General features: G+C 37.2%; 2 protein-coding genes and 1 non-coding gene across 4 annotated transcripts; 2 read left to right on the forward strand and 1 right to left on the reverse strand.

The window, feature by feature from the left end:
• The first annotated feature begins 548 nt into the window (after positions 1 to 548).
• On the forward strand, positions 549 to 39,436 carry LOC150097101 (calcium-binding protein E63-1-like). 2 transcript variants are annotated; one of them, XM_090407232.1, is made up of 7 exons: positions 549 to 770; positions 1,542 to 1,672; positions 16,495 to 16,531; positions 27,487 to 27,630; positions 27,725 to 27,861; positions 35,307 to 35,418; positions 39,123 to 39,436. In XM_090407232.1, the coding sequence occupies exons 2-7, from the start codon at positions 1,670 to 1,672 to the stop codon at positions 39,143 to 39,145; spliced, it is 456 nt and encodes a 151-aa protein (XP_090263358.1). In that variant the 5' UTR covers positions 549 to 770; positions 1,542 to 1,669; the 3' UTR covers positions 39,146 to 39,436. The 2 variants fall into 2 exon arrangements, with proteins under 2 accessions (XP_090263358.1, XP_090263359.1); XM_090407233.1 differs by lacking the exon at positions 549 to 770 and adding an exon at positions 979 to 1,269.
• A 556-nt stretch (positions 39,437 to 39,992) lies between these two features.
• LOC150097102 (large ribosomal subunit protein uL16-like) lies at positions 39,993 to 104,136 on the reverse strand. Its single transcript, XM_090407231.1, has 5 exons — positions 104,042 to 104,136; positions 96,812 to 96,870; positions 62,882 to 63,128; positions 49,033 to 49,195; positions 39,993 to 40,216 (listed from the first exon to the last, which is right to left on the reverse strand). The coding sequence occupies exons 1-5, from the start codon at positions 104,062 to 104,064 to the stop codon at positions 40,049 to 40,051; spliced, it is 660 nt and encodes a 219-aa protein (XP_090263357.1). The 5' UTR covers positions 104,065 to 104,136; the 3' UTR covers positions 39,993 to 40,048.
• On the forward strand, positions 100,282 to 100,572 carry LOC150097103 (Nuclear RNase P). The gene has a single exon (XR_016549735.1).
• Positions 104,137 to 104,354: the final 218 nt, after the last annotated feature.

Here is a 104,354-nt window from a genome sequence, read left to right on the forward strand (position 1 = left end):
CAGGGAGATGATGAGCTGAATGGAACGCGTTTTTCCGAATTCATTGCGACAAATGCAATTAAATAAAAACCAAACTCGATGCCGCCTTTTAATAGCGCACTCGAAATAGAAGCGCAGTTTAGTGTTTCAGAAACTTGCTCCACTGCTCCATTTCCTCTCTGGTTGAGGAGATCATCAAAAATGCTTGTTATTCATAATAACACGTGCTCTCTCTCTCTCTCTCTCTCTCTCTCTCTCTCTCTCTCAATGCAGGGATTTCACCACACTGCGAAATCCTTCTGCATGAAGTCCTGCCAGAGGGAAGCACCAATAAGAAAACCAAACGCACTTTTCTGGCAAAGTGCACGCGAGTGGCGAAAGGCCGTGGCACGTGTTCAGATGCGCATCATCCGCAGAACGTGTCCTTTTATGTTGGGTAACCTAAATCGCGTACGAGCAGCCCCCCCCCCCCCCCCCTCTCTCTCTCTCTCTCTCTCGCTTGGAACGATGCCAACCAACGAAAATGCTTTTTGGCGGGAGACCACGAATGCCGTTCGAGGCGCATTTCTGTATGTGTCGACGGGAGATAAGCACGCCGCAGGAGACGCAGCAGAGAACAATCGCGTTGACAGACAGCAGGACCATCGGAGGGAGGATCCCGTAGTCACTTTATTGATCATCGAACTGGTGGGCGGGTGGGTGTGTACTTGACCTTTAAGTGCATCCTCAAAGAAGCTATTTCCGTGGGAAAAGTGGAGCGGAGGCTGTCGACAACAACGGTGCGTTCTTAGGTAAGTAACGTGTGAATTTCTTGACTTGCACGTGTTCTTCTCGGCACCTGATGACGTCATATGTGATGTCATCCGGTGTTCGGGGTGCGATTGTTGTTTACGGTTGCTTCAAATATCCCTCTTCGTTTGCACCACCTGAAAATGTAAGAGAACGTCTGGTGTGCGAGAGACAGAAAAGGGAACATTTGATTTCTTTATGCGATGAACGAGCGAAAGGCAGAAACCGAACGTCTCGAAATATGAAAAAAAAAAAGAATGACGCATATCCGTGTGTGTGTTGATTCCATCTGATTATAAAGAGCACGCTATCCTTGCGGACTGAAGTTTAGAATCCGAATCTTTTTCAGTCTTTTAAAGCGCATTGCGACAAGAGGACAGGATTTTAAGCCTCATGAAGTTTAGAGGCCGTCCAAAGCTCGTCCTAGTCCGCCCGTGCTGTTTCTAACAAAAAGTCTTAAATGGCTTCACTACGAGAACATCTCGGTCTCTCACCAGACAGGTAGGCTGATGTTTGGCCTAAGTCGCTTGGTGTCGCCCTGCTTCGGAGCGAATTGTCAACCAAGGTAGCTCGTGCTGAATGCCTTGCATTCTGTGATGACGCCCTTGTTTCTGCTTAATGAAAATCTCCGTGCTTGTTGTCCAACTGGAGGGTTCGGGATGACAGACGCCTGCGCACGCCCACACTCGATTTTTTCTTCTTTTTTTCAAATGTCTGTGAAGTAACACACACTTATCCTTTGTAGCTAAGCCAACGTTGTTTTTTTCTTCCAGGATAAGACGTTTTTCCGAATTCCCAACACAAAACAGCGAGGTTATGCAGTCTACACATCGGCCCCTCTCCGTGGCCGCCAGTTAGAAGGAGCACCAGAAAACCTTGAACTTCACTCCAACCTGCAGCCATGGTAAGGACTTGCATGTGTGTTGACTGCAATTTTGCGTTCACCGTATTTGAATATTACTTTATATCTCTTAAGAGTTTACCCTCCAACTAAGATTTTAAAAGTGACGTCATCAACGCCCACTGAAATTCATCGCCTGCGATGAATCCCCAGATGGGAAGAGAATTCTGCATCCAATTACGTCTCTGTTTTTAATCCGAATCTTAGAAAATTTGAATACGAACTCGTGTGTTGTTGTCATCGGCATGCTGGTGGCCGTTGGCAACACTCACGAGCTCACTCCGTATATTCGATCTCTCCTTTCACATTAAAGCCTGCCTTGGAACCAGAAGAAGATCGCTTTATGCAACACAGCGTAACAATATCAGTTTCGAAAACTGTAAGCTGCCAATTATCAATTTTCCTTTGGGAACTCGCCAGCGAAGGTTAAACTGAAAGCAAGCACAGGATTCACTCGAATCTGTTTATGAGTTCGGAAACACTTGAAGATATGAAGCAATAAAGAAAACTGACGGGATGAAATTTGTGATGGCAGCCAACATCTGTGAGCTGTCGTTTGTCCATCGTTTTCACGCAGAGGTATCGTCCTGCCCTTCCTCGCAGGTGATCAAGTTTTGCAATCGTATTCACTTCCATTCTCATACGCAAAATACTCCGAATCTTTTTCAAATCCATTTTATTTGCCATCCGCCTGTCTTTCTGGAACTGGCATAAAACGCGAAAGGATCCCGAGATCTCTCATCAAGTGAAAAGCTGTACATTCCCCAAGTGACGACGATCAATCCAAGCCACGTGATGCCTTCCAAGTAAAGGATGCTTTTTTCATTTTATTATTCTACTTCAATGGCTTTTATTATTTGCGACAGCATTTAAAATATTTTACGACTATTTTTTCTCAGTTGTGTTGAGAGCCATTTAAAACGGAGCGGCTTCTCCGCTGGGCTCAGTGGATGCACCCATTCCACAAACTCGGTACCGGAAACAGCAAAAACTCCAACGCCTTGCATACTCTCCCTTCGTATTTTCTTCACGACTCGCCTACAAGGATCGACAGTTTCCATCATGGAGGTAATCAATATTTGAGATCTTGCAAGACATAGCTTCCAAAATTGTAGCAAATTTGCTTCAGATGTCCCAAAAGAGCTGGGAAAACTTTGATGGACTTTCCGTTAGAAGAATTAAGCACGTTCATTATTCACACTGCCGACGTTTCATCGTGCTAAACACGGCCTTTCGAATCCACCATTGGGAATTTTCTGTGATGAATCGCAAGACAAAGGTAGAATAAGCATGGAACAATAATTCCATTGTGATACCGCGCTCTGAAGGCCCGTAGCCGGGGGTACACGTTTTCTGAGTACCTGGTGCGCATTGTGCCTCTTGTAGCCAACGAGTGAACTCCCGCTTTCCATTGCAAAGTGCGGTCGTCAGATTTCTGGGGTCAGATGAACTAAAATTCCAGCGAGATTTACAGCGAAAGGTTCATGAATTGGGGGGAAGTTTCGACTGAAAAGAGGGCGATCGAGTGAGTTCTTTTCGCACGGTGAAAGTGCAGTCGGTGCATTCAGAAAGCTTTAAGGAGGATTCAGTCTTCTAAAATGAACAACGCAAAACTGACTCCAGGTTGCGCGTGTTCCTCCCACTCCACCACACTCCCAGACGGAGTGTCACTGCTTCTGTTTTACTTTACTTGACTAGTTTTTTGTTTCTTTTTTCTTTAGTTTTAAGAATCTTACTTTCAATTTTAATTTCTTCCAAATTTTTTGGTTTCATTAGTTTCAATTCAAAATGCATTCCATTCCTTGTTCATATTCGTGTTTCATTTCCAGCTATTCGATGTACGCATTTCGATTCATCTATTTCGTGTTGTGCGTTTCCGCTCGTCAAGTTCAGTTTCAAATATTAAATGCACTTTTATATTAAATGCGAAATTGCCTTTGATCGGTAAGGGGGAAGCTCCATCACCAGATACGCGTCGTTATTTTCATCATCACGATAATTACAGGGGCAACCTGCGACTGCAATTTCCGAAAAGCAGTGCTCGTGCTAACGAATCTATGAAATGATAGTTTCAAATAAAGCGAATGCGAAGGGGTGGGGGGTTGGATTTCCTCTACTGAAATTCGTTATGCCCACGTGGATTAATGGCGACCCTTTGAAAATCGTGGTTACTGCATTTAAAGAATACCACACAAAATGACAAATAATGAATATTTTATAGCAGTCGCCCTCTCTCTCTCTCTCTCTCTCTCTCTCTCTCTCTCTCTCTCTCATACACACACACACATACAGTATGTACGAAAGGTTACAGAACATGCAGCGCATTACTGTCGTATGGGTAGATGATGTTCTTTCTGAACGGCTGAGGGTTACTCTGTACTTGGGGAAATCAATATAAGGAGGAACAAAGCCGCTGGACTGCAAATGGAGGTCGACTAGTTCTTCGTGTTGTTATAGACTCAAAGGGAAGAATAAAAATTAAATGTTGAATAAATTTTTTTCTTATACATAAAAAAAAAAATCAGCTAACGCCTTTTTATTCCCGTATACGGGAGTAGGCGAGGCCATTTAGCCTTATCTAACTTTTGGAGACTGAGTGGGCAGTTCAATCTCCACTGGTACCAATCAGAGATAGATGGCCCAAGGCTGTCACTAATTAAACGGTACACAGTGAAGAGAGACGGCTCAAATGTGCCGCCATCACGTGGTCCCTAACCCTAACACACTATATTTAATGTCTGAAATAACGTGGGTTCTACGGTCGATTTTCTTGAGTTTACGGGACGAAAAACCCGAGTTTCCGGGAGGAAAAACCCACTTGCCCGTGCCAGAGATCGACTAACTCGGGAACCGGTCGAAAAAAGCTTAGAAAAATTTCCTCTAGTCGCCAACTAGACTCGAAACCAAGTCTTCCTTCGTGCGGCCAAGCGCCGAGGTATGCAAACATCATATCCACTGAGCTATACAGGCTCTTTTCTTATACATAAAGAAAGTAATGAGTTTTGCGAAAAACATATTTAGGATGCAAACATGAACGAAGTTTATCGGATTAGGAACGGTTTGGGTTAACAAGCGAAGACTACCTCAATATCGACGGAGAAGAAGCAGTTTCAGTTTCATTGCTGATGTGACCGGAAGGAAAGAGTCGACAGTGCTACTTTGTTGTTCGGTTTTGGGATCATCAGGGGGACGGACGCGAAAGAGGTTTCTGTGCGAACGTAATAAGCTGCCCCTGAAAGATGCCCCCATCCTTAAAAGAGAAGCGCATTTGAAAACAGTTTGACAGTGTCGTGAAATAAGATTTCCTCCCACGCGCATCGTTCAACTTGACGCGTCCGGAAATAGCCTCGAACCAGGGTCTGTTAGGAACATTCGTTATTTTGGAGAGAAGGAAGCTATTTTCGACCTACAAATTCGATTCTATTTCTGGCGCGCAGTTTTTGTGTGTCGTCACGTGCAGCCAACTAACGGTTTCTCTACGGCCAAGCGGGGGAGGTACGAACGCAGTAAACATCGGAATGCAGTTTGATTGTAGAAATAATAAAATGCTTAAGCGGATCTCTTTCTAAAAAATACAAACGAAGTGTTTTGGGAAGATTATCGGGGACTTCGCAATTAAGAAAGGCTTCAAGTCTTCTTTTTCTCGAAGAAACAAATGCAAACCTTCCCGTTGCCACCTCCTCTCTTTTCACCTCGAGCATTAATCGAGGCACGGAAACAGTCTTACGAGAATTCTCAAATGGGACATTCGATACCCGAGTAGCGCGAGGAAGAATCGGTTGAATGCACTGAATCGTGTGATCCGCAGATGCTTCCGAGAGCGCCACAAAGTGCCGCCGGAAGTTTGTCTCTGGCTCGTCACCTTCTGACAACCCGAAACTGAACTCGTGCGATGGACCGCTTTTCTTAGACATTTAGCCACTTGCCGCAGGGAAAGTAATCGGCCGTGACGCTGGAAGGCATCTGGCGTTGTGTGCAGCTGCAGAAATCGCGAACGTAATGGCTTCCCACCACCACCCACAGATGAATGTGGAGTCGCATTTTGATCTGTGTGGTAAGAAGGAAGAAGGCTTTCTGAATCCGCACCTGATTTGGATTGTGGTTTGCCATTTCTCTCTCTGAATGTGCGGTGGACGCATTTTCCCTCAAGCTTCGCGACCAGTTTTGTTACGAAATCTCATTAAAACTTCTCCTGTGTTGTGCAGCGCTCACCATTCCTTTTCACACACCGTATGCGCTTCGGAAATGAACGACTGTTCCAGAAAACTCAACCTAGTTTCGGGGAGGGGGGGGGGGCATTCACGAACTCGGTATAATTCTAAATTTCCCCATTCAGAGCTTCTTGAAAATTCTTCACTTCTTAGCGATAGAAGGAAGAGAGAACCGTCTCTCGCCTATTTCCGCACTCTTTCGTCCTCTCCCCCTGTTACGCGCACATCCATTTTCCGTGGATGTTTCCTGCTGCTACTAAATGGCATCGGGGATTTCTGCACGCACCAAAGTCAGTTCATCTTCACTCGCAGTCTGCTTTCAGAGCTACTGACCCCGAAACGAATTTTCGTCCGCTCTCAGGTTTCGGAGCAACAGCCCTTCATGTGCGTATTTCTTAAAACGTCTTCGAATCGAATGCTTCTTTCTTCCCACCCTTCCTCCCACCCGCTGTCTACCCTAACCTTTTGTGTTGTTGATCATCAAAGCCCCACCGGATTACTCTTATAAATCACCCGAATCGGTATTCACGGCAATACGGAACTCCCTACAACGGAAGCCACCTTCCCAGGGATGCCTACAGAGCAGCAGCAGCATTCGTCGCATTGGGCTGATTGTTGAAAGGGGTCCGACATGCGAAGTCCCTCCTTTCTTTTCTGAGATTTCAGTTTTTAAGAAAACAGCCTCCGTTAGAAAAAGAACTCGTGCATCAAGTATTTCTTTTGGAAATCTCTGCAGGGAAAAGCATCCGATGCATCCCCTAAGGCGTCCAAGTATTTCATCAATCCCTCTCGGAAATATCAGCCGGCCGGAGATACGTTTGCCAGCTACGGTGGGAATGGGGTTAACGACGTATTTGACCGACTTCTACTACCCAACATCCTTCTCATTTGGAGGCAATCAGATAGAGCGAAGTCTCTTTCCAACCCCCCCCCCCATTCTCTTCGAATAGCAAAGGAATGTGTCACCTGAGAGTATTTAATAAAATCGAGTATTAACCACGCTACCCGCCAGGACGTATATATACGTCCACATTTCCATGGATGCGAAGTGCATATTAAAATTGTAATACCATTGATATTACATTGAAATTTATGATGGATACGAAGCATTTGAGGATGCGTATTTGATCTTTAATGGCCGGTAAGGTGGTTAATAATATGCGGCGAAAACCTTCCCGCCAGCAAATAACGTTTACGACATTGGCCAAATATGAAGTGCGTGCGGGATTAGGATTCGGAAAGCAACGATGAAGTGCGCGTGTAAGGTTAGGTTACGAAACAAATACTGCAATTCGCAGGCCGTCACGATGTCTTTGAGGAAAGCTACTTATTTCACTTCAACAAATTTTGTCGTTTCGGTATTTGCACGTGAATGTGGAGTGCCTGAAGTGATTCGGGACTAAAAGAATAAAAACTGAAGGCAATGTGAGAAAGATTTGGATTCAAAACTTAAGAAATATAAATCCAAAAAGGACTTCGAACTGTGTCCTAAAATTGTAGCAACGATGCACGTAAAAAGAAACAAATCAGGAGACATTTTCTGTTCAATTTCTAGTAAAACGCCTCGGGACATTTTAAACACATTTTCAGGGCATTATTTACTTTCTGGTAGACTTTTGTCGGACACAGAATACAACGAGGCTGAACTCAGTTTAAAACCTTGACCGCATTAAGGCTCTAATTTCCCAAAATAGCTCGCAATGAACCCAGGGCGAGTTCCTCATCAGTTGCCAGTGGCTTTCTTTAAATGGACCGCATTCACGGGGTTTTCATGCAACAAAACGAAAGACCTTCCACGTCACTTCGGCAATCTGATTTTTTTTCTTCAGGAGTGAAATTAAAAAGCCATGGCGACTAATGAAGGAGCTCCTTTAGAATAGAAATAAGGAGTGGCGAAAGTAGAAGAAGAAATGAAAAAAAAAATATCTCAAAGGGATGGAAGTTGCGGTGAGGGGGGGGATATCTGGGTTGTCTTTAAGATGAAAGTGAGGGTTCCCGGATTGCATGAATTAAACGTGATCGGAATAATTAAGGGGGGAGATGTTGCGAGGGGGATGCATCGGAGATGAAGGTAAATCATTTTGGTCAATAGACAACGTCCTCTGGTGACCACATAAAGGACACGGGAAATGCTCGACGCACATTTTGCGATCTGGATCTAGTTGAGGCGCAACAGTTTCAAAAGAAAGCAATTACTTTGCGCACAGGAAAACTTCAGAAGGGATCTGTTAAACTTCTGTTGGGGGGGGGGGGAGGACTACAAGTAAGAATCCAGATCGATTCCGAGGTACTGCGAAGGCGCGATTAGGTCGCTGGTGCAAATAAGCAAAATATTCTGTGCAGTGGCGAAGCTCGCCCTCGCCAATTTCCATCCGGGAGAGAATGTGGTCAGGGTACGCGACAACTGGGCAATGGCCAGGTGGACGACCGTCATGTGGGCGACAGAAACTTACAAATTTTTGCACTCTTAGCAGGGATACGATTTGTTTGGGGATTTTTTTGTAAATATTGGTAAAATATAAATATAGTTAAGACTTATGAGTTATAAGCTATGAACTATGAGTTATTTCCACATAATTGAAAAATAAAACTAAAAATAATCCAGATAACGACCTAATGTGACCTAAGCTTACCTGCGGGAATTTGCCTCCGATATTCTGATTTTCGATAAATTAAAAAAATTTATTTTTTCGAACTGATTTATTTCCACATAATTGAAAAATAAAACTAAAAATAATCCAGATAACGACCTAATGTGACCTAAGCTGATCATTCGAAAAACTTACTTTCGAAGAATTATATCAAAATTTGTAGGATCATTTAAGAAAGAGATGGTTAAAAAGAAAATGATTTAAAAATGAAAAGGTATAATTGCAGAATATTAAAATAAATAAATAATACAGTTCTTTAATTAATTTATTAATATTATTTTGTAATTAGCAAACATATTTACATATGTTACAGATACATTAAAACCAAAAAAATATGAAATTCAAAACAAATTTTTATTGTAAATTTATCAATTCATATTCTAGTTATATGCAACACCAGGTAAATATTCTATTATATTTCCCTATCGTAATTAATAACGTTTTTCAAAATTCTTTGGTCAGCTTCATCGTAACGTCTACGTTTGTGCTGATGTTGAAAACCTGCTCCTACTCTTTCATGATCAACATCACATGTTTTTTAATTTTTCTAGTCCATTTATAAAAATCCATAAATTTGGATGACTTGCGCTGCTGCCAAAGCTCAAAAGCTCAGTTTTCGATGACAGGCCTCCGCAAAATTATTTGTCCTATCGCTTCCATTTATTGTTCTTTGATATACAGATCAAACGTTTGAGGGAAAAATCGGTGGAGCCCTGGTTCTGTTATTCCTTAGACGACCTATGTATGTATTCGTAAATCATAACATTGGCTCAAATTCATCGGATAAATGATTCTCAAGTTCAGAAATAGCGTAAATTATATCTTGTTCTGGAACGAAAGCAAGCGAAGTGATCATTTTTGAATTTAAAGCGAATTGCGCATCAGAATTGTATCTGGTTAAAAGTTTGCATGAAGCTAAATGCTTACGAAGATTTTGTACGAGATGAAAAACGCAACCATTTATGATAGCTTGCGGAAATGCTTGTAAAAAATGCAGTAAAGCTTGATGAATGGCAATTTCAAATTCAACATTTATATTTTCGGGATTAAGTACTGGCCACATTTCATGCATTATATAAAATAATTTTGTGTATGTTTGAAGAGTCTTATTAGGTAGTAAACAATATAAAACAGGACCTCCATCCTTTCTAGCCAAAATAACAAAAATTTCAGCAAAAAAAGAGGGGGGGGGAGGAGAAAGTAAAAATGTGCAATCCACAAATAATTCATTCATACTTTGGCTCCACATTGCATGACTTTCACGACCAAAAATTAATATTGTCATTATGATATTAACTAGTTGACTCATTTTTTGCATGGGAAATTTCAGTATAACTTCTATACAATTCGTAATTCTACACAATAAAAATGAACTTAATTATAAGCGAGATTTTTCATTTGTGTTTCTACCATTCTTTTAACTCGTTTCTCAAAAGAATTATTTCAATTTACTGGGTAGAGATCAATGGAATAGAATTGCATATTTGATCAATTATTTTGTCGCCCAGATGTCCGGCGCCCCATCGCACTGTCTCGGCTGGAAACTGACGATGACGCCTTTCTGTGGCGAAGAGTAATAACTACGAATAGACCTGCTCAGAACTCGAATCAAAAACCTTTTGGATAAGGACACCAAACCAATCGCGTTGTCTTCTCTTCACTGGCCGCATTGAAAGACGACTCGTCTGTTGGAGAAAAGCCTGCTGAGGACAAAGGGATCGGGGGTCAAACTGAGCTCAAGGTACGACCAGGCTGGTCTAAAATGTAGACCAATAGCAGGCGCAGTCGGCCACAGCCAATTCTGCAAGTGTTTTCACGGCACTTTAGAAGGGGTAGGTACGCGACAACTGGGCGATTCACAATTGACGATGGTCAACTGGGCGATAGCCATGAGTTTTCTGAGAACAATTGCGGCCAACAAACCTTTGTTAATAGCTCCGTGCAGACATCGTTGGTGGGCGCGAGCACGAAGAAGTCCTTGGTGGAGGGGCGAATTTTATTTCTACACGTTTACTTCCACTGTCTGTGTGACTGAGTGTTATTTCGGGTGATGACAATCGAATGTGGCGGTGTGATTTTGCGGGGTTGCTTCTAGTTGCGTGGATCAGTTCTTACACGAGTTGTAGCACGCGAAATAATGACCCTCTGGACGATTGGGCTAATCGACGATGACGAACAAAGGAGGGATTCGAAATACTTGGTTTGAAGAGCATTTGAAATTTTTAAAATTTTTTAGTAAGAATAGAGCAGACTCGAAATAAGCAGCCCTTCGATGGAATCGCCGCAGACACGATTCAATCTGACTTCATAATGATTTAAAGGAGATTCGGGGTTCGCTGCTAGGACCTATTCTGTTAACATCATTCGCTGATAACGCGGCATTAACATGTGCGGAAACGTCCCTTGAGAATCTTAGAAGATTGGATCCAGGGCCGCGCCGTGAGTTGGAGGCGCCCTTGTGCAAAATTTTTTTCAGCGTCCCCATAAAATAAGTTTCTATGAAAAATTTTTGCGAAAAATTTTACTTTTTTTAAAAGTACAAAAGTTTATACGTAAGTATAAATGTAGATTTATTTTACATATTTATCCGTCTTGCTTTGGCCGCCACAAAATTTTTAATAATATCTTTAATGTGTAATGAATCCATAATATTATTTTCAATTGATATAATTGATCAATCCTTTAAATGCTCTCCAGACATTGTTGACCGCAAATAATTTTTTATTAGTTTCAGTTTTGAAAAACTTCTTTCCCCTGATGCTACGGATATTGCTAATGTTCAATAAATACGCATCACAATCGCAGTATTTGGAAACGTGTCGGTTAATTTATTTTAACGTATATATAATTTAAAACATCCTGAGGAGCCGACTCTTTTTTAATAAAACATTGCCAAGTTTTTAATTCCTCAAATAAAGTCATACCATCAATATCGCGATTGTCGCTCAGTTTTAAGTGCAAATCTTTTTCATTAAATCTTCATCGCTTCAATCTTTTAATTTGCTCTTATAACTTTAAAGTCCTCTCTACGTTGTTTTAAGAGTATGAATCTTTCCGTGACTGAAGTTATTGTCGTGTCTAAAATCGCGAAGAAAAAATTTATTTTAAAATTTTGTTTAGGATCATGCGTTGTCTCATCTGATGCTTCGTAACCAAACATCTTTTGCGAATGTCTGGAGCAATAGGATCAATATTAAGATCGTTTGCTACTTCTTTTGCAGTTCTAATAATATTTTCAAAATATTGGTCTGTTCGGCGAGTATTTAATTCTTGTATAACATAATCAAGATTTTCTGTAATTTTTCCTATATCAAATGGCGGATTCTGCATTATTTTGCTCGCAACATTTACGAGACTTAAGATTTCGTACCAAACATGAACAGAGAAAATAAATGTAAACGAATAAATCTTTGAAATTAAGTTGTCCGTCTGAACTCTAGAATCGATATCTTTAGTTTCGTCTTCCGTAATATCAAAACGAGCCTGGTAAATTTCCTTGATATTATTTTTAAGTGGCTTTATTGCTTCTACTCTACTCTCCCACCTAGTAGCAGAAAGTGGTTTCAAACTTAAAACACGAATGTTTTTTTAAAGTAGCCCAACGCTTCACAGATATTGAAAAATCATTATATAATTCCTGTATTACCCCCCAAAAAATTATGGTTTCACAGGATATCTTAGTTGCATCATCAACTACGCAATTTAATGAATGAACAGCACACGGAATTAAAAAAAGCCCTTGAATTTATTTAAAGGATTTTTTTCTGCAGTCCATTATGTTTGCCTCGTATATTTGAACCGCTATCATAAGTTTGGCCGCGTAAATCCGACATGTTAATATTCAATAATTTTTTATAAATTGAAATAGTCCTTGCCCAGTGGTATCTTCTACAGATTGAAAACCCAAAAAATGTTCATGAATTTCTGCTAAATTTGTATCTTTATTTTGATTAACAAATCTAATAACAATAGATAATTGTTCTGTGTGGCTTATATCAGGAGTAGCGTCAAGAATTAATGAATAATATTTCGCCTCTTTAACTATTTCTAAATTTTTTTTTTATTTTATAGCTTCAGAAATTATACGGATGATTTCATTTTATCACCTAAATAATGAGCAATGTTCCTTTTTTGTGATGTTTGGATGCGATGCAAGTGTTCTGCCATTATCGAATCAAATTTAGCGACAGTTTCTACTAACTTTAAAAAATTACCGTTATAATTTTCAAAACGTTTTTGTGAAGAACATCTAAAAGCTATACATTGTCTTGATAAATATGTGTTATGTAGATTAACCGTTCTATAACAGATTGCCAATATTTTTTCTCAGTTTCGTATAATCTTTGAATTGATAATCTTTGAATGAATAATCTTTGCAATCAATAATGCATTTCTTAATCAACGACATTTAAAGTTCGCTGTATTTTGAACAGTTTTTAATGTGCGCGGAACTTGTCTCGTGTGTTTTCAGTATGTGACTCAAATGTTGCCAATCGTTACAACCGTATTCGTTAGTAAGTTGGAAATTTTGCTACCAAATATTTTACAATAATAACAGAAAACCGAATTTCGCGATTCCGAGTAAACTAAATAACTTCGTAAAAGTTTTTCTCCATTTGCTAAAGTTCGATAATAGTATGAATCGGAAAACTTGCGGCCAGATTCATCTTTGGGAAATTCTTCATTAACTACTTGACGCGGGAAATGCTCAACTAAACAATCTCTAACTTTGGTAGTTATATGATTCGGCCAAGTATCTGGATCATTAACATTAAAATTTAAAGTAAAATTTGAAGTTTCTTGTTTCTCTGAATCGAAATATTTCTTCTGCTGCTACTTCTGTAGACAGTCCAGTCAAGCCAGTTTCATTTTCGCATCTAACATTTGTTTCTTCATAGTTACCTTGTGTCCTCTCTTTTTCTGGAGTAGAGCTACACGGAGTACTTGCTTTGTCAGAACTTTCTGTTCTTCGTTTTTTATGTGGTCCTGAAGCTAAAAATTTATTCAGCGATCCAGCCAGTTTATGTTCCGGTTGTACTCGTTGCAATTGGCTTTTCCCTGTTTTGTGCACCAGATAACTTCTTTGGCTTTTTCCCCGACATCTAGGGATTAACACACTTGGTTAGACTTTAAAATAAGAAGAGCGTAAAAGGTTGTCCACCAAAATAAATAATAATTTCTGAAATTTTCCCTTAAACTTATTTTTTAACCCCTTAACCGACTATCATTTTTAAGGTGAATGGCCCAAGACTATTTTTTTTTTTATTACAGAATTTGATTTTTCAGATGTTTTGAATAATCAATATGCTAACATTTTAGGTATTTTTTTGAAAATTAACATGTAGAGATATTAGCCACTGATTGATTTCTCAGCGATATTTATTTAATATTTTTTACATTCTGGTAATTGTTTAATAATTAAGAAATTTCTAGAATATTAAAATTATTTATTAAAGAAATTAGTAAAAGGACCGCAACCCCAATGTCTTCCAACCAGAACAAGAACAAATATATAAATAAATCTCTTATTGAAAATTATTTATTTTCTAGACGTCTACCCAACATAATTATCAAACTTAGCAAAAATATAATAGACGTACTTTACGTGAATAATAATCCAAATTCACAAAAAATTTACTAAACAGCAATAAATATATTTTATAAAACAAAAGGCAACTGCGCAGTAACACTGTTAGTGTAACGCACAAAATGAAATGATGCAAAAATACACCAAAAAAGTATCAAGAAAGGGCCAATTGCAGAATGTGTAAACAAAGATCATCTAAAGGGTTTTATAAATGACCTGTTTATTAATTTAATTCGAACCGCGTCAGCCTGACGCGCCAATAGTCTATCCCACATATATACTGGATTTTTAGCATTAAAAAGGTAATGTTACATTTTTAATTTTACATTAAAAAATTAATATAATTTTACATTAAAAAATGTAATGTTATCCAATTGCAAACTATAAATTACCATCCATAGTCATTATTATTAACGCATTAGAATACAAAAAATGGAAAATCTTGTATGAAATTCACTGTTAAAAAAATATGTAATATGTAAATATATGTAAATATGTGTATATATGTAAATGCTTTGTAAGATGATAAATAAAATGTTATTATTATTACAGAAAAAAAAAATTATTACAGGCAACTCCAAGGATTCCTTCGACTCATCGAGGGAAAAGCAAGTTTTTGTGTCTGCATGCAAACTATGCTTGGATATCAGTGAACAATCTCGTTAAACTACGAAATGTTTTTTTTATTCATTCATTGAATTAATGAAATGCAGTCTAAGAATTGAAGCAACTGCTCATTACTACCCACAGCTTACCACTTCACGCGGATGCGCGTTGCAGGATGGTGTGGAAAGCAAAAGCCACCTCGAGTTAACCCCGAGCCTAGCGGACCATAAACGAGGAGTATAATGTGTTCGCAGCATCATGAGCCAGAACGTCAACACTCCTCTCTGAGGTCACGAGAAAACGCTGAAACATCACGACCACGTTTCGCCAAACTACGCGCGAACTCATTTTGAACAGATGGGGAGCCTGTCGTCAGGAAAAACGCGTTGCGACACAAATCGCTTCTCCTTGCACGGATCACACTATAGCTATGACGATCGGTTACTTTTACGACTATTTGAACAGCGTGCAGGAATACTGTGGGGCAGCCAGCCGCCATGCACGGAGCAGGGTGCACATCTAATAGACGTACGTCTCACCCGCTGATTTGATCGCGGAAAGCTTTCCTACTTGGTTGTGGTGCACCCGACAAGAAATTATATTTTAATCCTGTGACCAAGCTTAAGTGTAAGCGCCAGCCACGTGACTTCACTGGTCGGCACGTGTATTCAGGCTGCTCACTTCATCTCAACTCGGTATCCCATAATGCAAGTGTTATGGGTAACGTCACTACCCAAATCGGTTTCGACCTATGTCGAGGTCTCATCAGTGGGAGCCAGACCCAAGAAGGTACCGATGTTGATCAAATGTGGGTTTCCTTTTCCCTACTTGAATATACAAGTAGAAAATGGGTGTATGACGAGCCCTTTTTCGTATCACGAATAGGCACTAATGTTAACCGACAAAGAAGCTCACCTACTCGTAAGATTTATGCATTACGGGACGCAATTGATGCGAGGTCAACAACCGCTGTGTTCCGTAGACCAGTCAAGTATTACGTAATTTGATTCGATCCAAATATTGAATTGGACTTTTTCATCGCAACGAAAAAGCACTTTTGGGAGACTGCGCACAGAGTGAGCTTAGGCGTTGGGTTACTGGGGATTCTGCTTGGAGGGTTTCGCTGTTACTCGTTAGCTGCAGTGCGGAGCATTTGGGGTTTAAAGAAGAAGCATTCTTAAGTCGGAGAATTCTCTCCAATGACGCCAAGAAACTTTCGTCATAAGATCGCTTGAGTTTCGTTTCGCACGAGTGAAGATTCCTTCATCTCAGAACTCCAAGGAACAACAGAAGAAATTTCCCACTTTTCTCCTGCGCATGTTCTGTTCTTTCGATGCCCTTCCTTCGGAATCACATCCGAGGAGACACGAGCAAGGGGTGTGGTCCAGAGGTCACCCAATACTTCCAAACAGTAAAAGCGTCTCGCAAATTGTTTTTCGAGGCGTCATCATCGCCACCTCTTCGGATCCATGCGAACCACACGCCCTTCAACCTGCAGGTGTGGATGGGCGCGATCCCTTCCTCGGAGTGGGTTCGGTTTATTCGGATTACGATTCCCTCATTCCAAATCACAGAAGTTCCTAAAAAAAAAAAAGAAAGAAAGAAGAGGTAATTAACTGTTACGAACTTATTATAACCGCTAAGGCGACGTTGTGCTACTGATTACGTAGAAATATTTGATTGTTGAGTGTGATTTGTGTGGTTCAACTGGATTTTAGTTCTTGCCGTAATCGCAACATATTTCTGACGCAGTGTTTATTTCTCCCGCAGGAATCGTGCAAGTCGCTCTCGGAATCTCAGGTCAGTGGTAAGTAGACCGTTTCGGATGGCTTTTGTTTGATTGAAAAATGTTACTTCGAGTTACTCGCAAATACGTGTATTGATCACCACAAAGCGAGTCTTTATTTTCCTTGTTAAAAAAAAAACAACAATAAATAAATCAAACTGACGATCGCAACACGCACGATGTTAGGACACGAAATTCGCAATTTCACTGACCGCCATTTTAAACCGGGAATTGTGTGCAGGGTTAAACGCAATCCCGCCATCAAGAGGAGTTGGGGCAGTGACGCCTAAGTCGAGTCGTAGCGAGTGCACTCCTGGGATTACAAGAATCACAACATTCTCATTGCGTAATCCCCACCCCCTGAAACTTCCAATTCAAGCTCTGATTGGGCTTTTAATCCCAAATGCACGGTTTGCTACTACCTGACAACTGCGTGTGTTCTCTAGCCGGTGTGTGTGAGGGATGATAAATTCCTTCTACTTTCGTATGGGATCAGCCAACTCATCTTTGGTTGGGAAGCCCTTAGAAAGGTTCCCATTTCTAATGCGAAATGGAATTCTAACCCAGGTCTTTGTAGACAAAGAATATTGCCGATACCAGCAGTACTACGGAAGCTCCTTATTTATATCAGATGCAGAGAAGGAAAAATTCAGAGAAACATCAGAAGCATAGCAAAGTTCTACGTTTGGTGTCTGGAGAAGGGTTGCGAACTATGGAAAAATAAATTTAAAAAATAGAAAATTTATAAAAATCCCTAATCGACCCACGGTGCAAACGCACTAGAGGTTTATTAATAATCTTTAGTAGGTGGGAACCACACACCACATAAAAATTACCCTCTATGTAAAAAGGGATTTTGGGTCGGATTCACTCCTTCCTTTCTTCCATCGTTTCTTCTTGTTTTATGCTTTCCCGCACTGCACCATGCGGGCTTTCTAGATGACGTCCGACGGAATAGGGTGGTGAATCGCTATTTTTGCAGTCTCGCGTGTGTTCTTCTGGCCGGATTGCCTGTTTGAAGGAATGAAACATCCGGGTTTCCGGGTTGCCAAAACCTTTCGCCTACGTATGAACTCACTCATTTCTAGATGCCAAGTCCCTCTGGTGTAAGTTCTTCGCGTCCTGGACGGATTTCTAATTCGGGCCTTTCCATTCAAAGAGCATTGCTTAGACGGAGTGAGCTTCTGATGTACTTCTGACGTTGTAGGGTTTCCGCTCCGGGATCCGCATAAAAAGAAGAAAAAAAAAAGATTCGAAAAATTTGCCACCAGAAGGCGCTTCTCCGTGTCTTCATTTCGGTTCATTAAGCCTTCCCGTGAACAACTCTGATTTTCGTAGTTGGCACCGATTCCTCCTCGTGGGGATATGCTTTCATTACACTAATTACACTATTTTCTTCTTGCATTCCAACCCTCAATCAATCATTTCGATGTTTTATTTTTGTTCCTTTGAAAGAAGTGCTTTCCGTTTTAAAACACGTCTAAAATCTTGGAAGAGACCAGAAAAAAAAAAGAAAGGAAGAAAGAAAAAAACCATCCATGCAATGGCAAAACCAAGAATTCTGAAAACGCGAAAAAAAAAAAAAAAGCACTTTTCGTCGAGTTTCCAAGTGCAAAATGAAACGCAAAATAAGACCCTTCTTTTTAGTTTTATTATAATCTAAATGAAAAATCGATAAATAAACAGAAATTTCTTGTTTACTACAACATCTTAATTAATTTTTCTGCCTGCCTGCCTGCCTTCCTCTTGGATAATTTTATTGATTTAAAAAGAAAACAGACAGAATACAAACTCGAGACCGCTTAGCAAGCAAATGCAAAAGAAAGCCCTGAAGAAATTCCAGCCGAACACTGATTGGACTTAAATTTGGATCAGAAAATTGGGAGATGCAAAACACTCACAAGATCGACCAACTGTTGGTTAATTCTGCGCAATTAAAGGCATATTTTATGTACGGTCATCGTCAGAGAATTCGCTTTCTGACCTTCACCGACGTCTCTACCATGCGTGAATTCCGGACTGTTGAATTTCAGTGCGTCAAGTGTGAAACGAGAGGGTTTTAACCAAAGGGAAACTTTCGCAAACGTAATTTGGCCATTGGGTTTGGTCGACGACGCTGCAAACAATACAGCAGTAGTTTTTAACCTTTATTTTTCATGGCCCCCCCAGCTCAATTTTACACTAAGTTAATGACTCAATAAGATAATTATAATAGATTATTAGGCAAACCTAAATTACCATCAACATATTTCAACTGACAGTTAATTAAAAATTAATGACTTTGGTACAAATTAATTTTTACTCAAAACAGATCTAAATTTATTGTATTTAATAAGCCAATCGTTAATGGCTACCCGAGCCTGATGAGATCCTGCTAATTGTTCAATATCAGGTTCAATGTTCCGCAAACGAAGTCTCAAGTCTCCTCTTTCACTTATTTGCAATCTATTTCGCCGTTTAGCTTACAATGGCAACACGCCCTGAATCCTTTCTCGACCAAGTATGGAGAAGGAAAAGCAATGAGCAGTCATTTTACTTCTTGCCAAAGCTGAGGATGCTTGCATTGCATGTTTGGCCAGAATCTTTCATACCCACGCTTCTGAAATTGTATTGGAGCTTCAAAATCACCTTTTAAGTGAATAAATTTTTCACACAAATTTGGATGAACGAAACCGCATCAGAAAGAAATGGATTTATGACCCAATCGGGTATTTTAAGCTCTTCAAAGTCTTCGAATCTGATCATTAAGTATTCTTTCAGTGTCAGAAGATGGGAACAATAACGATCGAAATCTGTAACTCATATTAAATCATTATCTAGTATTTGTAGACTTGTGAACTGCAGAAAATCTGGTCTTGCAATTAAATCCAGGACGACTTTTAAATTTAGTCTTTAATACACGAAAGTACTCCACGTCTTTTTTGCTTTATTTGGATGCTTTGTTCTTAGATGCTCAATCCTTCTTGAAGGCTTCATTGCTTCGTTTGAGAAAGTTTATTCACAGATTAAGCACAATAGTAACTGCTCATTATTTATGGACGGAATAACAACACCATATTTTAAATATTCACTCGAATATTGTGTCAATATTCAAGTGAACTGTTACACAATATCAACGAAATGCGCCACGCGCTAACACGGGCTAGATGTAAACTGCAAACCAGGGTTGTCGGATGGGCGTTTGGAAAAGTAGCAGATAAAGCTTATAAAAGTAGTGGATTCTGCTAAAAATAGCTGAAATTAATTATTTACAATATAGAAAATTCAGATCAAAAAGTAGCCCAATTACTTAACTTTCAAGATAAAAATTTTTAAAAATAAAGAGAGAATAAATTTGAACGGTATTGCCAGACATGCAATATTCTGAACAGGGTTGTCAAACATACAATATGAATACGGATGCTACATTAAATACGGAATGTTTTTCTTTTATTATATCCGTAGTCTTATAACGTTTGCTTCCCCCCCATCAGCGTTCACTGCGCCCCCTGGAGGCGCTACCGCCCAGGTTAAGAACCACTGCAATATAGCAACAGTTTGGTGCTGTTATATAATGGAGCATTGTTGCACGTGCGAGAACTTGGTTAGAAGGGAACATAACAGCAACGGATGAGCTCTCATTTCAACCTAATCTGGTAGGAGATGAATGTCATCGTCCATGGAACATTCGCAAGCGCTTCCAATAGGAGGCCTGAAGTGGCTTGCAAAAGTTCCATGTCTGGTTTGCGGATTCCCTGATTATCTCATCCCCTAGCCTACCCTCGAGTGCATTTCGCGAGTGGGACTGCCATTAACAAACGCGAACATTTCTGGGAGGAATTCGAGTCTTTTCAAGGGTCTTTTCAATAACTGCATTAAAATATGTTTGGGCGATGAAGGGACGAGCTTTTGTACGGAGCGTGGGAAGAGTTGCCGAAGTAAGTGCGGCGGCCGACGTTAAAATGCGCGTTCCAGTGCTTTGGGAAATGTTGGCTAAACGTTGCAGCCATCGAGTGAAATCAGGACGAACTCATTAAACGTGCAAGACGCCTTTAAAAGGTCTCTTGAATGAAGAATGTGCGGGTGAAGAACACATCCAGAGAGCTGGTCTTTATTCAAGTAGGCTGAACGAGCGAAGAATGAAATTCCGAATGGAATAAAAGGTTACGCCCGCCGATCGAAAATATTGTAAGCAAATATGGGTTACTGAAGAGCAGCTTGAAGAATGATCAGGTCATCAGAGTGGGCAGCGAAAGCAATTTGATGGAAGGAAATATGACGAAAAGATCAGAAGGACGGTTTCGTTATCGACCTCATACAAATGGGATCCGGAGTCTGGACAGCAAAATCCACTCGAAGACGGAGATTTAGAGAAAAAAGAAAACTGACAGCAGAAATTAAATCAGCAAACTTCCTTTGGTTGCAGATGAAAGTGCAGTGGAGGGCAGCTGATTGTGCAGCAGCCAGTGCTGCTGCACAATCATCTTCAGTTTGGGACACGAAAAGCTGCGAAGGCCATTCATTTATTTCAAATAAATGAATGGCCTTCGCAGCAGGGATTGCACGTTACGGTCTTCACCTAAGAATACTTTTTGTTTCTTTTATTCAGGGGCGAAGCGAGCTAAAAATAGGGAACATCCATGGGGGGGGGGGGGAATCTCTGCAGACACTCTGCTCGGGAAAAGTGTTGTGTCCACATTAATTACGTGCGTGTGTGCGTAAAGCACATCAGTCGAATTAATCATCGCTAATGACACATACAAACTTGCTAGTTTTTGGTTGCGGGAACCGAACCAAAAAAAAAAAAAAAAAAGCGTGTTTCTGACGTGAGCTGCACACAACGGACCTTTTGTGCTTGTCGGTGTTGGCAGCGGAGGAATTCAACATTTTTCATGTCAAACTTACTCTCTTCGTTCCAAAACAGTTCAATGTACATTTATTTTAGTAACTCCGCAACTTGCAACCATCTCTCTCCCTCAAAATGTCTTGTGACATTCTGAACAAAAACCGAGCTTTTAAGTTTGTCGCATTTCTTTTCATTTGTGCATTTATTTTCTGTTAGTCGTGATCAGGAGGATTCATCGTGTCAGAGGATTATTCTACAAAACGTTTGATAGCTTTGATGATGTTCTTGTCTCAGCACAGAAGCAGCTGTGAAATTGTTAATACAGTTTCTATTGAAGCGTATTAAAGTAATGTTACGACACGTCTAAAGTACAGAAGTTCAAGGTTAGGACATCGTGAAGGTCCGCCCCCCCCCCCCCTTGTCCTTCACTTGGTTGTGGTTGTTACAATCTGCGATCGCCATAATTGTCCTACGAGGGAATCTCTACAAACAAAGGTCACCTTTTAAACTGTTTTTTTCCTGTTTACTTAATCTCGTTTGGTTGTCAGCGGAGGACGAGCTTGCTGTGCGCGTATGGCTTCTGCTAAATCGCAGGCGTTGTCTCCAATGTCGTGGGCGGTGAGAAGAGACGCCTGTCGATTGTCACTTGGCCTCGTCACACGTCGCGTTTGTATTACGTAATACTTTCAGAAATATCTACCGCTGTGTTGCTCTGTTTCAGCCAATGGAATTACCTTGCAATTACCTTGTAAACTTCATTCCTCGAATTATGATTATCGGTCTCGACTAAATAAAATAAATAAAAAGAGAACGTAATTTTATTTTTATGTTGGGCTACCAGAAGGATCCACAGTCAGCGTGAAAAAGTAAATAAGCACGCAACTAAATCATTGCGTAAATAAATAAATAAATAAATAAAACGATGAATGTCAGGAAATTGACCGACTTGAAGCACTGTTTCGGTGTCATAACCTTTTTCGTGTTACTTTGATTTTCAGTTTTCGCAACTAAACTCTCTCTTTCTCTCTCTCATTTGACACCGTAAGGAAATGAAGCCAAACTGATACCGGATTCTCGTGTCAGGTGCAACAAGCACGTTTACGTTAAGTCTCCTCGGAAGCGATGGCACGGTGGCCGACATTCGAGAGACAGGAAACTCAGCACCTGTCGGAAAGCTGCCGCTTGGAACTTGAGACGGCTTTGAAGATGAGAAGCGCAAAGAAGAACAGTTTCTCAAGTGCCTCTTTAGGCACTCCTTTCTAGTAGACCGCGTTCGGCGGATGAGTGCAGCGAAGATGCGCAATCTAACTGAAGACCCGCCGGAAAATTTTAGAATACGAAATAGGATTTTAAATAAAGAGCGGGCGACAGGTCACATCAAATCCATTTTTGCGCTTCGAGTGACCTCCTGCTTTTAAACAAATCATTCTGTCGACCTTGCAAGGGTGTGAATGTCGGGGCAACAAACGACTATTGCTCAGTTGGGGAGGCTGGTGAGAGGACACCTCCCTAACAGCAAGTTCGGTATGGGATTTTTTTTTAATGTAAAAAAGCAACCAACCTTTCACCTTCGACTCTTTTGAAACATGCGCCAAACAGCAGTTGCTTTGTTATGTCTATCTATCCCAATGGCTTTAACAGGCCTTTAGGGCCCACAACCTTCCAAGCATGCTTGGATTTCGTAACCGAAATACGAGGATAGAATGGTCACTCCTATGCCTCAAGGTATTCTTGACTGTATCCTTGTGTGTTCAAGGGTCCGGTTTGCCTGCTTGCGGGATGAAAAACACCAGATAAACTGGCGGAAAAAACCCTACTGCCCGCGCCCAAGACCGGCTAACTTGGCTATGGCTGAGGAAGATCCTTCAGCTCCTCACGTCTCCGACGGGAATCGAACCTAGGACAATCCTTCCCCAGGCATATGGTTGCGAAGCGCAAAGCCACTAGGCTAACCGCGCGGACGCTTTGTTATGTGGTTCTTCTTATTTGATTGCACGTGCTCGCTTGTCCAGCAAAAAAAGCAGCAATCGAATGACACACCGCAATGTTTTGCTGTGCCAGATTTAGGGTGGGGCCAACAAACCCTCTTCCCCCAAAGCAAACTAACAACGGAACCCTACATCGAGTTCACTTTTTTTTAACTGATCGTATGATCAGGGTGCTTCTTTAGATCCTTTTTTTTTTTAAATCTATTTCGTTGACATTTTTTACAAACGCACTTTTTTGGGCATGTAACAGTTTTCGTAAGTTCGTGTGGCTTATGGCAAGTCTGCCGAATTCCAAGCTTAAATGTAATTGAAAAAATCATCGTACGCCTTCTCTCAGTCCTTCGTAGACACCTGCACAGGTTACAATGCTCAACCGATTATTTCTTTCAGTTAGATGTCTCTTGAGAAATTCCACTTAATCGGGCTAAAATGAAGAGGTCAAGTGCCCCGAGAATTTCCATACAGCTGGGCCTAAATGGAGGGCGGAGAAGCAATGAAACTGCTATATGTTGCCTCATTGAACTAATTTCCGTAATTTATTCCTCGATTACTTTGCCCACTCCCATCTAAAAATAAGTGATATCCCAGTGACCGAGGTACTGGCAAAGCAGGAGGTTGGCTGAAGCGGTTATTTGGTTGATATTATTCTTTTAACCACGCTACCGGCCAGGACGTATATATACGTCCAAGTTACCATGGATGCGAAGTGCATTTTAAAATTGCAATACTATTGATATTCCATTGAAATATATGATGGATACGAAGCGTATGAGGATGCGTATTTGATCCATAATGGCCGGTTAGGTGGTTTTAATTATCGACGACGTAAATTTCTCTGTGAAATGCGAGCAGCAGCAACAACAACACTGCAGAGTATCAAAAATAAGCCAGTAAAGTGGTTAACCGCTTCTAAATCGCAGCTGACCTCCAGCTTTCTCGGTAGCTCCCTGTTTTTAAAGATGAGATTTGTTTATGAAATCTATTTATAGGCTAACTCCACGGAGGACCTCCGCGACTCCTTTTCCTCCTTCCCATGGCCCGACTGCTGCTTCAGTTCTGATGCAAACACCTGCTCAGGCCAACAGAAATCCTCTTCACAGGAACGAAGGCTTTCATCAGATTTAATCACTAAACAGAAGCAAACGTAAATAAGAAAAAAATGGGAATAAAATAAAATTCTTGAAAATGGCACAAATGAATTTTTTTCTCTTCGTGAGCGAAAATACTTAAATCTTTTACAGATTCATGCTTTTCTTTAATTCTGGAGAGGATGGAAAACAATGAAACATTACCCCCCCCCTTAAAAAAAAGTTTTTTCACAAATAGAATTTTGAATTTTTGTTCCTGTACAAGCATGATTTCTCTGCAGGCTCTTCAGCTCGCAAAGAAAGCATCTAGTCCACATCCCGCCCCCCATCCTCAGGTATTACCATTAGCTAAAATCTCCACCGGAAAAAAAGCGAAGCGAGGCTTCAAAGGACAACAACAGAATGCAAGTTAGCTCCAGCGGACAAGCAGACTGTTTTAAACTCTTCTCAGCTACAAACAGAGGCCGTAAACAGAGGATGTATTTATAGTCTGGCAGCGTAATGCGGGGAATGTTTAGGGGGTCAGAAACCCGGAGCTGTTGTTAGAGCATCTTGGCAGGCAATACATGAAATGTAAAAATACAGAAATTAGCGTGTAGAAAGGTGAGCGACCTATGGAAGGGGGAGGGGGGGAATGAAAGGATAATACCGTTTCGTTAGACATACCTTCCTTTAAGATTCGGTCTACGAGAATTTTCAGAAGTCATCAGAATTATCACACAGTCACCAATTCACTCAACAATTCTCCTGTTGAATTGAAACAAAATGCAAAACGTTAGTTATGGAACAATAAATGTTAAGTTTGAATCACCGCTATTTTAAAAGCAAGGGGTACAATTTATAGAAATGAGTTTAAAAGGGGTACACAAGTGGAAAAAGATGTCGGGAACGGAACAACCACTGCTCTAAATAATAATAATAATAATACTGCAAAACTTTCATCATGAAAGATTTGGGAACAGACACCCTGCAGATCTGAAAAATTTAGGATACCAAATCCCAACAATAAGATAGAAAAATAATTAATTAATTAATTTAAATCCAGTCTGCAAGTTCCAATGATATGTAAAATCAATTTCCAAAATTTTCACTTCTCTCTAATTTTTGAAAATGTTCTTTAATCGGCAGAGTTCGTTCGGTATTTCTTTCTGTTAACGAACAACTTTACGTTCATTTCCTTATATAACAGTCGTGCTTGTTTTCACAAGCGGTTTTATTCTCGTGTCAATAGGTGCCACTTCCTGTTTGGAGCATTTAAATGGTTGCAATAAAATCTATAACGGCAATTTGCATTGCCACCGAACTTCTCTACGTCATAAACGTAGATAATTGCCTCTATAATTCTAGATCGCCCTCTCGTTGCCGAAATAGCTGCAGTTGAATTATTGCTACTTACACAAGAAAAATAAGACGTGGATCAACTGCTTGCAAAACGAGATTGCCCAGACACTTGGCAGAGCTCTCCACACAGAAATAGATCGAGTTTGAAGGACTTTCAGATCTGAAAACTTTTTTTTTTAATATAGTTTCAAGTACGAGTGATGATGTTGGTCACCAACGCAGCATTCCTTGAAACTAAAGAAAACTGTTACGTACCATTCAGCTGCTGGTTCCTAATAACCTTTCAAATCGGGGACGCTCCTGTTTTAACTCAAGAAATGCGTGAACACGTTTAATCACCGTAATTCGGGGAAGAGGAATGAATTAGAGGAACGACATGTCCCAATGAAAAACACATTTCATTGGGACATTACATCCTTTGTTTGGTTTGTTTTTGCAGCAGATAAAAGTTAATTGGACTGACCTTGTGACATTTGGACAGCATTCAGGACAATAGTAACTCACTAGCAATTGAAACTCGTAGTAGGATATTTATTCTTTAAGAAAAATATAAAAAAATCTCCAGTCTTTGGTTTTATTTTATTTTATTTTTAAAGATATAACTTTTCTAATAAATATTCTAAAAAGAGATAAACGTCTTCCGCTTTTTCATACTCGAAGGAGACAAAGCACAAATATTTTACTCCTAATTTTCGGACATTATTAACGGCAGCTTCTTTCCACCCTTCGTCACGTTTTAAAGCTTAACTTATGGTAGACAAATGCCGAGAACTTGTCTCCCTAATTAGCAATTTCTTCTTGATTTTTCGTTACTGATTATCTCTCTAGTGTATCCTTAAGATTCATAAAATATTTGCTAGCACATTCCAAGCATCTTTATTATGAAAACAGGAACTGAACACAAACAGCAGCAGGATAAACAATGAAGACATCGGTTTTAGTTCCTCAGCAGCACCGTGTGATCATAGCTGAAGTTGTAACGAGATTTAGTGAGATGCCGGAAATGCTATACTGGAACGAGATTAATTCTTCATTAATTAATCTGCACAATTAATTCTTCTCATATATGTGACTGCTCATCTTCCTTTCCTGCCGAATACGACTGCAGTATGATAGATTAACATTTTGAATGAAATTTTTACGCAAGTCTTTCGTTGTGTTTATTGATTGTTTCATTGGCGACGTCTGTCGATTTTTCAGTTGCGGAGTCAAAAATCCGAATTTCTTGGAGTTAAAAACCCTTTCTTTTTTTTCTTACTTCAAAAATAGAATGACATAAGTTCGTTTATAGAACTGATATTCGAAACTCTGATGGTCGATTCAGAAAAGGCGAAATAAATGCAGAAAAAGGTCAACGATTCTGTTCTTTTTTGGATAATTAAGTGGAAGTAAATTATCAGGTCATTAACTAAACGTCCTTCAAAACAAAAAAGTCTGAAGATTTTAAGAGGACTTCGTGCAATAATTTTTGCGCATCTGATTCATTAGATTCTTTTTCATTCAACGTTTTCTTTAAATGTCAGCAACTCTCTCTTTCTGTTACTAACACACCACTGAAATATTCCTATGCTATGACACTTCATCACTGTTTTACGTTTGTTTGGATGGCGCAAAGAATGCAAACAATCAATTACTTTTCGTTCCTTTTTTTTGCTTAGCTTTAAACACAAGATTGTCATTTTCTTGTGGCGAAGATTGTCAAATGTTCTAAATGCGTTTGTTTTTATCAACTAGAACTGAAAGCCGCGTTTCATATGTTAGACAAAAACCAAGATGGAAGGGTCAATGCCAGCGAGATGAAATCCATGTTAGACAACCTCGGCATCTTCTTGTCAGACATCATGATCCAGAGCTTGATTCAACAAGCCAGTAAGACAGGTTTGTTTCACTTCTTTTTCCCACTAATGTTCTTCTTTTCATCTGCCTGATTGAAATTAAGGAAGCGATAAATGAAATTTCTTCTCTTTTCTAGACGATGGGTTAATCAGCGAAGAGGAATTTCTGGAATGGATGGCCACATACCAATCAACGGTCCAGGATGATGTCATGGAAGACTTGTTAGCAGCCTTCAGAGTGTTTGACAAAGATAGGAATGGTTACATCACAAGAGTAAGCAATTTTTTTTTAACGCATTCAACACTTGACAAGTCGTGCTCTCGCTTGGACGTGTAATATTTCCATTATTTAGAAATTTCTTCTCAGAAATTAAATCCCACAACAGAAGTTGATGTCTGATCCTGACTGATATGCGAAGTTGCAAGAAACTTTCTCCATTAACTGACCTCTTGAATTATCTGTCTACTACAAAACCCTACATGCCACACAACATATTCACAGCTTCGTTTATTGTGCGTTCAGGAACAGCGATCACCTGCAAGAATTTAGAAAACTGAATTCGAAATTCAACTTTATAAATTCGGAATTCTTGAGTACAAAATATGAATTTTGGATAAAGATGGTGAAGGAATTTTTCTGGGTCAAAAACTTAAGGAATTTTTAAGCTTAAAAACAAATCAAAGAAGAAAGTATAAGAGTGCTAATCTTCCTCTTCCTTAAGGATTCCCGTCCACCATCACTTACAGAGGGAGGGGGGGGGGAATGGTGAATAGGAATGTGAAATTTAAAGAGCATTGCACAGGCAGAGATGACAATCCAGTGAATTGCTTCAATACCGAAAAGAATATTAACTAGCTGAGAAAAGGTAATATTGGTTCCACTCTATGTCCATATCTGGATTACAGATGTGGAATTTTTCACCTGTAAATGCACCGGAATTTGGAGGAGGTGGTGAAAAATATTTGGAGAGCTTCAGGCTGTTCCTCCATCACTGAACCACCGTTATCCGATAGCGGTGGTTTCGTGGCTTAATTCAGGATAAACACACACAAAACACGTGCGCATATTTACCTACGTTTTCGCCTTTATATAAGGTATATGTTACAAAGGAGAGGGAAGGCAGGTCGTGTATATGTTTGTTTTGTGAGGCAATTTCGTTACGCTTTTTGGAGTAATTTCCTTTTAATCTTCAGTATCGTTTTAGTATCTTCACAGTGCGGTTTTCAACTCTTTCTATGCGTCCCATGGTTCCTGTTATCGAATTGCAGTTTGATGATCGTATTGGGTATGTAAACATTCCGGGTGGCAGCTTTTCGTTGATCCCATTTTACATTACAGCGAGTGTCATCTGTTTAGTTCGTATGAGCAGAACGGATATGTTGTTGTGTATCTTAAGAAGTTTTCACATCATAATGCCTAAGATTGGTGTTCTTTTGTATGTGGGAGCTTGTCATTTCATACGCTTTGCTTGCTGATTTCTGGAGTTTGTTGTGTAGATAGTTTAAACGGCTGTTCTATAAACATCGAAGTGAAATCCGATGTACTGTGCTGAATTGACCTCTGTGATGATTGTCGTTTTAATAGCGTTGGTGTCTCTTGTATTAGGAAGCTAGATGCCGGACAGAAACTTAATTTCTGTGATATTGGTCTATAGTTTTTTCTTCTTTTTTCAATATTAACTTTGTTTTTAAGAGCTTATGTGTATACTTTAGTAAAGTAGAGAAAAATAGTAACAACAAAATAATAGAGCAAGTAAATACATTCAAATATTTAGGTTGCACAATGTCATATGAAAATGAAGCTGATATATAGAACCGAAACTATCAAACTTTTAAAAAATAACAGGCATTATAAATAAACTTTTCAAACCCAATTATCTACAAAAACACACACGAATAAAAATCTACAATACAGTAGTTAAACGTACCTTACTTTATGACAGTGAGATATGGACAATAAAAAAAGCAGTTGAAAGAAGAATTGAATCAGCCGAAATGAAATTTCTGCGCAGAACTGAAGGAGTCACAATAATGGACAAAATGAAAAGCAGCGAAATCAGATATAAACTCGGAATTGCAAATTCTCTAAAAGAAACAGTATTTGCTACAGAGAAAAATGGAAAGAACACATACTAAGAATGAATAGAAGCAGAATACCTAAAGTAAATAACTGTAAATGCCTTTTACAGTTAGTCATCTGGTGAGGAGATTAATGTTACATTGCATGTTTGTGTAAACTGCTTCTGAATCATTTATAGATGGACACCAAGTGAGTTGGTTAGTGTCGTACATAAATAAAAATGATTCAGAGTAGTTGAAATCAGCTAATGCCTTTTAATCTCTTATAGCGAGTATGCGAGAACTTTATACCCTATCTAGCTTTTGCAGACTGAGTGGGCAGTTCAATCACCAACGGTAGCCAATCAGAGATAGTTGCCCCATGTCTATCACTAATTATAGGCAGCCACCGATGAAGAGGCTGGCCAAGTGCTGCCATCTCTTGGTACCTAACCCTAACAAGATATGTTACTGTCTGAAATAATGTGGGTACTACGGTCGATTTTCTTGAGTTTACAGGATAAAAAAATCCGAGTGTCCGGGAGGAAAAACCCGCTTCTCAGTGTCAGAGATCGGCTAATTCGGGAATCGGTCGAAGAAAGGCTTAGAAAAGTTCCTCCCGTAGGCGACTAGACTTGAACTTAAGTCTGACTTCGAGCGACCAAGCGCAGAGGACGCAAGCGCCACTTCCACCGCTACTATTAGGAAAAAGGACCCTGCACCCCTTCTCCTTTGGGGAGTAAAATGTTTTAGAGGATTTATTCTTCTTAATGACAAATCTCTCATCTTAATATGCAATTGAGGATATTAAACTTTCCCTTTTACCATGTCGGTCTCTTTTGGGAATAACAGTAAAATTAGATTTTATGTGAAACTATCTTTCTTGATAAGGATAGTTTAATGACATTTGCCTTATAAATCGAACATATACTTTCTGCAATTCTTGCCGCGCACCCACTTTTGCTCCATTGGCACATCGATTGATTTATTTTTCAAGCCACTTCAGGCCTCAAAATAAGAAGGGTGGTGGTCTCACACCAGAATTCATTAAGCTTCCCTTGGCCAACTCGTTCACAGTCTTTGCATGCATATGGATCACTGACGCCCTTCCTCTTTCTGGGAAACACGATGTGCTCGAGCAGCGCTTCGTGGTTGCTCTCCATCGAGAGGCTGCTCTTTCATTCTTACCCAGAGAAAGCTGTAGTATATGAAATAACCAAAAAAAAAATCAGCTAACGAAATGTATTGCAGGATTGACAAGTATTTCCCTAATACTAACGATGAGTTGTTACGCGCTAGATGAAACTCAGTTTTGTCAGACATCAACTCAAAGCATTTAGAAATAACGTCCCTAATAATTCTCGTGGCTCTTGAGTCACATCCCTCTTTGTTTCAGGAAATTATTCAACCTACATCTGTAATCTCTCTTTCTCTTCCCCACCACCAAGTTGGAAATAAAACTGCCTCATTAAGAAACCTTCTTTCTGTGTATCATCGCATTACACTATCGCAACTTCACGTTGCCTTTCTTAGATTAAGTTTTTAGGTTATGTCCCCAAATGTTGTTTCTGCGAATCCTTAATATCTTTTCGTCTCATATTTCGAATAAAATTTGGCCGCCATATTTTCTTTTAACCCCACCTCACTTTGTGTTTTCCGTCGCATAGAAACAAAGTTGGCGAATTTCGGAATTTCAAAACAGCTTGCTTTGTGTGGCCTTTTATTTACATCACTACTTATTTGTTACTAATTGTTTTAGAGCCTCCATTGCTCAGTCAGTATAGACGAAGCCCTCTGGTCGGAAAGACCTGGGTTCTATTCCTGTCTATGGTGCAGAATCTTTATCTGGTTTCTTTTGACTAAAAATGAGGTAGAGGGTTTTCGTCCCTCAGAACAGGCAAGCCCTGCCCCTTGGACACACGGATTTAGTCATAAAAATAGATACACTTAACCCGCATTAGGACTCAACCCTGTGTTTCGCTTCCATATGTCATCATCGGAAGTATACAACTGTTCGAATCTTTTTCTTTTAAGGCAGATTGAGATGTTTACAGCCAAGCTGAATTCTACGTCTAATTTCTTCTTAACAGTCTCCCTCTACTGTGATTTTTTGTCCTAGGTAAACAACGGAGGTCACTGTATCAATTTCCTGGTGTTCGATTTGTATTTGCATTTTGGTGATGTATTTATTTTTCGTCTTTATTTATTTGTTGAAGTTTTCTGCAAAGTTCTCTAAAAGAACAATCTCATCAGCAAATCCTAGGTGATTTAGTTCTTTCCCATAATTCCTTTATTTTTCCAATTCAAATTTATTAAAATTCCTTGTGGCTGCTGTTAATAATTTTGGTGAAATGGCATCTTCCTGCCTTACTCCCTTTTTATAGGAAATTTCATATTCTTAATTTTAGGGAGAGCCTGTGTAGCTCAGTGGATGTGGCGTTTGCCCACCACGGCGCTTGGCCGCACGAAGGAAGCCTTGGTTCCGAGTCTAGTCGGCGACTAGAGGAAATTTTTCTAAGCCTTTTTTCGATTGGTTCCCGAGTTAGCCGATCTCTGGCACGGCAAGCGGGTTTTTCCTTCCGGAAACTCGGGTTTTTCGTCCCGTAAATTGGGAATAAAAAGGCGTTAGCTGATTTTTTTTTTTTGATTAATTTTATAGATAGACGCAGTTGAATTATAAGTTTATCAATGTAAGGTTTTTAATTCCATGATTTCTTTAGTGCTACTAAAATAGCTAACTTTGTGATTGAATCAAATGCCTTTTAAACTCAATAAATGCCAGACTTGAGGGTTTTTGGTGTTCATTTGTCGTATTACAAATATGTGATCTATGTGAGCAACGGTGCGGTAATTTTTCTGAATCTTGTTCTGGAGGTTGGCAAAAATTTATTTTGTATTCTGTTGCTAATGCTTTTTGTAAAAATTTTGCATATTGTAGAAAGGAGACTGAGAGCGTGGTAATTTTTAATATATTCTCTTTCTCCTTTATTTAAAACTATAATACGTTTATATAAGTTATTCTAAATCTTTGTTAGTCTCTTTTGTCTTGACAGGGCATAACAATTTTACTTAGCCCAATCATAGCTGGTTAACCTCCTGTTTTCAGAACTTCTGTTGGTAACTCATTTTCATCTGGCACCTTTCCATCACTCCTGCTACCATTGCATACCGAACTTCTTTTAAAACATCGGGGCATATCTCTTCCGTTCGGGATATTAGATTTTTTTTTTCTTCATATATTACGGTGAATGACATAGCATTACATATATATATATATATATATTTTTTTTTTTTTAAAGGGGGGGTGAGCATGCTATTGCTTGTCAATTACGAGGTTCTCTTCGAAATCTTGGCAATGGATAGGCAGTCATTCCGATTTTAAGTTTGGACAATGTAGAAGTCAGCACTCTTTTTAAATAACCGTCCAAACAAACCTGCACCGATGTAACATGCTAGTATTGGACCAAAGGGTATTGGGTGACCGTTCACTCCGTGATGGCCAGGATTTTCTGCTGTTGATGCAAGCGACATTCGAGTTTTTTTCGGTAGAGTTTGGGTAAAAACTGATAACTGTGAATTGAGAAATTCTCTGTTTGTTTCACAAACAGGTTATAGAATTTCTCTTAATCATCGGTGAATCATAACCGATAACCGAAAAGCAAAAATGCTTTTCCTTTCTAACGTAACTTTGGTTTCTAAAGCACGCGATTCGTGCTTGCCCAACAGATGACAAAAACTGGAGGTACGAGACTATTTGTTGCATCTTGTCTCATGGGAGAGTACCAAATAATTTGTGCGCACCATGAGCGTGTGAATTTATCTACTAGGAGGAAAACAGTTCTTTATCTGCTGTTAAGAAGCTCTTAAAGGATTAATTTCCATGCTGCAGCAATAAACAGGAAAGAAAAATGAAAAGGTGATATCAAGAAAACAGGAGATAGTGAAAAAAATAGCAAAACGTGTTTGGTGTGTAGATCGGTAAAGATTCTTCTCATCTTTCTGACAAACGAGATATTTACTAGTCACGAATGCAAAAATTTGAGGACTAGCATAAAAGAAAGATTAGATTTTACTTTGCACCGATGCAAAAGAAGTGGAAGCATGTTTGGATAAATTATTACCAATAGCTCTGACAAGGCACCAGGAAATATGAGCAATTTCTTATTTCTTTCATGATTTATGGATGTGTTGATAATTTGCTTTAATTATTTCGAACTTTGCACAGAACAAGATAATAATTTCGATGAAATCCAGTGTGGACATGCTTTATTCTTCTATTGAACAGCACTTGGCGCGCATTTCGAAAAACGGTCGCGTAACTGGTACAATTTAAAGTAACATGGAGAAAAATGTTTCATTGCCTGTAAGAATTGTTTCAAGTGTATTTTTGAACGGTACTTTGTACTTTTCTCTTTGCTAAGCCGGAACAATTTCGTAACATTCGGAAGGACCCAATGCAACGTCTTTCTCCATTGGGTCATAACTTGGAAAACAACAGCTGAAAGAAACCACAGATGGTTAATAAAGGTTTTGCCCGAGTTCGATTCCTTTCCCTTCACTTCAAGCCCTCCACTCCAACAAGCAAAGTGGCGATACACCTTACCGGGCAGTGAACCTTCTTACCACAGAAGCATAGCCTTCCCTCTGAGGATAGTGCACTCCTTGCGCCAAAAGAGCCTTAAATGTTGCCATCGTAATGTAACGAGGCTTTCCATTCTCATTCAGCTCCCCCCATTGTTATAATGAAATAAACTGTTTCGTTACCAATTGAAATGGAGGGGTGGTCTTTATGGCATTTTTCTTCATTACATTGATATTTATACGCTGATCGAAAAGTTCGCTTGCAAAAAGTACTTAAATTTCAACTGTAAGCTACCGCAGTATTCTAATTTTCTGTTTGTCTCGGGTTTACCAACTCCGTAATAACAAGGGCAACTAAAACTAAAAAGCGAATAGGCAAGTTCACTTGAATGTCTTAATATAATACCAAGGCAACTCGCAAGTCGGTTCGTAATTTCGTAAGATCTCGATTGCATTCAAAACTATTTTATGAAGGTAACTTTTTTTTGTGGATTTATTATAAATTAAATATATTATTAAAATATAATTCCTGCAAAGCATTTTCATTCTTTAAAAAGAGTAGGTGGCACTCTTCTAACCTTTTGGAAATCAGACGTGCACAGAACCCTTTCTTTCAAGTGCCTCGAGCCGTGTTTCTGCAACGTATCGTAAGGAAGGCGATCCTGATCGTAAAAATACCACCTTCTTCAGGCGGTAAAAAACGTTTACGTGTAATAAAATTAGACATTTTCTTCATTAAGTAATGTCGGTCGAGTAGAAAAAAAAAAAACTGGAAAATCTTTCTCGCATAACTTATTAAAAATAAATCTATAATCACTACTTTTTTTTCGTTTAAAATAACGGAAAAATTAAAAAAAAACTTAGGCTATTGCACATAAAGCGAAAGCTTGACTAACGTACAAAAATTACTGAAATTAAAATCTCAAAAATCAGAGCAGAATGAAAAACGTCTAATTGCTTATGGAATTTCCCTTGAAAATCCTTTCTTTTACCGAGCAAAAGATGGCGTTATTTTCATCATTTACTGCATATCAATTAAACTTTTCAAAGGGAAAAAAAAACATTTTTTTCTTTTCACAGGATGAGCTAAGGACGGCAATGGAACTCATAGGAGAACCTCTAACAGATGCTCAATTAGATGACCTGTTATCAGCTACAGACATAGACAAAGACGGCAGGATAAATTACGAAGGTATCAAACTTATGAAATACTAAAGTTTAGTAACTTTTAACAAATAGAAACGTTTTCGTTGTTTTGCCTTGAAGTGAGAGTAAATGAATCCGAGTGATATCGAAGTTGCGTGCGAGTCCATTCCATACAGGAATGGATTCCTCGTGTGGTCACATCTGGATTTCTTCGACACTGTCGGCAATTGAGAGCACCCACGTTTGGCGAAGAAATCCAGATGTGACCACACGAGGATCTGAGTCGGGTTAGAATCGTTTTGAATTATGGTCAACAAAACTAAGGCGATGAGGCCTTAGTTATCAGTCTGTTAATAGCACGTAGCATGTGGTTCTGGCCTGTTTGGGTGGGGGGGGGGGGGGAATAAAAAAACTCGTTTCTAGGAGGCAAAACCCTTTTCCAACTCTTCATGACTCTTATTATTCACATTAAACCAATTTTAATGTCAAGAGAATTTTGTTTTGGTCCTCACATTTCTTCCTTAGCATAAACTTCGGAATGGTCATTTCTTTGACTCCACGATGGCAGTCTTTGGCCTGACTGTCTCACTCTCATTATATATATATATATATATATATATACACACACACAAGGGGTGAGCTCTGACGCCCCCCCCCCCCAGAGTTCCGGGCTGGTAAGCGCCGGTTCTCCATTGTTTTGAAACGTCCAACAAGTTGTTGTCTCATGAAGGGAAACATTGTTGGACGTGAAACGTTTCAAATTTCGGCTTATCTTTTTATATAGAGAGTGGATATATATGTATATATAGGGTGATCAAAATTAAAGTACTGCATCCCTTTTTAAGGCCTTGTGGAGCACCAACCAGTGATACAAATACTGCAGGAACTTTACTGTGGTTGTGCATATCATGCAGCTCAGAGGTACCTGGTTTAAAAAAAGTTGCAAGGGTTTAGAAAGATGGACACGGGATTTCTCTTCTAAGAGTCAAAGCATTGGAACTCCCAATTGTCCCTGAACTTGTATATGTTGTTCCAGGCAATCCCCCCCCCCCAAAAAAAAAAGTTGCCGGTATGTGGGGCTATCAAGTATGTGTCACCAAGGTAACAACAAGGGTTGCTTTCATGAATTAGTCCTATTGCTGAAGTTTATTTCTAGTTTTCTATTAGCCTTCTGTCACTTATCTAGAAATCTGAAACAAATTTTGCTGGGATTAGAGGATAGTTCCGCGGTTTCAAAGTATGTAGTTGTGCAGCAAGCTCAGATTTTGGCTTCCTCAATGCCTTGGAAGGTACTGGCTTGCACGGCAACTGCTATGTTGACGTAGGACATGGCAAGAAAATTTTATATTACTCATTATCCTTCACAGCAACATACCTGTGGCATATGATCAATGAAAATAATGCGATAACAACAGTAATGAAAAGCATATTCACCATGAATGTTAGTAGTTGACCATTCTTGGACATCCTGCTCACTTGCAGCCTCCAGTATTTTGTCAACACTGTTTAGTATGAATAATCAACCTCTAAAATGATACATTTAAACTAAGAATTCCTGTAAAAAATAAGTCTTCCTTTAATAACAGATCAGTTTTTACTGTTTGCTGTCTCTGATCTTGTAGACAATCCAGAACACCAAACAGTATTGCAGTTTCAAGTTGCTTATCTGACTGGGATATATGCAAAACACGAGCATAACTTGAAATCCAATTTTTTTTTTTTTTTTTTCAATTTCCTTGCTCTTACCTGCATTAAAATTTTGCATTCATTTTCAAATTCAACTTTGTTTATTGCTCTTGATTTTAGTGCCACAAATCATATTCAATTTATAAACTGTTTTAACAGTATCTGGCACAACCACACACAAAAGATGATCTGTTTGCAATTATTAATTCATGAGCTTCTCCCAAGATGTTCATAAAGTAAACATTATGACCATTAATGATTATTAAAAGAAATAATCATTATTTCTTAATTGGTCAAACAAAGAAATACGAAACTCCTTAAAAACTCATAACAGATGGGCCTTTTAAACCTATTCTAATACCCTTGACCTCCCAACCAGCAAGGTAGATGAAATAGTGAGACCAAACTGCACTTCTTATCTATGTTTTCCAATGACTGTTAAAGAATCACATCCAGATTTAGCTGGATTTCATGGCTGGTTGGGGATTAATGTTTGTTTTTTTATTTTACAATTCTTATTTCTCTTATCAATATAACCTGATGCACACATCTCTTGTGATGAAGCTAGTTATTGTTTTCTTATTAAACAATTAAAACTCCATTCTTTTTAAACAAGCAGTATCTTTTTTCCTGTTACAATTTCCACTGTAAATATTTGAAATAGTTACTAGTGATTCAGGCATCATCACTTGGCATTCAGCTGGTGATATGGATACAAGATGGCTGATGGACAGCTACCACATAATACATACATGGAGAAGAATCTAGAAGGCAGCAGGTGACTGGCAATGTACTACATAGTTCTGGGCTCAAATTACTGTTAACGTTGTACATAAATGATGTGAAGGGATTCAGTTGTTTGCTGATGCTGAAAAATTAGGTAGTGTAATAGTTAAGGCAATGTAGAGCCCACAGGATAATATAAATAGACTGACAGTATGGGTAAGATAATGGATGCTATCTATTCAATGCAGAAAAGTATAACTTAGGAATTTTGCAATGAAAAGATTGCAAGCATATTACAAAAAAGCTAAGGCAACTCAAATTATTTAGTTATTGAAGAATACTATTCAGCAGATCATCCACAGGTGAGTGATCTGTGGAATGCCTCGTATAACAGATTGAAGGTTTGTATGTTGCAGAGGTTAGTTAATAGGCAAAAAAGCAGATATGATAAAAACATTAAGTTACTATAGTGCTTTGTCAGCGAATGTGTGAGTGATATGGATCTGCTGTCAGGAGATGCCAAGAGGTTCGCATACAATAATTACCACTCTACTACTGCAAATAGTTCAATACAATAAACTAATCAGACTATGACTAAGTTCTACAGTATCAGCGCTACTGGAAAGGAAATTCACTGATAAACTTTCTGCCATAGGATGCTTTTAGCCCAAAATTCATACTAGTGATGTGTCAAGATTTGCTAGTAATTCAATATTTTTGGATATGTGCATTCTGATGGCAGCTGCTTTCTCAGTATTTTTCTTCTAACTGAAAATATTATTTTAAAGTATAGAGAATTTCATGAATGAAAATTTTCTGGGGGACATATTGGTATATCCAGGGCATATATAGGGAGAACTTGAAACTCCAAGAAAAAAAACAACTACTGGGTATTCAGATGACAAAGTTGACACCTCCTTCTAAATGCAAAAATATTTCATGTCCTTTACAAAGGAGACATAACCACATGCTGCATCAAGAGCATTCCAAATATACAACAAAAATATGAAGTGTGGGGGGGGGGGGGGGGGTTGTATTTTAAATAACTTTTCAAAAATAATTTTGATGCATCTCTTAATGGTGTTCAACATACATATTAATATTCTAGTGTTAAAAAAGTATAATCCCAACCAGTTATTCCAGTATTAACATGAGCGAGTCAAACAGTTTTCTTCTCCCATCACATGTGAATAGTTTTTTTTTTGTCAATTTAATCATTACTTCAAAGCACAGAAATGTACTCTTTTAAATTCATATTTAAATTACACATATGTATGTTCATGCATTTAACCAGTTTGTATAAAATTAAATGATTTTTTTTTTTTTTATTTCCTTTAGAATTTGTCCGCATCCTGTTATAGAACAAATTATAAACAAGTTGAATACTGCTGGCAACCATTTTAAACAGGGATCTGCAGAGCCATTCTGTTATTGTATAAGTGAGAGGGTGCTTTACACACCAAAATTCCTGCCTTGGTTCTGATTAAATATATCAATTACTTTCTATTTTAAATGCAAGCTTTCTATTTGCCCATATTTTAAGATGGCATATGATAATGAAGTCTTCCTGTGATCTCATTTTTTAACAAATGAAATAATTTGTGAATGTAAAATAAACAGATGCAAGAATATGCCAATACAATGATAAACAAGTATGCCTTTTCATTTTAAAACTAACATGTAAATATAACCAATGTCCTGGAGTTTGATACTTAAAAATGTTTACATTTAATATAGCATCTATAGTAATCAATATTGATAGGAAGAAAAGTAAGGAATGACGAGTACTTGTATTTTCTTGGTAATTACATGTTAATAGATCCTTAGGAAATCGAACTATGATAAACTTAACCCTCTCATGCATGAATTTTTTACATTAATTAAAAAAATATGATACAGTACCATTTAATCTTACAGTATTATCATGAATTCATTAATTTTGCTAAATTTGTGCCCTGTATACGTTAAAAATGATGTCCTCATCATCTGAGGACATCATTTTTAACGTATACAGGTCCTCATCAGGTCCTTATGCATGAGGGTTAAAATGTAAAAATTCAGTACACTTTGAAATTGTTCCAAATGTTTTCTACATTTCATGAAAGAAAAAAAAAAATTTAAATTCACTTGCATGATCTATGAAATGTGATTTTGAACTTATCCTTCTCATTAGGGCTAAATGAATTTAAAAGAAAATTACACAGAAAAGAAGTTTCACAATTTATTTCCCATTATTTGCTATAAAGCTTATAAGTCAATTAGCGTTAAGCCTGCTGCAGTTCTCTTTGCATCTTTTCCCAGTTACTGAAAGGACCATGATTGTTTCTATAATGACAATAGGCACCATCAGGTTTGAGACGACCATCACTTCTCATCTTTTCATACAGTGGTAAATCCCACTTTGTAAATCCAAATTTCTTTGATACCGCAATCTATTTAGGTAAGAAATAAAAATAAAATAAAAAGCCATAAGTATCTAATTATATTACAATTATTAAATTAAATTAAAACATTACTAGTTTTAATTAAAACTAATACACCTTTACTTTAAAATCTGATGTTAATCCCAAATGGAGTTCAAAGGCACTTTCAGCTGTCCTATGCAAGCAAATCAAAGATGATATTAACAGGTCAAGAAATCAGCATTATATAAGGAAGTACTCAAAAGCAAAATACTTCTTTAAAATCTACATAAAGTTTTTACTTGGAATTAACTTTTAATGGATACAGTATATAAGAATATATATATATATATATATATATAATATATATATATATATATATATATATAAAAGAGAAATATATAACATTATGATATACAAGGATTTCATTATTTGTTTTATTTGAAACCAAGTATATAAAAAAAGTTTTTTGCCGTGAAATCTATAGTACTCCCCCAATAAATAAGCAGTGAAAGAACAGCGGATGGGGGATCAAACATGAAAAGGCAGATAGAGTAGATGATATTCAACATGCCCAAAAAAAGTCCATGGTGACCATGCTGCTACATAATTTAAAGTCAAGATGATCAGAGGAATTTTGTTACTGAGTGTTCCAGGTAAGTTTTACGAGCATGCTTCAGAAAAAGGCTAAGAAAAACTGCATAATTTGGGAAAGGATAAGTATTTAAGTATTTAAATTTTGTATATCTGAAAAAAAGTCTTGACAAGCGTTACCAAGAGAAGATCTTCTAAATGCAACAATTATATGGGGTAAATGGACACAGTATATTTAAGCAAGTCAGCCATTAGAAATGTATGAGGTAAAATTCGAAATTCATAACAGCTGTTATTGATCAAAAATTTCCTGATATGTACACTCAAAGGATGTTCAGGCTAGTATGACAGCACTACATGATTAAGTTTACATTATGATTAATGTACTATCAATAATTTTCCTTCAAATTAGTCTATTGTTAGCACTCCAATATTGTATCTAACATTTTGTTCTTCTAAGGCACTCATAAAAATCATTCCACCTAGACCGTGGTCACTTTCCTGCCATCTTGGCATCAAACACCTTAGCTCTGCTGACACATTCTTGAATACTAATAATGTCAAATTCATTTCTAATATCTTCATTTTTAATCTGATTATGCCATCGGTTCACTCTACTAATTTTTTTGAGAAACCTCATACCTGTGGTCAAGTCTTTGATCAAGTGCTTTATTTCTTACCCAACTCTCAGATCCATAACTTAAAACTGGTTTGAAAACTGTCTTGTATACTCCTAATTTAGCGTATTCGCTTATTTCCTTCTTCTTCCCTATAAATTTATTCAGCTGGTTATGCACAATATCAATGTTGCTTATTCTGTTGTCAATTTTCAACCTGCCATCTTTGCTAAAAACTGTGCATAAATAGCTAAAATATCTTACTTGTCTATAGGATCTCCATTCAAATGCAGCTGAAGTTTTCTGTGCTCCTGCCTATTTTTTATAGTTTTGGTATTTTTATTGCTAATTTTCATGCCCAAATTTGTTACAGCTATTTATTCAATTTAGTTAGAGAATCCTGGAGACTTGAACTGGATATGTTTAGGAGTACAATATCATTTGTATAAAGCGAAGAGCTAAGTCTGACATTTTCCAATTCTAATATCAGGTCTATCATTTTTTATTTTGAAAACAGGAATCAAACCTTGGAGATTCAGTGGCAAAACTCTGAAGAAAACATTGATTCTGCCAGAGAGGCATGTGGTGAGGTTGTCTGCAAGAATAAAAAAATCAGAACTCCCTGGTGGACACAGGAAGTTAAAGAGGCAGTGAAGGAAAAGAAGAAAGCCTATCAAAAGTTACTAGCAAATAAGTCAGCTTTGTGCTCTTAGAGAATACAGAGACAAATGTAAGAATGCTAAATACTGTGTAAAACTAGCTAAACAAAAGTCATGGGAGGACTTTGGCAAGAATATAGAAAATAAATATCAAGAAGGTGGCAAAATATTTTGGAGATTGTTGAAGAAGCTTAGAAATGGAAGGAAAGAGCGTTGTAAAAGGAGTTAGAGGTGATAAAGGTGACATGAAATGGGAGAAAAAGATGTCCTTGAAGTATGGATTAATTAAAATTGCTAAATGAAACAAGCAGTGATAGCACAGTGGTAAAAAAACATTCAACAGGCATACAGTCAGGAATACTTGAAGTAGAAAAAGCCATCAAAAGCTCGAAATATGGAAAGGCAGCAGGCATAGAATGATATTCGACCAGAAATGCTGAAGTATGGTGGTAGAAAAGTCTTACGGTGGCTGCACTGCATAGTTCAGAAAGCCTGGACAGAGGGACAAATTCCTGATGATTGGAGTAGAGCTCTCATAGTACCCATATATAAAAATGGAAATAAAACTGAATGTGAGAATTACAGAGGTATTTCCCTACTGAGTGTTCCTGGCAAGTTCTATGCAAGTATACTTGAGAAACGTTTGAGAAGAATTGTGGAAGAGAAGCTTGGTGAAGAACAAGCTGGATTCAGGCCAAATAGAGGCTGTCAGGATCAATCTTCACTTTACGACAAATAGTTGAGAAAGCATGGGAATATAACAAAGATCTGTATTTAAGTTTTGTTGATCTGGAAAAGGCATATGACAAGGTGCCAAGAGAGAAATTATTCAATACGCTACAGTTATATGGTGTCAATGGGGCATTATATCAAGCAATACTTAGTCTTTATTTGAGTTGCAAGTCAGCAGTTAGAATTGAAGGAAGTACAGGAAGATGGTTTAATGTTAAATCTAGTGTAAGACAAGGATGTACATTAACCCCTCTGTTATTCATTATTTATATGGATCACATGAAGGAAAGTAGTATTAAACATGTTATCAGAATTGGAGATGTTAATGTCAGCTCTTTGCTTTATGCGGACGATGTTATACTTCTAAATAAATCCGCTACAAGTTTGCAAGGTTCCCTGACTAAACTGAATGACTGTTGTAATAGATATGGTATGAGGAGCAGCATTAAAAAAGTCAAAGACAATGAAAATAGGTAGAATGGTTGAAAACGTCAGCTGTGTTGTGAATGGAGAACCTGTGGAACAAGTAAAACCTTTCAGCTCCTCAGGCACGATTTTTAGTGAAGATGGTAAATTAAATATAGAAATAAACAGAATCAGCAAAGCTGGTATGGTGGGAAGTCAATTGAATAAATTCATATGGAATAAGAGAGAAATCAGTCGGAACACTAAATTAGCTGTATACAAGACTGTTCAAACCAGTTTTAACTTATGGATCTGAGAGCTGGGTCAGAAGTAAAACACTTGACCAAAGTGTTTTACTTCTGATCTAATATGCGTCATGAGAAAGATTATAGGCCTGAACAGGTGGCATCAATGTCAATATCATTAAAAATGAGGATATTAGGAAGGAACTTGTCATTGTCAGCATCCAGGAATGCGTTAGCAGAGCTAATCTCAGGTGGTATGGTCACTTAAACAGAATGGGTGAGGAAAGATTAGCAAAACAAGTGTTCTCTGCCAGGTTGGCAGGAAAACGACCCAGAGGAAGACCAAGATATAGGTGGATTGATATGGTACAAAGTGCCTTAGACGATAGAAATATAAGATCTGATAATGTTGGAGTCTTGACAAGTAACAGACTGATTTGGAGGAAAATTGTGGATAGGAAGTTAGTAATGATATTATTTTTGCATGTAGTACTATCATATCCTGTACACCCCTTGAGAGTAAATGGCAGGAATTTGATGATGATGATATCAGGTCTAATAACACTTTCTTTCATAATGTGATCATGTAGATGATGAAGAGTGGAGATGATGTACATCTTTGTATTATCCCTGATTTTACAAAAACCATCTTCTTGTATTTCCTTCAATTCTAACTGCTGATTGACAACTTAAACATAGACCATGTATTGCAATGTATAATATTCCATTCATCCAATTTAGTTGTAGTGTTTTGAAAAGCTTTTCTGAGCACCTTGTCTGCCTTTTCCAGATCTACAAAACTTAAGTACAGATCCTTGTCATATTCCCACGTTTTCTCAACTATTTGTCTTAAAGTGAAAATCTGATCTTGACAGCCTCTATTTGGCCCGAACCCAGCTTTTTCTTCTTCAAGTTTCTCTTCAACAATCTTTCTCAACCTCTTTAAGTATGCTTGCAAAAATCTTACCTGGAACACTTAGTAGAGAAATTCCATTGTAATTCTCACATTCAGCTTTATTCCCCTTTTTTTATAGATAGGTACTATGAGAGCTCTACTCCAATCATTGGGAATTGGACCTTCTGACCAGGCCCTGAATTATGCAGTGTAGCCACCGCAAAATTTTATGACTCCATATTTGAGTATTTCTGGTTGAACATCGTCTATTCCAGCTGCTGCCTTTCCACATTTCAAGTTTTTGGCAGCTTTTTCTATCTCGAGTATTGATATGTACTCCTGTTTGCATTCCTCTTGAAAATTTTCTACAAATGGTTCTGTTACTGCTTGTTTTATTTAAGTGTTTCAGAGTAATTATCTCCAGATATCTTCAGTTAACATCACCTTTGATTTTTACAGTACTCTTTCCTCCACTTCTAAGCTTTTTCAATAACCTTCAGAACATTTTCTCACCTTCCTGATATTTACCTTCTATATACTTACCGAAGAGTCTTCCCATGAGTTTTGTTTAGCTAGTGCCAAACATAGCCGTTACATATTTCTCTGTAACAGAGAAACTTTTTGTATAATTTCTTTTCCAAGACTGCTTCTTTAACATTTTGATTCCACCATGGTATTATTTTTCCATTCTTGAAGACAACTATCACACATTCCTTCCTAGATGAATAATCAACATTTTCTTAACTTTGTCACTGAGACTCCAAAGTCTGGATCTTGTTTTCAAACTTTCATTCTTTCTTCAATAATGCTTCTATGGCTGGGTCTACAGACGACCTGTAAAAGCTGCTCAACTTCTGTACACTCTTGTATCCTAAATCAGCATGAAGAGTTCACTATCAACAATAACATAGTTAATGAGGCTTTTCTTATTTCTTGTGTTCTCTCTGTGAATTTGTGCGCATCTTTATGGTGTTAATAATGGCTAGTCCTGTGTCCAGAGCAGAAATACAGATACTTACTATTATTACCCCTGGCACTTTCTCGAAATTTTCCAAGAACACTTCTATATGTGTGATGGGATTCACTTCCTACTCTGCTAGTTAAATCTTCAACTAGTACCACTTTTTACATTTTATTTTTGTGAGCTGCTGCTCTATTGACTCAAAAAATTTCTTCACACACTTAGAATCTTCTGTGGGACTATAGGCACAAATAAGTTTCATTGTCATTTCCCTATTTTGAAGTCTGCCCACACAACTCTGCTTCAAACCACTTTCCAATTAGGAAATTTATCATTAGGTTTGATGTTGAATGCTATTCAATACTCCTTCCTTTCCTTGATCAGTATTGTCTGAATATAACATCCTATACTAAGATCTGTCCTGTTTTTTGTATTCTTTGTTTCAGTGATGCCAACTATGTCCAGGTGGTACTTTTTTAGTTTTTCTGCGAGCTCAATTTCCTTTCCATTAATAACCCCTTATATTGGTGGTTGCTAACATCAGTTCTCTTGACACTGGGTTTGTTCTAGTTATTGAGATTGAATGTGTTCCAGTAGATGACTCTTCACTGATCGCGCTGGTTCCCTGATGAAAACAGCAGGGGGTAACAAGCCAATCCCCCCCCCCCCCCCAGCTAGCATTAAATTTCATGTTTTTGTGGTTTAAACCAACAGAGTACAATTTGGTTGGCTAAGTCCCAAATTGCCAGCCCATCCTCTGTTCAGCACCCAGTGGTTACCCACTAATGTGGCACACCATGTGAAGGTGAGGATTGGACATCAGGTCAGAAGCCCAGCTGGTTCTCTGCATTCCTTAAGGGTATGTAGAGGTCTGCTACCAGTTATTTGGCTTTGACAATTAAGCAACCTCATTGTTATCCAATTTAGTTATATAATGGCATAAAAATCAGAATAAAAAGACAACTACGAAAATAGGCAGGAAGACTACATTCCTAATGCAATACCTATAGAACAAGACAGTAGACAACTGAAGCACCATAACTGCAATGTTATGCTAAAATTTCACTATAACAAATTAGTCATGGTCCCTATGAGTCTGATACTAGTGAGAACTGTATGAGCCATTTAGTGAAATGACGAAATATGAAAATAAACAATAGAATAAGTTAGTATGGTGGGAAGCCAGTTTAATGTGGAATAGGAGAAATCAGTGAACAGTATAAAAGACAGTATTCGAACCAAATTTATTGATGAGTTGGGTGAGAAATAAAATAATGAAACAACTTAAGAGATCAATTTTCAGAAAAATTAAGATATTAAGAACTTGACATTGTCAGCATTCAAGAATGTGTGTAGGCAGAGCTAATCTCATATGGTCACTTAAAATCGGAAAGGAAAGCTTAGCAGAACAATGTTCGATGTCAAAATGGCAAGAATTACAAACCCCAACTCAACATGAGTAGAGATTGACATTTCCACCACCAAAGGAAAAGAAATGGTTAAGTACCAGATTGACACAATAGACCTAACTGAAACAAAGAAGATAAAAACAGGTGAGATTTTTCCAAGCAAAATATACAAGATCAGGGAAAAGAATTAGTAGCTATAATGTTAAACACTAAATATGAGAATAATCTTGAATGGCTGGCAATATCAAGTAGTGATGTGAGATAACATCAGAATAGGGAACTGGACAATGACTTATTTGTGTTTATGGTCCCACAGAAGGTTCTACTAAAGAAGTGAAGGAATTTTTTGAGGCATTACAAGACAGCTGATACAAAGAAAAATGAAAAATTCATCCTTGTTGCAGATCTCAACAGCAGAGTAGCATATGATTACAGACATAAGAACATTTGGAGAAAATAGCAAAGCTAATAATAATGAAAAGTACCTGCTAGATTTCTGCTCAGGACATGGATTAGTTATTACTAACACCATGTCCCAACATAAAATGTTGCATAAATTCACATGGAGAGAAGAAGCAAGGAATAAGAAACAGCTCATTGACTATGTTATTGTCAACAGTGATATCTCCCACTGGTTCAGGACACCAGATTATACAGAGGATTTGAAATAGGAAGTGATCACCATTTAGTGTTGAGCAGGATAGAATTGAACTTCATATTGAAAAGAAGAGTGTGTAAGAAAGTTCTGAAACAAATGAAAGTTGAATACCTATCAGATGTGAACTATAGACTAAAATATACAAATATCATTGAAGAAAAAAATGAAAGAGTTTGAAAACAAGAACCAAACTTGGAGATGCATTGGCAAATCCTGAAGAAAACATTGATTCAGCAGAGAGGCAGCAAAGGAAAAGAAGAAAGCATATCAAAAGTTACTGGCAAGTTAGTCAGCAGGTGTTCTTAGAGAATACAGAGAAAAAAGCAAGAAAGCAAAGTACTGTGTAAAAATAGCTAAAAAAGTCATGCAAAAGCTTTGGTATATGGAAAGTAAATATCAGGAAGATGGTAAAATATTCTGGGGGTTATTGCAAAAGTTCAGGAAATGGAGGAAAGAATACTGTAAAAGGAATTAGATGTGATGGGGACATGAAAACTGAAGATAATGATATTCTTGATGTAGGAGAAATTACATTGAAAGACTGCTAAATGAAACAAGCAGTGACAGCATGGTGGTAGAAAATACTCAACAGGAATATATATCTGTACTTGAAGTAGTAAACACAAACTTGAAATGTAGAAAGGCAGCTGGAGTAGATGAAATTTGGCCAGAAATGTTTGAATATGGAGGTATAAATGTTTTAAAGTGGCTGAATCGCATAATTCAGAAAGCCTGGTCAGAAGGTTCAATTCCAGATGATTGGAGCACTCTCATAGTACCTATTTATAAAAAAAAGAAATAAAACTGAATACAAGAATTACAGGTTATTTCTCTACTTAGTGAAATAAAATGCATAAATCTTACCTGGTAAGATTTATGCAAATTTCTTGAGAAACAACTAAGAAAAACTGTGGAGAAGCTTGGAGAAGAATAAACTGGGTTTAGGCCAAACAAAGGTTGTTATGGCAAACAGTTGAGAAATAAAGGGAATACAACAAGGATCTCTCTAAGTTTTGCAGATCTAGAAAAGGCATATGACAAGGTGCCAAGAGGAAAGCTATTCAAAACGCAACTGTTATATGCTGTAAATGGGCATATTAAGCAATACATAATCTCTATTTAAGCCAGAAGTCAGCAATTAGACTGAGTTCTGATATGTGACAAGATTGCACAGAGCCTAAACATGGACAATGTCCATGTGGCTATCAATCCTGAAGGGGCCCTACAACGAAACAATAGAGTACACTATTTGAGTAAAGATGGTCAAAATGAAATATTGGAAACTTTAAGTAACGCAATCAGGGATACAATTTTATTATCAATTCTAAAATCTAAATATTATTCCATAATTTTAAACTGCACACCTAATGCAAATAAAACTTTTTCTAAAAGCGAAAGAGGTAATCTACAAACATGAACACAGGTTTGAGAAACCCTAGGTCACACAATCTTTTCATACCTACTGTTTCTGGTCTCCCAAACCAAATCAGGCTTCCAACATTACATAGAAATGGAGACAAGAGAAAGTGAGTTTGAGACCTTACTCAAAAAATTTACATGACCGGATGTTTCATTCAGAGCTGATAATTTCTAGTCAATGGATTATATCTAAAAACAATGTTCTTTAAAATGATCAACTCTTAAATAATAAATCTCAATATTTCAACCTACCTTCTGACGACCAGGAAATTTGAACTTGGCTCTGCGGAGAGCTTCTATAACATTTTCTTTGTGCTGCTCCTTTGCTCTCACAGACATTATTATCTGGCCGATATCAACTCTTGCCACTGTACCTTGTGGTTTTCCAAAGGCTCCACGCATCCCTGTTTGAAGCCTAAAAGGAATTTAATGAATATATATCAAGTGTGATAAAGTAAAATAGCAACATGTAATATAGTATAAAGGTATGTTACACCCTTCATTATAAATGACCTGCTACATCAGAGCAGACCAAATGATAATCATTCACAAAAGAAATGAGTGAGTGACACAAAACTCAATATATCAATTAACAATTTGCATACTCTGGATTTAAAAACTTAGCAGTAACCTAATCTAATATTCTTTGGTAGTAATTTCATATTTGGGGAATATACTAATGACAACATCCTAATATCCTTTGTTATTTGTTACAAACCAATTCAAATCAAAGTTAAGCAGAGATCTCCTATGCAATAAAAAAAGAAGTATTTCTGGTAGAAATGAAGTTCACATGATTGCCCACATCCCAAAAAATATCAAGAATGCTTTATTATGAACGATTGTAAAGTGCTTGAAATGTCAAGTGTGCTACAAGGTATGGCAAATAACACCATTCTCCAAATCTTATTTCAGGAAATAATACAATTATTCTATGAAAAATGGAATATCTATTCACTGCCTCTTCAGACTTTTACTTTTTTTTTTTTTTTTTTTACCATGGATGGGCTTAAGGATTATATGATTTGGAAACTAGAGACAAAGATGCAATTTTTTCAAATGGCTTCAGGCCCTTAATAAAGTAGGGTAGTCTCACACTAGATGATTAAATTAATCTATAACCTACAGAGATTCACACATATCCAAGCCCATGGTGGAATTAATCCCTTAACACATACACACACACATCCATCTACTGGTTGGAGAGCAGAAATGCTACCCTAGTCAATCATTTCCAATTTACCAGGTGTCTGTTAATTCCAGCAAACCATTATCTCAAAATTGATCACCACCATTTTCCTTAAATTACATCTTTAAGGTGCTTTATTCCCAATTAGTCTTCTTATTGGCAAGGTTCACTGTACTTTCAATTAATTTCAAAACAATTTTGCCCACACCCCAAATGTAATTACAATATGCTGATAACTTGCTGAAATCAAAGTTACAGCAGAAAAGCTGCCTATAATAATACATTTAACAGATTTAAAAGCAGACCTTCCCCAAAATAGATTCATGGGAATAACTTAAAATGTACTGACATTTAGGTTTCTTTTGCCTTCTCCAGCAACAAGCTCTTTTAATGGATCTATTAAAATAATCTCTTCTAAGTATCTTCATTAAAGACAGGAATGGGTCATTACTAACAGAAGAGTTGGAAATCAAAAACAGATGGAAAGAATACTGTGAGGAACTGTACAGCAGAGTGGATAAAGAAAATGTGGATCCCTCCCACCAGGAAAATTTTGATTTTGATTTGGAACCTCCTCCACTTAGGCATGAAGTTGAAAGAGCAGTTAAGCAGCTCAACAGCAATAAGGCTTCCGGTGCAGATGAAATCCCAGCAGAGTTAATTAAGGCCACAGGAGACGGAAGGATAAGAGGGTTTCATAGATTAATTACAAGGATATGGGAGACAGGATCATGGCCTAAAGATTGGAAGAAGTCAGTTTTCATACAACTACATAAGAAAGGTGATATAAAGGCATGCAAGAATTATAGAACTATTAGTTAGATATCTCATGCAAGCAAAATTTTATTGAAGATCATGCTAAATGGGATTGGGGACAAAGTTGAGGCAGAGATGCCCGAGGCACAAGCTGGTTTTAAGAAAGGTAAGAGCACCAGAGATTAGATCCTTTGCCTTAGACAGATCATAGAAAAATATAAAGAATTCAGACTCCCTCTGGTAATGTGTTTCTTAGACTACTCTAAAGCTTTTGACTGTATTGAACATGTGAAACTGTGGGAAGTAATGAAAAGAATGGGCTTTCCTCAACACACTATCAGGTTGATAGCCAACTTGTATAAGGAGCAACAAGCCACAGTAAGAACAGGTGTTGGATTGACTGACTAGCTTCAAGTTGGAAAAGGAGTTAGGCAAGGATGTTTACTTTCCCCTCACTTGTTTAGTATATATGCGGAGGACATCATGCGTGAAGCATTGGATGAGCTCAGGATAGGAATTAGGATAGGAGGTAGAGCGATCAGTAATCTGAGGTATGCTGATGATACAGTACTCCTTTGTAATGACATGGAAGAACTAGGACTAATTCTTGACAAAGTTAACAAGATCAGTAATAACAGAGGACTTCAACTCAATTCTAGCAAGATGGTTCTCAAAGGAAAAACAAACAGAGAAGCTCTTGAGAAACAAGTGTATCTTAATGGAGAAAGAATTGAGGAAGTCAGCAAGTTGGAGTAGCTGGGATCCATTATTAATGTGAAGAATTGCTGTTCAGAAGATGTCAGAAAAAGGTTAGGAATGGCTAAAACAAGAGTCAAAGACCTGTCTAAAATCTGGAAGGATGGATCTATCTCCATGGGAACAAAGTTGAGGATTTTAGATGCAGTTGTTTTTCCAACAGCGACTTATGGACGCGAGACTTGGAACCTAAAGAAGTCAGATAAGAAACGGATATCTGCTTTTGAGATGTGGTGTTACAGAAGGCTGTTGAGGATATCATATACTGAAAGACGTACAAATGAATGGGTGTTAGAAAAGATCAGCAGAACTTTAAGGCTTCTTAAGGATATTGACAGAAGAACGTTAAAATATTTTGGACACGTAGAAAGGATGAAAGGGGACTTCTCAGAACAGTAATAGAAGGTAAAGTTCCTGAAAAAGAGGCAGGGGTAGACCATCAATGAGATGGATGGATGGCATGTGTAGAGTGACTGATCTTCAGAGTTGAGGCTGCCAGAAGGGCAAACAACAGGACTACATGGCGAGGCCTGGTGTGGCACATCACCGAGCATCGGTGAAGTGCCACACCAGGAAAACTACTACTACTACGTACTACTACTATCTTCACTGGGCATCTACAGATGCCCAGTGAAGATAGTAGTAGTAGTAGTAAGTACCTTAAATGAACGAATTTATGTTAAGTTACAGGATGTATTTTAGCACTAAATATATAAGAGCTAAAAACATTTCACATTATTTTATGATATGCAACAGAAAAGAAGTGTTTGAGGTAATTCCTTTCTCTTTCTATGCCATATTGAACATTTTTCAGTTGCAGAATATATTCCACATATTACCAGCGTGCATGTATTTCAAGGATAATTAAAATAATAGAATGGTTGCACACAATGAAGATGTCATCCACATATCTCCACCATATTGTGTTTTTATGGAAGAAACTATTTACCAGCAATTGACTGGCTTGGCAATGGGCAGCCCCCTCTCACCATCTTGTGCCGATCTTTTCATGGACGATCTTGAAAGTAGAATTTTATTTCGAGTAGACACCAAACCCACAATATGGTGGAGATATGTGGATGACATCTTCATTGTGTGGAACCACAAAAAAGATGACTTATTTGAATTCCTAAATAAGATCAACACCTTTCACCATTTAATCAAATTCACTCTGGACCTTGAAAAAGAAAAACTACCATTTCTGGATATCCTAATTAAGCTAATGGTCATTTCAACTTCTCAGTTTATAGAAAACCCACGAATACAGGATTTTATTTACACTTCAGCTCCTCCCACCACATTTCTCAAAAACTCAGCATTGCACATATGCTAAAGAAGAGAGCTGTCTGGATTACAACACACCAAAAAGAGATCTCCAAGACGAAATGACACTGATATCCAACAACCTCATCTTGAATGGCTACCCCTGGAGACTTGTTAACAAGATTCTGTTCTCTGATCCACTACAAAGACAACAATATAATACCACAGTCGTCATTCCATATGTGGGGACAGCCTCCAACAAGGTTGCTAAACTCCTCAAACCACACAGAATAAGAGTGACCTTTAAACCTAAAGATATAGTTCGAAAAGAGAGAGAGTACACATCGGACATGTCAAAAACAACAGGCAAGATACATTGGGCTTATCTTCCCATTTCTCCACAACCAACCATGTCATTGAGTGGGATAAAAGCTGTACTCCTTACATAGAAGAGAATTACTGCTCTCGTATTTTTAAAGAAGCCACAACAGTCGCCCGTTCTGTAGAAAATCTTAATAGGAACCAAGGTTTAATCTTATCCGAGATCTGGAAGACCCTAATTAGATCTCTAAATACACAAGAAATGAACTTTAGTACCAACTATAAAACATTCCTAAACAACAAGGGAAATCATGTACGCGCCACACGTGTATTGCACACGTTCAGTGTTGTTTTGTAATTTATAATTAGAATTCTGTTAATGTCTTGTCTGTAACAGGTTTTGTTAGCTTTAGTTCCTATCATCACTCCTGTAACCTGAAGATGCCAACAGTTTAAGTTGGTGAAACTAGTTGGTATTAAAATAGTTTTTTCTCAGAATACTTGATCAACATTTCCCAAATAGTCAATTCACATAACTACTGATTCTCTTTCACCTCCTAATTCTAAACAAAATTATGAGAGACACTTGAAATTCCTGACTACCTAAGGCTCCAGATGTGTTTAAATAGTTAAACAGTTGCTAAATTAATGTAAGCGTGACTCTAACTGGGGGTAACTTCAAAGGTTTAAGAAGCATCATAGAATTTCCATTCATGAAGTTTGTGACAAAAATGTCTGGAAATCATGAAGGAGCTATCAAGCATGTGGATGAATTTGCTAAATGTATAGCTGATGAGTGCCTCAGTCCTGTGCAAGTGTATAATGTTGATGAAATTCCACCATACTGGCAGTGCACACCACGAAGGACAAAGAAAGGCTCACAGGATTCAGGCAATCTAAGGATAGTTACTGTCCTAGATACTCAAATGTCACAAAACAGATATAAGCTGCTAATAACAGGAAAAACTAAATGGCCTAGCACCTTTGGTTTTGAAAGGCATTAAAATGTATCCTAGTATATCGTGCAAACAAAAATCCCTGGATTACCACCGAGATTATTTTTTGAATAACCTGAAGCTTCACCATGCTGCACATCTTTAGGCCTATGAAAGATTACCAAATTCTTCTCATTCTGGACAACTGTGAATGTTTATACAGATATATTTATATAAATAATTCGCACCAAACTGTGCATCCCTTATCCAAGACAGAGAAATATGCGCCATGAAGACTAAATATTGCTCACTTTTCATGAAATGTTTGTTAGATTGTAAATGTTGGCAAGCACATAGACTTGAGAGAAATTGACATGAAAGAAATGCTTTCATTTCTTGCTACAGATTGGGAGAAAATACAACCATCAGCATTAAAAAAAAAAAATGCTGGCATAAATTGTGGCCCATCTAGATATTCGATAATTCTCCTGAAGAAAATATTGGTAATGACTACAGGATTTAATGTACCAAAGAAAATAAGATGGATTTGAGTGGACTGAGTATACAAAAAAGTGCAACTTGCTCATAAGAATATAGCAGGTAGGCTTAATGAAGGAAACTGGCTGAGTAGATGAATAGTAATGATGATGTGTTGTTCATCACTATACTGAGTAAAATTATATTGTTCGAAATCCTGGTATTATCACTTAAATTGCTTAACTTATATTCAAGTTTCTCTTTCTATGGTGCTTTAGAGACATGTAAGAGGTATAATTAGTAGATCAGAGATGTACTGATGAATTATTATTACATAACCTTGATTGGTCTAGAAATGTTCTGGAACCAAAGGTGCTGGAAAATCAGTGGTGTATATTTGTAAATTAATCAAATTCCTGATATGCACATTCAGGAAGTGTACAGGATATTATAATAGTATTACATGAAAAATTCATCATCATCATCAAATTCCTGACATGTACCCTCAAGGGGTGTACAGGATATGATAGTACTACATGAAAAAAATTACATCATTACTAACTTCCTATCTACAATTTTCCTCCAAATCAGTCTGTTACTTGTCAAGAGTCCAACATTATCAGATCTTATATTTCTATCGCCTAAGGCACTTTGTACTGTATTAATCCACCTATATCATGGTATTCCTCTGGGCCGTTTTCCTGCCAACCTGGCAGAGAACACTTGTTTTGCTAATCTTTCCTCGCCCATTATGTTTAATGACCATAACACCTGAGATTAGCTCTACTAACGCATTCCTGGATGCTGACAATGTCAAGTTCTTTCCTAATATCGTTGTTTTTAATATGATATTGCCATTGATGCCATCTGTTCACGCCTCTAATCTTTCTCAGGACTCTCATATCTGCGGTCTCTAGTCTTTGATCAAGTGTTTTACTTCTGACCCAGCTCTCAGATCCATAAGTTAAAACTGGTTTGAACACTGTTTTGTATACAGCTAATTTAGTGTTCCGACTAATTTCTCTCTTATTCCATATGAATTTAAAAATTCAATTGACTTCCTACCATACGAGCTTTGTTGATTCTGTTGTCTATTTCCATATTTAATTTACCATCTTCAGTAAAAATCGTGCCTAAGTAGCCAAAACGTTTTACTTGTTATACAGGTTCCCTGTTCACAACACAGTTGACATTTTCAACCATTCTACCTATTTTCATTGTCTTTGTCTTTTTAATGCTGCCCTTCATACCATATCTATTACAACAGTCATTCAATTTAGTCAGGGAATCTTGCAAACTTGTAGCGGATTTATTTAGAAGTATAACATCGTCCGCATAAAGCAAAGAGCTGACATTAACATCTCCAATTCTGATATCATGTTTAATACTACTTTCCTTCATGTGATCCATATAAATAATGAATAACAGAGGGGATAATGTACATCCTTGTCTCACACCAGATTTAACATTAAACCATCTTCCTGTACTTCCTTCAATTCTAAATGCTAACTTGCAACTCAAATAAAGACTAAGTATTGCTTGATATAATGCCCCATTGACACCATATAATTGTAGCATAATTGAATAATTTCTCTCTTGGCACCTTGTCATATGCCTTTTCCAGATCAACAAAACTTAAATACAGATCTTTGTTTTATTTCCATGCTTTCTCAACTATTTGTCGTAAAGTGAAGATCTGATCCTGATAGCCTCTATTTGGCCTGAATCCAGCTTGTTCTTCACCAAGCTTCTCTTCCACAATTCTTCTCAACCGTTTCTCAAGTATACTTGCATAGAACTTGCCAGGAACACTCAGTAGGGAAATACCTCTGTAATTCTCACATTCAGTTTAATTTCGCTTTTTATATATGGGTACTATTAAAGCTCTACTCCCATCATTGGGAATTCGTCCCTCTCTCTCCAGGCTTTCTGAACTATGCAGTGCAACCACCGTAAGACTTTTATACCACCATACTTCAGCATTTCTGGTCGAATATCATCTATTCCTAGTGCCTTTCCATATTTCGAGCTTTTGATGGCTTTTTCTACTTAAATTGGAACTATTACACCATTGCTATGATGCAACAGATAGAAAAATCTGGGAGCGCTTGGAAATAACATGCAGATTTTGAATTAATTAATTAGAAATATTTACCGGTTCTTATATCGAAGGCATTTTAAAATGTTTTAAAAATACCTTCGGTGCAAATGCGAAAATTTTACATGATTAAGAATGGATATACGGCATTTATTTAGGCATATAACTTCTCTGCAAAAAAAGAACTGAGATTAACAGCTACAATTCTGATATCAGGTAATGCCACTTTCCTTCATAATGTGATCAATATAGATGAACGACAGGTGAGGCAATGTGCACTCGTCTCACCTGATTTATCGAACCATCTTTCAGTATTTTTTTTCAATTCTAACTGCTGACTTATAAGTCAAATATAGATTATATGCTGCTTTATATAATGTACTATTTACACCATATAACTGTAGCATTTTGAACATCATTTTCTCTTATTACCTAGTCATGCTTTTTCCAGATCTACAAAACTTAGAGATCCCTGTTATATTCTCATGATTTCTCAACAATATTAAAGGGAAAATATTTTTCTAAGAACCTCTATTTGGCCTGAATCTGGCTGGTTTTAATCTAAGTTTCCCTTCTACAATTTTTTTAGTCTTCTCAAGTATGCTTATATAAATGTTATCAGGAACACAGAAAGTTCTCTAATTCTCATTGTTTTATTTTCCTTTTTATAGCCAAGTATTATGAGAGCCCTACCCTAATAGCAGGCTTGGTTGCCAAATGGTTAACCTACCTGCTCTCCAATCAACAATTTGCAGGTTGTTGGTTTATCCACTGCAGGCATGGATGTTTGTGACTGTCTTACTCTGTGTACTGCTATAATATCACCCTTGATATGGTGCAGGTGACCTTTGCTGTCCTTGTGCCATTAAAATCATAAATCATCTACTCCCATCATCTGGAACCTTCTGACCAGACTTGAATTATTCAGTGTAGTCACTAACACTTTCATACCTCCATATTTGAGTATTTGTATCAAATATGATCAGCTACAATCTAACAGATAAGCTTAGGTGTTGACTGTTATTCATGACTTATTTTTAATGGTATTAACAACACGAAATGAACTATTTTATAAAAAGATGTTTTATTTAACTTGCTTATATTTCACTAAATTTCAAATCAGCATCATCAGAGCGCAAGAGAGTAAGTGACTGTCTCACTGTTTTTTTACATCTTTTTATAAAATAGTTCATTTGGTGTTAATACCATTAAAAATAAGTCATGAATGATTCACTACAGCTGTCTTTCCACATTACAGGTTTTTGACTGCTTCAACTACCACAAGTATTAACAGGTACTGCTGACTGCATCCCTCTTGTTTTCTACCAATCAGCTGTCACTGCTTGTTTTCATTTAGCAATCTTTCAGGGCAATTACTTCACTTTTAAAAGATCTAGTAATTAATATTTGATGTCCATAAAAATGTATATTTAATTGAACTACTTTGATTCTAATTGTATTGCTAATGTTATTTACATGCTACCATTCTTTTAATATTTCATTAATATATAAATTGATTAAAAAGGAACTGGAGACAAGCTACATTTCTGCCTTTATTTTAGCCATTCTGCAGTCACTGGTTTTTATCTTATGGTTTTCATGTTGTCAATTGATTTTACTTACTGTGGAGGTAATTCAATTTTAATATCTTTTAATATTTCAAAGTGGTTTTTAACAGTTGAAAGGCTTTCCAGGAGATGGGTATTTCAAATTAACTGCTTAAATACCTTTAAGTGAAGATAATACAATACACAAGAACCTTTCAAAATCATTTATTTTGCTGTTCTACTAATGATTTTATATGCAAAATTCCTTAATTATATATATATATTGCCCTCTAACAAGAAGTTATCATTGGCTGCTTTATGTTATATTCTTCCATTTTATTTCAACATTTATTTACCTCCTTCTAGTGAATTCTCTTTGATATAGTTTTCTGTTTTCTTTCTATACCAATTATAATTACACCCCTTTATTATTATTGTATGACACCTCCAGTGAGTCCAAAGACACATCGAGGGAGGGCACCTATTCTACAGTTCTGTCTCCACCACTCAATTCACTAACTACAACAAACCGCAACTACACCAACTACCATCAACCACCACTAGTATTTTCACAGAGACAATCACAAACATCCATGCCCACGGCTGGATTCAAACCTGCAGCCTTTTGGCTGGAGAGCAGATACGCTAACCACTCGGCCATTTGAGGCATGTCAGTATTTCAAATGGCTACATAATGATCCGTATGTGAACTTGTGACATTACAATTTTTGTTTACATGTAAACACACACACAAAAAAAAGCAAACTTCTGTAAGTTGAAGTCTTCGTTTTTTGGTTAACAATCTCCTATTATATAATCAATAACAGATTTAAGCCTTTTTGATATCCAGGTATAATTTATTTGCATTTTTGTCTATAAAAGGAATTTATTTTCAAATTATTGAATAGGAAGTCATTGTAACCTGTTATTTTGATATTGTCTATCATTACTTCCCAGTCTAACATTGATTTATTATCTACACTTGCATTGAGATCTACCTTATGAGAACTTGTAAAGCAGAAATGTATTTTCCATTAGAGGGATTAATTCTTAATGGAATTTGACTACAGTAATGCTAGATAAAAGTCAACAAAACAATAGTAAAACAAATAGAGGCTGTCAGGATCAGATCTTCACTTTACGACAAATAGTTGAGAAAGCATGGTAATATAACAAAGATCTGTATTTAAGTTTTGTCGATCTGGAAAAGACATGACAAGGGCAAAGAGAGAAGCTATTCAATATGCTACAGTTATATGGTGTCAATGGGGCATTATATCAAGCAATACTTAGTCTGTATATGAGTTGTAAGCGGGCAGTTGGAATTGAAGTACAGGAAGATGGTTTAATGTTAAATCTAGTGTGAGACAAGGATGTACATCATCCCCTCTGTTATTCATTATCTATATGGATCACATTATGAAGGAAAGTGGTATTAAACATGATATCAAAATTGGAGATGTTAATGTCAGCTCTTTGCTTTATGCAGATGATGTTATACTTCTAAATAAATCCGCTACAAGTCTGCAAGATTCTCTGACTAAATTGAATAGCTGTTGTAATAGATATGGTATGAAGGTCAGCAATAAAAAGACAAAGACAATGAAAATAGGCAGAATCATTGAAAATGTCAACTGTGTTGTGAATGGAGAACCTGTGGAACAAGTAAAACATTTCAGCTACTTAGGACAATTTTTACTGATGATGGTAAATTAAATATAGAAATAGACAACAGAATCAGCAAAGCTGATATGGTGGGAAGTCAATTGAATAAATTCAAATGGAAAAAGAGAGAAATTAGTCGGAACACTAAATTAGCTGTATACAAGTAGCAAGGCTTATACGTTGGTAAGACATAACTGGTAATTAGTTTACGGAATTAACAACGCAAATGAAGTATATTAATTACAGGTAACTTTAATTAATATACTTCATTTGCGTTGTTAATTCCGTAAACTAATTACCAGTTATAGCTGTATACAAGACAGTGATCAAACCAGTTTTAACTTATGGATCTCTGAGAGCTGGGTCAGAAGTGAAACACTTGACCAAAGACTAGAGACTGCAGATATGAGAGTTCTGAGAAAGATTATAGCCATGAACAGATGGCATCAATGGCAATATCATATTAAAAACAACGATATTAGGAAAGAACTTGACATTGTCGGCATCCAGGAATGCGCTAGCAGAGCTAATCTCTGGTGGTATGGTCACTTAAACATAATGGGCGAGGAAAGATTAGCAAAACAACTGTTCTCTGCCAGGTTGGCAGGAAAACGACCCAGAGGAAGACCAAGATATAGGTGGATTGATACAGTACAAAGTGCCTTAGATGATAGAAATATAAGATCTGATAATGTTGGAGTCTTGACAAGTAACAGACGGATTTGGAGGAAAATTGTAGATAGGAAGTTAGTAATGATGTAATTTTTTTCATGTAGTACTATCATATCCTATACACCATTTGAGGGTACATGGCAGGAATTTGATGATGATGATGACAAATTGGATACGAATCAAAAAATGATTGATATATTTCATCCATATGAATAGATGGAGGCTTCATCCACTAAACTAAAGCCTTATAAGACCAGAAGTAAGCAAACTAATGCTTTTGGCATATCATTATATACAGCCTGTGAGTTAAGGATGGTTTTTAAATGAATTTTGTTACAGAATCACAAAATTGTTGTTTCAGTACCTACAGAAGTGGTGTTAATGTTACAGTCATGTCAATCTCGTGCATATTTGCACTCTTGTCACTATGTGTTGCTCACACCATCAGTGCAAACATGACAGTGGTTTGAATGGCATGCATTTCTTAGTTGCAAGTAAAGTGAGTTTACGTCAATGAATAACAGTAAATATTTATTTATATTGAAATTCGGTAGTTAGGAAATTTTGAGGGCAAGGACAATCAATACTGATTAATTTTTTTCTCCTTTGCAATTATCAGTACCTCTCATATCACAACTGAAAAGTTCATTCTGATTGTTGCTGCATTTTTAATTAAACAGCAAAGCATTGTCCTTATGTCATGATACTAGTGCAGTGCTAAAAGAATGCAATATGTGTCACCATTACCAAACTAAGAACTCGTCATAGTATTCCCAGCTCACAGGAAAGCAACAGCAAGACAAATTTGAAAGTTATAACACATTACTTCATTGCAACAATGTTTTAAGGAGATAAAAAAAAAAGAAAAGCAACAACCAAAGTTTTCGAGTGGTTATTTTGTTAGCCAAGCAAAGGAAAGCCATTTAGTGATAGCAAGTTGATAAAATCATGTACGATATTGCAGCAGCTGAAGAAATGTGTCCAGAGAAAGACTATTAGCCTTCCAGTAAAAGCAGTTGCTTGAGAAGAGTTTAGGATACTGGAAGCATCATCAACTGAAAACTGTGACCAATGATTTTTAGTGGTTTTTCTTGGCTCTTGATGAGTCAACAGATGTTTCTGATACTTTGCAGTGACTGAAGAATCTATGAACAGTATGCATAGAATAACTACAGGCAAAAATATTTTCAAAGAAGTTGAGAAAATTAATTCAGCACAACCTGGAGTTGAAATGCCTGAGATGTGCTACAACTAATGGTAGTAAAAATGTCTGGTTGAATATAGCTTAGTTGGACAAATTTACGAAGCTTGTGAAAATGCAGGCTGTTTGAGGTCTATGGTTATTCATCAGCAGATACTATGCAGAAAATATTTGGATGATTTGTCATGTATCATGGAACCAGTGTGTCAATGGTGAACTTCATCCAGTCTTGTATCATCAGTTCTATTTTTTTTTTTTTTTTTAACAGAAAATAGAAACAGAACATCTCAACTTGTCCCAAGCTCCACTACACAGCAACGAAACTTTACTGCTGTGTGGTAGGATAATTTGGGATGTAACCATCCTCAACCAGAATTTTCGAACACTGAATGGCTTTGGAAATTACCTTTTCCCACAGAATTAACAACATATAACGAATACATCTTAAACAATAGCAAATGGAAGCGACTTTCCAATGCAATGACATGTTAAAAGAAATACCAAGAAGGGTATGAAAGAATTCTATAAGTACATTCTAAGTGACAATAAAATACTAAATTGAAATTATTTGCTTGTGGATTAATTTCAATATTTGACACTGAAAAGACATTTTCAAAGATGAAATATATAAAATTTTATTACGGATCATCAGCCTTATCTGATGAGCATTTGCAAATCAATTTTGATGATTGGGAATACTAACTTTGAACCTCACATTTCATAAGAAAGAAAGAATTCCATACTTCTTGCTAATTTTCCAATATCCGCTTGTACACAACTATATCCTCTATTCTGTTAATAAAAAATTGTAAAAAATTTTGTCTCTTGGCTCACGAAGACAAGTATCTACTATCCAGCCCTTCTCAGAAGAATTTACTGATCCATATTCTAGACCAACAGATGCTGACCCAAAATTACCTTATGCAGAATAAACTGACAGATTGCTAGAGTATTTAAAAGAGGTTATTGCCGAGTCTTTGATGATAACCAACAGTTCAAAACAGCTGCCAAGCTAGTGAACCTTAATCAAAAACACTAAAGGGAAACAAATGGGTTTTTCTGGGAAGTACATACCAAGTTAACTCCGAAGCTGACACAGTTGTATCATTGTAAGCGCTCAGGTCAATTTTGAAACTTAATCAAATTCCAACTATTTGGCTTTGAAATAGTAGATTCATAATATCCTTTCATTTAAAAGTACATTTTATAAAATAAACATACCTATCAGCACCAGCACATGACAACATTTTGTTAATACGGATAACATGAAATGGATGTAGTCGCATACGTAAATGGAAGGCATCTTTACCACAGGTCTTCACAAGATATTTATTAGCACAGATTCTCCCTGCTTCAAGTGCTTCAGATGATATTTGCTCAAATTCATCAGATACTAAATGAACACACAATGGAAATTCATCTACTTTTGCTTTCTTCCGCCCCAAATCAAAAATTCTTATCTTTGGATCTAAAATAACAGAAAAGTAAAAATGTTACTCAGTGTCCTTAGAAATATCACAGTTAAAAATCCATTTGTATGACCCAGTTAACATTTTATATATTATATACTGCTTGGAAAGAAGTCAACAGACACCATAGTGTGAGAAACAAGCATGGCACCTACCTGAAGATGTAGGACCTCTTATTGCATCGATGATTCTAGCAATCCTAATGGACATACTTTCCACAAGCATATGATAGTGATCAACAGGAATTTTGAACTATTCTTCCTGTAGGCATGTAATGAGGTCCTGGACTGTTGTGGGGAAGACATCCCTTGAATCTTACCCAACACTCCAGTTCATCCCACAGGTGTTCAATAGAACTGAGATCAGGGCTCTGTGGAGGCCAGTCAAGTGTAGTTAAGCTCATGTCCACAAGCCACACAGTTACAGCAACAGCCTTATGACACAGTGCATTGTCTTGCTGAAAGAGACTGCTACAAAGTAGAAAGCATTGCACTGTCCAGAATGTTCAGAAAATTCTTGGAGTTCAATTTTTGTAGCACCATAAACAGAGGCCTGAGGTCAAACTAGGAAAACCAGGGATATCACTGTCATCTCTGAATTTTATAGTTGGTTAAGCACTGCAGTAAGAGACATCTCACTGGGCATCTGCTCGATAGATGTAGTGCAATTTGTTGCTCCATGACAGCTTTCCAAGCTTCTACATCCCACTGTACACACTCTTTGCACCACTAAGATGACGCTGCCTGTAAGTTGTGGGTAATGTGGGGCTTGCATATTGCAGTCATACAATAGAAACACATGTGGGCCTCAGTTCTGAATGTTTTTATGCAGATTCATGTTCCTCTCAATGCCGGGAAATTAAACATGTAAGGGAGAAAATGGCAGTAGCACAACATGGGCATGTTTTGTGAGCGTGGTGGGTCCTTCACCATGAGTAGCACTTGCAGTTGACTCTCTGTACTTCCATCTCAGTATAGTATCACTGATGACCTGGAATGGCCCAATTTGTCAAAGTTTTGCTGAATAGATAGCATCCTATCACAATACCTCTTTCAAACTCTGTCATTCCCTTCTCACAGCCATTTCATGCAGACACAGTTGCACTGACTTGGGAGCATCATATTCCTTCAATTTTACCAGCTACAAGCATGTGACTCATTACATGGCATGATACACCTTGCTCATGGGTGTGTCCATTGACTTTTTTTTCCAAGCAGTGAAATGTTAAATGTTTATCACTGGTAATTTTAGCTAGATATAGATACAATGTAGACATAACTAAATGTATTTGATATATTTAAGTCAAACCAATATCACAAGGCATGAAGGTATACTATATTATTATTGAGAGACCTTCAGAGGCAACATACCTACTCCAGCTGTCATACATTTCTTGAATTCATTCCAACTACTTGCATGCAACCTCTAAAGTCAATCCTGTACACCACATGAAAGAAAAATCTAGCTCTCACACTTTTCACTGCATTTGATCTTCCTCTTCCCATCTTCCAATAAGTGACAAATGAAAAAGCAAAATATAAAACCCTAAAATGCACTACTTAGCAGGATGATTGGGCATAAGTCTTGGCTATCATACTATTGTGATCTATCTTTAGTCCCCTTAAGGGTATATATCAGGAAATTGATCATGCAAAACTGTTCAGAGCAAGTACAACAAACACAACCTCTGAACAAAAACTATAGCTGGGACATACCCTCCACCGGGGTCATTTGCCTTATTTATCTTACCCTACATAATGTTATGGACAAAGTCGTAAGAGGAATAACAGAAAATGGGCATTTGCTATGATGTTGTTTGCTGGTTTATGGTCTGCTATGAACTACTGATAACCACATTTGTTCTATTTTGAATTAGAGAAGACCAGACAATGTACAATCACCCCCTGTTTTCAGATGCACTGTTGGGGATGTTTGATCATTTCAGCTGAATCTTGGATGCACTTTGAGAAAAAACTGTAATCTATGTGGAGCATTTTCATTTGATGCCACAATACCTCATGTTTGGTTTTGATTGTATGTGCTGATGTGTTTCTCCTGACCTGCCTATCTGTATTATGTAGTGAAATCCACAGGCATAGTTGATCTTGTAGACACCAGGTTTCTTGAGATTTCAGATTAGAAATCTTGAGGAAGTAGAAAGCAACCTTTACATTCTGTTCATCCTTCAACATTTTGTCTGCACTGACACTATATATAAGGGGGGAATCACTGTTCTTCTGAAGTATTTCATGTTCATCAGACTGTAAATGCAAATATCATCCAGGCTGGCCTGCTCTGAGAAACTGAGTGTGTTTTCCTAAGATACCTCAAATTTGGCTAAAAAAAAGTGTAAGCACCTGTTTACCTCCAATTCAAAAGTACATTCAATCTTAATAATATAACATTATTATCATTATTATTACATGACACTTTCAAAGAGTCCAAAGACTGATCGAGGGAGGGCGCCTACTCTACAACTGTCTCCACCAACCACAACCATTAACACCAACACCATCTACCGCCTACCACCACCAGTAGATTTTCACAGACAATCACAAACGTCCATGCCCACAGCAGGATTTGAACCCACGGCCTTTTGGCTGGAGAGTGGATATGCTAACCACTCGGCCAACCAGGCTGGCCAGATTATTGAAGAAAAAATGAAAGAGTTTGAGAACAGGAACCAAATCTTGGGGATTCAGTGGCAAGCCTTGAAGAAAATCCTGATTGATTCAGCCAGAGGGATGTGGTGAGGTTGTCTGCAAGGATAGAAAAATCAGAACTTCATGGTGGACACAGGAAGTTAAAGAGGCAGTGAAGGAAAAGAAGAAAGAATATCAAAAGTTCCTTCTAAGAGCACAAGCTGACAAATAAGTCAGCTTGTGCTCTTAGTGAATACAGAGACAAATGTAAGAAAGCTAAACACTGTGTAAAACTAGCTAAACAAAAGTCATGGGAGGACTTTGGCAAGAACACAGAAAATAAATATCAACAAGGTGGTAAGATATTCTGGAGGTTATTGAAGAAGCTTAGAAATGGAGGAAAGAGTGCTGTAAAAGGAGTTAGAGATGTTAAAGGTTACATGAAAACAGGAGAAAAAGATATCCTTGAAATATGGAGTAATTACTTCGAAAAATTGCTAAATGAAACAAGCATTGATAGCAGTGGTAAAAAACACTCAACAGTCATACAGTCAGGAATACATATCCATACTTGAAGTAGAAAAAGCCATCAAAGGCTTGAAATGTGGAAAGGCAGCAGGAGTAGATGATATTCGACCAGAAATACTGAAATATGGCAGTATAAAAGTCTTACGGTGGCTGCACTGCATAGTTCAGAAAGCCTGGACAGAGGGACGAATTCCTGATGATTGGAGTAGAGCTCTCATAGTACCCATATATAAAAAGGGAAATAAAACAATGTGAGAATTACAGAGGTATTTCCCTACTGAGTGTTCCTGGCAAGATCTATGCAAGCATACTTGAAACGGTTGATAAGAATTGTGGAAGAAAAGCTTGGTTAAGAACAAGCTGGATTCAGGCCAAATAGAGGCTGTCAGGATCAGATCTTCACTTTACGACAAATAGTCGAGAAAGCATGGGAATATAACAAAGATCTGTATTTAAGTTTTGTCGATCCGGAAAAGACATATGACAAGGGCAAAGAGAGAAATTATTGAATACGCTACAGTTATATGGTGTCAATGATGCATTATATAAAGCAATACTTAGTCTGTATATGAGTTGTAAGTGGGCAGTTGGAATTGAAGGAAGTACAGGAAGATGGTTTAATGTTAAATCTGGTGTGAGACAAGGATGTACATTATTTATATGGATCATATTATGAAGGAAAGTGGTATTAAACATGATATCAGAATTGGAGATGTTAATGTCAGCTCTTTGCTTTATGCAAATGATGTTATACTTCTAAATAAATCCGCTACAAGTTTGCAAGAGTCCCTGACTAAATTGAATAACTGTTGTAATAGATATGGTATGAAGGTCAGCATTAAAAAGACAACAAAGACGATGAAAATAGGTAGAATGGTTGAAAATGTCAACTGTGTTGTGAACAGGGAACCTGTATAACAAGTAAAACATTTCAGCTACTTAGGCACGATTTTTACTGAAGATGGTAAATTAAATATAGAAATAGACAACAGAATCTGCAAAGCTGGTATGGTAAGAAGTCAATTGAATAAATTCATATGGAATAAGAGAGAAATTAGACGGAACACTAAATTAGCTGTATACAAGACAGTGTTCAAACCAGTTTTAACTTATGGATCTGAGAGCTGGGTCAGAAGTAAAACACTTGACCAAAGACTAGAGACTGCAGATATGAGAGTTCTGAGAAAGATTAGAGGCGTGAACAGATGACATCAATGGCAATATCTTATTAAAAACGAGAATATTAGGAAAAAACTTGACATTTTCGGCATCCAGGAATGCATTAGCAGAGCTAATCTCAGGTGGTATGGCACTTAAACAGAATGGACGAAGAAAGATTAGCAAAACAAGTGTTCTCTGCCAGGGTGGTAGGAAAACGACCAAGAGGAAGACCAAGATACAGGTGGAATGATATGGTACAATGTGCCTTAGACGATAGAAATAGAAGATTTGATAGTGATAATAATGGAGTCTTGACAAGTAACAGACTGATTTGGAGGAAAATTGTAGATAGGAACTTAGTAATGATGTAAATTTTTCATGTGGTACTATCATATCCTGTACACCCCTTGAGGGTACATGTCAGGAATTCGATGATGATGATGAGGTATGTGAGAAATTCTTCTAAATGAGTAATAGAGCTGAGTAAAATGATGAATATCTGATAAAAACAAAGTTGTATTCCCTGGTACTTTTTTTTTTTCCCTTTCAAACCATTCCATGAACAGACTTACTAACAAGGGAGAAAGAGAAGAGACCATTGCAAATCCTGCCTTCTGTTCAAAGTATTCCTGGAATTTGAAGAAAGTGCTGCTTATGCAATGTCTGAAGAGATCTACCATGTCCAGTGGAAATAGGTCTTATAGTAGGTGTATGGTTTCCATTCTTGGTAGGTTGGTGAACACATTAATTACGTCAAGGTTTCCAAACATATCAGTAAGTTTTATTCTAATGTCTTTGGTGTGTTCTTGAAACATGTCTTGTTCTTTACAAGAGGTTGTTCTGCCAATGTGGGAAATTACAGGTTTGCTAGATATTTAGAAAGCGATGAGTTAGAGAATATCTTGCATCAACTATGGATCTGAGGTAAATCATGCTTATGTAAACTTGGGAGTCCATAAATTTTGAACCATTATTTTGCAAATAAATATCAATATAAAGTATAAATATAAATCAATTTATCAATATATATATTATTTATTTATATTTAATATATCATCGTCATGCGTATCAAGGATTTAAGCCAAGCATAGCCTGTTCCGGCCTTAGAAGTCATCATTGAATTGTTTAAGAGGACGTCCAGGTTTTCTTGTGAAAAGTTGTGATATATTGGAAAATCAACGAACCAGGTGGGATAGAATCATTTTTCTTGATCATTCTACTATATTAAACTCTACTAGTTTAATATAACAATATTTAATACACTGTTATATTAAACTAGTAGAGTGATCAATAAAAATGATTCTATCGCATCTGGTTCTTTGAGTTTCCAATATATCACAACTATTTAACATTCTTTATATAAGATAAGATGAATAAGGCAAGAGACACAATGAAGGTAACAGCTGTCCTTGCTCTGAATATATTTTATATTTTTTTACACATAACTCGCATATATATTTATATACATATAAAATTTAATATATGGTTAGTAGTGATAGTAATATATTTTATTTTTTACATATAACTCGCATATATATTTATATACATATAACATTTAATATATGGTTAGTATCGATAGTAATATATAATTGTGGCATTATATTTTTGACCGTGTTGTTTAATCAACTATTATTATGCGATATTCTTTCAAAAACGTTTGTTATGACAGCAATGCACATGAGAAAAATAGCGACCAAGACATTGATATCAACGTGTGGGATTTAGTGCGAGTTTAACGTATTCGTTGCCAGAAGTGAATGATTTGTGGTATGAGAGTAAGAATGGAGATTTTTACTCAAATAAAGAGCAAAAAGGCTTCATTTTGCCGATGCAAAATTATATAAATTAAATCCAACATCATTTCAAAGCCGAATACGGAAACTATAAAAGTTTCGTGCAAAAATTGACCAGAGAGCTTGCAAGACTAGCTGTCAGATTAGTGAAACCTTATCAAAATGAACCAATATGGACACTATGAACGTTCATCACTTCCTATAAGGTTCGGCTAGGACAACTCATAGTATGGTGGTGGCGGTGTATTCCCGCAAGCACTCTGGTCAATTTTCGCACAAAACTATTCTGTATTTGGCTTTGAAATGATGTTGGATTTAATATCCACTTAATTTATATAAGAATGGAGATATCTGTCGGAAATGTTTTTGCAAGCGAGTATAAGAAATGCTAGTCATGTTCAGCAAAAGAATGAAGTGACTGATATTTTGGACATAAAGCAGGACTGTCAGTGTTGTGGAAAATGTAGTGGAAGCAGTAAATGATAGTGCACGAAATGCGAATTAGAGTTTGAAGGAAGTGGTTGAAAATAATGTGGATGATGTGGTGCTAGCATGGAAAGAAATAGTACACTCCTTTACAGGACAAAAAGTGAGCTTGAACGATTGGAGAATGATTGTGGGTATGGTACAGAAGGATGGACAGCAAATGAAAGAAAGAGTGAACGAGAAAATCATAAAAGTGCAAGACTGGAAGAAAAGGGGTGGTATTGTATGGGAATTCGATTATAAGAGGTATACTTAATGTGAAAGTGATAAAAGCATGTTTTCCAGGTGCAAAGATAAAGGATGTTAGTGAAGCTTTAAGTTTGCAGAAGAAGTGAATGAGTTAATTGTTTTGGCAGGCACAAATGATTTCAAAGGTGAAAAATATAGAATGAGAGAAGACATGAAAGTTGTTAGAAGCAAAACTGAAGAGTAAAAAAGAAAAAAATTGCGAGTCTGGTGCCTTGGTATGACAGGAGGATATTGAGAAGAAAGGTCATGATTGTCAATGAGAAGATTGTGCAGTTTATAAATGTTGTGAATGTGATGTACATTAGAACCTGCATATGACTGATGGACTGCACTAAAATGGTTTGGGAGTTAGGGGCTTAGAGAAAGTGTTGTTCAGTGACAGGTTGTAAGTGCAAAACCAGGACAACCAGAAAATATTAAGAGAGAAGCAATCAAGCATGTGTCTAATTGTGAAGAGCTGGGTGCAGTTTCCAGGGTTTCGAATCTGAATGGGCAGTTAATGACATTATGTAAGGGTAACTGTGGGCCTAAGGGGATGTTGAAATGCATGTACATGAATGCCTGAGGTATCAGAAATAAAGGAGCTGAGTTTTTAGCATTGGTCAGCTCAACTTGATCAAAAATGATTGGTACCAGCAAGACCTGGTTGTCAGAGAATGATGTAATTACAGGACTAGAATGTAATGGATGTTGTATTTTCAGAAAAGATAGAAGAAATAGGGCAAGAAGAGCAGCATTATTAATGATAGCAGAAGAATTTTGACCACCAAAAATAGAAGATCGTAGGTCTGATGGAAATGGTCCATTTGAGACTGTCTGGTGGGAGATAGAAGCGAACAGGGCAAAATATTGTTGGTTGCTGCTATAGATCTGGGGGGGGGGGGGGTTTTGGAAAAGAGATGCATTAACACATTAGCACAATGAGTGCAGGCAAAGCAATTATCATGAGAGACAAGTTGATAGCTTTCGGCAAAATGGGTACTCATTAGTTGAACAACCTCTTCATATCTATCACCCTCACACACCATCTGCATTTAGTAATTCTTTCATATTCATTCTTTCTTTTACATGCAGCATAATAATGGAATTCTTTGGAGTTATCTAAAATGCAAAAGAAACTGTAGAGCCAGTTGTTTCTTTTGCATATTCAGACTTAGCTTTCCATATAAAAGTTGTGAGGCTTCCGGCCACTGCTTATAATTTTCATAACAGGCATCCTTATGTACACAGTATTCCTTCCACATCACCCTTTTACGAATCTCTTGCTTGATAAAGTTACAAGTCTATTATACTCCTACTCTATTTATTCTTTGAACTCTCCAGTCACATTCTGATATTGCATCATAAGTATTTTTTAAATGCTTCCCATGCACTATCAATATTCTTCATATCCAGCAATTGATACCATTACACTGAGTCCAGGTACACTCCTCAGTTGATCATAATTTCCTGCTATATAGTTCAGCATGCAACCTTTTCTGAATGTTCCATTCAGAATAGGTTGTATGCACCCGGAGGCAGAAAAGTTGTCTTTGACTGAAACACCCTCTGATACTATAATCAAATCTAATTCTTTGACCTTGAGTTCCTTCTGTCACGTAATGTTCAAGGAAGTTGCTTCACAACATCTCAATAAATTCAGTTTCATTCTTCATGAGATTTTACTGCTTAATGTTTGGATAATTAAAATCCCATATTATAATTACTCTTTTTGTGCCCATTATGTTTATTTGGTGATGCATTTTTTCATCACTAGCAACCAATCCACCAAGTCTGTAACAATACCCCACTATGTATTTGATCTTAAGAGTCCACCTCACACCACATGGCTTTAAACTCATAGCCACATGAGAAACTGTTACTAGTACTACAATCACACTAATTGGATTCAAGTCATCTGATGTCATTAGCAGCACTCTCCCTCCTCTCCTACGCTGTCTATCCTTCCTAAAAATACTGCACTGTTTACACTTGATACTAGTTAGCATGTCTGCTTCTGATAGCCAGGACTCACTAATGCCTACAATCTGAGGTCCCAACATATTGATCAAGACAATAAACTCTACCCCTGTTTCTGATACTCCAGCATTCGTGTACACCTAAGCTACCAACATGTTCTTTTGTATACGTTTGTCTGTAATCTGTATGACATAACTGGAAAACTTGCAGATCTCTGTTTTTCTCTAGTGAGTGTCTTATATATGCAGACATGTTTGCACATGTTTGATGGATATTAACCAGATGAACACAAAATGAGCCTCTCCCTCAATCATTTCCATGATAATATAGTAGAATGTATTCTAGAAACGAATGCCACCACAAGATTTTTTTTAACGTTATCTAAAGCTTTGTCAAAACGCTAATACTAATTTACCATGAATTGATTGGCAGAATTGATACTGGTGATTAATGATTAATTGCTAGGTCTCCAAAAGTAGTGAGACATTCACCTGTTGTCTCAACTCTCAAATTTAGGACTGGATGAATATTAAATAATCTTGTGTGGATTGAGAAAAGCTGTTGATTGGAGATGTAAGAATGGGACAATAGTGTGATAGGTAACTTCACTATTTTCAGAAAAGTGCTATCACACTATTTTCATGCTTACTTCTATGGAAAAGTCACTTCCATGCTGCAAAGTTTTTCCAATGTATATTAGAACTGGAATATTATATACAATGATACACCACTGTTACTTAGGTGACTTCCTCTGTTGATAACTCAATAGTACTAATGGTCTGGCTCCTACTGATGAGACCCTAAAAACTAAAATCAGTTACAATGGATGTCAATTCAATGTTAATAAGCATAAAGTAATTCACTTGGGCACGAGATTGCCAACAGAATATAATGTTGGTGAGATTATGATTGGAAAACTGATGAAACTAGGGATCTTGAGATTATAATGTATAGGAAGTTAAGGTTACAAAACAAAAATTGCAAATACATCTCAGAGGATAATTGTGACACTAACACTGACACATAAGGATTAAAAAAGTCACCTTGATTCTTTACAAAGCCCCGACACAATTACTGCATGCAGGTTTGATCTCCTGGATTCTCAAAACACTAACACTGACACAAGGATTAAAAAAAAAGTTAGTCATCTTGATTCTTTACAAAGCCTCGACACGATTACTGCATGCAGATTTTATCTCCTGGATTCTCAAGGAAATGAGGAAATGGTGCAAAAAGTTATAAAGATGATATCAAAATTACGGAATATAGATTGGACAGATGGAGAGAAGTGGACAGCTGGTAAATAAAAGAAAGATAATATAAAGTATGGCTTCTGTATTAAAATTCGGATATCCCACAAGTTAAGAATCATATATAAATTGAATTTAAAGTTAATAATGCAGTATTTATAAAGTTGTTCGTAAAAGTTTAATTCTATATGTTGTAAGCAAGATGCTTTGACACGTTCATTTTATTTTTGGCTTCTGAAGGCTTGTATAGATAAAATAATTTATTCAGTTTGATATTAGAGGATAATTATTTTCTTTTTCTTTTGGATGAACTGTCAAGTGTTGTAATGTTTATAATCTAGACAAACAGTTACAAAATATGTTCACTCACAAGAGAAGTGAAAGTATCAGAAGTGATTAAATGAACTTATCTCATAAGATTGTGAAATGAAGACATAAATTCTGCATGTTTCATAAAGAAATCATAACTTTCCTACTCTATGGAAATAATTTCTGCGAAATTCTTTCAATAGTGTAGGAAGAAAAAACTAGAGCTTGTCTTCAATATATGAAAACAAACACAAAATATGAAGAATGAGCAGAAATTAAAAGTAAACTTAGAAATGGATATAACTGTATAAAAACAGGATTTATTTTAGGGGTGCTTAAAGGTCAAACCTGTATAACTGAAAGGAGACTTGCAAATAGCCTTTAAAGGCTTCTGACCTAATGTCCAATCCTAAACTTCTCATGGTGCACCTTGTTGGGTATCTACCTGGATACTGAATGAATAAGGATGGGCTGGCAATTTGGGATTTAGCCCACCAAATTGTATTCTTATTGGCTTAAACAAAAATATAAAATTATGGTACAACACGACAGAATTTCATACCAGCAGGGGCACTGTCTGGTTAAACAAGGCTCCATGTTCTTTTTTGCCAGGGAACCATGGTGAACAGTAAAAAAAGTCAGCTACTGGAACATATCATGAAATGTACCCCCCCCCAACTTAACATCAGAGTTCAAGATCGGTACTATCAACATAAGAAGCCTGAATGGCAAAGAAATGGAGCTAGCTGAGGAATTGGATAAGTACCAGATTGACATAATAGGGGTGACTGAAACAAAAAAGACAAAATCAGGTAAGATTTTTCTGAGCAACAAACACAAAATGTTATATTAAGGCATGAAATCAGGGAAAAGAAGGTGTAGTTATAGTATTGAACACAAAATATGAGGCTAATCTACTTAAATGGCAAGCAATATCAAGTAGAGTGATTTGGGCAAATATCAAAATGGAAAACTGGACAATGCCTATGGTCCCACAGAAATTTCTACTAAGGAAGAAATAAAGGAATTTTTTGAGGCTCTAGAGAAAGCTACTGACAATGAAAAATTAAAAGTTGGTCCTTGTTGGGGATCTAAATAGCAGAGTTGGAAGTGATTATCAGACATACAAAAATGTTTTGGGAAAATTTGGAGAAAAGAGCAAATCTAAATCATGGCAAATACCTGTTGGATTTTGCTAACCACCTGTTCCAACATAAAAATGTACACAAATTCACATGGAGAGAAGAGGCAAGGAATAAGAAAGTCACATCGACTATGTTATTGTTATTGTAATGTTTTCTCACTGGTGAAGGACACCAGAGCGTACAGAAGATTTGAAATTGGAAGTGATCACTATTTAGTGTTGAGCCAGATAAAATTCAATTTCATATTGAAAAGAAGAATATTTAGGAAAGTTTTAAAGCAAATAAAACGGAGCTCTCACATGTGAACTGTAGACTAAAATACACAAACATTATTCATGAAAAAATGAAAGAGTTTGAGAAAAGGAACCAAATCTTGGAAATTCAGTGGCAAATCCAAAAAAAAAAACACTGATTGATTCAGCCAGAAAGGCGTTGGGAGAGGTCTGCAAGTAAAGATAGAAAAATCAGATCACCGAGGCAGTGAAGGAAACGAAGAAAGCATATCAAAAGTTCCTGGTGAATAAGCCAGCTTTTGCTTTTAGAGAATACAGAGACAAATGTAAGATAGCTAAACACTGTAAAACTAGCTAAAAAAATCATGGGAAGACTTTGGTAAGAAGATAGAAAATAAATATCAACCAAGGTGGCAAAATATTCTGGAGGTTGTTGAAAAAAAACGAAAAAACTCAAAAATGGTGAAAAGAGTGGCTGTAAAAGGAATTAGAGATGATAAAGGTGACATGAAAACTGATGAAAAAGATCATTGATGTATGGAGTAATTACTTTGCAAAATTGCTAAACGAAACAATCAGTGACAGCACAGTAGTAAAAAACACTCAACAGGCCTGCAATCAGGAATATATATCCATATTTGAAGTACAAAAAACAAATCAAAAGCCTGAAATGTGGAAAGGCAGTGGGAGTAGATGATATTCGACCAGAAATGCTCAAGTATGGAGGTATAAAAGTCTTACAGTGGCTGCACTGCATAGAAGGCCTAACAGAGGGATGAATTCCAGATGATTGGAGTTGAGCTCTTATAGTACCCATATATAAAAAGGGAAATAAAACTTAATGCAAGAATTATAGAGGTATTTCACAGCCGAGTGTTTGTGGTAAGATTTATGCAAGTATACTCGAGAGACAGTTCAGAATGATTGTGGAAGAGAAGCTTGGTGAAAAACAGGTTGGATTCAGACCAAATAGAGACTGTCAGGATCAGATTTGTCACTTTATAAATAGTTGAGAAATTTTAGGAATATAAAAAAGATCTGTATTTAAGTTTTGTAGACCTGCAAAAGCCATATGACAAGGTGCCAAGAGAAAAAGCTTTTCAAAATACTACAGTTGTATGTTGTCAATGTCATTATATCAAGCAATACTTGCAAAGCTAAGTTTATGAATGTTCCATTAAGAAAAGGTTACATGTTGAACTACAAAGCAGGAAATTATAACCAAACTAAGGAGTACACCGAGCTCAGTCGAATGGGATCGGTTGCTGGATGGAAAGAATATCGACAGTGCATGGGAAGCATTTAAACAATACTTAAATTATGCGATATCAGAAAGTGTCCTGAGAGTTCAAAGAATAAATAGATAGGATAGGAGTCAAATGAATGAGTAATCTTATTAAGCAAGAGATTTGTAAGAAAAGGATGATGTGGAAGGAATACCATGTGCATAAGGATGGTGTCTGTTATGAAAATTATAAGCAGCAGGTTAGAATAGTCACAACTGCAGTATGGAAAACAAAGTCTGAGTATGAAAAGAAACTGGCTTTGCATGCTAAACACAACCCACAAGAATTCTATCAATATGCTGCAAGTAAAAGAAAGAAAGAAAGAATGAATATGAAAGAATAACTCTTCTAAATGCAGTTGGCATGAGGGTAACAGATACAGAAGAGGTTGTTCAACTAATGAGTGCTCATTTTGTTAAAGCTATCAACCTGGTATATGCAACATTGAGCTCACTGTTATCTCTTCACTGGATAAAGAAACTCAGGTGTATGAGGATGAGGTATTATAGCTGTTGCACAAACTGAATAAGAATTCAGCAATAGGGACTGATGGAATATCAGCACATGTTCTAAATGGCCATTCCTTTGACCTGGATGTTTAATACGAGTCTCAGAACATGGAAGATTCCACAGGAATGGAAGGAATGTATAGTAATTCCATTGCACAAGGGTGGTGCAAAGCCCGACGTATTCAACTATCAACCAATTAGTATCTCAGGAGTAGTGGTGAAGATTTTGGTAAAATTGGTTAGATCTTGTATTCAGAAATGGGTTGACATTGAATCTCTACTTTGCAATGAACAACATGGGTTTACTAAGGGAAAGGCATGTTTTAGCAACTTGCTCACATTCTATAACAATTCTTTTGGATTTTGCTAAGGATTTTGACAGAATACAGCATGGTAGACTGTTACATAAACTGGAGAAAATGGGTTTGAGTTATACAATATTAGCATGGATAAGAGGATGGCTGACTGACAGATATCAGAAAGTGGTATACAGGGGATCTGATTCTGCAAGGTTTAACCAAGATTTAGTTAGTAAGATACGGGAGGAGCCTGGGGAAACTCCGAGGTTTACCAGCAGCACCATCTCTTTACATGGCATATGGAGCACAGATAGCTATAAAGATTTAAAACAGCTTGGGCTTACGTAGAAGAATATAAAGGTGCTTTCCTTGAGGGACCTACAGGGCACACTGGTGGCATGCCGTTGCCACCAGAGAATGACTACAATGATAACTAGAACAGGCATAGGGTAAAACACCTGTAAAGGCTTAGGTCTATATCAAGTTTGGACGAGATGTCTGGACGTGATGTAAGGGTAGTACTGCCCATAACCAGTACAAAGATAAAATAAATAAATAACAAGTGGTGTCAGTGCTTGGCCCACTGTTATTCAATCTGTACATTAATTGATATTGGGAAGGATTTGACAAGCGACATACAGCTATTCGCTGATGATGCAAAGATAGGTAGGATAATCAGGAATGCTGCTGATATGCAGTCTTTGCAGAATGATGTGAATAGGCTGGAATTGTGCTGAAATGGGATCTTGGGGTGTTAATAGATAGGAAGTTGAAGTTCAGGGGCAATGTGGCAAAGATTGCAAATACAACTCAAAAGATAATGGCAATGCTGAACCAAACGTTCACATGTAAAGATAAGGATGTCATTTTGCCACTTTACAAGGCCTTGATAAGACCTCACTTGGACTACTGTGCACAGGCCTGATCTCCTGGTTTCCGTTGCAATTCTGATGTATTGGAGAGACTACAAAGGAGAGTGTTAAAAATGATATCAGAATTGTGGAATTCTGATTATGAAGACAGACTGAAAATTTGTAAACTGCAGACACTAGCAAACAAGAGAAAGAAGGGTGATATGATTGAGACTTACAAACCTCTAAAAGGGTCATACAGGATTTCAATTGATGGAATTTTTCAATTTATGGAGAGTGGGGAAAGGATGAGAGGGCATCCTTGGAAGCTGAGAATGAAGGCCGCCAAGAAGGGTGCGAGGACTAGATTTTTCTCTGAGAGGGTGGTGCGTGATTGGAATGGATTACCTTTGAATATTATTATTATTACTATTATTACGGGCAACTCCAGGGAGTCATTAGACTCATCGAGGGAGGCCCCAAATCATATTCATCACAACTATTCGACATTCATACAGTATCCATCATACCTCGCCTTAAACTCATTCACTGTCACAGCATCCACCACAGACTCAGGGAGCGCATTCCACTCATTCACTACTCTAAAAGTAAAGAACCCAGCTCTAACACCTTTACTAACCACACTTTTGCCCAGTTTCCATGGATGTCCCCTAGTCCTCCCACAACCAGCCCTGTTCTCAAAAATATCTTCTGAATTAATTTTATAGAAACCCTTCAGTAATTTGAATGTCTCAATCATATCTCCCCTCCTCTGCCTATCAACCAATTTTTGCAACCCACAAATCCTCAACCTGTTCTCATAAGGTTCATTCCACAGACCTGCTATCATCTTGGTCACTCACCTCTGGATCCTCTCCACCTCCTCCCCATCAAGAAGAAACCTAGGTGACCAAATCTGGGCACAGTAGTCGAGATGAGGTCTTATCAAGGCTCGATACAGCGGAACAATAACCTGCTTGTCTCTGCTTGTCAACGTATTCTTCAGCAACCAAGTGATTTGATGAGCTGATTTGGCCACTTTTGCAATGTGTCCCCTAAATTTCAATTCCTTATCCACCAACACTCCTAAATCTCATACCTCATCAATTTACTGGTGAGGAATTTACAAATCTCATACCTCACCAATGCAGTAAACTGCCGCCAATCTTTTCACCCCAAAATGCATAATCTTACATTTTGCCACATTAAATTGACATCCATTCTCCTTAGCCCAGACCTCCAATCTATCCAAATCATCCTGCAAATTTTGACGTCATCTGCATTCACTATTGCCCTACCCAACTTTGCATCATCCGCAAACAAATGAACTGTTCCTCTCAGATCCTTTCCTATATCATTAATGAACAAATTAAACAGCAGTGGTCCAAGAACAGATCCTTGTGGCACACCACTAGTCACAGGCCGTCTTGTGGACTCTACTCCTGAGTAAACCACTCTCTGATATCTCCGTCAACCACCCTCCTATCCATCTCACCAACCCTATGTCCATCCCCATATGCTGCAATTTACTGATTAGAATTCCATGTGGTATCCTGTCAAAGGCCTTAGCAAGGTCCAGCAGAATCACTGTAAACCCATTACCCTTATCCAGTTCAGCCGTCACTGTGTTATAATACGTGAGCAAGTTACTGAGGCATGACCTACCCTTCACAAAACCATGCTGTCCCCGATACAGTATCCCATTTTCTTCTATCCAATCTTGTATTTTCCTCGACTATTTTCTCTAAGACCTTGATAATGATTCCTGTTATGCTGATTGGCTGGTAATTTTCAACAGCAGCCTTGGAACCACCTTTGTGCAGCGGAACTATTTTCCCCTCTTTCCACCCCCTTGGGACTGACCCAGACCCGAGGCTCAAATTAAACAAAATGGTCAAGGGCACTGACAATTCTTTAGCCACTTCACGTACGACACGAGCTGGTATACCATCCAATCCCACAGATGTATTGACATTGAGATTCTGTAATAGACTAGTTACCTCTACTTCATTCATCACAATTCCAGTATAAGCTGTTGGTTCTTCCATTCCTGCAAAGTCACCACCTGGATGATATACTCTTGCAAAGTGCTCGCTCAGTAATTCCACAATATCAACTGATTCGGTTACCTCCCTACCCTCAGCATTTTTTAAGATCATTCTACCATGAGCATTTTTCCTTTTACTTGCAACATATTGAAAAAGCTGTTCAGGATTCTCTTTAGCCTGCATGGCCAATTTTCTTTCGTAATTTGCTTTTGCTTTTCTTACCACTCTTGTTACCATCCTGGCCTGAGCTTTATACTGTTCCTGCGCCTGATGGTCACCTTTCTCCTTAAATTCCCTCCACAATTGTTTCTTTTTTTTGCAGCTCAAGCTTAATAGTGTTATTCATCCATTTAACCCCTACTTGATTTATTATTCGGACTCTTGGTATACAGTCAACCATTGCCTCCTGCAAACAGTTCTTAACCACCTCCCATGCACTATCAACATCCAGCCCTTGCAGTTTTACATGCCATGGCACTGAGCCAAGCACACACCTAAGCTTGCCATACTTACCGGTAATTCACCATGTACCCTGTCTTAATTGTAAATTCCACTCCTTTAGCCACCTCCCAAGTCATGACCTTATGGTCACTCTCACCAATTGGTGGCAACATGGTCATGTTCGTTACAGCCACATTCTCAGTTGCAATTACAAGGTCCAGCACTCTCTGCCCCCTGGTATTTTCTACTACATGTTGCCGTAGATAGTTGTCCCTTAATAACCGCATAAAATCCAATTCCTTCCTCCCGTGTGCCCTCTCCTCTTTCCAGTCAATGTTACCATAATTGAAATCACCCATAATAATTACCCTCCTTCCACTCATTTCTTCTATTTGCCTATGCATACTATCCCCACCATCTATTCCATCACCTGGTCTATAGCAGCACCCAGTTGTATATTTTGTTCTGCTAGATTCTATCTCACACCAAACAGCCTCAAATGTGCTCTTTTCTCTATCCTGCAGTTCAACTTCTATACTCCTTGGCTGCAGCTCATCAGCTATCATCAATAACACTCCTCCCCCCCCTTTTATTCACCCTGTCACTCCTGAACACGCTATACCCGCCGCATTCAACCCCACTAGCTTTATCATCTTCTGTCAGCCATGCTTCCCTAATATTGTGAGTTCAAGCAGTGTGAATGAATTCAAGAATGAGTATGATAGCTGGTGTGTGTAGTATATGGCCTCCCTCGATGAGTCTAACTCCCTGGAGGTGTCTTAATAATAATAGACGATGATAATAATCCCATAATGCAGAAGCATTATTTGAAGGTGAGCATCGTAGTGAGCCCATGTGTGATACATAAAAGTGCTTGTGATACACTCATTTTCTACTTGTATATACAAGGGTGTATGGGGTGTTGAGGAGAGATAGTACCTCTCCTTGGACGGTCACACATAATTGTGGTTCTGACGGATTGGTTCTCACTGGACATCCAACTCTCACTCACGGCTCCAAGAAACTACTGTAAACTGGTAGTGGCCACACCCTGGTAAACTGTGTCGACCCACAGGCTAAACTAAGTGAGGGTAGCCAGATATGGCGATCTCAAGCAGCGACTGTATTCGGTGAATCAGCTGCAAACAGAATCTGTATTCCATGTTAGGAGCAGCTGAATTCAGGTCAAAGAGTGATGGCTGACACTTGACGAAACTTAACCATTGAAACTGAATGAATTCTAACCAACCTAAAGATACATGCCGGCTCGACTGTCGTCCGATCAAACAAGGCTCGTGCCCACTATTAGGCAACCAAGATAGAAGGCAAAAAATATGCAATTTAGAGCAAAACATCACCGACAGGAAAAACATAACAAGCATAGGAACATGGAATGTAAGAACTTTCACCAGGAAGGAGCATTGGAAATACTACTGCATGAGTTAGACAACTACCGATGGGAAGTGATTGGACTCTGCAAAACCAGATGGACTGGAAAAGAAGAATTCCATGATGGACAGTACAAAATCTTAATTTCAGGTAGGGAGGACAACAAACACGAAGAGGGAGTAGCACTTAGATTAAAACCAAAGACTCAAAACTCTCTATTGTCTTACAATCCTATCTCACTCACCTAGGATAATTAAAGCAAGATTTAAAACATCAATTGGATCACTGACTATTATTCAAGTATACTCACCAACTTTGACATCATCAGAAGATATTGAAGAGTTCTATATAGATTTGCAAAAAGCAGTACAGCAGACATCAAGTCAGGATCTCCTAATTGTAATGGTGGACTTAACGTAAAAGTAGGCAGACTGGGATACTTGGCCAAGATTAATCGGAAAGTTCGGGTATGGAGAAAGCAATGAACGTGGTGAAAGATTGCTAAACTTCTGTTCAAATAATAGCCTAACAGTAACCAACACTCTCTTTAAACAACCCAAATCACGACGAAAATGGACATGGATATCACTAGACAGACAAACCAAGAATAGGATAATTATATTATTGTAAACTAAAGATGGAAATCAAGTATCCTAAATTGCAGATCCTTTTCCGCAGAATGTGGATCAGACCATAAGCTAGTATTAGCAAACCTAAGGATAAAGTTAAAATCTGAAAGCACTTTTAGTCAAAAGGAGACTGAATGTAAAAAAACTACAAGACAACAATATTCTAAGAAAATATCAACTAGAACTAGATAAAAACCTGAAGGAACTACCAAAACAGAATATAAACATTGAAGAACATTGGTGCAAATTAAAAGAAATAATATTAAAATCGGAAGAAAATACAATAGGTTACACAGAAAAAGAAAGCAAAAGGGATTGGATCTCCTATGAAGTAAAAAAGTTAAGCGATCAAAGGAAAACCATGAAACTAAAACAGAAATGAATATAATAGATTAACCAGAGAAATGAGAAAACTAATTAAAAGAGACAAGAAGAAAGAAGAAAAATGCAAATTGGCAGAGAAGCCATCAAAAGAAAATAACCTCCATGGATCATATAAACAAAGACCAAATTAGTAAGACACAGACAACAAAAATGATAATGATCAAAAACAAAGAGGGACAACTAATTGAAAGTAAAACAAAAAGAATGACCAGATGGGAAGAATACTTATATAATAAAAACAGCTCCCTGGATTTCACTATTCCAGTCACTGAAATGGAAGAGGAAACAAATATCTTTACCAAAGAAATAATAGCACACAGCATAGAAAAACTTAAAACTAGGAAAGCACCTGGTATTGATCAAATACACTCAGAATTCTTAAGAGGGAAAGAAAGAACTTTTGGAACCATTAAAAATATTATTTGACAGGACCTACAAAAATGAAGCAGTGCCTATTGATTGGACCAAATCAGTTTAACTCCTATATACAAAAAAGGAAATAAAACAGAATGCAATAATTATAGGCATTAGCCTCCTCAGTATTCCAAGTAAGGGTTTTATGAAAGTACTCCAAAAACAAATTAAGCCATATATAGAACTAAGAGAAGAACAAGCAGGTTTCAGACCAGGACAAAGCACAATTGATCAACTATTCACCTTAAGACAGCTAATAGAAAAGACCCTAGAGTACAACCAAAGTTGCTACATAAATTTCACAGACTTTCGTCGGGCATTTGTTTCAATCCATAGAAGAGAACTATGGAAGAATTTGGAATTCCCAACAAAACTATAAGAATAATAAAGAATCTGTAAGAGAAATCGAAAGTGCAGTTCAAATGGAGGACACCCTAACCAACTGGTTCCACACAGAGTGGAATAAGACAGGGATGCAATCTGTAACCAGACATCTTACACTGGAAGAAGCAACCAGTAAGGCCTTAAAAAATGAAGACTCCAGAATCAAAATATATGGGAAAATGTAACAAATTTAAAATTTGCAGACAACATTGTATTACTTGTAAGCACAGAAGAAAATCTACAACAAATTTCTGATAAAATAAAGGAAGAATGTATAAAATTTGGATTAAATTTAAATACAGACAAAACAAAGATTATGCAAATAGAAAAAAGAAGCACCAATCTGAAAATTGAAATTGATAGTAAGAATCTAGAGCAGGTAGAAAACTTCGCCTACCTTGGAGGAGTTATTGAGTACAACGGTGAAATTACAAAAGATATAAACAGACAAATCATCCGTAAAGCATCCCAAACTTTTGGACGACATAATAAAATATGGAAGTCAAGAGACAAGCAAGTAACAAAAGTAAGAATCTACGAAACAATGGTCCTCCCAATACTCCTCTATGGAAGTGAATGCTGGAATCTCAAAAAGGCTGAAGATAAAAAATTATTAACTACTGAAATGGGTTGGCTAAGATTACTTGGAGTATCTCTGCTGGGTAGACTAGAAACGAAGATGTAAAGAAATGACTAAAACAAGAAATAACAAAATCCAAGAAAGAAGACTGCGATGGTTTGGCCATGTGACCAGAATATGAACAGAAAGACTACCAGCTAAAGCCCTGAATACGATGGAAGATAAAAGATCCAAAGGGCAGCCCAGAATTAGATGGATAGACAAAATAAAAGAGGACTGAAAACCGAATCACAGCATGCGACACCAAACTGGACAGAACTGTTCGGACTCTCCAGGGATAAACAGAAGTGGAAAGACTTCATTCGGCCTCATCATCATCCACATAGATGATGGAGAGGAGAAGAAGAATATACAAGGAGGGGAAAAGAAAACTTACATTTGATTAACATTGGCACCTTCTTAATAATAATTAAGAATTAATTATTATTATTATTAAAATAGACAAGCATTGAAAATATCAACTGTTGTGAATGGAGAACCTATAAAACAAGTAAAACATTTCAGCTACTTAGGCATGATTTTTAGTGAAAATAGTAAATTAAATATGGAAATAGACAACAGAATCAATAAAGCTGGTATGGTAGAAAGTCTATAATAAATTTAGTTTAATCCTTTATCCAAGTGTAAGCAAACAAAGTTTGCGCCTGAAAGTATTTTCAGGACTGGGGTAAGGTGGTACAACACCGGGCAACTCGTTGTGGTGGAGCAAGCTAACATCACTCCTATCTCAGTATCTCCCATAATGCAAAACACATCTCCTTGCCGATATGTATAATGTTATGCATTAAGGGAAGGACCACTACCCAGACTAGTTTCGACCTTTATTGAGGTCTCTTCAGTGGGAGCCAGGCCAAAGTGGCAAGATACCATGCAGAGGCATTAGCAAGGTCAACTGAATAAATTTATATGGAATATAAATTAGGAAGTTAGTTTCAGTGTTGTCATTTTATTTTGAAATTAATCAAAACACTAAATTAGTTGAATACAAGACAGTGTTCAAACGAATTTTAACTTATGGATCTGAGAGCTGGGTTAGAAATAAAATACTTGTCCAAAGACTAGAAACCACAGATATGAGAATCTGAGAAAGATTAGGTGTGAACAGATGACATCAGTGGCAATATTGCAGGTTGGCAGGAAAAAGACCAAGATATAGGTGGATTGATATGGTAGTGTCTTAGAAGATAGAAATATAAAATCTGACAATGTTGGAGTCTTGACAAGTAACAGATTGATTTGGAGGAAAATTGTAGATATCAAGTTAGTAATGATGTTTTTCATGTAGTACTATAATATCCTGTACACCCCCTGTGAGAGTACATATCAGGAATTTGATGATTTATTTTAGTTAAAGCTGAAGGGAACTTCATTGCTCTCTAGTTCATATAGAAGTGGACCCAGTAAAATGTTTTATTTAAGATTCCTCAATCTGATAAGCGATTTCTAACATCTGATATGGTTTTGGCTTCCATATAGAAGTCAAAATTTGCTTTGAAGTGTTAAAACTGTTGATAAGGTTTAAGAAGAATGTTGAGATATTCACATAGAAAGTTTATTTTATTCTAAGTGATGTAGTTTTAGTAGTTTGATGGAGCTCGCTGCTATTTTCACATATAGAAAGTTATAGAAGTATCTTAGACAAAGACGAGATATTTCTTTAATGTTTCATGATTTGAGATGCAAGAAGTTGAATATTATGTTGTTGCATACAGAGAGTAGTTTTTGTGTCCTTCCCAAATGTTCAAGGAATGATAATTTTTGTAGGAATGAAGAAACTGAAATTCCACAAGTTTTGTCCATATAGGATAACTGTTGGCATATGTATTGTAATTAAAGGAAGATGCGTCGCAAGTGTTTTTTACGTTGTTTGAAGTTGTAATTTGAAGAACAGACTGGCACTTGCATAATTAAGTAGTTGATTTAATGTCCCATATATCTGTGTTATTTGTAAATTAAAGATTTTTGAATCAGGCAAAATAGCCGTAAAAATAATAAAAAAGATTTTTTATTTTGGTTAAAAAGTGAAGACTCAACCTGTTAATAGGTTTAATAAATTTAAATGGTTATTAAGGTTAATAGAGGTTACTTGGGATATGAACCTGTGTGCAAGGTTAATTAGGAGTTTAGTTTCAATGTTGTCTTTTTATTTTGAATTTAAGAGTTAAACCACTCAGAGCATGAGGGGATTAATTAAAAATATATACCCACATATGCATTTGGTGTGAATTTAATTAAGGGAAGGCATGACAGCTGCTGTGAGTGATGAATGGCCTCTCTCAATGTGTCCTGGAATCCTGAAGGTCTGATAAAAAGAATCATGTCACTGTACATGCCTGAGATGGGAGAGGGCTGTGAACTGTGGGATAGAACATAGTAAAAGATATTTCATACAAACCTGTTTGGTTCCACTTTGATAAACAGATCAAAAATAAGAATTTCTAACTGGTAATTAGTTTACGGAATTAACAACGCATATAAAGTATATTAATTAAAGGTAACTTTAATGAATAACTTCTATATTTCGGCAAAGTCACATTGCCATCTTCAGGAACATAAAGATATGGTATGTGCATGCAGGCACTAACACAAAGCAAATGAGGAAGAAAGCAAGAAACTAATATTGTTCCTAAAGTCCTAATGGTGCCCTCTTGCGGGCTAATTTGGTAGTCTTGGCAGTTGGGCTGAAGTTCTCATAATGTAAGTCTCCCAAATTTGGGGTAGTTTCATGTACCCAAATTTGTTGAGGTTAGGAACGTATTTTAGAGCTGCTGAAGATTCTTTGTATAATCTTTCGTATTTAAACTTGCTGCGATGAATTAGTTTTGTTTTCTTCCAACGAATTTTATGGTGGGTATCTAAGGCATGGTCTGCCAGCCCAGAGCGGCTGTACTGGTGAAACTGGATGTAGTCTTTGTGTTCTGAAATCCTGATATTTGTTGTTCTGCCTGTTTGGCCAAAGTAGGACAATTTGCAGCTGCAAGGGACCTGGTATACACCAGGTAGGTCTAGGGGAAGTGGTTGGTCTTTGGTAGAGCGGAAAAGGGATGCCAACTTTTTATATGGTTTGTAACAGGAAGTAAGGTCATTTTTTGAGGATATTGGTTATTTTCTCAGAGGTGCCCTGGATGTAGGGGATGGTGATAGACTTGGTGTAATCTTTATTGTGAATGGGGGAGGGGGGGGGTTGTGGTTTACTGGTTTTAGTATTTTTTGGATTTTTTTGGGGTTATAGCCATTGGCTAAGAAAGTGTTGAGGATGTGGTTTAGTTCAGTAGTCAGGGCCTTGTCATCTGAGCAGATTAATTTTGCCCTGTTATATAGTGTTTTTATAACCCCATATTGTTGTGAGGGGGGAGTGGTGGGATTGCTGGTGAATGTATCTGCCAGTATAGGTGGGTTTTCTGTAAACAGAGAAAACCAAAGATCCATCAAGCTGGCGGGTGATTAAAGTGTCTAGGAAGGGGAGGGTGTTGTTTTCCTCTTTTTCTAAGGTGAAGTGGACTCTGGGGTGTTGGTTGTTTAAGTGTGTTAGGAAGGAGTGGAGTGTGTCTGAGCCATGTGGCCAAATAGCAAACACATCATCCACATAACGAAGCCAAATAGTGGGATTTTGTGGGGCGGAGTTTAAGGCTTTCTCTTCAAATGTCTCCATAAAGAAATTGGCCAAGGGTGGGGAAAGTGGTGAACCCATAGCTGTCCCCTCTATCTGTTTGTAGAACTTTCCTTGCCAAACGAAATAGCCAGAGTTCATTGTGAACTGAAATAGGGCTGAGATATCGGGAGGAAACTTGGCTTGGATGAGCTCAAGGGTTTCTTTGAGTGGGACATTAGTGAATAGGGAGGAGATGTCAAAACTGACCATTATGTCAGTGAGTTGAAGTGTGAGGTTTTCTATACTGGCTTTAAAGTGGGCTGAGTTTTTTTATGTGTGATGGTGTGTTGCCAGTGTAGTATGTGAGCGTTTTGGCTAAATGTTTGGCTAATTTATATGTGGGGGAATCAATGCCTCATCATTAAATATAATCCGACCAGCTCTCAGATTAGAACTCTCCACAGACTCCTTAAGAAAGTCACTTCTTGACCTGTGGAAGTCACCAACAAACTTAAACCTTATAACTCTAGAACCCCCCCCCCCCCCCGATTATATGGACTCCCAAAAATACATAAACAAAATGTGCCATTGCGTCCCATAGTGGATGGCATCGATTCCCCCACATATAAATTAGCCAAAATGCTCACACACTACACTGGCAACACACCATCACACATAAAAAACTCAGCCCACTTTAAAGCCAGTATAGAAAACCTCACACTCCAACACACTGACATAATGGTCAGTTTTGACGTCTCCTCCCTATTCATTAATGTCCCACTCAAAGAAACCCTTGAGCTCATCCAAGCCAAGTTTCCTCCCGATATCTCAGCCCTATTTCAGTTCACAATGAACTCAGGCTATTTCGTTTGTCAAGGAAAGTTCTACAAACAGATAGAGGGGACAGCCATGGGTTCACCACTTTCTCCACCCTTGGCCAATTTCTTTATGGAGACATTTGAAGAGAAAGCCTTAAACTCTGCCCCACAAAAACCCACTATTTGGCTTCGTTATGTGGATGATGTGTTTGCTATTTGGACACATGGCTCAGACACACTCCACTCCTTCCTAACACACTTAAACAACCAACACCCCGGAGTCCAGTTCACCTTAGAAAAAGAGGAAAACAACACCTTCCCCTTCCTAGACACTTTAATCACCCGCCAGCTTGATGGATCTTTGGTTTTCTCTGTTTACAGAAAACCCACCTATACTGGCAGATACATTCACCAGCAATCCCACCACTCCCCCCTCACAACAACATGGGGTTATAAAAACACTATATAACAGGGCAAAATTAATCTGCTCAGATGACAAGGCCCTGACTACTGAACTAAACCACATCCTCAACACTTTCTTAGCCAATGGCTATAACCCCAAAAAAATCCAAAAAATACTAAAACCAGTAAACCACAACCCTCCCCCCTCCCCCATTCACAATAAAGATTACACCAAGTCTATCACCATCCCCTACATCCAGGGCACCTCTGAGAAAATAACCAATATCCTCAAAAAATGACCTTACTTCCTGTTACAAACCATATAAAAAGTTGGCATCCCTTTTCCGCTCTACCAAAGACCAACCACTTCCCCTAGACCTACCTGGTGTATACCAGGTCCCTTGCAGCTGCAAATTGTCCTACTTTGGCCAAACAGGCAGAACAACAAATATCAGGATTTCAGAACACAAAGACTACATCCAGTTTCACCAGTACAGCCGCTCTGGGCTGGCAGACCATGCCTTAGATACCCACCATAAAATTCGTTGGAAGAAAACAAAACTAATTCATCGCAGCAAGTTTAAATACGAAAGATTATTCAAAGAATCTTCAGCAGCTCTAAAAAACGTTCCTAACCTCAACAAATTTGGGTGCATGAAACTACCCCAAATTTGGGAGACTTACATTATGAGAACTTCAGCCCAACTGCCAAGACTACCAAATTAGCCCGCAAGAGGGCACCATTAGGACTTTAGGAACAATATTAGTTTCTTGCTTTCTTCCTCATTTGCTTTGTGTTAGTGCCTGCATGCACATACCATATCTTTATGTTCCTGAAGATGGCAATGTGACTTTGCCGAAATATAGAAGTTATTCATTAAAGTTACCTTTAATTAATATACTTTATATGCGTTGTTAATTCCATAAACTAATTACCAGTTATGTCTAACCAACGTATAAGCCTTGCTACTAGAATTAAGAATTTTTAAGTCAACCATTAAGTCAATTTGCTTCCATGCTACAGTATAGATGTCAGATGATTGGGAATTTTCCTGCTTAGTTACAATATAATACTTGGCAGATTATATCCTTTTTTAATCCTATACCCAAGCATAAAGTAACTTCACATATAGTCTACTTATGTGCAAAAGCTGTTGACTTGACATTAATTGCCTTAATATAATGTACTGCAAACAAAAATTTTACAGGAACACTACCCAGATTGGCTTCAGCTTTTATGGCAGTCTCATCAGTGAGAGTCAGACACAAGAAGATACTAAGGTTAAATCAGTGCCAAAGTCATATACAGACCCCAACTTATGCAAGTTACATTCTGTAAATGAATTTTAAGTCAAATTTAAACCACTCTACCACATCTTTAATCCCACTACTGCTTACATGTTTACATTTCATGCAATCATGTAAGCAGTAGCTTATTAACATGTTTTAAAGGAATGTTAGTCTCAAATTCACAGGATGCATACATGCACGCACACAAATTAAATACATAATAACTGATGCAAAGTAATAGAATTATAGTATAAACAGTATGAAAAAATAGAAAAATAAAGAATTATCATTTCAACCTTCCTTATAAAATTATCAAAATATAACAGTGAGTTAATTTTTTCTCTTAATAAATTTCTTGATATCAGGATAAAGCATTATTCCTTGTTGCTTTTACAAACTACACCATATTAGGATCCATCTTCTCCAATAATGCCATTCCTAATAAAATCTCACAGAATGTGACTGTCATCTCTTGGTACACTTTCAGATGGCACTGGTACACTATTACTGTTGACAAGTGGTAGATGCTTTCACAGGTTTTCTTTTATGTGGGCAGCATCCTTCACAACTGTATTTACAGTTGAGCAGGAGACCAAGATCACATTCTATGGCCGTTAATCTTTGTCCACCTTCATATTTCTTTATGATTTTCATCTCTTTTGGTTTCATCAGTTTTGGTGCTTTTATACATAGCTTTTACTTTTCCACCTCTGATTCTTTTTCCAGTCGTTATATTCTAGCAGTGCATGAAAACATTATCAAAGTGGATGGATACAACAGGTCAATGTTCAACAGTACACAAGATGAGACTGAAGAAGGAATGTGCTGTCTGCCTTGCAGAAGACCACTGTAAGTATCATAAAAGTAATTATTATTGTACAGGAACCTCCATGGATTCAAGACTCATCATGGGAAGCCCAATTTATCCACACAATCTATCATACCTCTACTTGAACCCATTAACAAACAATGCACTAACAACTGACTCTGGCAACTCATTCCATTCATTCACAACTCTCCAAGTGAAAAATCTAGTCCTCATGCCCCTACTAACCACACATTTACTCAACTTCCAGGAATGACCTCTTGTTCTGCTTCCTCTAACCAAGTGCTGAAACATTTCCCCTGCATCAATCCTATAAAAAGCCTTTAAGTAACTTAAATGTTACTATATCATACCCTCAATCTATTCTCATAGGGAATGTTCCAGACCACTCACCATCTTAATTGCTTGCCTTAATCTTCTCCATCACTACCTCATTCCCAAGAAACCGAAGAGACCAGATCTGAACACAGTAATCCAGATGTGGACACATCAAGGCCTTATAAAGAGAAATAACTTCCTTATCTCTACTTGTTAGTTTGTTCTTCAACAGCTAAGTAATCTTATGAGCTACCTTAGCAATGTCCTCTAAATTTAAACTGTCTACCACCACCACCACCACCACTAAATCCCTAGCTTCATCTATTTCCTGGAGCAGTTCCATCAATATGGTACACTGCTTGTAATCTATCTATCTATCCCAAAATGCACAACTTTAGACTCTAAGTTAGACACTGCTGTAAAAATAATCATAATTAAAATTCTGAATATTTTTACGAATTGTTTATGTTAAAATGTTTATTAGTTTTGATTTCACAACATGCATTGTCGGCACTTGCGATGTGCCCGTTATGGAAATTGTTTTGTCAAAAGTGATATGTAAAGAAGTCAAAAATTGATGTACTTACCAGATTTGATATTGGTATTACTCACAGGAATTTTATTGTAATTTAAAATATGAAGTTTTGTGTTTTTATGAAGACATTCTCTCTTGTCGCTAATGGAGACAACGTGTCAGCCATTATTTATTTATACCTAACTTCTTGCTTACCAGTTTCATAGTGTGCATGCTTGCCGAGAAGCTTGATGTGTGATTGACAGCTGACAAGTTTGGTATCGAAGCAACGAGAGAGTAAACGAGGATAGCGTTCAGAAGGAATTTAGAACACAGGCCGGCAGATATTTAGGTTCGGAGGAATTAAGTTTTTTATGTGACAGTCAGAGGAAAATTAATAGTATATTCCGAAAAAGGAATCGTGGAACTATTAAGTTTTAATGTGGAATAAGTATGTGGATAAATAAAAGAAAATATTGCTATATGCGTTTTAAACGGAATATTGGAGGAAACACTAATTGAAAGATTTATAGTAATCCCAAAAAGGGAATCTTAGAACTGCAAGTTTTTTTTTAATTGGAAGAATAAGACTCAATAAGCATTTAGTGAATTAAAGAAGAAATTGCTATTTACGTTCTAAAGGAATGTTCGAGAAAACTCTGATTAAGAAGTTTCATCTGTATTAAGGATGCCAGATCTGACTATTATTTCTACTGAAGAAAAGAGATAGAATAAGTCAGGAAGAATTAATGTGCTACATAAGTGATGGTAAAGGATCTTGGGAAAATGAAGAATAGAGTCGTATATCTTCGGAAAAGGGCCTTGACAGAGAGAGAAACTGGCTATGAACATTTTGTGATTGTGCAAACAAAGTGTTTAGTCTAGTCTTAAGTGTAAGTTTATTTTTAAAAGGCCTTGGATCCAAATTAATTGGATATTATTTTGGATATTATATTATTATATATTACTTTACATAACTACAAATTAATTATCCAAATTAATTGGATAATTAATTTGTAGTTAGTTATGTAAAGTTGTTTGAAGTATATATATATATTGTTGTTTTATTAAATGTGTTTATTTTGTATTTTGGTCTCGAGTCAGTGATTATTTGGATTCTGAAAGAAAGAGTTAAGATCATTGCACCAATTGGAGTGAACCCTTGTGCATATAATAACATACAGGTACACTCGGAATTAAAAAAAAATTGTTAGAAGCAGAGATCATCTCTATGGTAGGATTAATAATATGATAATATTATGAGAATATTCTCTATAAAAATTCACCAATTATTAACATTAAATTATTAACATCAAGGCCTTATAAAGAGAAATAACTTATCTCTACTTGTTAGTTTGTTCTTCAATAGCTAAGTAATCTTATGAGCAACCTTGGCAATGTCCTCTAAATTTAAACTGTCTACCACCACTAAATCCCTAGCTTCATCTATTTCCTGGAGCAGTTCCATCAATATGGTACACTGCATGTAATCTATCTATCCCAAAATGCACAACTTTAAACTCTAAGTTAGACCCTGCAAGCACTCCACATCTCCAGGCAAACACAATTATGATTATACTCTATTAGTGATTATTAATTAACTTAAGAAATTCACAACGTACACTAGAATATAAATTAAATTCAACTTTAATATATATTTCCAATATTTCGGCAACGTCACGTTGCCATCTTCAAAGGAACTTAAAAGAATACCAAATAGCCCCCACCCCACCCCCCAGTAAGCTATGCAGGTATTCTTGGCCATTGGGCTGAAGGTCTCATGATGTACGTCTCCAAATTTGGAACAGTCTCATGCAACCAAATTTGTTGAGGTTTGGCATGTTTCTTAGGGCTGAGGCTGATTCCATGAAAAGTCTTTCAAATTTGAACTTGCTACGGTGTATTATTGTGGCTTTCTTCCACTGTATTCTGTGGAGTGTATCCAGAGCATGGTCTGCAAGACCAGAGTGGCTATACTGGTGAAAACGGATGTAGTCCTTGTGTTCTGAAATTCTGATATTCGCTGTCCTGCCTGTTTGGCTAAAGTAGGACACTAATACTCTATTAGTGTTTGAAAACACTAAAAATTATCAAGTGGATGAACATCACATCACTATTCACAATACAACACATTAATATTCAATAGTAACCAAGGTGAGACTGAAGAACACGTGCGTGAATCGCAGGCAGCCTGGCTTGCAGAGACTGCTGTTAGGTGGCATGCAAGTAATGCAGGTACTTTATGTGATTTTTAAAAATAAATTTTTTCCATCATCCAGAGTATTTAATAAGGAACATCCTTTACTACTTGTATATAGAACATTACTTCTGCATTAATTTAACTTTAGTATCTTCATGGTTCTTGCTCCCACTGATGAGACCAAGTTCAAAGCCTTTGTATTGATCTAGTATTGAGCCTTTCCATAATGTTTTTGTATTATGGGTAACTATGGCAGTTGATAAGAAGTCAGCTTTTATATACAAGTATCCTCTCATGAAGTCACACTTAAGTATAGTATTAAACAGTATCATTTCTTGTCAAATATAATTTAGATGCAAGATGAGTATGAAAGATTAAAGATTATATAATATAAGATGGATGTTAATTCTTCAGAAAGAATTTGAGTGCAATAGTTAGGGATATCATCAGGAGCAGGGGCATGCAGTGAACTGTTCTTGGTATATTGGAAGATGGTTTATGAATGATGGATATATACAAATGGAATATAAACAAGCATTTCAGATTTGTAGTAGAACATAAGATCCAAATTTATCTCTTATTTTCATTAGTAATAAAAGACAGGAAAGTGAGACTTTCTCATTTATGTTATGTCGTGAGTACAGTATATGCAAATCTGTAAGGTTCATAAAGTAGAGTACTGTATATCACTTTAGAGATGAAGATGGTCATAAACTGCATTACTTAAATTAAGGGGATATTAAATCCCACATAGTTTTAAAACCGAATCAGAAACTCAAAGATTGGAATCAGAGAGTTTCTTGCCGAATATAGAAAACTATAAAGTATCGGCGACACTAGCATTAGCAAATGCAAGTGATCCTAGTACGTAGTACAATACCGGACTCGTTGCAAAGGTGGGGGAAGTTCAGATCGCTATTCTTAGGTATTTTCCATAATGTAAAAACACATTTCCTAGGAAATGTATGCTGTTATTACATTATGGAGGGAGGTCACTACCCAGACCAGTTTCAGCCTTTTTTGAGGCTTCATCAGTGAGTAGCTAGACCTAATACCAAAGTGTATAGCGAAAAGAACTTATATACTCTGCGAACGAGTTATCCAAACAGGTGCAACCATTAAGTTACTTAAGTATAAAGAGCTAATAAGCTTCATTTCGGCAATGAAAACATTACTTAAATTAAGGGGATATTAAATCCCACATAGTTTTAAAACGGAATCAGAAACTCAAAGATTGGAATCAGAGAGTTTCTTGCCGAATATAGAAAACTATAAAGTATCGGCGACACTAGCGTTAGCAAATGCAAGTGATCCTAGTATGTAGTACAATACCGGACGACTCGTTGCAAAGGTGGGGGAAGTTTTAATACACTTTGGTATTAGGTCTAGCTACTCACTGATGAAGCCTCAAAAAAGGCTGAAACCGGTCTGGGTAGTGACCTCCCTCCATAATGTAATAACAGCATTCCAAGCCGATTTCTTTTTTTGTGCTTTTGATTTTGGGCAACCCAAATGTAAATACTTTTGGCAATGAGATCTTAAGCCAGCTCTAGATATTATACATATTGCTCAACAGAAGTCTGAATGGAAGTGAGTTTCTATAATGCTGCAAGCAGCGGCAGCATTATAGAAACTTTATTAACTATTATAATAACAGAATTAACTCACGTAAATTATTCTTTATTCGTAGAATTTTCACCCGAGTATCACAGGCATCATCAGCAAGGCTAATTAAACAATAACTGTTATATTCACAAAGCGCCACCTAAGTAGCTAAGGTTAAATTTCCTAAATTTATTTAATTATTCAATTATAATAATTTAAAAAGATTTTTTTTATTTTTTTAAATTATATATATATATATATACAATTATATGTTAGGAAAGATTTGCTGCTTTATAAAGTACTATCTCCCACAAGGGGGAAAGATGTAGACCATCGGATATGTTTAGGTTAGGGGAGTGAAGTAATGTTTCACATGTTTCTTTGTATAGCCGTTCCATTAGGAACCGACTTTTGTGAATGACTTTTGTCTTGTTCCACTTAACTCTATGTCTGGTGTTGATGGCATGTTCTGCAATTCCAGACTGTTTGGGTTCAAGGTACTGGATGTACGACTGGTGTTCTTCTAACTGGACCTGAGCAGATTTTCCTGTTTGTCCGAAATATGATAATCCACACGAGCAGGGAATCTGGTAGACATAGCTGAGATGTGTGAGCTTGTCCTTTGGAGACATTAGGAATGTGGAGATTTTTCTGATGGGTCGAAAAGCCACACAGATTTAGCACCTTAGTTATGCGTTCACTAACCCCGTGTACATAGGGGATAGGTATACGTGTAGGTTCTTCTGTATCACCATCAATCACACAATCACATCACCATCCCTTTTGGCTGGGATGGTGATGTGATTCAACGTGGATGTACTGGCCTGTATGAGTCTCTTTCCTATAGACTGTGAATTGTAGATAACCAGGATAACCTTTAATTTACGTGAGTTAATTCCATTATTATAATAGTTAGTAATATGTCTACTCACGGTATTTCCTTACTGAAACTTACATTATAGAAACAATGCCACAATGGGACAGTTAATCCTATCTGCATACTGTTTTAAATGCATGTATTGTCTGGCTGGTTTGTCTATATGGATAACAAACATCTATATAAATGATATAACTCATAAAATAATTACCTGGGACACCACGACAAAATCTTGATTTTGGGTAAGGCTTGTTCTTGCAGTAGCGATAACTAAAGAGGAATGAATTCATACTTGTAATATATGTATATATATATATAAAAACCAAAATCTAATTAAATTACAAAATTGTAACTCACTAACATGACTGATACAGCAATATCATAAAATGATTAATTTCTTATACAGAAAAAAAAAGTTATATAGTATACCTATCACACAATTACAGGGTAATTGTGTGATAGGTATATTATATAACCTGGTAATACAAACCAGGCTAAAAGTATACAATACATTAGCCCTACCGGTCTTAATGTATGGAAGCGAAATCTGGACAATAAAACAAAAAGACAAAGATTAACAACAGTAGAAATGAAGTTTATGAGAAAAACTGCAAAGTATACCCTATTTGATCACAAAAGAAATGAAGATATTATGAAAGAATTAAACCAAGAACCAGTAATTGAAAAAATTAAAAAATATAAACATAGATGGATGGAACACGTTCAAAGAATGAAAACAGAAAGATTACCAAAACAAGCCTTAAGTACAAGCCATTAGGAAAGAGAAAACCAGGACGTCCTCTTAAACGATTCAACGATGACTTCTAAGGCCGGAACAGGCCATACTAGGCCTAAATCCTTGATACGTATGATGATGACAATTACAGGGTTTTTTTTGGCATTTTTTGTAGCCGATCTAACATGTTTAACACGTTCGCTGCCACACTACTTGGGCATAGTCTGTTCCCGTACGCCGAGCAATTTCACTTCTTCAAGGTCAGTACGGTAATCTCGTTGCCAGCGGTAAGCATCATATGAGTAGACTCGTAGTTGGCTTGTGCAGAGCATATACCATCTATGAGAATACACAGTTTTGATGCTAGCTCCACAAGCCAAGCATTTTCACTTCTTCAAGGTCAGTACAGAAATCTCGTTGCCAGCAGTAAGCGTCATATGAGTATGCTCGTAGTTGGCAGCGAACGTGTTAAATTCCATAACTAAGTTTAAAATGTACTGTATAGCATCACGTTGGAGGCTTAATGGATATTTTACAACACTCAAAAAGAATTAAAATAGAATTTAATACTTCCTATCTTTGTTCCAGTGGAACCCACAATCTTTGTTCCAGTGGAACTACCCTCACTACTAAACTTAACCACATACACAGCACTTTTCTCTCCAATGGCTACAGCGATCACAGTATCAAAAAAATAATCAACTCCTCCCCCATTCTCCATCCTTCTCGTCAACAAGATTTTAAAAATGCCATCACCATACCCTACATCCGTGGCACATCCGAAAAAATAGCCAAGATACTAAAACAGTACAACCTACACACAGCATATAAGCCCCACAGCAAACTTGCTACCCTTATCCGTTCTATGAAAGATCAGCTCCCTTCTCTCTCTGCCTGGAGTTTACAAAGTACCATGTTCCTGTAAGCTGGCATACTTTGGACAGACAGGCAGATCAGCATCCATCCGTCTAGAGGAACACAAGTCTTACATCTTCAAACACAACTATGGCCATTCAGGCTTGGCTGACCATGTTTTGGACACCACCCACAGGGTATCATGGAAGAAATCCACCATGCTCCACCACAGCAAATTCAAGAAAGAGAGACTTTTCTTAGAAGCAGCAGCAGCTCTCAAAAACCAACCAAATCTCAATAAATACGGTTGCATTAAACTTCCGAAGATTTGGGAAACACTCATCACCAGAGTTCCCACCTTACATTCCAGGCCACCTACTACTGCCCTTAGAGGGCGCTCTACCTAGATAAGACTTTAGTGTCACCCACGTGGTTGGGCTTAGTATTGTCCTCACAGCACTTAAGCCTCTACACATGTACTGTATAGCATACTAATAATGGATATTATATAGAACACTATACATCATTTTTAATCTCCACCATGTAATAAATGCAAATTTTACCATAAGGCTATATTACTTACAATGCTGCCATTACATTACAGCTCCAGAAGATTTTTAAGATATTTGCATTAGGACAAGAGGAAAACTGTCATTGCCACCTTGACAACTGTGTTCCCTCCATTATCTTTTAGCAACTGTATAAATTCCATTTTCCTTTCTTGCCTGTGACCATTCCTCCTTCCAGTCTATATCCTCCATAGTTGTTCTCCATAATAATTACTGATCTTGCACTCATGATGTTTGCTTCCACACTCTCCCTTGTACCCCTGACCAATAATATCACAGGAAATCTGTGTGGCGCAAGTAAAGGAATGTGTTTCAGGATATATTAGAAAACAATTAGAGAGTTCTATAATTTAACTGGTGTAAACCAACATTAATGAGCCAGATTGAATGAAAATACAGGAATCTCTTGCTAAATGTATCCTGTGAAAACACTGTGCTAAGTGATACCATATTAATGGAATATGATAAGCAATATGAACTCATCCATGGGCTTTTTTTGAAGTCGTTACTATTTTTTTAAATATATTTTACTACAAATATAACTTCTTCTTTGAGTGCCATCTCTTATCGGAGGTCGGCGACCGCCTTGGCAAATTTTGAGCGATTCTCAGCTATTCTGAGCAGTCTCCCCGAGTTCATGCCAGTCCACTGTCTGATATCTGCCAGCCAAGATTTTCTTCGTCTTCCTTGTCCTCTTCTTCCATTTATCTTCCCTTTTATAATCAATTGAAGTATCTTATATTTTCCATTACAAAGTAGGTGACCAAGATATGCAGTTTTCCTTCTTTTTATGGTATCTAAAAGTTCACGTGATTTCCCCATTTGTTCCAGTACTTCCTGATTGGACGTTTTTGCTGTCCATGGGATTTTTAACATTCGTCTGTATAACCACATCTCAAAGGCTTGAGATGTGGTTATACAGATATAACTAAAGGATAATAAAATGTTTTTAAGATTTAAAAATAATACATATTTAAAAGAAAATTGATTCTTTCTATGTGTACACTTTGCAGTAACAGCTCGCAGCTTTGTCTATATTATGGTTGGCATTACATATTACATCAAGATTAATGTCAATAATCATCATTTGTTTTAAAGTTTCGACAGCTTAAAACAATAATATTCTTTAAAACAATAAAAACAATTTAAAACAAAACAAATTATTTTAAAGTTACGTCCTTTGTTGGTAGATTTTCTTCTGCATCACAAAATCCAGTTCTTCATATGCATCTTTATCAATGTTAACGAGGTGAATTAGTTTGATAATTCCCAAACATTTATTGAATGAAGCAAGACTTCACACATTCTTTGCTTTATCACCACACTTAAGTCTCTTAATTCAAATTTTTGCTCTAAAGGGGTAACTATCATTTTTACTCATTATTTATTTGTACTATTACTGTCAGCAGCCAGATCAGTTTGAAAGCACCAGTTCTTTTCTGATCACTGAAGTTAAGCAAACCTGAGCTCAGTTAGTACTTGGGAGGGTGCTGCTGGCATTAAATATTTGGATGTGATGGTGATGTTTGCATTAGGGATGACTTACTGAGTATTTATTACTCTGCTTATCCTTGGGAAGGTCCAAGAGAAAGGCCCTCGTAGATCCTAGCAGGATCCTCCCTTAACGGAAGGTGAGTCGAGAAAAATTCGCCCGTTGAGGAATATTGGCATGTGATGCCGCTACCACCATCTAGTGGGATCGGCAGATGCTTCGTTCTTTCAGAGATGGGAAGGCTCACGGATAGCAAATGTAGTACAATATGCAAAAGTGGTGCAACAGGCGCATCATAACTCAATTCAGACTACTCCATCACGTCTAATTGCTGGCCTGGTTGGCCAGGTGGTTAGTGTATCCGCTCTCCAGCCAAAAGGCTGCAGGTTCGAATCCCGCCATGGGCATGGATGTTTGTGATTGTTTGTGGAAATGCTGGTGGATGGTATATGGCATTGGTGTAGTTGCAGTTATAGTTGGTGGAATGAGTGATAGAGAGTTGTAGAGTGAGTGCCATCCCTCGATGAGTCTTTGGACTCCCTGAAGATGTCACGTAATAATAATAAAAATAATAAATTATTTCACTCTTCCAGTCAATGCCATAAGATAATATAAAACTGTTTATAAGGCATCAGACAATTCTTCACACACTTCTTTAATGGTGGCTTTACAATGCTTTATTCACAGCACGTACATTCACACTGGTACAAAGTCATGTCACTTGAAATCATCAAGCAACTCTTGACAAAAAACATTGAATTAATTCAGTGGATTAGATAAAAACAGTAAGGTTTCCTGTCATAATAAGATGCATTTTTACATTTTTATTATACTGCATATGACATGCTAGTTTGAATGCTTTTGATTAATCTTATTTGTAAACTGTCATAATGATATAAAAAAAAATATCTCAAACAATTCTGATTTCAAGTATCTATTCATTTGAAAATTTGCTTTATATAAATAATTTGGTTTCTGCACCCAGTGACTGCATCATAAACAGGTGTTATGTATTTTCTGCAAACCGAAAATTAGAGGATGTTAGGACAATGTATTTAGTTACATACCCTGTTTGGCACTATAATAAAACTGTGTGTATGCTAAGGGAGGGGAGGTGTTTTTTGTTATAAGCAGTCATAATTAACACCATGTTCCAGCAAAAAGATGTGCACAAATTCACACAGACAAGAAAGTCTTGGTGACCATGTAATTGTTAAAAGAAGAATCTTCATGAAAATTCAAGAGAAATGGGTATACAGGCAATACTCTCACACAAAACTGGTTAAGCAAAAAAACAGAAGCAATCAGGAATGTTGCAAAATGTCCTGGAAGCTATTGAAAAAAGGTTAAAAAAATAGAAACAGCACTATAAAGAGAATCAGAGATGATAGAGGTGACATAGAAACTGAAGAAAAAAATATCCTAGATGTTTGAAGCTATTTGCTAGTTAGAAAACTAAAGGCTTGGTTAATGGGCCACTAATAGTTGCAAAAATTGGTTGATAGGCAGAGGAGGGGAGATATGATTGAGACATTCAAATTACTGAAGGGTTTCTATAAAATTAATTCAGAAGATATTTTTGAGAACAGGGCTGGTTGTGGGAGGACTAGGGGACATCCATGGAAACTGGGCAAAAGTGTGGTTAGTAAAGGTGTTAGAGCTGGGTTCTTTACTTTTAGAGTAGTGAATGAGTGGAATGCGCTCCCTGAGTCTGTGGTGGATGCTGTGACAGTGAATGAGTTTAAGGCGAGGTATGATAGATACTGTATGAATGTCAAATAGTTGTGATGAATATGATTTGGGGCCTCCCTCGATGAGTCTAATGACTCCCTGGAGTTGCCCGTAATAATAGGCATGGATGTGGAACATACAGCCTCTCCCTGTCAAGTCAACAACCCTGCCTTCCCATGGCATGGCCGGTTTCCACAAAAGGGGCTCAGCCATTACTTTCCTAACTAGCAAATACCACCAACCAGCTTATTGAGTCTGAAGTGACAAATGCAGTGTGTGGTTTCCACAGCAGGGATTCCCATTTGTTTTCCCTTCCCTCTCTTCTCTGTGCAGTGGGAGTGATACCCTTCAAGGCCATGAGGACCCATAATCTCCTCCACTTTGAGAATACATAAGTTATAGTACACCCACACATATGAGACTTCGACACTTCTGCGCATGTCAACAGAAGAATCCATTCCAATAATAGAGTAATCAATCTGTACTGTGGGATGAGTTGTTTATTATTACATGTCGGAAATTAAGTTCTCTTTTATGATCATTGTAGTTTTTAAATGGTATTTTGCTTGTATAATAGTCGGAACATTTTACCTATAAAGCACGTGATTTCGTGTGTTGTTGACCAATTCATGAATTGACTCTTCTTAACAGTCTTCCAACGAGAGCTCTTCCTTCTGTGGTCGGACTATAAAACAGTGGTGCCTCAGGCCCATGTTTTATAGTTTGTGCATGGGACCGAACTGTCCAATGGTCAATCTCTTCACTAAAAACTCACTTTCACATCCATAGCATTAACTCAAACATAAATGATGTTCACCACCACTGGCAATCTTCCAGACCAAGACATCCTGTTCCTGACAGAAACCCAGATTGCAACTACATCTCCTACTCTTCATGTCCAGTGCCCAAATTATAGACAGAGGGTAGCACCTTTGCCTTTGTGAAATCTGCCAGAGAATGGCTAATTTAGAATCCCAAGGTTTTGACATTCTCTGGCTCAAGGTTTGCCCCATTTAGTAATATTCATGTGGTGAATTTATTGGTCTCTAAACACTGATAACTATTCTGACCTCTTCACATTCCTTCAATGAAATCCAGCTATTTTCCTAGGCGACCTCAATGTCCAACACCACTGATTTATCACTCTTAAATCCTCTGTATCTCTTTTTTGATAACTTCTCCTTCCAGAATACACTATAGAGGTCACCTCTCCTCTCAACAACTCTGACCTCCCAAATGCGCCTCCCTCAACAAGTAAATATACTTCAGAAAGGCATATTTTAAGACTAATGGATGATAAATCATGGAAATGATTTATTCTTTTTGATGATATATTGTGATGAGAAAAGATCTATTATTTATTAAATGAAATGATCATCTGCACAAAAGAATGAATGAAAGAAAGAAAGAAAGAAAGAAAAAACTGATGTGTCATGCAATTTTGAAATTTTCCAAAGGAGACATTTCTCGTCAAGTCATACCAAACTGATTAGTTATAAAAATTCTGAAAGAATTGTACGAAAAAAATGCAACAGCATTTTCTCAATTCCTTCCGCCCCCCCCCTTTTTTATATGAATAAATAGATCCACTTTTATTTTTATATTCTCATAAACAAAAGTGACGTTTTAAAGCTACTATAAAAATATATTTCACTGTTAAGTTTTGGTATGAACTAATGCAAAAGCAGTTTGCTACAGATAAACTATTGGGGAAAAAAGCATCACATGCTATTAAATGATAATGAAGCTTGAGAGGAAAAAAGTTATATCCATATTAATTAATCGAGAGTACTATAAAGAAAATAATGGGCAAATCAAAAAGGAAGTTGATTTTTTGATGTTTTAACGCGCTCAAAAATACGGAATCTTTCGCTTTACCAAATGGACGATAGGATTCATATGTTACACCTGTTTTGGTACAAGCTAAAGCATTAAGAAAAGCATACAATACAATGCAATGATAAAATACAACCATGTAAATGATCAAGAACTCATAATTCCATTCAAAATGACATGGATTTCTATATATATACATAAGATGACAATGGATTTACATACCACCTAGCAGGTCTACGACCCATGATTATTCTTAAACGACAAGAACGAACACACGACACAGGAGGAAATCTTAGACAACGATTGATACATTTACAAACCGCTAGATGGTGTTAGAAAATATAATTATATTTTATTTTTATTTAAAAATAGCCTGTTATAGCTATACCAACGATTAATATTAAGTATATTATTTCTGGGAAAACTCCCATGTTACTCCTCATTATAAACTATTATAATACAGCTATATTGCCTGCTTCAGTTTAGGAGTGCCCCTGTTTAAATGTCATTGGCTATTTACTCATGGGTTCTTAGG

The sequence above is a fragment of the Typopeltis vanoorti genome, chromosome 17, assembly GCF_054136105.1.
Source record: "Typopeltis vanoorti isolate ZY-2024b chromosome 17, IOZ_Tvanoo_1.0, whole genome shotgun sequence".
Taxonomy (NCBI): domain Eukaryota; kingdom Metazoa; phylum Arthropoda; class Arachnida; order Uropygi; family Thelyphonidae; genus Typopeltis; species Typopeltis vanoorti.

Excerpts from the sequence above, each read along its gene's own strand:
- LOC150097102 (XM_090407231.1), bottom strand. The coding sequence starts at position 104,064 with ATGGGTCGTAGACCTGCTAGGTG. Across the intron at positions 96,871-104,041 it reads GGTCGTAGACCTGCTAGGTG|TTATCGCTACTGCAAGAACA; the intron begins GTATGTAAATCC and ends ATTCCTCTTTAG. Across the intron at positions 63,129-96,811 it reads ATTTTGTCGTGGTGTCCCAG|ATCCAAAGATAAGAATTTTT; the intron begins GTAATTATTTTA and ends CTGTTATTTTAG.
- LOC150097101 (XM_090407232.1), top strand. Across the intron at positions 27,631-27,724 it reads TCAACAAGCCAGTAAGACAG|ACGATGGGTTAATCAGCGAA; the intron begins GTTTGTTTCACT and ends TCTCTTTTCTAG. Across the intron at positions 27,862-35,306 it reads GGAATGGTTACATCACAAGA|GATGAGCTAAGGACGGCAAT; the intron begins GTAAGCAATTTT and ends TTCTTTTCACAG.